This window comes from Pteropus medius, unplaced genomic scaffold, assembly GCF_902729225.1.
Source record: "Pteropus medius unplaced genomic scaffold, Ma_sr-lr_union100, whole genome shotgun sequence".
NCBI lineage: Eukaryota > Metazoa > Chordata > Mammalia > Chiroptera > Pteropodidae > Pteropus > Pteropus medius.
Genome location: NW_024350927.1, coordinates 6,538,233 through 6,678,723, shown reverse-complemented (window position 1 = coordinate 6,678,723; position 140,491 = coordinate 6,538,233). Strand labels below are relative to the sequence as shown.

Sequence of the window (140,491 nt, the reverse complement as noted above, 5' to 3'; positions counted from 1 at the left end):
TTCCAGGAAGCCTTGAGGAACCCCCCAAGGCTAGCACGGTCCTGGCCAAAGCCTTTTGATCCATGAAGGGACTGGCTTGAGACCTTGGCCTTGATCTTGGCCTCTGCCTCCAAGAAAGAACTGTTCAAAAATTGATTTGTATATTAAACAGAGAATAGAAGGGCAGAACTGACTTTCCTATTGGTTGCAAAGCTAAGAAGCTGCACGAGTCCCAGATACGAGCATCTCTCTTAAAACAAGCTGTGCCCCGGGGGAAGGAGAGCTTGGATTCCCTGTCACAGGCGGGAGAGACCAGGACCCACAGCTGTCTGGGGACCGAGTCACCCATTATAATGACTTGCTTTCATTAAAGTCATTTTTGATTAGTAAGATAAATTTCTTTACTTTGGACTTTACCATACTGGGAACCAACTGAAAGGGGCTGGAGCAAGAACACAGGTGGGCGGTCCAACCACAGCGGGATGGAGGGGGAGCTGTGTTACTGTTGGAGGCTGGGAGGGAAAGGAGCTAAAGGCCCCTGAGTGCCACACCCAAGGAGCCCCCAGTACATTTATCAGCTGACAGTCACCCAAAGGGAAAACTAAAGCGATGCATCGAAGACTTTTATTGCTTTCAAAATACGTTGTGTTCTCAGAGCCAGTGGTTACAAGGGTACAGGTCGGGGTCAGCACCCAAGCCCAGACACCAGGGTCCGTGGCGTCGATTCAGATGCCCCTCCTGCCTCCTTCTGAGGCCCCACTTCTGCTTCCCAGACGGCAGACCTCTGGCCTTGAGCCTGGCATCCCGCCTGGCCCCGCCGGGCAGGCCCGCATCCTGAGTGAGCTGCTCGCAGGGAGGGCTCCTCCAGGCACCCCCTCCAGCCGTGTCCCCTTGGCTCTCTCCTGTCTCAGATAAAGCGCACTGGTCCGAAAAGTACCCCGCCTGTGGGGGGAAAAGACAGTCACCCATCAACTTGCAGGCGAGGAAGGTACGATACAACCCCTCGGTGAAGGCCCTGCACTTGACTGGCTACGAGGCCCAGGACGGCGAGTTCCTCATGACCAATGATGGCCACACAGGTAAGGGGTGAGTCACAGGTTCTAACCAGGAGTGGCTGGCGGGAAGATCCAGAATTCAGCCTGGGAGCTGGAGGCTGCCAACGTGATGCTTGACAGGTGTGCGGGCCTGGAAACCGAGAAGCTCTTTCAAAGGTGCCCGGCCTCTGTCTTGAGACTGGCACCTTCAGCCCCCACCACCTCTCCCAAGCTCACTCTGACCCTACCGGCGGTGGGAGAGTCAGCTGGCAGAGCCGCGGCGCCGAGAAGCCACTTGGCCCACCTGCCTGTTCTCTCTGGCCCTGGTCCAATTTTCTGTTTTCTCTGTTGATTGATGAGCCCCAAGTACCTGACCAGTAGGCCCAGTATTTCTCAGAGGTCTGAAAGAAGCTCTTGTTTTCTGTTCTGTCCTAGAAAGCGGGTGAAGCTCAGACAAGGAAAGCTGGGTCTTGGGGAACCCCACTTCCAGTCCAGAAGCCTGGACTGGAAAATGGGAAAATCCATGCTTTATGTTTGCAGAACTTCCTGGAGGCTGGAAGCCTATTCCTGTGGGGTCTCCGCCCCGCCCCTCAGCATATCAAACATATTAGAAAGCACTCACACTTCACATTATTATTTTTTTTTATGTATTTTGGAAAAAAAAAATTTTTTGCATTTTATTTTATTTTATTATGCGAGTATACGGTACATTGGTTAGACATTTGGGAAATTTTTTAAAATAAAAATTAGCTTTTGAGGTTATTTGGCTACTCTTTACAATTGGCTATATGTTTTCAGCAAACTCCAAGCACATTCAGGAATTTTACTAAAGAAAAAAAAAATAATCTACACATTTGGAAATCTAATGAAGTTTTCATGAATACTAAGTTTAACAATATGATGTAATTAAACATTTATTAATTTCGACTTGCAAGGTCCTTTTTTATAATTTAGAACCTAAGATATAAATATATATTTACATATTTCTATATTATATTATTATTAATATTTTAACAGATTTTATTTTTTAGAGCAGTTTTAGGTTCAGAACAAAATTGACTGGAAAGTATAGAAATCTCTCAAATGCCTCCTGCCCACTACACGCACGAGTTACCCCATTATAAACATCACTCATCAGAATGGTACCTTTTTGTTTTTTTCTTTGCCAAGAATGAACCTACATTGACACATCATCATCACCCAAAGTCCATAGTTTCCTGTAGGATTCACTCTCCGTGTTGTACATCCCATGGGTTGGACAAACGTATAATGACGTGTATTCATCATTATAATACCATGTACAGTGTTTTTACTGCCCTAATTATCCTCTGTGCTCTCCGTCCACCCCAAGCCCTGGCAATCACTCATCTTTTTCCTGTCTCCATAGTTTTGCCTTTTCTGGAATGTCTCATTAAGTGGAATCATACAGTATGTAACCTTTTCAGATTGGCAACTTTCACTTAGTAATATGTATTTAAGATTCCACCCTGTCTTTTCATGGCTTGATAGCTCATTTCTTTTTAGTGCTGAATAGTACTCCATTGTCTGGGTGGACCACAGTTTATTTGTCTATCACCGACTGAAGGACATCCTGGCTGCTTCCAAGTTTTGACAATTATAAATAAAACTGCTATAAACATCCATATGCAGATTTTTGTGTGGACATAAATTTTCACCTCCATTGGGTAAAATACCAAGGATTTTGAATGGTATAGTAAGAGTATATCTAATTTTATAAGAAACTGTCAGACCATCTTCCAAAGTGGCTGCACCATTTTGCATTCCCACCAGCAGTGAGTAAGAACTCCTGTTGTTGCACAGCCTCTCCAGCATTTGGTATTGTCAGTGCACCTGATTTTTGGCCATTTTAATAGGTGCGGAGTGGTGTCTCTTTGTTGTTTTAATTTGCATTTCCCTGGTGACACATGATGTAGAGCATCTCTTCATATGTTTATTTGCCATCTGTGTATCTTCTCTGATGAGGTGTCTGTAAGGTCTCTGGCCCATTTTCAAACTGGGTTCTTTGTTCTCTTATTATTGAATTTTAAGAGTTCCTCGTATATTCTGGGTAACGGCCCTTTATCAGATGTGTAATTTTCAGTCCGTGGCTTGTCTTTTAATCCTTTCGATACCATCTTTTGCAGAACAGAAGTTTTTCCTTTTAACATATTCTATTTTATCAATTCTTTCTTTCATGGATTGTGTCTTTAGTGTATCTAACAAGGCATCGCCATACCCAAGGTCATCTAGATTTCCTCCTACGTTATCTTCTAGAAATTTTATAGGTTTGCATTTCACGCTTAGGTCTGTGTTCCATTGTGAGTTAATTTTGGTGAAGGATGTATGGTCTGTATCTAGATTTATTCTCTTGCATGTGGATATCCAGTTGTTCGAGCACCGTTTGTTGAAGAGACTCCATCGCGTTGCCTCTGCTCCTTTGTTAGAGATCGGTTGAGTGTATTTGTGGGGGTCTGTTTCCAGGCTCTCTATTCTGTCCCACTGATCTATTTGTCTATTCTTTTGCCGGCATCACGCTGTCTGGATTACTGTAGTCGGGTTGTAACAGTCCTCCAACTTTGTTCTTCTCCTTCAGTAGTATTGTGTTAGCTATTCTGGGGCTTTTGCCTCTTCGTTTAAACTTTAGAATTCTTTTATTTATGTCAACAAAATAACTTGCTGGGATTTTGACTGGGATTGCATTGACTCGACAGATCAAGTTGAGAAGAACTGACCTCTCGACAATATTGAGTCTCGCCATCCAGGAACGTGGAATGTCTCCATTTATGAAGTTATTTTTTTGTATCTTTCATCAGAGTTTTATAGTTTTCCTCATATACATCTTGTACATATTTTGTTTGGTTTATACCTATGTATTTAATTTTTTGGGGTGCTGATGTAAATGGTATTATGTTTTTCATTTCAAATTCTACTTTATATTTTTTTGTGCCCCATTTTTATTATTAGATTAAACAGACATAAAATTACATTTTAATAAAAAGAAATGGAAAACATACGGAGGTATTGAAACAAATTACCACAAGAGTTTCTAAAGCTTATTCTCAATTTCTCTATTTTCTTGTAGACTAGTATCAGTTGCTGGACTGTTAGTATATGTATTTTTAATTCTCCCAAAGATATATCATAGGCTCCAGAAAAACATAAAGGCCCGAGGTTCTGGGCTTCGAGTGTTCAGTGAGAAAAACGCTACTGTTCTCTCGATAGGTGCTGTCAACCGCCCTCCCTTTGTTAGTTTCCTTGAGAGGCGGGGCCATGTCTCCTTCTATCCCAGAGCCTGGCCCAGAGCCTGGCCTAGGTGAGACACATTCAAGGGGACGAGACCTGCGTTTGAAAGGATAGATCCCCAGAGAGGCACTCAGGAGTGACGCAGTCCTGAGCAGGTCTGGATCTGTGACGGCTGCAACAGTGAGGCTGGTTTCGCTTTTTTTTTTTTTAATCTCTTATTTTGAAATAGTTTTAGACTAGAAAAATTGCAAAAATAGAACAGAGAATTCCCATACAATTTTACCCCTCTTCCCCTAATATTAACATCTTTCCATCCTATAACCATACTACACTGGAACACCACGATCCACTACGCTACAGACCTCGTGCGAACTTCATTCCTTTCTCGTTGATGTTCTTTTTCTGGTCCAGGATCTAACCTGAGATCCCGCATCACACTTTCCTTCCTGTCTGCTCCGTCTCCTCCAGTCGGGGTCAGTTCCTCTCCTTCTTGGACGTTCACAACCTTGATTCCATGGTGTCACAACCTAGGAGGCTACGCGGGGTGAGGTTTTGAACCACACGTGAGGAACATAGCGACCTCACCCTGGCCTTACAAACAGTGCTCACTCTGGGTAGTAAAAGTCATCAAAATAGTCTCAAGAGGCCCCACTTCCTATTCCTACACTGTGGGAAAATTCTAAAGTGGCCAGAGGTGGAGATTGGAATCCTGGTTTCCACACCCACTGGCCATATCTTTTCAGATCCTTGACCTGCCCCTTTGCGGTCCTGTCCTTTTTGTTCTGGGTGGGAAGGTGTGTGCTTTGGGAGAGGCACCTGCCCAGCCCAGCTTACTCAGTGCCCGGTCCCCATCACGCTCTGTGTGTCAGGTGCCTCCCCTCGTTGGTGATCCTGCTCATGGCACTCGAAGCCAGTCTGCAGGGCCAGCCTGCCTGGAGAGGAGGCAGGTGACCAGGAAGGCTGCCTGACCGGGAGGCCTGACTGGTCCACGCCGACCTGCAGCACTCCCTGCCCCTTGTCTTCTCTTCTAGTGATGATCAGCCTGCCCTCCTCCATGCGCATGGTGGCCCCCGATGGCACCGAGTACAAAGCCCTGCAGATGCACTTCCACTGGGGTGGCGCGTCCTCCAAGATCAGTGGCTCTGAGCACACCATCGAAGGGATCAGATATGCGACAGAGGTACCTCAAGGACCCCGACCAGGTCCTCTGTCCTTCAAACCCTAGAGTCACTTTTCTTATTAAAACAACTGAAAAGACTTCGTGCGGTGGTGACAGTATTTTTTACTACCTTCGCAGCTATCACCGCTCTGTGCCGGGGGTTCAGGCAGGGTCCCCGTCCTTACAGAAGTCATAGCAAGGCAGGAGTTTACAGCCCACACAGTGGGGCAACATGTCTTCAGTTTCAGCTGGATTTCTATGCGTTAGATTTTCTGGGTTCCTCTCTTGCTTAGATTTGTCCTTAGGGTGACCATGGGTTTATGGTGGCCTCCTGGGGCAAAATGGCTCATGTCACCACAGAGACCTCAGGAGAGCCCAGTGGCCTCATGTGATCCCTCTGGATCCCACCAGCTTGTCTGCTTGGAGGGAGGTGGGGTCAGGGAAATGCCCTGGAATTGCCATTGTTCCAGAATCCCCCTTGTGCCCTTTCCAGTTTGGAGGACTTTTCCAGTTTGGAGAACTTTCTTCCAGTCTGGAGATCTCACAGCTTAGATGGAGGGAAATGGAGGTGGGAGCTGTTTGTGTGGGACGGTCTGAGGCTCAGATGCAGCATCATTGTTTCCTTCCTTTCCTGAAAACCTGAAGCATCCGAAGTCTCCTTGAACTGCCCTTGACTTACCTTTTCTTGCCCCCACAGATTCACATCATGCACTACAATTCTAAATACAGTAGCTCCGATGTAGCCCGAAATGCACCAGATGGCTTGGCTGTGCTGGCAGTCCTCATTGAGGTAGGCTGAAACTATGCAGGCAAGGTTATAGATTGGCATCCACACTAGGCATTAAACGTAGACGAGGGTCTTCCTTCCTGTCCCTCCTCATTCGTTCCCGAGGTCACAATTCCAGAGAAGAACTATGTAAGCTTCCCAAGAGTTGGAAAGTAAAAGGTGAGATCAACTTGAGAGGTGGATGAACTTTAAATATACTTCTCAACCTTCACCCAGATTCATCAGCAGAGGGTGCAAAAAGGGCTTCGGGGGTTTGAGCATAACCTCTGCTGAAAGTATTGATTGACCACAAAACAATGCTGACCCTAGTTTTGGCCCCTAGGAATCCAGGCTAAAAAATAAAAACAATATTTAAGAACTAAGCAGAAACAGAGACACTTAGATATAGAGAAAGAAAGGCCATGTGATGATGGAGGCAGAGATTAGAGCTGCTACCCACAGAACAGCAAGGATTGCTCACAATGACCAGAAGCTAGGAATAGGCAAAGAGAGATCTTTCCTGGAGCCTTCAGAGGGAGAATGGCCCTGATGACATCTTCATTTCAGACTTCTAGCCTCCAGAACTATGAGAGAAGAAATTTCTGTTGTTTTAAGAAAAGCAACAGATAAATAAATAGAGTAGAGCTGAGATATCAGCTATAGTGCTGTGGAGACACATCCTGCAGATGCAGCACTGGCAAATCACTAAGCAGACAGACAGACAGACAGACAGACAGACACACCCAGGGCAAGTATAAAAAATCATAATCCAGATTTGCTACCATTTATTACCTAAAATGTCCAGTTTTCAACAAAAAGTTGGGCACACAAAGAAATAGGAAAGTGTGATCCATATTTAGGAGAATAAAAGCAGTCAATAGAAACTGACTCTGAGTGGACCCGGAGTGATTTAGCAGATAGTACTTTAAAACGACTATTGTGAATATGTTCAAAGGATCAAAAGAAACTATCTTCAAAGAATTAAAGGAAAATGTTTTGACAATGATCCAAAAAGGGAGCTTCCTTCTTGTCCCTCCTTATATTGAGAGAAATGGAAACTATAAAAATGCACGAAATAGAAAGGCTAGAGCTGAAAAGTATAATAAACAAAATGAAAAAATTCTGCTCAAAGCAGATTTGAGGCAACATAAGAGAGAATCAGTGTATTTAAAGATATAACTTATTCAATCTGAAGAGCACAGAAAAAAGACTGAACAAAAATGAACATAGCCTTAGAGACTCATGGGGACAAGATCACACATCTCAACATATATGTAATGGGAGTCCCGGAAGGAGAGGAGAGAGAGAAAGTGGCAGAAAAAATGTTGAAGAAACAATGGCCAAAAATTTTCCAAATTTGATGAAAAATGTTAATTTCCTGGTCCAAGAAACTCAACGAACTCTGTGTTTGATAAACATCTAGACATATCAAAGTTGAATTGCTAACAGCATCAAGAGAAAAAGAATTCATTTTATATACAAAGTGACAGTATGATTGATGGCTGACTTCTCATTAAAAAGTCATCAGAAGGTGGTGGAATGGCTGTCAGCCAGGAAGCCCACATCCAACTAAACCACCCTTCGAAAATGAGGTGACATAAAGACGTTCCCAGATAGACAAAAACTGAGAAAATTGCTATCGAATCTGTCTTATAAGAAATATTTAATGAAATCCTGGCTAAAAGGAGATGACACCAGGCAGTAACTCAAATCCACAGAAAGAAATGAAGAGTGCCAGAAATGGTGAATGAACGGGTAAATACGAAAGACTGTATATATATTTTTTTGTTCAAAAAAATCCATAAGATTGCTTAAAACAATAATAATATCACTGTATTATTGAGTTTATAATATATGTAGATGGAATTACATATGACAAAAAATAGAAGAAAAGATAGGGAAGAATAGAGCTATATTAGAGCAAAGTTGCTGCATTTTACTGGGATTAAGTTAGTATCAACCCAACATCAATTGTGATAAGTTGTATATTATACCCACTGGAGCAATCACTAAGAAAATAACTAAATGTGGTTAAACAGTAAACTACAAGTATTTGTTTAACATAAAAGGTGGAACAGAGGAACAAAAAAAAAGACATGACATATTTAGAAAACAAATAGCAAATGGCAGTTATAAATCCCAGAAATCTGAGTTCATACGCAATGGAAGAAGCATTGGATCAACACCACTGACTGAAAAGAACCGTTGAAAATAGACTGTTTTCACCAAAAGCAACTTCTCTGACTTTTGAAAGGTCGACATGCATATAGATAGATAGATAGATAGATAGATAGATAGATAGATAGACAGACAGATCGATCGATCGATCGATCGATCGATCTTTCCTCCTCCCAGCGAGGTCTTGACAGGGTCACTGGGGATATTTTAACAGTGGCTTTTGCCCATTCCCTGAGCATGTCACCGATTACCAAGAAGCTGCCCAAACGCTTCAGATCGTGTCTCCCTGGAAGAGACTGGTGAGCCCAGGCAGCTGGTAGCAAAGAACATCCAGATTGTCCCCTCAGCACAACTAGGGCATGGATAGTGACCTCCTTCTAGCCCTTGTGGCTCTGCCCAATCTGCCAGAACACCAAACAGATGGATTCATGGGGACAGTGCCAGAGGTTTCTTCCCCAGTTGACTTAACGGCTCGATGTTTCTCCTGCAGGTCAATGATTATGCTGAAAACACTTATTTCAGCAACTTTATTTCTCACTTGGAAAACGTCAGGTATCCAGGTAAGGGGAGCCAACAGTGGCTGCGGGAGGGAAGGAGAATGAGTGTGAGCGTAAGGTGGGGACAGAAGTTGGGGACAGGAGGGCAGGCAAGGGTGGCACTGGCGGGGAGAACGGCGGATGAGCCCGTTAGGGGAGCGCATCCCTCTGTGGGAGGGGTCCTGTTCCAGCGGTTCCTGCTCTTGGCTTAGGCCTCGAACACCTCCGAGAAACCTGATCATAGACTCTACCTGTTGATTGCCACGATTGGAACTTCTGGATGGCCAGAGTCCCATTAACTAGAGATATCCTCACTTAAGTGGCCCCAGCTGGCATGATGATCCTGGTCGCTGGAGAGAGAGATCCTCCTTGGCTTCAAGCTGAGAAGACTCTCAAGAGTGAAGCCCCCATCATCGTGCCTGGACACAAAGACACGGAGGATCGGGGCTGGTCTCCCTTCCCACTGCCGAGTTCCTGTCAGAGCGATTGTCTGCTCCCATCGTCAACCCTTGACCTTGAGCAATACCCGTGTCAGCCTCGAGGCCTTGGTTTTGTGCATCCCACTTTGGCCTCATCTCCCAGACTCCAGCCCCCTGACTTCTGTCTTTACCCCTTCCCCAGTTCTCCTGACCTCTAATGCCCGGGCCTCCGTGTTCTCTCTACTGCGCAGGCCTCGTGCCCTTCATCTCTCTTTCCTTAGCTTAGGTTTCACATGCTCAGCCATCGTTCTGACATGCCCAGATAAACACCCTCCATGGCCTCACCCTGCAAAGCCCCAGACCGTCTCCCACCTGCTCAGAGCCTGTAGCCAAATGGCTGAATGTGGCTAGACAGAAACACAGACATCTAACTGATATTTTTATTCGTAGCTACGAATGTCAATAAGTACTAACGCTGCCTGGAAATCCTGAAATATTCCTCTGGGTGTCTGCTTTTCCCCGTCTCCAAAATTATTCCTTAACATTTTCCCCTCTTTCCTGCAGCCCCTTTGCCCTGGCCTCTGCTTCTCCCTTGGAGCAGATGTCTTGCATCCCACTTCATCAAGAAGGAACTCAGCTTCCTAACACGCCTGCGCCTGACCAAACTCCACGTCCCCTCCTCCGTTACGACGGAGGAAAAGTCCTTCTCCTGTCCAAGACAGCCCAGCCTGCGACCCCGCCCCTTCTCATCCTCGGCCTTTTCTCCTGCCCCTCCCGCCTCTCTCCTGCACCACTGATTTCTTCCTCTTCGTTGAATCTTTCTGCTTAGCACACAATTCTGCTCTAATATCGCCCCCCTCAACACACAAACAAAAGTATCTCTTGGCCCCATCGTTCCCCCTGCTTCCTCCATGTTGCTTTGATGGTCTCAAGCTGAGCTCAGGGGCCCAGCAACACTGATGTGAATGAAAGAACCGTCTAGATGCAGCGATAGGTGCAGGTGCTCAGAGGCTTGAGACGCCCCGCGTCCATCCCTCTCCTGCCCCCTGCCTGTGGCTGTGCTCGGTTCCCAGTGGGCGTGGCAGGAAGAGTTTTGGACCAGGTGCCTGAGCCTAGGCCCCCGCTTGGTTCTGATTCTGCCTTTCTAATCTCTGTACTCACTTCTAAATGAGCTCGAACCAAGGAGTGTTGTTCTTTCTTTGAGGGCACTTACCCAGAAGCCCGCAGGAGTCATAATTAGTTTGTTTCACTTATCATAAGACGTATCCTCAGCCTGACAGTGACAAGATGAGATGACAGTCACACTCACAAGTACTTTCCTGTGTGCTGGGTCAATGTATTTGACAAACCCGTTCTCCTTTACCCTCGCAGCAACCCTACTGATTATTCCCATTTCGCAGATGAGGAAGGAGCCTCATGGGAGAGAGTGTCTGGCCAGCCACTCGGTGGGAGGGTGCGGTACCTGAGCAGGTCTCTCCCCAAAGTCTTCACTCTTCACCCCTCCCAGGAAGCGGCAAACTGGAGAGATATGTCCCAATAATCGGCTTCCATGTTCTTCTGCTTAAGTCAGCGGAACTGAATGTGGTGAGGTCAAGACTGAGCTGTCTTCTCGAGGGGCAGCGGCTGTTCCTAACATCCCTTTATCTCTTGTTCCCTCTGTTAGGACAAAGCACGGTTCTGAACAGGCTTGACCTTCAGGACATGCTGCCCAAAAACCTTCACGACCACTACAGCTACCAGGGGTCAATCTCAACTCCTCCCTGTACCGAGAACGTGCACTGGTTTGTGCTGGCAGATCCCATCAAGCTCTCCAAGGCACAGGTAATGCATGGTGTCACTTCACCAAAGTCCCCCCTTTTGACTTCCTGGTTAACAAGAGCACTCCCCCAAATCTCACCTAATGCCGACACCTGGGCTCCCGTGGGGTTTTCCACGTGCATGGCTGCTGTGCCTCACCTATGCTGCTGTGGGCGATCTTACCAGTGCTGTGGCAGGGATGGGCATCAGGAACCTGAGGAACCATCGCTGATGTAGCAAAAGGACGGAACTCCAGGTCGGGGGGAAGAGTTGAGCGCTGCTCTTGTTGCCCCTGTCTAGGCCCTCGACATGCAAAACCCTGTCCTCGTGGAGCTTCCATTCTAACTTCATAAACGGACGTACGCAAGAAGGATAGCTTCACATTTAGCTCTTTACGTGCTAAAATACCTGTAGCCCTTTGAGAAGATGAGCTGTATCAATCATCTTTTGTCCTCCAGCATAGTATGGGTATATAATACATAAATATTTGTTGAGTTAGACAAAGCAGGGGTCCCCAGTTCCCGGGCCGTGGACTGGTGTCGGTCTGTGACAGCAGGCCGCACAGCAGGAAGTGAGTGGCGGGCGAGTGTGTGAAGCTTCGTCTGTATCTGCAGCTGCTCCCCGGCACCAGCATCACCGCCTCAGCTCCGCCTCAGATCATCAGGTGTTAGATTCTCATAGGAGCACCGGTCCCTGGTGCCACACAGGTTGGGGACCACCGAGATAAAGGACAAATGCAGTGAGGTTGCAAAGCAAAGCCGATGTTTACTTCTGGGTGATGTTCTTCCTCAGAAATAGATATTTCTTTTCCTACTCCAGGAAAAGGTGGAAAGCCCCCTAGTCAAGGATACATACACAGAGAAATGTTTGAACCAAGTTGGAAGTGCCCCCAGATACCCAGCAGAAGCAAATGTAAATTATCTCTGGAAAAATGCACCTTAAATCCAGATATTGAAGAATTTCCACAAGTAAAGTTATTTGAAATTAGCTCGATTTAAAAAAATTACAAAATACACAAGGGAAAAGACACTATGAGTAAACATCAACAGAATCAGACCTACAAAGATTTCAGATAGTGAAATTATCAATTAATATAAAATAAGAATGTTTAATATGTATAAAATGTATAATTAAACATATTAGTATATTTAATATGTATAAGAGCTTTAAATATGAGAAAAGAATAAATAAAGTATAAAAATGACCAAATAGACTTGGAAAAACACTATATAGAATTTCTAGAAATGAAAAGATAGTAACTGAAATTAACAACTCAGTAAATGAGTTTAATAGCATGTTAGATACAGTTCAAAAAAGAATTGGTAAACTGGAAGACAGAGCTGAGAAAATTATCTAAAATGCAGCACAAAGAGAAAAAGAGATGGAAATAGAAAAAGGAAGAAAGGAGACATAGAGAATATAGCGGGAAGGTTCAACAAATGTCTAATTGAAATTCTAGGGGAAGAGAGGTAGCGTAGAGAAGAGGTACAATTTGAGAAACATTGGCTGACAATTTTCCAGAAGAGTTGAAAGATACCAAGTCATATATTCAGTAAGCCCAATGAGGCAATGTAAATTAAAGATAAAAATCCACATTAAACACATCACAGTGAAACCACAAAACATCAAAGACAAAGAAAAGCTTTAAAAATCAGCCAGAGGGGAAAAACAAATGATTATGAAAAGAGTACTATTAGACAGAGAGCTGATTCAACACAGCAACAATGAAAGTTAGAAAGCCATGGAATCATATTTTCAAAGCACCTGCCTCTTCACCTGTGATGGAGCACACCCTCATTCTGCTGATCTAGGATTGTGCACGCAGCCAACATTTCTTTCAAGGATATAGACAAAATACAGATATTTTCAGAAAAATGAAAATTGAGCTTGCTACTTGACATATCTCTGTTTACTTCTTCCTTTCCTTTCTGCTCAGAGAAAAAGATTAAATGAGATTTTTGGAAGAATAAATAGAAGAATGAATGGATGAATAAATGCATGCTATGAAATGTGCTCTGCCTGGCCCATAGCACCCAGAACCTCCTGAGGATTTGTGATCTCACAACGAAATCCAAGATCTAGTTTAATTTCTAATGAAACCTTTTAAAACCACCCAGTGCCTCTTCCCCTCCATAATTCACTTCGTGTTGCCTGCAGATCTGGAAGCTGGAGAACTCCCTGCTGAATCACCAAAACAAGATCCTCCAGAACAATTACCGTCTAACCCAGCCCCTAAACGGCAGGGTGGTGAAAGCTAATTTCAAAAAATCACCCTAATCACTGTGAGTAAGAGCGACGCCCATTTATTCTTCACGATTTGTGGACTCCTGTTTTCTTCTTCTTTCTCTGGGTAAATCCATCTCTTCTGGCAATAGAGAGAGAGGGGAACCATCTAAATAGCAGGAGGCTCAGAAGGACCAATCTGAACAGGGCTCGGGTGATGGGGATGACGCGTTTCCCCAGTCCTGGCAGTGATGTCGGTGAGTAGAACAGAGGGGCCATCGAGGATGGGTGACTATATGATATATTACCTACCTGGTCTTGGCCAAAAATAATAGGAGAAACAAGACGTCAGCTTTTGGAAAAAAAGATGTTCTGATGCTCCTCGAAGAGTGTAGGCTCAAGTTAACCTTATTTCATCCAATTCACATCAGTCCCGCACATTTTCATCTTGGTCTGTACTACGAGCCCACCCCCAACTCCAGTACATTCCCTCGAGGTGTAGTTAACCAGACCATGTGTCCTTTACTATATTTTTGGGGGGATCGAGCCCGGACACCAGGGCACTGGAAGTAAGTAGAGGCAGTCTAGCTTCCTCTGGAATTATGAACCCATTGAGTCGGGTTCCAACACCTCCTTTCTGTGGTTGCAAGGATGTAAATATTCTGTAGTTCTCCCATCTTCATTTTTTGCCTGCTTCTTCGTCAACTCGTAGTGAACCATACGCATTCCCTGAATTTATTGTCTTTACGATGTATTTCTATCAACCATTCTTGACACCTTTGCATCCTCTAACACAATAGAATGGCTCACCAATCAATATTACCCCAGCTTTATATGTATTTTTCAAGATTTTTAAGTGTCTGTGCATACTCCACCCTCCTCACAACAAAATAAAGGCCATTTGTGCTTTCTCCCCATCCTTCCTGGCTCATTGATTGTTCTCTCTTGCATGAGGTTTCTCCTCCAATACAATACTAAGAGAGAAAAATGATACCAGCTATAATTATCCCCATATATTATATATGATATTAACAGTAACAATTCCTTTTCTCAAAGGGTGACACCTGTTGGATTTCTGATTAAAACAGCGGAAACTATCATCCACGAAAAGGAAGTAAGATGGTTTAAATGTGTGAGAAGCGGTATGAGTTAGACACACTGATGGAAATTGATTGAAACAGAAATTTAAGGGCTAATTATCCTCCCCTCCAGTCATGCACATTGATCTTTCTAAATGATAAACCAGCCTAAACTTCTCTGTAGCGTTTAGATGCAATAAATTACTTTGCAAATTCATCATTTAAGAATTTCTCTTTTCTATTCCTTTGTACCACTTCAAATAACCCTTTTTTGCCCTACCCCAAGGGACCCGGGTGATGGGACAGAGATCAAGGTGGCAGGTATTTTTAGGACCGAGATGAAGAAAAAAGCAGTATTCATCAGCTGAAAGCATGAGCTAGTACAGGAAGAGATGACCTTCCCCTGAGCCCACGCCCTGCCCTGTATCTGGAAAATTCTGTGTGTCCAGCTGTGGTTTGATCAACTGGGACAAGGTTGAGAAGTACCCAGCAGAATGGCCATTATTTGTATTGGTCGGTTACATGTACCCTTCATCGAGGCCCCATCCTTAACCCACGCTTCACCTGCCTCTTCACCTGTGATGGAGCGCACCCTCATCCTGCTGAATTCCTGGATCTCCCGTCATTCCTACCTTTGCTCTTCCGTGTTGTTATTCAGCGTGTCCAAAGCACTTTCACGTCTGACTTCATTCGCCCCTCAAGGCGATTCTCAATGACGCAGCATCATCCCCAGTTTACAGACAAAGAAACCAAGAGGCAGAAAGGCTGGCCGACTTGCCTAAGATCTCTCAGGCAGTAGACAAGAAGGCCAGGGTCTGAACCCTGGTCTTCTGTATCCCAGTTCTTTGAACTACAAAGGGCTTCCTTTTCGTTTATTCGGCAAGGTTTGGAAAGCACCTACTACGTGCCAGACGTGGGGCTAAGGACTGGGGTGTAGAGATGGGTGTAGAGCTCAAGGTCAGCAAGCAGCACAGACATTTAAATAACCGATTGCCCTACCGTAGGGAGAACAACTGTTTACAACCTCCACAGAGGGGCTGGCGCTTGGCCTGGGTTTGGAAGGCTAAGAAGTTCACCTGGTGAGCCAGGTGAGGGAGGGGCGGGGGTGCTGCAGGCCGACGGCGCCTGTCGATGGGAAACACGCAGGGAAGTGAGAGTAGCTCGGAGGGCCCAGAGCGCCGGGTTCGAGGCAGCTGGCCCACACTGGCAAAAACTTTAAAGTCTGACACCACCGTGTACTGCTGAGGACGTGGCACAATCTTCGACCACTGCCTGTAGGAGCGGCGTGGTTAATACTTCATAAAACGGAGCATGCGCAGATCCCATAACCCAGAGCCTTGCACAGATGCGTCAGAAACAAAAATGTTCAAGTCAGCATTACCTGTAATTGAAAAATATGGGAAAAGCCTAAATGTTAGTCAACCGGATAATGTAAAATAACCAGACCGGGAAGTAGTAAAGACTTAATGAACCGGAACTGCACATGTCGACATGGTGGAAAGCCACGAGCTTGACGCTCAGCGGCAAAAGCCAGCCAGTCGCTGGAGAAACGTACCGAGTAATTTCATTTATAAAAAGTTGAACAATGACAACATTTACCTACGCATATAATTTTAAGGTGGCAGAGTGTGTAATAAAGGTGATTCATAAGACAAAGATCAAATTCAGAATCGTGGTTGCGTGCATCGGGAGAGAGAAGGCGGGGAACACAGCCTTCCATGGCGCCTGTGGTCACTGACTGCTCCAAGTGGGTGGCAGATACATGGGTGGTCATTACTCTTTATTAACTGCCGCTTATTCCTTTTAAAATATGAATCCAATCACGTCACTTCCCTACTTAAAACCCTCCAATGGCTCCCCATTACACTGTGAACAAATTACAAAGCCCGAGTTGTGGTCTACATCATTTGGCCCCTGGCTACTTCCTGGACACCATGTTACCACTCTCCCTTTGGCTCACTTAGCTCCAGCCGATGTTCTTTGACATACCTCAGGGCCTTTGCACGTGCTCTCACTGCATCGCATGTAGGGCACAGGCTCCTGCTCTTTCTTGCTATGCTTCTCTATCCACAGCATCACAAAAGCCACCAGACCATCTTCTGTTTTGCCCTAGCTATTGACAGGGAGCTTGAGATGACCCTGGCTCCCTCGGGGAACGCCACGGTGGGCTGCTTCTTCACCGTTTTGCCCTAAACTGGGATTCCAAGGCTGGGCCCATCACCCTGTGACCCTAATCAGGGAAGGCTCATGTGCGGGTTGAGGGAAGACGTTGCAGAATGGCTCGGGAAGGGTGTGCTGTGTGGGAGGAAGGGCCTGTCATCCCAGGCGGAATCGCAGTGGCCTCCAGAATCCTCTCCAGTGGGTCCTGGGCTGGACGAGCCACGTGCTCACTGCAGCCTCCCTGGGCCCCTGACAGAGGCAGCCACCAGCCCAGGGCAGGGGCACGGCCCCGGGTGCAGCGGGTAAGGCTGGTGGGGGCTCTGGGATGAGCCAGGCGGGAATCAGGCTCAGCGCTGCCCCGGCCTCCAGGGACGTTTAAACTACAAGGGTCATTCGCATTGATGTCGTGCTTCGAAGCTTTCGGGAAGTTCCTACATGACACATCTCATCTTGAGCCTCGCAGCAGTGCCATGAAGTGGGGACTCTATCCCCTGATTAGAAGTAGGGAAACTGAGGCCCAGAGTTCCTCGGGGATAGAACTGGGATTTGAGCTCAGGGCTGAGATGCCAAGTGTCCCCACTGCCGTGCGATCCTCCCTTTGGGGTGGGCAATGCTCCCGCCAGTGTGACAAAGGGGCTCTAATGGAGTCATTGCCTTAGTGTTTACGAAACAGCGATGAGCACAGAACACCCGAGTTTCTGCCTTGGACAAACCATTGTCGTGCCCTGCACTTGTCACAGACCTGTGAGGACGCCTGTTCCGGAACTCACAGCTCACAGGCTCCTTAGCACTAAGAGTGGCTCTCACGGAGGGCCGAGGCTTAGGGGTGAGCCTGCGGGAGGCTGCTGTCTGTTGGGGGGGGCAGCAGCCAGAAAGCTGCTGGTGTGACCAGAATCTTGTTCACGCAGCGTCTCCTGAGGCTGTAACACAGCGAGCGCTGTGCCGGGCAGGCTCCCTGCTCCTGGAGGTCACGGTGGGTGGCGGAGGCAAGGGCGCCTGCTCGTCAGGTGAGCTGTGAGCGTGTGAGGGTCAGGGACCAGCGGGGCTTGCTGGCACAGAAGGAGAAGGTGGGGAGTTCGAGGCAGGTGCGGTAGCAGGAGCGAGTCAAGGGCCCGAAGCCGAGATTGTCTGTTCGGAAGGTGTTTGCAGCTGCCCGGTACTGGCCACCCCGCCCGCCAGCCGAGCTTGGAGATTTGGCCTCCGCCACTGTCCACGGCTCCCTGGGGGAGCAAGGGACAGCCATCCTGCTGGAGACCCCTTGGGGACAGCAGAAGGGAGAGGAGAGAGCCCCCCTGCTGGGGGGGGGGACAAGGAAGACGGGCACCCGGGGAGGTGACCAAGAAGGTGACCGTCTAACTTGCAACACATGAGGGTAAAAAAAGTTCTATTAAAGTTTTAAAACTCTAGTAAACATTAGCCCATTGTGCCTGCTCGGTTTGAAGTAGCAAAGAGTTGTAAATTTTATAAATGTCTAACCGTGGAGAATTAGTTTGGAGATGAGGCTGGCATGAAATGTATGTGTGTGTTTGTGTGTGTGTGTGTTGTGTGAGTGTGTGTGTGTGTGTGTGTGCACGCGTGCATGTATCCAAAGAGATCTGGATCGTTCCACACTAAAGATTTAAATAATCGTTCTCTGAATGGCTTAGATTTTGACTTTTTCCTCCCTGATGAACAAGCATTGCTTCTGTAATAAGGAAAAATAATACAAAACAAATATAATCAAACGAAAGAATGAAGGAAAAAGATTTAGAATCTTCTAGCATTTCTAATTTTCGACTTCTTTTGTAGTTCATTGTATTAGTTCTGTTTTAATTTTATTGAAGAGTTGAAGACGACTTTTATGGAAAGTTTAAACACCAGGTTTGTGTTATTGCTTACTGTTAATTTATGATTCCAACTTTTCGCTACTCCGAACAACACAGCGTAAGGCAGAAATCTGGCCGAATTTCGTTTAAAAACGAAAACAAGCAAACACCAGGAGGAAACCGAGAAGACTCCAGGGGACATAAAGTTTGGGTCCAGGTCACTTCCCTCAGGTTGGCATCATGGACACCTTTCTCACCGAATTCCTGAGTCAGTTTTGTTTTCCAAAAGTTTTCTCCCGTGAGCTTCAGAGGGCGGAGGGCCCAGCCTCTCCCAGTGAGGGCTGGAAGATTCTGCTCTTCAAACAGCCACAAAAACAGCTTCATGGTGTCAGTGGGCAGAAGGTCACCGGGCTCCCGCCCCCGAAGGGCAAGACCCGGCCTCTCGGGAGCAGAAACTGGGAAGACCCCTCAGTTGGACCTGGAACTTCCATGTTCCTATATTGGTTTCTATGTGTCCACAGTGCTTGAGAAAAGGTTTGAGAAACAAAATATCCCTTAGAAACAGCCTCTTGGCTGTTCCACGGTGCTCTTAGTAGGTGTTCTTTCTCTAGTGCCAGAAATTTTCCAGAAGGCCTTCTGTGTTGGTGCCATTTTGTGAAAAACTAAAGCAGAGAAGATTTTGCAGAGGACAGAGTAGAGGCTGGGCAGACGGCAGTGTTTGTCGGGAAGGTGCTGCCCTCCCGTGGTGACTTTGAGGATGGCAGGGCCTGTGTCCTGGGACCTCAGATCTAGTCCGCCCCTTCCCGCTTTTCAGATAGGTTAACTGAGGTACACGGAATGACCTATAAAGGTCTTGTGGTAAGTTACAGACATGTCAGAGACAAATGTCACAGTGTGTGCCCCTGGACTGGTCTTCCTCACACAGTAGGATGTGGGATCGCATCGGGCTGTGGTCCCTTTGCCTCCATGTCTCTCTAGCACCTTCACATCTGGGCAACAGATGCCCAACCCTTCCTATCCACCCGCTTGTCACCAGGGGACTGAATCTGACACCCCTCCAGCTGAATGGACAGGTTGGCTATTCAGATGTCCCTCTGGAGCCAGCTGACATCTTGAGTGCCAAGGTCATGCAGAGGTGGCCACCAGGACTGGCCCTGCAACCCCCGAACCTCACACAAGTGGCCACTGGGGGAGCAGATGGCAAGTCCTTCCAGGGACAGCTGCTGTCCAGGGGGAAGGAGGCAGGTGCTGGCGAGAAGCAGAGACCTCTGGGCCTCAGGGGCGTGGGGTCAGCATGGCTGAGGGGGTGGGCGATGACAGCTGGTGACCGCTGGACCAGGTCTTACTTCCTGTCCTTGGCTCCCTCAGAAAGTCCCGCTGGCCTGGATCTAGCAGAGTTGGTGGCATTTTGCTCTTCACAGATGCACGCCCCCCCGACTAAGGCAGGACGCACCTTACGCTTTGAGCCTCAGAGGCCACGGGGGATGCTGGAGGTCCGGGTTTTATTAACACGGGCTACAGCCCAGGGAGCCGGGGCCACAGTGTGTGACACTGTGAGTGCGGAAGGGAACTCAGCTCCCAGTCCTGGGCTCCCCACTTCCTCATCGGCCCCTGGGAACCCTGGGGCTGGCCTTGGTAACGGGTCTGCAAGAGGCATTTTTCATGTGAATTTTTTGGGGTGCAGCCAAGCAGCCTGAACTCCATCAAGGAAGACCCCTGGACTGAATTTTAGGGTGTTGCGGCCCCTGCATCTTGCTCCGGATCCCCCCTTCGGCCCTGACAGTAAACGGGCTCCTACGGGTGGGAGCTGAGTGACAGCCTGGACCACTCCGGGGTGGGCTGCACCGGTGTTGGCCGCCCCCTGCAGTGGGGACTTAAGAAAAACTTGCCGGTGCATTGTTCTCAGAGGTGAACCGAGGTGGGCAAACAGCCATCACTCAGCCCTATGTCAAAAAGGGGCTGCCAGCCCTTGCCAGGAGCGGAAGGACCCAACATCCATGACATCCACGGAGGGGCCCCCAGGCGCAAGAATGAGGGGGTCACGTGAGCTGCTCGCCCTGCTGCCTCCCTTTGCACCTGGCGCGCTCCGCTTCGCCCTTCAGGAGGCGGAACCCCACCCGTGAGATGGGGGACACCCAATGCGCATGCAGGAATGAGGGACAGGGGCGCGGGGAGTTATGCCGCTCGCTCCAGGGGCCTCGGGCACCGAGTCACGGAGCCAGATCAGGCAGCCAGGTCTCCCGTTTAGGCCAGGGGTCCTTCCACTACGTCCCCACCTCACGGGAACGCACAGGGCTCCTGTCAGACACTGACCATCAGCGGTTAAAAATCCTTTATGGTCAACAAGCCTCTCTTTGAAAATGAAAACGCTACAGGGACAGGTCATGTAATACAGTTATTTAAATCTTGGTGTGAATTAAATGGCACAAGCACGAGGGGCCCAGTAAATATTTGCGGAGGACAGAGCCCCCTGCCTCGAGTGGGCCCCTGGAGGGAATATCTTCAGTCAGAGGGACAGGTGGGCCTGGCGCTCACCAGCACCAGCTGGCCCTTCTCCAGACTGATGGCTCGACTCGCATTGGCTGTGTGTTAAAAGAACATGAGAATAAAACAAGCGAAACTAACCCTTCCAAAAAAAAAAAAAAAAAAAAAAAAAAAAAAAAAATGAAACAAACCCACTGGCACCTCCTGGCGCCCGAGAGGAGAAAACACAAAAATATTTTGGGGGCACCTGTAGATATTTGAATATGGCGGAATATTAGATGATATTTAGGGATTATCTAAAGATTTTGTATGTGAAACTAAGCTATTCTATAAAAACATGACTTTATTTTTAAAATGTAAGATATTTAGGGGTGAAATGTCATGATGTCTGTAATTTATCATTAAAGATTTTGGCAAAGAAGGAGAGGAGAGGAACTATGGGAGATTTTCAAGCTTTTTCTAAAGAACTATCTATGACTGGGACACGTCTAGGAGTTTGAGGAGACGGGACTCTTTCCGGTCCTGAGAATGAGGAGGGGACCCCAACGGGTGGGAATGGGGACAAGAGATGGAGCCCGGGCCCTCGGACGTGGTCACCTTCCGTCCCCTCACAAGGAACTGAAGTTGAGAAAACCATCGGGAGCCCTGTCTTCTCTCCACTCCTGTCTCCAGCCTGCCCCTCTCAGAGACCAGAGCACGTGCACCCCGTCCCCCTGTGACCCTGGGCAGAGGGCCGAGCCCCAGCATCTGCCAGGCTGCGCAGGTGCAGACCGCCAGCCGCACCCCAGGGAGGATGTTCAGCTCAAATGCCTTTTCCACAGGGAGGTCCCGTCGGGATGATGGGAATGAAGGCGAGGACGTTGTTGACCGGTGGGGCTCCCCTGGGCTTGGACCGGGGATGGAAGGTGGCTGAGATGGCAGAACCTCTCTGGACATAAAAAACACAGCTAACCGAATGACAAAGGGATACGTGATGTCTGAGCCTGTCCTCCCAGAGGTGCCGAGAAGGTGTCTGGGACAGGACGTCCGACGGGGCCAATGCGAAGAGGACCAAGGCCCAAGCCCCAAGGAGAAAGGTGTGGGACCAAAGCAGGAAGGACGCTTTACGGGACGAGGCTGCCCGCAGCAGTGACGGCCAACACCGAGCACGCGGCACTTCCTGTGGCCGCCGTGCCAAGCGCTTTGTGAGGTGACTTCGTTTGGGTTCCGGGTCGCGGATGCCAGGGCAAGCAGTTTCCTTGGGAAGTGGAAGGAAACCCGTCCGGTCCCAGAGACATGGGCTGGGGGCGGAAAGGTATGCTGAGAAGCCAGCCACCGACAGGCACCTGCGGCTTTAATCCCAAAAGTTATCCATGGAAACAAGAACGACACAGACCGACCCCTGCGAGCGGCGAGGGAACCGGCGCGTCTACGCAGCGCCCCCATCGGCCCGGGGAGCAGGTGGCTGCAGGGCGGTCACTCCCCACCCCTCCGGCCTGGGCTCCGAAACGCCTTCAGGTGAAGGGAGGGAGGGCGGACTCACAGGCAGCCGGAGCCCGCGGGAGGGTGTCTGCCCACACACGTGGACACGTTAATGCTCCCAGCAGTCCTACGAGGCCCACACGAAACCTGTTGTCATCCTCATTTTTCAGACTGGGAAATGAGACGGAGAAGCAGCTTGCCGACGTGCAGAGCCGGAATGCTAAGCCAGGCATCCTGGCTCCAGAGTCCGTGCTAACATGGGCAGTGATGAGCTGCTCGTCAGTGGAGGCATTCAGGTGGAGGCCTGACTGTCGGGACGTCGAACAGGGACTCCTACTGGGGACAGGGACTAAGAGACTGCCGAGTCCCTTTTCAGAGGAAATTCACGATCTTAGGAAGAGGCAGAGGAAGTCACTGAAATACCGGTGGGGCAGCCACCCTAAGAGACGGAGCCAGACGATGGCGGAGGAGGGGTGCTGAACGAACCCCTGCTGAGTGGGTGTCATGGTGCATCCCTGGCCCCGCACCCTGAGCAGTTTTCTCTCCCGGAGGGGCTGCTCGTCGACCTTGCTAGCGGTGCAATGAGCCAGCCCTGAGGTCCCCCCCCCACACTCCCGCTCAGCCTCGGGGATGCTCCGGGCTACCCAGGTCCCACAGGACAAGGCTGGCTCCGCCCGCACTCGGGCTCAGGGTCCCCGTCTGCAAAATGATGGAGGCGATGAGAACCATGTCTAAGATTCCTCCGCTGACCAAGTTCTGTGACTGTGGGTCTGGGCAAGAAGGCCGGGCCTGGGCTTCTAGAACAGCCCAGTCATTCCTGGTGGAGCTGAGAGCAGTACAGTCTGAATTACAAAAAGCCTGGATTATGGCACAATTCCAACATATGGAATGCTTTCTTCATCCAAGTGCACGACATACAGCAAATGAACTGTTAATCAAGTATCTAGAAGAGGAGGTTATCGGTCCCGCTCTAATAAAGAACTAAGTTTCAACCGCCAGTATCTTCTTCCATGAGTGAAAACTGAATTGCTACAGTTCTTTCAAAGTTAGTTTTCCACACACACCCACAAATAGCCAACCTTGGCACATCAAGTTCAAGTGTAACTGTGAATTGCAGAGGGTGGGATGTGGCCAGATGGAATTCCCTGGTGCCCAGCCCGGGACCTGGGCTCACACCCTTCCTTTCAGCGAACCTTGACCTGGGCATCCCTCCTTATCTGTGAAGTCACAGTCTTTGAGGCACCTGGGCTTAGGCATAAAGATTAGTGAGTTCCTGTAAGTCAAAGTACAGAGAGCTACTGTTTATTCTCGGAGGACACAAGACAGTGACTCAGTCTAAACCATAAACCCAGAACAACAACAATGATGTGGCCACGCAGTGACAGGCTGCAGCCGTCACACCTTGGAGCCACGGGTCACCTGACCACAGATTAAGCCCAATCGACAAGCATTCATTGGACACCTGTTAGAAGTGCTGACAAGGCACTAAGCGAAGGACCGTCAAGAACTTTGACCAAAGGCTGTGCCGCCTGCATGGGGTTGATGATGGAGGGCTGCTGTTCCCGTGCAAGTAACGAGGAGGGAAGGAATCTCAAGAAATCCAGGGACTTGCTTAAGGGCACGATGTCTATGGCAAAGTGGAGACTAGACCTCAGGTTTCCTGATTTTCAAGGTCACATCAACTCCCCTCCCCCACCACGTGCACAACCACCAAGAGACAATGTGGTTTACTCATGTAAAATTTTATTAATAATTTCTTATTTAAAATGTACGATGTGACATTGTGACACATGTCCACGCCCATGACATCAGCATCACGATGAAGTTAATAAACATTTCCATCGTTTCAAAAGCTTCCCCTGGGGAACTGCTGATCCGTTTTCTGTCACTGTAGATTAATCTTCATTTTCTATAACTTTATGTAATTAAAACAATACAGTATGTATTTTTTTGTCTGCTTCGTTTCGTTGAGCGGGATTCCCTTGAGGCTCACGCATGCGTCGGCAGTCCACAGCTTTGTACTGCTGCGTGGCAGTCTACTGTGTGGGCAGTCCACGCTTGTTCATTTATTCATCTAGAGATGCTCTTTCACACTGTGCCCATGACTAAAAAACCTGCTGTGAACATCTGCATGCGAGCCTGTCTGCAGACATGTGCTTTAATTTCTTCGGGTGAAATTTAATTTCTAAGAGCGGAAATGCCGGCTCATACGGCAGAAGTTTAACGTTTTAAGGGACCGGCGAGCTAGTTTTGAAAGCGTCTGTGCCATCCCACCGTCCCAGCAGAAGTGTCCAGGAGATTCGGTTTCTCCACATCCTGGTCAACGCTTGAGGTCGTCGGTCTCTTCCATTTCAGGCATGCTAACAGGTACGTAGTGGTATCTCGTTGTGTTTTTAATCTGCATTTTCCTGATTATTAATAACATTAAGCACCTTTTCATGTGCTTATTTACCATCATGCGTCTTCTTCGGTGAAGTATATATTCAAATCTTTTGCCCATTTTTGAAACTGAGTTGTTTTCCTATCGAGTCCTGAGAGTTCTTTATACGTTATACATTTCTACATCTGGACACGTGTCCCTCTCAGAGATGTGATCTGCAGACTCACGGGCCACATCTGGCGCGTGTCAGTGGCACAGATGTGCCAGTCTGTGCCTTGCCTTTTCATTCTCGTAAGTGTCTTAGAAGAGCACAAGTTCTTAGTTTTGTCAAAGTTCAATTTATCGATATTTTCTTTTACAGACTGTGCTATCACTTATATTCTATTCTAGAACTTTCATAGTTTAAGGTTTGAATTTACGCCTATGACCTATTTTAAGTTAATGTTTGTGTACAATGTAAAGTATGGATAAAAGTTCATTTTTTTTCACACATGGATATAATTACCCCAGCGCATTTGTTGGAAACACTATCCTGTCACCATTCGGTCAGTTGCCCATGTATGTGCGGATTTATTTCTAGATTAGTCATGTCCCATCGATTTATCCGCTATGCCATACTGTTTTGAGAACTGTAGCTTTATAGTCAGTCTTGACATTAGGTAATATTAATCCCGACTTCATCTTTCTCACAGTTGTTTTGGTTATTCTGGGTTCTTTGCATTTCCGCATAAATTGTAGAATTGGCTTGTCAATTTCTACCCCCATCTCACCCGCCACAAAAAAAATCTTGCTGGAATTTTGATTGTAATTGTGTTGAATCTACAGAGAAATTTGGGAGGGGGAGCATTAAGCCAAACTTGCAGTCCTAGAGTAAGTCCCACTTGGTCAGGATGTATTATTATCCTTATAACACAGTATTATATTCCATCTGCTAAAATTTGGTTAATAATTTTCGTATCTATGTTCATGAGGGTATCGATCTGTAGTTTTCTCATAATGTCTTTAGTTTGGTTTTGGAATCAGAGTAATGATGGCTTTACAGAATGAGTTGAGAAATATTCCTTCTTTAACAATCTGGAAGAATTTGTGTCAGATTGGTATTTTTTTCTTCCTTAAATGTTTGGTAGAATTCACCATAAGTCCATTTGGGCCTGAAGTTTTCTTTGTGGGAAGGTTTTTAACTACAAATTCAATCTCTTTCGTTGATGTAGGACTATACGGGCTATCTATTTCTTCCTGAGTGAGCTTTGGTATTCTGTATCTTTCAGTATAGTGCTCTCCTGTTTCCAAGGCAGATATCAACTGACAAACCCAGGGAGGGGGTTTTTCTAAACGGTCCCAAGAACACTCGGACCTCTCTTGCCCAACTGCCCCAGCAGGCTGTGATGCTGACCAGGATACGTGCACCCCGCAGCCACAGAGGGAGAGGAAGCCTCCCTGCTCCTCCCCCCAGAAGGAGACAGAAACCAGCGCTTCAGCCTCCAGTTCCTTTGACTGTCACACCAGCACACGAATCAGGATTTGGGCCTCCATATCCATCGCGGAACTTGAGAAGTTTTACTTTACGACAGCGCGTGCCCATGCCATCCGAGCGTTGCAGCTCGTGCGGTCGGAGAATCGAGTGCTGCCCATCAGTGCCTGGGGACCTGCACCCCCTCCCGTGTCACTTCTCCTGGAGGTCAGCGCCGGAAGCTAACGTGTCTCAACCGAATCAGGGACTAAAGTTTTCCAAGTCTCCCAATTGCCACCGGGGCCACAAAAGTCTCAGAGCTGTGACCCTCCCTTGAGGCCTGGGGCAGCAAGTCTCTTTCTCAGAGAAGGAAGCCTAGATGTAGCACCTGGGGACATGTAGGGCCATTAAGAGGAAGTTTCCGGGGCGGGTAGGGAGGGCGCGCGAGGCCCGACATCTGTGATTGCTTCTTTATTCGCTGGATCTTCCACTCTGTTTCTTTTGGCAAAAACTCGGTTTATCTCCACAAACGTTCGGCGCTTGGTCTCAGGAATCACCACGCAGACGTAGACGGCGGTGAGGAGGCAGATCCCGGCAAAGATGATGAAACTGTAGGCCCCAGTGGCCTCCTAGGCCAGGAGACAAGAAACCAGGAGGAAACAGAGGAAGAAGAAATGACGAGGACAGTTCCGGGGGACGCCTCTGTGAGTCACAAATGAGTCTCCTGTAGCCAATCTTACTTTTATTCTCAGAGGAGTGAGACGGCTAGAAAACCGTGTCCTGCCCTCTTGTCAAAAAGGACTCAGAGCCTTAGAGACTGCTTAGCAACAGTGACCCTGGCGCGGGGAAGTTGGAGGTGACGTGCACAGCTCCGGGCGCAGGCAGGGAGTGGTGGCGAGGAGACCTGCTCCCTCGCCCTGACTCCGGCTGCCTTTCTATCACCTTCGAACTTGGCAGACCAGGTCCCTTCTCGGCTGAGGGAGTCGGGGACTGGCATAGTCAGGGTTGGGCTGCCGTGGTGCCACGTGTGCTCGTGGACCTCGAACGTGCCTGCGAGTCGCCCCTTCACAGAACGAGCGGGTGTTCTTAGCGGACGGGTGGGAAGCACCCCTTATTTCCCGGAGCCCTTTCCGCCTCGGGGGTGGGCGGAGTGGAGCAGGGAGCGAGGCAAGGGGCTGCCCGCGCCTGCTTCCCACCGGACAGCCCCGCTCACCTGGACAGAAGGGAACACGAAGCCCACGATGACGCTGGTGAGCCAGTGCACAGCTCCGTCCACCATGAAGGCAGCGGCCGGGAGGACTGCGGGAAGGTCTCAGTCCTCACCACGGGGGGATGGGACCTCGAGGGCAGAGAGCACAGGGCGGATGGAGCGGAGGGCGCTCAGAGGCCGCCGGCCCCAACCCCGGACCCCTCCGAGCACAGCCTGACTGCGGCTCTGGTTGTCCCTTAGTAAATGTTTGGTCGATGAATGAGTGTGAACTGGAATGGCCTCCCCCCAAAAAGGTAAACTGAGCCCAGCATTCAAGTGCGGGTGGGGTTTGCACAGGAAGAGAGGGAAGGGAAGGAGCACATCAGAGCAGCGCGGGTCAGGGACGTTCACTGAACGCCAGTCACTGGACGCCCGCTAAGCTCCTCCGGGCGGGCGGGGCGCGCGGGTGCTCACCGGGCCCGGTGGAGTGTCCCGCCATGTAGGCGAAGACGCAGATGACGCCGACGTGGGACAGCTCAGGCACCGTGCTCCGTGGGGCGAGGAAGGGCTGTCTGTGCCCCACGGGGCCTGGCTGGGGACCTCTGAGCTCGCGGCCTTGAGCCCCACGTGCGATGAGTCCACCTGCGCTGCCCCCTTCCCGCCACAGGTGGGAGCCACACCTGGGTCTCTGAGCACCTACGTGCGCCTCGAGGGCTCTGTGGGAGGACGACGAGATCGAGGCCTGACGTCCAGCATGCGAGGCTGCAGGGGGCGTCCACGGCCCTGCCTAGGTGAGGGGAATGTCCCAGGAGGAGTGCGTGCTATTTATTTGTTCTCCGCCCATCACAAACGTCAGCCCCCTTAATCCTCACGACGCCCTCCGAGGGAGGGCATTGTTACCTTGATCCTACAAAGGTGGACTCAGAGCACAGAGAGCCTGAGCGCAGACCGTGAGGGCGCGTGGTCCCTCGGGGGTCAAGCAAGAACCCCAGTCAGCCAGTCAGCCGGGATGGAGCTGGGGCCTGGACTCTACACCAGCTGAGAGAAGCTTCTAGAGGCCACAGGACCAGGAGAGCTGGCGGAGCACCCCTCCTCCCCGCAGCCAGGGCAATGGCCGGCACAAAGCCAGGGGAAGAGACTTGGGCCAGACTAACTACGGGGTAACTATTTCAGGCGGCGGCGGCGAAGCGGTGCTGGCGGCAGAGCCAGGTGGGCCGGGGACGCCTCCCATGAAGTCGGCTCCAGGTCGCCAGGCGGACGAGCGCGCGGAGGACAGACAGCCTCTGCGACGCCGCTGGCGGGGCGAAGAGCCGGAGGAAGCTCGTGAGCAGAGAAGGGACGAGCTCTGACTCACATTTCAGCAGAGACGACTGTGTGTGGCAGGGCGGAAGCAGGGTGGGGTCTAGTTCAATGCTTGAAGCGAAGGAGGCGATGGCGGAGGCCGGCGGGGCGTCCTGGACGCGCGGCCATGCGGGCAGCTGCTGGGATGTGCGCAGGCAGAGCCGACGGGACTGGCCGTTGGGCGAGTGGAGGCGGGAAGACAAATGGACATCCCCAAGGTTTCCCGAATGTGACTCACAATCGCCTCTGCGGATCGCGTCTAGTTTCCTGAAGTCCCTGAAGTGTTCTACTAAAAACCTGGACTAGTTTAAACAAAATAAGGTCTTTAAAAAGGGAACTTTAATTAAACCGAGGCAGGGACGTAACTATTTCCTCGCCAGCCTCATCCCTCTCTCCACCCCGCCCGTCCCTCCCCAACCCCCGGTCCACCCCCACCCCCTTCACAGGCAGCTGGCGCTCGGCCAGTGATGGAGGAGGAAGCCATCGCAGAGGGGACAGCGTGGGAAGGGGGACAGAGAAGGAAGATGCCGTCTCTGAATCACAGAATAACCTGTTCGCCTATTCCCGTCCCCGTGCGTGAGTGCGTTTTAACGGAAGAGGGTTTCTGTCAGCTGGAGCAGTTCATACAAAAGCAACAATGGCAAAGCAGCAGCCGAAGATGTGCAAAATGCTGGTCGCTTCCGGAGTATTTCATGTCATGGCCATCCTACGTGTTTTCAAAATTTTCGCAGAACGCAAATAATAAATACATGCCGAGAGCATCGCAAATTAAAAGGATGTATTTCTTGCACGGGAGGCCCACTCGCATTTCCATCTTACTCTTCCCGATGACTTCACAGCCTCTCTCATTACTGTTTGCTCTCCCAATTCATTCCGATCGGATCTCCAAGACGTTTTTAATATTAAGAGATCGACATATGTCTTACGCGTGGCAGGATTTCAAGGTGAGAGCTCCGCAGCATTTGGCAACCCGAGGGGTTATTTTAACGACATGTTTACAAAAGAGACAGCTCCTTTGCCAGCATGTCACGTGCTCCCTCACGTCCCGTGCTAACCACCTAGTTTGCCTGCGTGCTGTCCTTACTTCAGTGAAGGTTCATCTCCGCTTCCTCCTCTCACGTACAAATACATTTGGTCCACGGCCACTGGTTTATTCTTCCGTCCACGCCAGCTCGGTTCTCGTTTTCTCCTGCTTCTGGCCCGGACTGACTTCTGATCTTCCTTCTCTTAAATCTACGCTAGGTCATTGCTGGTGGGATTTTTTAGTGCAGCTGCATCTGAGCATATATTGAAATGCGTGTTTTGTTGTAAATTCGCGTTCTTCCTTTCCGTTATGGGTAGGGCCTTACACGTAGCCGTTTCCGTGCACGTGTGTGTGTAGGTGCGCGCCCAGCGGGACCAGCCATTCCAAAGTACTTGGAGGAAGGAGGTGTGGAGTCAGACGTGGCTGAGAGCCACCCTGGCCCATGGGAGCTGGTTCTGTTGCAGGGACTTCCCACCCTGCTGCGGGCTCGGGGTCCCTGCCTACCCCCCGCCCCCCAATCTCCTGACTGAACCGAGGCCAGACCTGGAAGAGGAGCACCAGCGTCAGCGTGAGGCAGGCCGAGCCACAGATGCTGTAGCCGACCAGCAGGAGGCGCCGTCTCCCCCAGCCACTCCACAGTGACGGCCTGAGGGAAGGGAGGCCCGTGAAGACCCTCAGCGACACCGGGGTGCCCAGAATTTGTGGGCCTGGTGCTGCCACCCCCTCCCCTAGGCCCTGAGTGTCCTCTCTCACCTCTGCTGCCTCCTACGCGGAATGTAGGCTGCTTATCTTCTGAGTCTGAGTTCATGCCACCAGACTAGGCCGCGGCCCTTCCTGTCTGTCATCTGCAGACCCCTGGATGTCTGCGACCTGCATCTGCCCCCGCCCCACCCCACTGTAATGACCACGTTTTCTCGTTTCTGTGTTTGATGCTTTGACACCTGGGGTTCCTGCTGCCCTCTGGAGGGACGGTCCCTACCACGGTGAGCAATTCGCCTGTGAGCTCGCCTTTGATATGACACTAACCCATCCAAAGCCCACACCTCCCCTACCCCCTCTTCGGGGTTCTCACACTCAGGGCCACCATCCCCTGCCCTAATCACCCAAGGTAGGGACCAGCCAGTTAGGGGCAGCCCCTGGGCCCCAGAGCTGAAGCCGTTCCAACCAGCCAATCCTAAGCCCGCACACCCTGCCTCGCCTGGCCCTTCCCACGAAAACCACAACGAAGGCCCGCTCTCATGTCGCCCCTCGCCACCCCTCACCACCCCTCTGGCTGGCTCTGGCGCTTCTGTGCATGGCCCTGTGTGACGTGGCCTGCCCCTCCCTCCTCTCACAGTTTGGAACTGTGAGTGACAAACTATCTTTTCAGATGCAACCACCTACTGATATGGCCTCGTCACACACGAATAACAATAAAACTGAATAACAATAAAACTTACACTTTCAAGTAGCCCCCTGCCACCACCTGCTGTTGCAGTTCACACAGGAGCTGTTGGAATCTGGCCTTCCCTCGTGGGGTCCCCCTCCCCCCACACACTTCCTTTTCCAGTTCTGGGAGGTGCACCGTCTCGAATGTTCCAAACTCAGGCCACACTCCTTCCGGCTAGCAGTCCAGTTCCAGTTCTACTCCGCCCTACCGCCCCCGTCCACAACGTCGACAAGGCGCCACACCAAGGGCCAGCGCAGTGCCAGGCCTTCTGTGCCCCTCTGTGCACGTCACTTCCGATCCTCCCCACAACCCTGCGGATGGAGAGTAACGCTGCCATTCGGTGAGGCCCGCTGGGCAACCGCAGGTCTGCACACAGTCAGCGAGGTGAGGCCAAGTTCATCCGCTGCGCCTGGCACCCAGACAGACGCTGATCCTCCAGGGAGAGAGGAGGCTCCAGGTAAGATGATGGGAAAGAGGCTCCCAGTGATGACGAAGTACCCTGGAGGAGGAGGGCTCCGGGAATGGAGGACGGATCATCCCGCGGAAGGGGGGATGGGCTGAGGGGCTGGGCAGCAGGAAGGGTGGAGAACTGGTCCGGGGCCTCCCTCCCCCTTCCCCACCCCCGCCTAGTCCCCCTTGCTTTCTCCCGTCCTCTCCCCCTCCGACCCTGCCAAGTCCTCTGAAAGTCGACTGGGGCTTAAACTGCCTCTGGGGAAGATACAAATAAGTAATAAATAACTTACAGGTAACTCAAGTAGTAGGAGTCAAAAAAATAAATAAATAAAAAGCAAGATAACTATTGAAAAAGTTCTAGAGAAAAGGCCGTCACGGTCACCTGACCTTGTCCATGAGCATATACCTTTTGGATTCACCTTTGTAACGCACGAGGGGTTCGGGTTTTAAATGTAAAACTATGTAACGACACGTACATCGGCACGCTGGGCATCGCCATCACTGTAAGTAGTCTGGTCAAGGCCACGCAAGTGGGAAGTATGCGCACATTCAGAAGTCCGTGTCCCCCAGCGGCCCAGGATTGGCGCCACCAGTGCCTCTCGGTGGACTCTGGGGACTCTGCCCCCGCCTTGGAAAGGTTGTCCCAGGTCGCTCGCTGAGATGGCAGTCATCACGATGTTGACCACGCCGGCGCCCACTGTCACGTCCTGGGAGTGGGTGGCCGACACACCCGCGGCTGTGTAGATCATGTCTGCGTAGTAGTTGATCTAAAACGAAAGCCAGGGGCTGTGAGGAGGGGCCCAAGGCCTAGGCCCAGGGGACCCTCCTGGACAGGAAGGAGGCAGCCCTGCCGGCCCGCCAGGTCATTATACCTCTTCCCCTGAGACCGCGGTCTGCATCTGTAAAACGGGAGCTGGACCGGAAGACTCCGAGGCTGTGCCTTCCAAGAGGACCGGGAGTTCTGGGCGAGAACCTTGCCCGGACATCTCAGCAGCCCCGTCGCAGGGCTAATCCCTCCTCCCCGGCTGGGCCCGCGGGTGTCCCCTCACGGCCCACCTGCCGCATTGATCCCAGAAAGCTGCTGGCCGGCCATGAGCACAATGACGGAGATGAGCTGCCACCGCAGAGGCCGGAAGGTGAAGAGGTTGAGCATGGACAGGCGGCCCTCGGCCCTCTCCGCCTGGTCCTCCACGCGCATTTCTTCCATCTTGTCCTCCACATCGGCCTGGCACCTCAGTTTTCTCAGGGCTGCCGGGAGCAGAGTGGCCCCATTTCATCGTTGATGGCACTGACCCATGGCTTCGGGAAGCAGGAGACAGAGCCCCACTAGCTCAGCCCACCTCTGGCCACAGGCTGTTTTCCCAGTGCCGAATGCTCATTGACTCCGGCTAGGTCCCCAACACTGTGATGGTGTCCCTAACCACAACCATACCCCAACCCGGTCAATCTCAACTCTCAACACCCATCAGCCATGATGCTGACTCTGACCTGGTCCGTGTTCTCCACCAGACCACACCTCAGAGCTGCCCTGGACGCCTCAGCATCAACATCACCTCTATGCTGTCCCATCGGCACCTCTCCCCATCCTGTCGCCCACCCGTTCTCTGCCTTGGGCGCTACGGGGGACATCGTGGCAGGCATGGAAAACAGCAGGGAAGTGAGAGGGTCCCGGCAGAGCAGCCCGTGTCCCCAGTACCTGTCGAGCTGTGTCTTCGTCTCTTCTCTGAATCAGGGTGTAGTGCGGGCTCTCAGGGAAGAAGGGCAGATTGAGGAGCTGCAGCAGCGTGGGGACCCCCTGAGTGCCAGGAGCACGGGCCAGCCTGGAGGGAACCAACACTAGGCAAGTGACACTGCCCGTCAGGGACCCCGGGAGCCCTGGGCACCCTCCAGCTGACCTTCCCCGTGTCCTGACTCTCTCCTCTTACGAGGTCACTTGCCCACGGCACTGCAGCCCATGGTGAGAGCCAAGAACAGCAGGGACCTTGTCCTCACCAAGATGTGGCTGCCCAGGACCCGCCCACACAGGGGTTCCACATTTAAAAATGGAGAAAATGACTATAATTTTAAAATATGTTATTAATTACCTTTGCAAGAAGAACACTGCTCCTCCCAGAACAGTATATAATTTAAAAGTGACCCCCAAAAAAGAAAAAGAAAAAAAGGAAAGTGTGAGCCCCAGAAAAAATGAATTTTTATGGCTGGAAATGACCTAATCTCTACTTCACTAGAGCCTGGATCGAGGCTGAAGATGGATCCAGCACTGAGGCTGCGTGAGCTCCCTCTGGAAGGTCTGGGTTAAGCAGGTGGTACTGAGGTTCAGAACCCCTGCCGGCTATGATGGGAACTGGATGAGTTATTTAACATCTCTAAGCCTCAGTTTTCTCATCAATAAAATAAAGATGATAAGATGCTTGGGATGATGATAATAAAGTGCCACGCAGAGTGCCGAGGGCTGAAAGAGACAGCACACGCCAGGCTTCAGTGCCGGGTGGCTGTGGGCAGCTGCTGGCCAGCATGGCTGCCGTGCGGGTCCCTCTCCTCGACTAGAGTGACTGATGTTCAACCGTGCTGGGGCAGTCTGGCAATTGTTAGCATCAGTGGCCTTTCACTGAGCACCCGCTGGGTTCCGAGTCCCTTCGAGGTACCATGGGGAGCGCGCGAAGGCACAGATCCACTCGCTAATGAATTTGTGTAATTTGAAAATGTTTACAAAAAACACCCCAAAACAAACCCCACTGCACCCACTCCCCCAGGTGACAGTTCCACCCTTCTCTCCCCTAAACCTTCGCCTTGCCTCCTATTTCATTGAGAAAACAGAAGCAACCTGAAGAAAATGTCTACGACTGCTACACCCACCCACGTGACAGCAACCGCGCTGTGTGCTGACAAAAACCTCTCCGCTTCAGCCTGCTTCCCCTTCCAGCTCCCCTCAACTTCTCTCCTTCCCTTCACAGCAAATCTCCCAAGAGCTGTGAGTGCCTCTTGTCCCTGCGTCTTCCCCATCCATTTCTAAACACAATGTGTCCCCCTCACTCATCGAAACTGTGCTCGTCAAGGTCACCCATGTCCACCAAGCCACACGTTACCCAACCCAAAGATCGCCCCTCGGCCTCAACGGACTCAATCTGCCAGGAACACAGGCGCAGCTGGGCGAATGGCTGGACCCTCTTCCCCTTTGACCTCGGGGTGCTGCTGGTACCTGTAGGGTTGCCCAGGATGGCCTGTAGGCTGAAGATCTGTGCTAGGAAGACTCCCATGATGACAACAACCTCGGTCATTGCTCCCAGCGTGCCCCCTAAGGTTCTTGGGAGCCAGCTCCCCCAGGTACATGGGAAAGGCACTGTAGCAGATGCCTGGTTCCAGCAAAACAAAAATCAGGGGAGAGGAAAAGTGGTGCCAGCCTCCTGTGACCCGGGACCCTGAGACTTAATTCAGTTCCATCTCACAATCCCTGAGCTTCTCCACGGTGTCAGCACCACCAGAATACGAGCAGAGACTAGTCTAGAGGAAGGTGGTTGGGAATGTTGACGAGGGGTTTCCCACAACAGGTGGGAGACAGAGTTGGACTAGATGATCTCCTAGATTCCCCCGGAGAGTGAAAACCCGAGAGGCAGGGGGTGTCTGAGAAATGGACAGGATCCACCCTTACGTTCCAGACCGTGCTCTGGGCCCCTTGCTGGCTTCCATCAGTGGCTCCCTTGACCACCCTCCCCATGCCCTTTGGCTTGGGTTTTGCCAAGAGAGAAAACACCAGTGGATCAGGAAGGGAGAGCCCCAGTTGTGGGGTGGCTGCTGGCTACACCACTCTGATTTCCCCACACTTCATCCCCATTTGAGGACCATCAGGACCCTGACTGGCATGGCATGGTGTCATTCAGCCAGGGGGGTGGTGCTCTGATGCCAGGATGGTGGAGGCAGCAGGGGAGTGGGGTGTCTTTAAACAGAAATCCAGGAACCCCTCCTGCAGGGGATTCATAGAGTGCTAAGAAAATCCTCTGCTGGGCGGCACTGGACTACCTAGATATGCAAATTGGTTTTCTCAGGCCCCTGTTCTCTCCTTGGGAGGCTGTACCCCTGAGAGAGCTGCCATCAGAGCCCAGACTCTGAGAGCAGAGGGTCGGCCAGCCCTAAAGCCTCAGAAAAACAAACAGCCCACATGTGCCTCGACCTCCCCCAGTCCTTCCTGCTGACCAGGAAGCCACAGCTTAGCTTAGGGCTGTCTGGAACCCACTGGGACAAAGCTGGCTCCACTGCACCAGCCAGTCTCAGGGCCCCTATCTGAAAAGATGAGGGTGTTGATGAGATCATCTCTGAAGTCTCAAGTTCTGTGACTGTGGGTCTGGGCAAGGAGGCCAGGCCTGGGCTTCTGGAACAGCCCAGTCATTCCTGGTAGAGCTGAGAACAGCATAGTCTAAATTACAAAAAGCCTGGATTATGGCACAATTCCAACAAATGGAATGCTTTCTTCATCCTAGCGCACGACATACAGCAAATGAATTGTTAATCAAGTATCTAGAAGAGGTTGTTATTGGTGCTGCTTTAATAAAGAACTAAGTTTCAACCGCCAGCATCTTCTTCCATGCGTGAAAACTGAATTGCTACAGTTCTTTCAAAGGGGTTTTCCACACACACCCACAAATTGCCAACCTTGGCACATCAAGTTCAAGTGTAACTGTGAACTGCAGAGGGTGGGGTGTGGCCAGATGGAATTCCCTGGTGCCCCGCCCAGGACCTGGGCTCACACCCTTCCTTTCAGCGAACCTTGACCTGGGCATCCCTCCTTATCTGTGAAGTCACAGTCTTTGAGGCACCTGGACTTAGGCATAAAGATTAGTGAGTTCCTGTAAGTCAAAGTACAGAGAGCTACTATTCTCAGAGAGCACAAGACAGTGACTCAGTCTGAACCATAAACCTCAGAACAACAACAATGATGTGGCCACGCAGTGACAGGCTGCAGCTGTCACACCTTGGAGGCACGGGTTAAGCCCAATCGACAAGCATTTATTGGACACCTGCTAGCAGTGCTGACAAGGCACTAAGCAAAGGACCGTCAAGAAATCTGATCAATTTTGAGGCAACTATAAGCACAGACTCTGGGGATTGCCTGCTGAATCTTAACAGGTGGCCCCGGAGGGGCAGAGGCTTGGGCTAAATTTGGCCTGCAGCTGAACCCCTCTCAAGACTGTGCCACTGGACACCTACTTCACAAATCCACACTAACAAGACTGGTAGACTTAGGAGCTTTGCTTAGGACATAGAAACAGACACGGAAAGGCAGCCAAAATGGGAAGACAAAGAAGCAGAAACCATATGAGGGAACAGAAGAGAGATCCAGATATAATGGAGTCAAGGAATTTAACAGATGCAGAGTTCAAAACACTGGTTATAAAGATGCTCAACAAATTTTTGGGAAACGTAGATAAATTCAGTGAGAGCTTCAAAAAGGAGATAAAAAAACATAAAAGTTGAAATGGAAATTATAAAAGGGAACCAGTCTGAAATGAAGAACACATTATCCGATATGAGAAATATATTAAATGGAATAAACAAAGTGAATAAAGAAAAGGATCAAATGACCTGTCTAGAGGACAGGAAATCCAAGGACACTCAATCAGAACGGCAAGAAAAAGGATGCCAAGACTATAAAAATAATTTAAGGGGGCATATGAGACACTATTAAGGGTCTAAATATCCATCTGATTGGTGTACCTGAAGAAAAACAAGATGTCGAACAGCTGTTTGAAGAAATAATGATGGAAAACTTTCCTAACCTAGTGAAGGAAATGTACTTAAAACCCCAGGAAGCTCAGAGAATTTCAAAAAATAGGGATCCAAAGAGGCCTGCACCAAGACGCATCATAATTAAAATGCCAAAGGTTAAGTACAAAGAAAGAATATTAAAAGCAGCAAGAGAAAAGCAGATAGTATCTACAAGGGAACACCCATTAGACTGGTGGCTAATTTCTCAAAAGAAACTGTGCAGGACAGAAGGGCTTGGCAAAAAATATTCGACGTGATGAAGACCCAGGATCTACAAGCAAAAATACTTTATCTAGCAAAGCTATCATTTAGAGTTAAAGGACAAATAAAGAGCTTCCCAGACAAAAATAAGCTAAAGGAATTGAACACCACCAAGTCAGTATTACAGGCTGGAGGGGCTTCTTTAAGAAGAAAAAACACGTATCAAAAACAGGAATAAAGAATGGTAACAACTACATTCCTATCAATAAGTACCTCAAGTGGAAAAGAATTAAGTGCTCCAACCAAAAGATAGAATGGCTGAATGGATAAGAAAACAAGACCCCTACATATGCGGCCTACAAGAGACTCACTTCAGATTAAAAGACACACACAGACTAAAAGGAAGGGGATGGAAAAAGATATTGCTTTGATGGAACTAGAAGGTATTTAAGTCAAAGATAAACACTATATGATTTCACTTATATGCAGAATCGAAGGAATAAAAAGAACAAACAAGTCAAAAACAGACTCACAAATATAGTGCACAATTTGGTGATGGACAGAGAGGAGGGGGTTGGGGGACTGGGAGAAGGGGTGAAGGGTTAAAGAAGTACAAATTAGTAGCTGATGGATGGTCACGGGGATGGGGAGCATGGCATAGGGAATGCAGTTAGCATTAATGTGTTGGCTAGGTGGAGGGTCGGGGGAGGGAGAGACCAATTGCGGGGATCATTTTATGAACATTATAGATGTCTAACCAATGTACTGTTACTTGAAACTAATTAAAATAGATAAATTTAATTTAAAAAACTTTGATGAAAGGCTGTACCACCTGATGGAGTTGATGATGGAGGGGCTGCCGTTCCTGTGCAAGTGACAAGGGAAGAAATCTCAAGAAATCCAGGGACTTAAGGGCACAATGTCTATGGCAAAATGGGGACTACACCTCAGGCCACCTGATTTTCAAGGTCACATCAACCCCCCACTAAGTGCATAACCACCAAGAGACAGTGTGGTTTACTAATGTGAAGTTTAAGTGAGAACAGCACACACTTTCTGTTTACCTGCCACATGTGTCAACCAGCAGACCAACTATCAGCGAACCCAACGAGCCACTCAGGGGAAACATGGATACGGTGCAAGACCACAGGAGCCGCATAACCTTCTCGTCCATGAACGTTCCATGTCGCTCAAAGTAGATGTCATTATAAAATGACTTCAGGACCTGGAAAATATTGCCCCATCGGTAGCCAAAAATATTGGGCAGCTCACGAGAGATGCTGAGGTAATGTTCTCAGTTGCCTTTTGTCATTGTGCTCCTAGGACACATTGTGCTCTGCTATTCCCTGAGAATAAAAAAGCCTACTGTATGATGGGGTGAGATGAGGAACCACACTACACAAAAAGTTGTTAAAAATTCACTTTTGCAGGACCTTACTCTGCAAGAGGCAACATAAATATTGTGACTAATTGTGTGACTTTGGGCAAGTTATATCACCTCTATAAGCCTTAGTTTCCTTATTGGTTATAGAAAGAATATATATCAAATAGAGAACTTGTAAGTATTCAATGTGATATAGTGTCACTACATTACTTAACCGAGAAAAGATGTCCCATCGATGGTAATAATTATAAGCATATTAACATATGCCATGAGCAACTACAGCAGTGCCTTCTGTAAAGCAGATGTTAAATAAAGTGTAGCTATAAATCGATGACATTGATGTTAAAAGTACAGCAGAACTTATGTACCCACATGAACGGTAACAGTGAGGCCTGTCCTTGCTCTTTCAGGGACTTTTTCCCCGTAATTGTCCCCTGTCTGTCCTGCATCACTGGTCGATCCCTCTTTATTGCATCGTCCTCCCTTAATATACAAACATGACTCTTGCCCTATGAAAATCTAACATGCTCCCCTCATCTCCCCTCACTAAACCCACTGAACTTTTTGCTCTCCTGTGCAGCGACATTGCAGAAAGCAGTCTGTCCTTGCTGCCACTACTCCATCCCACGCATTCTCTCTTGACCCACCGCCTCCAGCTCTCACCTCAGCTGCTCTGGTCAAGGGCGCTCATGCCCTCCATGAGGTCAAAACTACTGGTTAGTTTTCAATCCTCTTCTTGACTCATCAGTGGGCATATCCCCCTTCCCTGATTCATGTCTTTTTCCCAAGCTTTGGGGACACTCTGCCCTCAGGTTCGTCCCTGCCTGATATGGACCCCTTCTCTTTCCCCTTTGGTTCCCCCAGCTCCAACCCCACTCCCTACATGCCCCGGGGTTCCGTCTTTGAGCCCATCCCCTTTGCTCTCTGCAAGTGGTCTTCTCGGGGTAAGGGCAGTGGGACTAAGGCCCAAAACAACTGGGCAGTGAATCTAGGTACTCCCCACCCCCCACCTCGTGTCCCGATGTTCCCGAAAAGAATGACACCCCAAGGAGAAACAACCCTAGTCATTCCCCCGCTCACCAGAGGCGGGCATCCAGGGGAACACTTAGAGAGAACAGCGGCTTCCGGAAGGAAGATGGCGACTTCCGGAAGGAAGATGGCGGCCTCCGCGGAGGAAAATGGTGGCAGTCTCTCAGTCCCCTTGTACCTACCTTGTGCAGCGTGTTGACCACGGCAATGTTGTAGCCGAGCCAAACGCTGCGCTCAGTGTCGCCAAAACCACCGTGGGCTGGATCTTCTGTGAGAGATAACACAGAGGATCCTGGGGGCTGGAACTTAAGACCTCCGGAAGTGGGGCCGAGGCTGGGCCGGAAGTAAGGGACCCAGAGAAGGTGGACGTGGTGGCTGGTGGGGAGGTGACCCAAGGCCGAGGGTGAGGCTCTCTGGGCTCCGAAACGTGTTGGGGGCGCGGGGCAATGTAAGGAGCGTGATGGCATCGTTTCTTGTTCCTCCATCACATCCATTCCTGGAAGATATATCTGAGCATCTGAGCATGTGCCTGGCCCTGCGTAAGGTAAGGAGGTGCTTCGGAAAAAAGTCCACCATCGTGGTGCCCTTGTAGAGCTTACATTCTAATAAGAGGAGGCCAAAAAAAAAAAAAAAAAAAAAAAGCCAGATATGAGAATTCCAAATAACAATAATGCTTTGAGTACAATGAAGCAGGGTAACAGGTTAGAAGGTTAGAAGCCAGTTAGAAAAGAGGAGTCATGTTTAGTAGGGTGGACAGAGAAGGCCTCTCTGAGGAGGCGCCTTTGAGCTGAGCCCCACCTGGAATAGCGGGAGCAGCCTGGGAGCATCTTGGGGTGGAATGTTCCAGGGGGAGGGAGCGACAGAGGCCCTGAGCACGCATGAAGCTTGTCTTTCGCTCCGGGACAAGCCTTCAGGAAAACCAAGGCAACTGTGCTTCCATGGCTACCACAGCCCCCAAGACAGCTCAGGGGGAATGGCCCCGGAGCCAGAGTCTGAAGAGGGGGTGGTAGAATTGGGGCAAGGTCTGTGGCTCCCAGGACTTCGAGAAACCAGCTGGTTCAGAGCCATGGCCCTGGACCAGCCCTAACTCTTCTGCTTGCTTTTAACAGCACCCCTGACCTCCCATACCCACCACCAGCCGCCTGACTGCCAACAGCCCTTCACCAGTGAGCCAGCCTGATTGAGAAGAGCAGATGCAGGCTTCAGGCACCTTCGGGGCTGGGGAACAGGACAGGGGTAGGGGTTGGAGGGAGGGTGGCCTCTCCAACGTCATCCAGTCTCTCACACTTCATCAGAGCTGGACTCAGCCTCCCTCTTGCGTGTCTGAGCTGAGATGCCTGAGAAAGCTGCTTGCCCTCCACTGATCTTCCAGGGCTTGCGACCCCCCCTCCGCCGCCCACCCCAGTAAAAGCAGGAGCATTTCTGTCTTCTCCTGGCTAGGAGCATTTCAGGAGCCTTCCCCTCCCTCTGCAGCTCCCCACTCCTGATGGGAAAGGGACAGGGACAGTGACAGTGACAGTTTTGTAGACTTGGCACTTACCGCATTCCTGGGTGGGCTGGGCATCTCCATCCTGTTCAGGTGAGAGGTGTGCTCTGCCTCCCAGGTGACACCGGGTCCTGCTTGGCGCTAATCGCCTCCCCAGAACCAGCTCTCTCTCCCCTGGGTCTGTGTGGTTTATTACCCTTTTGGCCTCTGGACCCTGCCAACTTTCCCCAGGAACACATTTTCCTTGGATGTGCTGATAAGTTTCCCACACAGCATGGATTTTGTCTTTGCCTCTGCCAAGCCCCAAACCAGAAGCTCCCCAATTGCACCAAGGAGGGGAAAAGACACTGCCTGCCATTGGTCCCTAGAAACCTGGGGAGGAGACCCAGAAACCCAGTCGGGCCTGATTGCCTAGATCTAGGAGGCTTCTCCTGTGTTAGTTCTTTGTCTGTGTTTCGTCTTATGAATTTGGAGTAATGTCCCTTCGTGGGGGAAGAGCAAATGAAATCCTTTTAAAGAAATACAACTGAATTATTTCCAATTATACTTACTGGTATTAAATAAGTCAGTAAAATATTAAACAAAGGCGCTCATTTCAGAATTATCGCTATTGGCAAAAAATAAAGTAGGGAATGATTGAATAAATGATGACAAATCAACTGGTTGGAATGCTAGGTGCCGTTTCAAGGGATAATTATGAAAATTATAAAAGGAGTTGGGGTACAGCCACACTGCCCTCCACAGCTGCAGAGTGGGGGGAGGCGGGCACAGACACGTTGTAAGGGGCTGGATTTTGTGCATGTTCTTTCTCTTCTCTTGTTGTAGTGGAAGTAGATGCTGCACTGCTTGATGCTGGCGTGCAAACTGTCTGTCCTCAGTGACCTTGACTCATGCATTGGTCTCTCCCCTAGGTGGCACTAACCTACCTTTTAACCTTGGCTGCACAGCCTGGCCACCCATTGAACAGCAAAATACTAACATTCATATTTCTACCAACAGTCCGTTCAAGGCCATCTAGGCTTTCTCTGTCATGCTCCTCAGAATTCTTCCAGCCTCTTCCCATCGCCCAACGCCAAAACTCCTTCCATATTTTGAGGTGTTTGTCGCCGCTTACCCCGATTCCCAGAACCAAGATCTGCATGAGTTTCCTGTGACTGCTGTAACAAGTTACCAAAAACTTAGTGGCTTAAAACAACACAAATTTATTACCTTATAATTCTGGAGATCATAAGTGCAACCCAGGTTTCACTGAGCTAACGTCAAGGTGTCAGCAGACCTGCATTCCTCTCCGGAGGCCCCAGGGGAGAATCTGTTTCCTTGCCTTTTCCAGCTTCTGGAAGCCACCAGCATGCCTTGCCCACAAGCTCTTCCATAATGGAAATGACAAGAGTTGCTGCCCTCCTGTTCCTGAAGCCTATCTCCTGTGCTTAAGTGACATCAGGACAGAGGGCAATGTAGTGAGGTTTCCATAAAGAAAACTCTATTCAGTTTAAAGGACTGAAATTCTGTGATCACATGCTATGTGTATAGTAAAATGCCCTTTTAAAAACTTGCTTATTTCTCATTATGATAGTAGTTGGGACTTATGTATGTATGTATATATGTAAGTATGTATGTATGTACGTATGTTTTAGTGTCTTTGCTTGCGATATTAAAAGTAGGCAGCCCAATGTTAGATCACCCAGTTTTGGCTTAAGAAATCCAGAAATGTGGAAACCACTTGTGAAAACTGCTTTCCAACTGCCTAATTGGGTGATGGATGTGTCATCCTGAGGCTGGCAATGTCTCCCCAGTTTTGCTCGTCCCTACAGCAGCTCAGCCTCATGCTGTTCTGCTTTCACCACTTCCAATCCTCCCCGCCAAGACTCATCCCTTCAAACAAAACATTCCCCGAGCCTCTGCTGGATTCCAGCCACTGTTACCAGCACAGTGGATACAGCAGTGAACAAATGTGGTCTGTAGCTCCTCCTCACCTCCAACTCTCTCGCTTGCTAACTGCCCTGACCTTGACTGACCTTGATCAGCATCCAAGGTACCTCCTACCTCCTGACATTTTCCAATTCTCCCAAAGCATCATTTCTCCTTCATCTGCACTAATCTTTTTAGCCACTGTGGCCCCCGATGGTCTCCAAACCTTTTCCATTGCATCTTCTATCAGTATTAAAAATTCGAACACAAACCTCCAGTAGATGCATATTTATTGTTTATAAGTTATATACATGTACATGTTATGTGATAAACACACACTCAAAAAGGAATCGTGAAGGGGGAAGAGAAAACTAAGGATAAATGTAGGTTCTCATGTTTTTCCTCTGCCCTCACCCTAGCCGTCTCCCCTCCACCCTCATTTTCCCCAAACTTGCTCTCCTTCAGGTCGCCGAGTCGTCAAGTCTGATGGACACGTCTTTTTCTAGTCCCAGAAAATGGCAGAGCTGGCAGCTCAGTCTTTCTTGGCAGCTCCTGTGTCTCTTGTTTGATAGAGTCCCACCTCCCACCTGTTATCTCCTCAATCTGTGCTTCAGGACAGTCTTAGCAAACCTGGGGCTTTAATCTGCTCAGAGATCTTTTGGAAAGGACCCGATCTTCTCCAGGGCAGCTGGAATGGCTCTAAAGTGCAGATAGGATTAGGACACTCTGGCTCAAGTCAGCCAGTGGCTTCTCATTCCATTCAGAATGAAACCCCCAATCCTCCCAGTGACCTAGTATATCTACTTCCTGCCCCCGTCCCTTCCTGCTGCAGCTCCGCGGACCTCTCGTCATCCCCTGAACCTTGGCCTAGCCCTGTGTCACTTCATGATACTCGCCCCTACTGTTTTGTTGGCCAGGCCCGTGCTTATGCAGATTCTCTCTGCTGTCCCGTTCCTCATTCAGGGGGGCCTTCTTCCGCCTCCCTAGCTGGAGGAGAAAGAGCAGCGCCCCACCTTATGCTGTTCCATTTCTCCTTATCACATCTCTCACTCCACGACGTGGTTTTCCCCGGTGCCTGGAACACACCTAGGTGCTCAGCAAATACGTGTAGTTTTCCCCAAATCTATATTCCCGCTTCCCGGGCTCCGGGGCCATGTGGCCAACTTCTGTCTACGAGAGGAGGCATGTGAGAAATGCAAAGGAAGGGGCTTACGGAAATGCCTGACTCAGCTGGTTATAGATTAACCACATCCTGTAGATCTCTGAATGGCCTTCTGAAGACTTGTCACACACCCACACTAGAAACGATCTGTAAATAGATAGAACTGGTGGTCCGGGAATTTCTTCCTCCTTGCAGCCCCCCCTCCCATCCTGAGTCAGGAGGTGCACATAGAACCTCAGACAAAGGAATCACGCACCCCTTGCATAGACGTTACAGGGGTGTACAAGCTGTAAGAATTCTAACTGAAGAGAGCTCGCGCTTCGGTGTGCTTAAAGCCTCATGCACTCTGCTGGCATTAAATTCTCCTTCCTCTAACAAAGTTGTCTGAGCATCCAATTTCTTCCATCAGGTGTCGCTTCCTGCAACACTTGTGGACAACTTCTGTGTGTCCCCTGAGCTCTTCCGTCTCAACACATCCAAAAACTTTGTCACCTTCTCCTCAAACCTGCCGCTCAGCCCCCCAAACCATTCTCCACTGGCCCACAGTCGAGACCCAGCAGGGGTGCCAGAAGCTGCACCCGTGATGAGCTAGCGGTCCCTCTGAATTCTCCCCCGTGGCTGGGCTCGACCGCTGTTGGCTTTGCAGGGCCCTCGCTATTGCCTGTCAACTGGTCTCCCTACTCAAGTTCCAACCAGTCTTTGTTACTGCCGTGACACGCTCTGAAACCCAATGATCACGAAAACTCATCTTGAGGAACAAAATCAGACTCGGTTTGGCTCAGAAGGACCCACAGGTTCTAGGTCGGCCTCCCATGCCTTTCTGGTTTCACTTTCAGACCAAACTATCTGGAGTTCCCCGAAACGCCTCCGCTTCTCTGTGCCGTCCTCTCACCTGGAACGTCCACCCTTCACGTTCCTACTGCATCTTCTCCACCTGGAGAGACCCTTGTTGTCTTTCCTAATTCCACATCTTCCTTCTGTGCAACCATAGCAGGCCCATACTTTTCTCTACTTGTTGAGTTTTACTAACCCATATAAGTACAGGTATCTATAAATATTTCTATAACCATTGGTGTCAATAGTAAGCTGAACATGAGTTCATACCAGGATCTCCAACTCTAATCTATTAGCACATGGATCATTCTAGACTCCCTCTCTTGGCTTATCTGTAATTTCCTGCTGCAACAATGAGATGCTTCTCACCATCTGCCACCCACTTACCTGATTGTTTGATCTCAGCATACATGTACAGCACAGGTCTTCACTGTGTTTTACCTGTGGGTTTATTTGTCCTCAAGATCAATGCTCATTCCAAAGCACTTAAAAATAACTAAGTACCTAATACACCCCAGGCATCAATCTAAACACTGTAAACACATCATTTAATTCTCATAACCAGCCATGTGAGACGTTTCTTACTAGTGCCATTTAACAGAAGAGGAAACTGAGGTCCAGAAAAGTCAAGTTAAGTTGCCCAGTTGCACAGTTTCTCAGTGACAGAGCCAAGGTCAACCCCAGGGGTAAAGCCCCCGAGTCGTGAACTCCACAGCCTCCCTGTGTACAAGGTGTTGCAGGTAACAAGAACTGAATTAATAATGCCGGTCCCTCGACTTCTGACATTACTGCTCCCCAGAGTTGAGAGCCTCCATCTTTGGCTGTTTTTGTGTACCGCCCCGCCCCCCCGCCACCACACACACACTGCAGATCCCTGCTGAAGGTCAGGGATGGTTCGACCCCGTCGCTGTGCTATTTACATCGTTCGTGCCCTCACTACTCTTAGTTATTTAATTCATCATTCTACTCTCACAAAAGCTGCTCCCAATCCCACCCCTGCCCCGCCTGGCCCCTGGCCTCTGCCCGCTAGATCCCAGATTTCATATCTAGCCGGAGGCATTTCAGCAGGTGGTGCCTTCGCTTTCCTTCCCCACACCTCAAAGTTTTCTCTACCTTTTTGTACCCTCTTCACACACACAGGTCTCTGAGGAAAGCCTCTGGCTCTACTGTTCGTGCGAGGTGCATTCCTCCCTCCCTCCCCATCCTACCTTCAGGGCCCCTTGGTGTTCACCACATACCTGAAGACACGCAGAGGCTTCCCCAATCTTAAATTTTAAAAAAATCACAACTTTGCAATGACCTCATCTCTCACTTCTCCCTTTCTTTAAAAAAACACTGCCTGACACCAGAGCGCAGCCAACCTGCTAAAGGAGCATGGGACGCCCCCGCCCCCCACCCCGTTCCCAGAAAAGAAGCACACCTTGGTGAAAAGTGATCACAATCGTTTTATCGAGTATACAGAGGCAACGCCATCGTCCCCTAACAATATAATTTAGGACTAATAATCTGACTCGGTTAAAGTTTCCACAGGGGACTGTTCCCCAGCTTCCTAGACATCATTACTTGTGACAACACACTTCTCAAGAGCGGCGATTCTGGAGATGGATCTGACAAGAGGAAGAATTTCTCTCTGATCACATGCCGGTGGCCCCTAGAAGACCCAGGGGATTGGAGAAGAGTTTGTTTCTCTGGCCAAATTTGATTCCTTTCATTTTGTCACCATAGTAATGATTTTTGTTATAAGAGATGGTGTTACCAGAAGCCACACAATGGCCAACCCAGCATGGTCGAGGGACAGCTGCTCGCTGTGACTCTGGGTTGGTGACGGGTCAGTCTGGAGAAAGACAACCTGGCTTTTGTGAGCTGCACAGAAGCCCTTCAAGAAGTCCCAGCAGGGCCTGCATTCCACCTTGGACTTGTTCAAGTTCTGGATTCTTATAGACAACTATTAAGAAAAAGCCCGAGAGCTCCCCACAGATCTACTGAACAGGCGGCGCCTCTCGAGTTACTGCTCCAGAGACGAGGGCGGGAAGTCCGTTAGTTCCTCTTTTTCTGGGTGCACCTCTGACACCTTATTCATCTTGGCAAAAATCTGATTGATCTCCATGAATGTCTTGGCCTTGGTCTCGGGGACAACCAGGAAGGTGTAGATGGTGGTGAGCAGACATATCACGGCGAAAATGATGAAGCTGTAAGGCCCGAGGCCCACCTGAGGGAAGGGGAGCGAGGTTCACTTTCTTGAAGAGGTTCTCGCCTTACCGCTTGAGGATTTTGTGACTCCAGGGCCCCCGCGGTCACACTTACTTGAATGAAGGGGAAGACCAAGCCCACGGTGAAGTTGGAGAGCCAGTGGACGCTTCCCCCGACCATGAAGGCAGACGACCGGGAGGACTGCAGGAAGACCTCAGCGATGAACAGCGCGGGGATGGGACCTTGGGAGAGGAGGAGGCAGAGCTGTTTTCCCTGAGGGCAGAGCAAGGCCTCCAGGGCTCCTGGAGCCCCTGCTGTGTGCGAGGTGCCCTAGGCGTGTGGTCCAGCATGGGAGTGACAGCCGCCAGGACTCCTGGCCTTGTGGAGAAGCGATGTGAGAAGGCCAATAGCAGGAGTTTAGCACAATAAGTGACATCCTGTGTTGTCCCTGAAAGGGGCCCGGGACCACCTGTAAGGCTCTCAGCACCGGTCCCAGAGGGCAGCGTGTTCCAACCCGCACAGGCCGCTTTACTGTTTTTGCTCTAAGTATGCTCTGCCCAGACCCCGGTGTGAGAGGGAGATGCGCCTCCCCGGGCCTCTCTAGGGAGCTCGAGCCAGCAGTGTCTGTGACTGATGGTGCAGGACAGGGGGCAGCGAGAGCACAGAAGCAGCTCTGGGTACATACTGGGCCCAAGGGCATGTCCTATGACGTAGGAGATGACACAGACGATGCTGAGGTAAGGCATCCACGATATCGTGTCCTGTGGGGAGAAAAGAGAATTGGATCACACCCGGCAAAGCAGAGACAGCCTGGGTCAGGGACCTTGGTCCCCGGAGGGTCAGCCATTCTGCCAGGTTAGGGAGGATGGCACCTGGCTCCTCCTTCAACAGGCGATGCCATCTGATGCCGCTGGAAGATCGGCTGGAAGTGGGCAGTGGGCTACAGGGATGGGGGGCACACATGGTCCCCCTAGGTCCCTCTCCTCACCTGCAGAGCCAGAGCAACTGTCAGCACGCAGCAGGCAGTGAAGCAGATGGAGAAGCCCAGGAGGATGAGGAGCCTCCTGCCCATGAGCTCCACCACGAACACCTGGCAGGGGAGGGGCGAAGGAAGAGCGGGGACGCTTAGGAGCCCTGGCCTTGCCGGCGACCGAGGTCCAGCCCTGCCTGTGCCCGGGGCTGCCGTCTCGGGAAGCTCCCCGCCGGTCCCACAGGGCTGCTTCTGAAGGGGCAACTTGTGAGGACAGCCCATGTGTCGTGTGCCCCCAGGGGTGTGCCCACGAGTGGCCAGTGGGCCATGGCACTGCTCAGTCCAGAGGCCCCATTTGCTCCTGTCACGCTGTGGACCTGGCACAGGGAGTGGCTTCCAGGGTGATGGAGAGCCACAGCACACAGTGGACGCTTTGGGACTGGGACGAGGTGGAAGGGGCGGGTGGGAGGGGCCCTCCATCTTCACAAGGCCATCGACTGCCTCCCACAGGAAACGAGCTGCCACCTGAGCAGTGCCCCGAGGTAAGACGTGAAGGGACCGAGGGACCTTAGATCCTTGCCTGGGGAGAACCCCCACTCTCGAGATGCCCTCCACCCTCGCCAGCCGACAGGACTCAGCGCCCCAGGATACTCACGGCTAAGAACGTCACCACCACGTTGACGGCCCCTGTGCCCACCGTCACATACTGGACGTCATGGGTGTTCACCCCAGCGCTCACGTAGATCTGGTCTGCGTAGTAGTAGATCTGGAAGACAACCCCAGAGGCTGGTGGGGTCGGCCAGGCCACAGCTGGGCCCCTGCCCGTTGCTGCCCCCGTCCCGGGCCGGCCCTTACCGCATTCACTCCCGACAGCTGCTGGCCGCCCATGAGGATGATGACGGAGATGATCTGCCAGCGCAGGGACCTCATCTGGAACAGCTTCACCACGGAGATGAAGCCCGCGGCCTTCTCGGCCTCGTCCTCCAGCCGGATCTCCTCCATCTCGAAGTCCACGTTGTCCCAGCCGCGCAGCCGCTTCAGCGCTACGGGGAGGGAGCAGACGGGTGTCCGAGGGTGGCCACAGCGGCCCCAGAGCACAGGTGCTGTGGCCCTGGCCCTTTTCCTCCTCCCACAGGGGAGCCTCACCTTTCTTGGCAGCTTCCGGGTCTTTCTTCTGGATCAGCAGGTACCGGGGGCTCTCGGGGAAGAAGGGCAGCAGCAGGAGCTGCATGGCGGCCGGGATCCCCGTCAGGCCCAGGAGGATCGGCCAGCCTGCAAGGACGCCAGCGGCTCACGCGAGGCCTGGCTCCGGGGCCACCTCTCGGAGAGGCCCACCCCAGCCGAGAAGCCCGCCTCTCGCCCCTCCAGCCCCCGCGGTGCCCAGCCGGCCACTCTGTCCCATTACCCTGACTGGTTGTCTTTGGAGCTGGAACACAGGCTCTGAGGGGACAGAGCCTTTGTCTTTCCCTGTGTCCTCAGCCCCTAGGACGGTGCCTCATGAATAGTGGACAGTCAGCAAATACTTACCGAATGGGCAGTGATAAATAACTGCTGCCCACCCACCAGGTGGACAGAATGAAAAATTCTGACGTCACCAAGTGCTGGTGAGAATGTGGGCAAATGGGAAGTCTCCACACTGTCATCATGTGGACTCGTGGCATCTTTAGAGGACAGTCTGGCAGGAGCTGGTGATACTGGACACCCTGACACACTGCGACCCAGCAGCCCTGCCCAGGTATGTGCCCGGGCCGCCAGGACATCCAAACTAGCCCTGATTCTAGAATGATCCCCGGAAGCAGTGCAAGTGTCCGTGGCGGCAGAATGGGTAATAAATCACGGCCGGTTCACAAACCGGAATTCTATCCTGCACTGAAAATGCAGCAAGACACGGGAGGAGCCGATCTCGCAAATTCAACGTCGGGTACAATAATCTACACAACTCGTTCCATCGTACAGATTCCGGAAACGGAAAACTCACTGTCTTTGCGAGAGGTGGCGAAACTGGAGGGGAAAGCAAGGACGAGGTGATCACAAGTGTGGGCACAGTGGCCCTCTCTGGGGCGAGAAAGCGCAAGACGGTGTCCGAGCGCTGGTGCGGTTCTAGGTAGTGGTCACACAGGTGTTTGATTTCTGTTTGACCGAATGTACATTTATGTTTTATGCACTCTAATAAAGTTCGGGCAGTGAACGAGCACTCAGGCTCTTTGAAAGAGCTGCTGACGCCCTGACTCGCCCCGTTTTCTCCTCGGGCTCACCGTGGGTGAGGACCACGGGCATCTCATGCCTTGGTGAGGACCACGGGCATCTCATGCCTTGGTGAGGACCACGGGCATCTCATGCCAGGCGCGAGTCTAATGGCTTCTCACCTGTTGACTCACTTCTCTGTCACAGCAACGTCACGAGGCAGGTGCCAGGACCCACCCTGTTTCACACGCGCGAACCCTGAGGCCTGGAGGCCGTAGGTCCCTGGCCCAAGATCAGTTATTTGGGAGCAAAACTGAGATCGAAGTCAGGCATGTTGACCCCCGGCTCTTCGAACCACGCGTTACACGGACTTCTACAAACTTAAGGTGATGACCCCCTGACAACCAGTGACTTCCCGCCGCTCTCTCATACTATGGATCCCGACTACTGAAATGGAGCAGAAATGAAGAACACCTTCATTTAGACACCATTGTTTTCGAGTCGTGTTTCCACCTCCGCACCTTCCCCTCCTCCCATAGCCCCATCGCTCAAGGAAACGAGTGCCACGCAACGTCAAGTTCAGCTGCCACCCTGCCCGCCGCTGGACGGGCTGGACCATCATCTTCACGACCTCCTGCCGTCCCTTGATCTGAACCCAGGGCCCGGCTAATCCTGGGTCCTGCTTCCTCGCCCTGCACAGCCTACAGCACCGACCCTCCAGCTTGGGCCCCCGCCCTCAACCCTACACCGAAACCCTCTCGGAGGCCTGGAACTGCCGGATCCAGGTACGGCCAGATCCCGACCCCTCACTTTTTTGCAGTCTTTGCACTGTGACTACCACTTCCTTCGAGAGGCTTCTCTGACGTTATTCTCTTCTGGCCTCCTTCCCTCCCTCGTTCTTCGAACAACTGTTATGGACCGGGAATTGCGCTGGAGAGTCTCAGATGACCGAGACTGGGCCCTGCTGTCCACACGTCTGTCTAGAGGAAGGGCGCCGCTGGAGGAAGAATCTCGCTAGAGGGTGCGTGGGGAGGAACGGCGTCCGCCATGGCATTTGCCGTACCCCGAACGCACCTTTCCTCTTTCCCACCCTCCGCCCGCATCTGGAACACCAGTCTTGCTCCCCCCGAGCGTGGGCTGTCTCTGAGGCTCCCGCCCGCACACCCCAGGCTGGAAGGTGAGAAGGGGCAGTGGTTAAACACGGACCTAGGCCTGAGCCGCCTGGGTCTGTGTCCCAGTGAAACCTTGAACATGTTACCCAACCGCTCTCTGCCTTGGGTTCCACATCTGCAACGTGGATGTCCTAACAGGACGTGCTTCATAGGGTCGTTTGCAAGATTAAGCGGATTAACACACAAGACCAGGTGCCTGGCCTGCAGTAAGCACTTTGTATGTTCTGACTGGTGTTGCTACTGTTGATCTCCCTTCCGAGGTTCGAGACCGAAGACAAGCAAAGGGGAGGTCACGGAAAACAGTGACAGTTATGAGTTCCTGCGCAGCTACTATGGGCCAGACCCTGGGCTCTTGGGGAGGCGGATGTGGCTCTGGAGTCAGGATCTGGGTGACAGATGTCACCCATAGGGGCAAGGTCGAATGGCTCTTTTCCTGGTCTGTGGAATGGGGTAACACAGAGCCCCTGTTGCTGGGAGACTCAAGTGAAGTGGTGCTGGGGAAACTAAACGCAAAGCCTGGCACACTGGTGGCCGTCATTACCGTGCCCCAGGCACCTGTATGGACAGCCACCATCAGGCCAAGAGAAAGTCAGACAACGGTACTTCCTGATCACTCAAAGCCACCTCATCCGTGTCGTAAGAAGGACTAGAAAATGTCAGCCAATCCGTCTCCACCAATGTGGGGGCGGGACGCGGTCAGGGCAGGTGGGGGCCTGTAAGGACAGCCAGCCAGTTAGAGAGAAAAGACCAGAACACAGAAATGTCCAGCAGAGCAGAGGGAGGGCTGGGGGCCGGGAGGCGACCCGAGCTTACCTTCCTCATTTGCAAGGAGACTCTGAAGGCCGAAGATCTGGGCCACGAGGATCCCGACAGTGATGAAGAGCTGGGGCACCACTCCCAGAGCCCCTCTCAGGTTCTTCGGGGCCAGCTCCCCTAAGTACATGGGGACGACGTTGGAAGACAGACCTGGGAGGAAGTGACATGGTCAGGAAATGCTCGTCTGGCGGGGACACGCTGTCTTCAAATACATTTATTTGAATCACATTAGTTGGGTTGAAACTTTCTCAAAACTGCAGGAGTATGCAAACGTCTCTCTGAATTCTTAGTCCTTTAAACTTTAAGGAAAGAGAAAATAGTCTGACCAGAGAAGTTCATAGACAGGCACCATTGCTTCTTGACTGGTGTCACCTGGGGACACAGGCCAGCCTGACTTCAGGCCTTCCCTCCTAAGTGGCTTGATCTCAGGGAAGAAAAGCCCAGGTGTGGTCCACACACTCCCCTCCCTTGGTCCTTGCGAGGAATCTGTGAGTGAAAGGCCGAGGACCCCTGCCCACCCACGTGACCTTCTGAAACAGTATATTATGTAATAAACCGATGCATAGGTACCTTCAAAGATAGTGAAACGCAAGCTATATTTATCAATAAGCATTAAAAACAAATATGTATTGTGGAATAATTGCTATCTGGGATTTATGTAACGCTTGGAGTACTTCCGAATCCCCAACACTTAAACTTGTAAGTTTTCCCATCTGACTGACAGACGTCTGATCCCCTTAAGAAAAGGTGGAATTCATTTTATAGGCTCTGAACTTTTTGCACATTTATTACTCCATTCAATTGTCCTCGACGCCCAATGAGAGGCTGGGGATCTCGGAGGAAGGTGATGGGTCGTTACCAGTCTCAGAGTCACACAGCTACCCACGCATCAGGCTGAGGCTCAGGAAGATGGGGGGTGGTCTGAGCGTGAGGCCCCGGCCACAGAAAGACCCAGAGAAAGCGGAGAGATGCAGAGGTGGGGTGAGCGGAGGTTAGAGCTGTTGGTAACAGGAGGGTATTTAATGACAGTGAGACAGGTGGGAACGGGAGGCCGAGTGTCCAAACTTCGCATTTCTGCCCAAGTATATCTCTGCTTAGTATTTAAAAACACCCGGTCAGAGAAGGTGGTAATGAACATCACTGTTCGTTAATACAGATTCTTTCCGATTTTCAGAGCAGAGAGGCTCAGTCTTTAGGACAGCCCTTAGGTGCTGGGGGCGGGGCACCCCGCAGGTCCAGGGCCCAAAAAGCTGGGGAGGAAGCGAAGTCCCTCAGGTACAGGCCCCATGGTCACCACCCAGGCTCTGGTGGCCGCATCTTATCGGCGAGGACTTCTGACTTTGGTTAAAACAATACCGAAGAATGAAGCATCAGGTGGTTTGTGAACAGATGGGGTTCCCCTCATGTGGGTGGAAAGCGGTCTCTATTTTGTCCTCAAAACGACTCCACGGGGCAACCCCAGCTGACCTGTTCTGACAGCAGGGTCAGGGAAAATAGCTCTTCAAGTGAAAGTTCCTTCAGTGAAAGCGTTCAGCACTCTCACCAGGAAGGTGACTGAGAACAAGCTGGCAAAGTCCAAGTCGTGTTTATCTCTCGCCCCGTTTGTCAGAAGCGTCTGTACGATGTCTAAGGAGCTTGCTCACACGCTCTCCTGACATGTTCAGGAGATGTGGGAGAGGATTCACCGCACACGGGTTACGTTTGGGCTGGCGTTCTCCAAACATGATCTGGGGACCCGGGGAGTTTCTGACACCTTTTCGGGGTGTCTGTGAGATCGGAGCTATTTTCAGAGCATTGCCGAGATGTGTTTTGCATTCTTGTTCTCTCATCGGCATAGTGGGGTTTTCTGGAGGCTGCTTGCGACCAGCAGAACCCAGAGGCAAGTTTGAGAATCGCAGGTCCTCTGTGAAGCCAGACGCTAAAGAGATTTGCAAAAACGTAAAGCAACGCTACCTTCCTCACTAAAGTGTTTGCTTTAGAAAATATAGTTATTTTCGTAAAGACATGTAATGGCTTATTATTGCTGTTTTTAAATGAATGAATACATTTCTTGGTTGCAATTCCTAATATGGTAAATAGGGATCGATAGAGCCCCTATGAGCAACAGCTCTTTGGAGCCCTCAAGATCATTTTAAGAGCGTAAGGCGTCCTGAGGCTCCAAAGTTTGCGAACCGCTGACTTAAAATAATGCTTAGGAGCAAAGGTTGGGACTTCTAGCTGTGATCTGGTATCTGCTGGACCCTAATGTTTCGCTGTCAGAACCAGCTCTGAATTGTTGGATGGTCAGTGGAAAAGTGGCTGCCCCTGATGCCCGCTGACAACTTTTAGGAGTCATCTGCTTTTCATAAAGCTGAGCCCCCTGCAGGGGAAGCGAAGGCTGGTGCAGGGCCAGGGGCAGGGACCTGGCCAGGTGCTCTCAGGGAAAGGGGACGAGGAGGGGGTTCGCCGGTGGGCTCGCCGGTCACTCCCGAAATGAGCTCTCTCTCTTCTCTTCGGGAGTCTCGTTTTCCTCTTTAGTCTCAGCCCAGCCGTCCCTCGCCATTCCTCCTAACACTAGTCTTCCTGACGTCTCCCTGGCTGCCAGTTAACTTCAGCCAAGGGGTTTGCTGACATCCGGCCAAAGAATCTGTTTGTCTCCGTGTTTGGAAGGAGAAAGTGAGTGACTCGGCAACTCTAGGGCCCGGTGAGGCGGCTAAGTGAGGCACTTGGGGGCGGCATTTCTGGGGGCTGCTCACCCTCGGTGCGGGTGGGTGCGTGACCCCAGGTCAGGGCGCCTCCTTACTCTGCGCCCGGCACCTCGCTCGCCCTGACCGGCCCTGGGAAATACTGCCTAAAATAAAGCCAACCTGATGGAAGGCAGCAGCGGGGCTCAACCCACGTCTCCAGGCCGAAGCGACTCTGGGGGAGTTTCCTATAAACGCGGGGGTACAAAGTACAGCCTGAGCAGCATAGCTTGGAGGGTTTGCAAAGCAGCTCCAGGGCTTACGAAAGCCGAGAGACCTCAGGCGGGCCCTGACCTCCTCCGCGGGTGGGCGTGGAAGGCATGAGTGAAGTGGAAGCTGGCAAGCCCTTCGCAAACTTTCAGTTCCCCTATGAAAGTTGAGAGGTCGCTATCATCAACTCTACCTTTCTGGTAGAGGGGTCGTAAATTAGATTGCTCCTCAAGCTGTTTTGACCTTGACCCACAGTAAAAAACACAGAAATGCATTTTACATTGCACCCGGTTCTCACGTATGTACTCGGATAAATAAGCGAAACAAAAGTTTCAAAAGACAATCCTTGTCTTGACTACATGTGACACCGTTTCTTTTGAAAAAGAATATGATACTAAACGGATGTCACCACCCGTTAACTGGTCCCAATCTACAGTTTAGAAAACGTGGGATAAAGGACTGGATTGGAAGGACCCTTCCGAATCTCTGATTCTGTATTTCAGTTTTTCAAAGAACAGCTTTCTTCCCAGGAAACAAGACAGGGAAGATCTGCCCGTTGTCCGCACATGACACCGACGTAGGGGCCCGAGCGTCATTCATGGCGGAGGCAGAGGAACAAACAGCTTGAATCTGTGCTTCGGGGACCCCAGGTTGATTCACACCCCGGCACCCGTTCTCCCTCCTCTTGGTTTTTCTAAGTCACAGAATGGCAACGCAGCGTAGCATCGTTTACCTGCACATATTCCCACCAAAAGTCTGGACAGAATTATGATCTCAAATGACTTGGCAATTTCGCTGCATCCCATTAAGATGGCGGGCACGATGGAAAAGATGTTGTTCAGCAGCAAGGTCCCTTTTCTGCAGAGGACAAAATATCAGCTAGTTTGGTCTAAGGAGTCACTCGTTTGCTTGGCGAACGTTCACTGCATGTCTACTTGGGGACAGTATGCAGGAATGTAGTAAAAGGTCTTTGCAATCATAAACTAACAAACTAACACGATTTTAGTGTAATCTTGAAACCCAAACTGGGTAAGGGCACTAGAAGAAAAGTAGGGGCCAACCTCACTTAACTTAGATGCTAAAGTCCTAAGTGAAATTGTAGCTGATTGAATTCTATAGTGCATACAAAAAGCATTCAGTATTAGAAACACCGTGTTAAAGGTTATTCTGTAGAAAAATATAAGACGATCAATTGAAGTAGCACAAGAAGTCAATAAAATTTGATACGTGTTATGATTTAAAAAAAAAAAAACCTTAACAAACTATAAACAGAGCGGACTTATGTAGGCTGGTCAAAGTGATATCTTCTAAAAACCTATGACATCAAATTTAATTGAACTTAAAAAGCATTCTCATTTAAGTCGTGAACAAGACAGGAAGTGGACTTGAGCCCTGGGAAGCCTGATAAAAGTCAAAGGAAAATTTCTCTAAAGAGGCCGTCATCTTGGAATCCCCAGGAGGCCCCAGCCAGGCCCCGTAGTGCTGGAACGAGCCACCATATGCGAGAAGTTGCACATATAAACAGCACAGCGTCAGACAATAGGATTAGCTAGAGACTATAAGATGTTTTGAACGATTAGTGTCATAAAATAAGGAACCAAATTAATACTAAAGAAAGAATAAGAAACTTTATAAAATAAAAACTCTCCAAAAAAAAAAAAAGAGAGAGAGATTTTAAAAACAAATAAATAGAACTTACTAAAATGAAAAGTATAGTCATGGAAGTAAAAAACTTCGAAGGTGAATTATAGCTGCAGAGGGAATTAATGAATAGAAAGACCTGAGGATACTGCAGAGAAAGCAAGAGAGAAGGAGAGGGAGAAGGAGAACGAGAAGAAGAAGAAGAAGAAAAAAAAATATGAAAGATTGAAACATAGAGGATTATAATACAACGTTATTCACAAGCGCCAAAAGGTAGAAGCAGCCCAATGGCCACCGACGGAAGAAGGGGTAAAACAAAATGTGGTATATTTGTACAGCAGAATGTCACTCAGCCTTAACAGGAAACTCTGACACTTGCTAAACCATGGATGCACCTTGAGGACATTATGCTAAGAGAGATAACCTAGTCCCAAAAGGACAAATCTTGTATGATTCCACTCACACGAGTCTAGAAGTAGTCAAACTCACAGAGACAGAGACAGAAAGTCAAATGGCGGTTGCCAGGGGCTGGGGGAGGGCGGAGAGGGAGTTAGCGTTTAATGGGGGTACAGTGTCAATTTCACAAGATGAAAAGTTAAAGAAATGGATGATGGTGATGGCTGCCCAACAATGTAAATGTACTTAATGCCAATAACCTGTACATTTAAAAAATGGTTAAAATGAGACATTTCATGTTATGTATATTTTACCACAGTTTTTTAAAAATAATTTTTTAAAGAAGTCAGTAGTGCAACGATAACAAGGTCAAGCCTTTGAATTCTAGAAGAAAGAATATAGAAAATGGAGAAGAGATATCTGGAGAAATGATGGCTGAAATTTTTCCATAACGGGTGACAAAGACATGAAATCTCAGACAAGAAACCCCAGGGTCAATAAATTAGCTCTTGCTTGCTCATGAAGGGGAAGATTCAACAGTGTAAGTTTTCCTCAAATTGTAAACTCAAAGCCATGCCAAGCAGAATCTTTTTTTCAGGGATTTTAAGAAACCGATTTAAAAGTTTACACAGAAGAATAAAGGAATATGAGTAACTCAGACAAATTTAAGAATGATCAACTTTTCACATGGAAAAAAAATTAGCTCTCTCTCTCATCACCCACCATATACAAAATAAAATTCCAGATCTATCTGGGAAAAACGAAACGGTAAAATTATTTTTTAAATCATCAAATGTTATCCTTAACGAGTCCAGGAAGGGAAGGCTGTCTTAAGACACAAAAAAGCAAAAACCATAAATTTGACCACTTGAACAATGAAAGATTTTGTATAAAAAGATACTACTATATGTACGATTAAAAAATAAAGCAACAGATTGAGAAGGTATTTCTCCACTATAACGGAGTGCAGTGTGCCGGTGACTTGCACGTGGTCGGAAGTGGAATTTCCTCCCAGCTGTGTAATCTTGGATTAAGCTATAGCATCTGTGCCTTGTTTCCCAGGTTTTGAAAAGAGGATGGGGCTCAAGGATTAGAGGAATTAATAACCCTAAAAGCACTCAGGATAGAGCCTGGCACACAGGAACCCACAAACCAATTTTAGTTGCTTTTGTTGTTTAAGGAACGCCTACGAATTTTTAAGAAAACCAAAACCAACTGAATAGTATTTATCATATTCCACAGCAGACAGTTGAACAAGCAACTGTTGGCTCCATCTGTGGACCAAACCACAAGTCTTGCACGCAAGAAGAAGCGTCCTGCAGATCTGACCGTGACTCCACTGACGACCTGCTCCCTGGAGGGCCCACAGGGAAAACTAGGAGTTCAATGCTAACCTCCTAAGAAGACCTGAGAATCTTAGATCCAGACCAGAGGTTGTGTGTTTCTGTTCTCAGACTCTTTTTGAAAAATACTGGAGAGGAAACAAGATCTGGGTTCTGGCCTTACCTAGACTCCTGAGCTAACTAAATCTGTGTCTGAGGATGGGGACTCGACCCCGCCCAGACTCTCTGTGCTCCTTGGGGAAGGTTGAGAGAGGAACTCTTAGACGCTCTTTGTAACGAGGCTGTCTCTCACGTCCCAGGAATTGACCTGGGAGCAGGGTGTCTTAAGGATCTCTTTTGGAATTGAATACAAAATTTCCAACACTTGTAGAGTTAGGAGCAAAGATATAAGCTCTGCTCTTGGCATTTGCTATTTGACTCTCAGGAGAGTCGCCCTGGGACCACACAGTTTCAATGCCTGAGTATCTCTGCCATTTCAGAATTTTACAGGAATTTAAATCGGGATAAATTTTGCATATTACTTGGTCTAGACATAAAAGAACAAAAAAGATAGTTTATGCTCGTCGAGGAAGCAGAGTTCAAGAACACTGTGCTACGATCTATGTTGGGACCTCTTGGCCATGCCATCTGGTGCTTGACTCTTATAAAGGCAAAAAAAAAAATTTAAAAAAAGAACTTTTTTTGATAAACAAACAAAAAACCAAAAAAACAAAAATGAAGACAAAACACAAAACCTTCAAGGCAAAATTGCTGAGACGGAGAGAGCGAGTTCTGATCTCTGAGGCGGCTCTGGTCTTCCTGTGTCCACCCCAGAGCCTTGGGACCCGCCACCCCCACTTCCGGCCCTAACATCTTGCCTAAATCCCCAGATACTTGGTCAATGTCTGGTCTCTTTAAAGTCACATCAGAAAACAGAAATCATCACAGCGGTTACTGCCTACTTCTACGATGGGGATTTCAGCGTTAGGCCTAGGTTTTAAAGTCCGATGGTGGTCTCCGAGTTTCGCGGAACTGAAAATTCACCTTCCCTTACCTGCCCAGTTTATTCACCAAGATGCCGACCATGAGGGATCCGATAAAGCCTCCGAAGGGGAACATGGACACAGAAAGAGACCACAGCAGTGTCAAGGAAAAGTCGCTCAGGTAAGTACTGGTTCTATCGTAGTAGGTCTCATTATAGAATTCTTTCATGATCTGGAAAACAAAGCAGAACAGAACACCAGAGTAATGTGACCTGGTTTTGCAGAAAGAGCAACAGAAGTTGTTGGGCCAACACGAGGATCACCTGGGCCCAGAGATACCGACGTTATTAAGTCGGGGAAAGGGAGTAAGGACAGAGTTGTATTCACAGCAGTTAGCGGGAGGCACGCTGGGGAGGGACCACCCAGATCTTTCTAACACCGGGAGGAATGACTCCGCTCTCCCAGTCTGTTGGGTGATCCCTGCTCCTCCAGGCTCCTCCATAGATTGCGAGGCTGCAGAAGATCAGAGGCCAGCCCACGGGGTGTCCAGCCAGGCCTGGGGGACCTGGTTCATCCCCATGGTCCTGCGCCTGCCAGTGCCCTTGGGCCTGCGCTGTGTCTCATGGGTGTTTCCCTGTCCCTTCGCTTGAGGGCCTATCGTGTGCCCTCCGTGTGTGCACAGTCCCACCCTGGCGGCCATATCCAGGCCCGGGCTGACCCAAACCCACCTCCCCGTTTCCTGGGGGCTGCATCTCACTCACCACAGTGACTTACCTCGGCAGGGGAGTTAACGACAGCCACGTTGTACCCATACTGGAAGGAAGACCCAAAGGCGGCTATCAGCGTTGCCAGGGCAAGCACAAGTGTCAGCTTCTGTGGGATGAGGAATCATGGCTTAGGCCAGGGAGCAGCCAGGGTCTCCCACTTACTCCAAAGTCTTGTAGAAAGGATGGGATAGAACCTGAAGGTCTGTAGTCTGTCTGCCACTCACTGTCCTGAAACCCGCCCGCTTCCCCCAACCACAGAGCTTATGGCCAGGTCATTCTCTGTGATGGGGGCTGTCCTGTATGCATCGTAGGAACAGCCCTTCACCATCTGGGACAACCCAAATGTCTCCAGACATCGCTAAATGTCTCCCGAGGTGGATGGGACATCGGCCCCAGCTGAGAACCACGGAGTCAGAGAGACCGTCCGCTACTCCGGCACTCCGCCTGAAGTCTGAATGGCCTTGTGACATGCAGGCAGCAAATGTGCTCAAGCATCGCCTTAAACACAAACTGCTCTAAAAATCAAAGAGGAAAAAAGGTGAAAATTTTTAATTATTTAGGGCCACGAATTAATTTCCGTTCACCCCTCGACTTTTGCTGTGGTCGGCAGAAGGCACAGTGAGAAACTAATTAAGTATAGATTTCTGGGGACTCAAAAACACACACATTTCTATGGTAACACCCCCTTTGGACACAAGAAAAAACCGAAAATTCATTTAAAACGATCTTTCATGACGGGGGAATTCATTAGCAAAGTAATGAAAAGTGGGAGAAAAATACAAGTAAAACGAGCTTTGCTCTTAGTCTCTATAGATCTCAGTTTGGATCCGCCCACTGCCACTTTCTGCTTAATTGCCATGATCTTCAGAGTTACCGCAAGGATGGATTATGAAAGCGTCCAGCTGCGGAGCGAGCCCGCTGACGAGGGTGGGCCTGAGTGTGACTCTCCGACCCGCGGCTCGAGCATCTTCATTCACTACGCCCTGCCACAGGGGAACGTGCCCCTCCAGTGGCAAGCCGAGGTGCCCCTGTGTTCCCCCGGGCAGCGTCCCATCTCATCTAAAGAAGACCTCTCTAGAGAAATAAGCGAGGAGCAGGAGAAACAGCAGTCACGTGGCCATGGGGCCCCTGAGCAGACCTGCGAGGAGGCCTGGCCAAGAGCAAAGCCACAAGCAAAGCCACAAGCGAGACTGCACCTCCTGCTCCCTCCACCAAACGAATCAACTGGTTGATTGGACAGGGGGTTTCTGGTAAGGAAGAGAAGAACCTCGGGCAAGGCAGCCTGTCTGGGAGCAGTGGGCTCTCAGTCCTCAGCGATCAGCATCCACTGGGGTGGGCAGGGGACAAAGTGGGTAGGGGGGTGGGCAATGTGCCCAGGAGGGAAAACGGGTTCCAAGGCTGCTGCTACATGGCCCTGTATTTTCTAAAGGCAGGGGGTGTGCAAGTCGGCACACGTCCAACACCCCGCACCCCACCTAAGATACTTAGCTCGCCTCTCCCCACCCCAAAGTGCTCCTGATTCCAGCCAGCCAGCCAGCCAGCCAGCCAGCCAACGTAGTGAGTTCCCACTGCGAGCCAGGCATTGTTCTAGGTCCTGGGGCCACAGTGCGGATCAGAAAGCAAAGATCCCTCCCCTAGCGCTGTACTAAAGCTTGATTTTGTGGAAGCAAAAAAGAAAAGAAGCGAAGGAGAACAAGAAATAAGAAAGTGTTGATAAAAATGTCCTCGTTTCTATTTCTCTTCCCAGTAAATGATTAACTATAAATGCATCAGGCTTCATTCATACTGCCAGCAACTCCTGACCACTCGCTCTCTGCTTTGATGGGTCCTAAGGTTTGAAGTCCTCTCTAGAGCTCAGCTGGAGAGCTGGCTGGCGCCCCAGGCGCTCGTGGCCCAGACTGGGGGGGGGTCGGGTACCTCCAGGCACCATGAACAGACAGCTCCCTGACCGCTTTTGTGAGATCCCAGAGAAAATGGTCAGTTTAGACCACAGGCTGCGGAGCCTCTGGCACAGAGCACACGATTCGGCTCCTATGTCTTAGTTTCCTCCTGGACCCCAAGCCACCGGCACATTCTAGGGACCCCCTAGGAATCAGGGCTAACCCTTTGTGGAAATAGCAAAGATATTCCGAGTAGGTTCTCACTGACCTTGCTGGTCCAAATGTCTTCATTCCTTAGGGAAATATTTATTGACAACTGACTATGTTCTAGGTATCGCATTAGTCTGGTGAGCAAAAACAGTTGCCCTTAAGAAGATTATGGTCCAAAGGGGGAGACGGGCATTCTAAAGATTATATAATAATTTGATAATTAAACTATAACTATAGTAAGTTCTACAAAGAAAAACTGCAGAAGTGGTTAAAAATGGAAGTCGGGAAAGTGACTGACAGAGAATGGGGACTTAGGTAAGGGACGTGGGTGTGTCAGGGGCAAGAACGCCAGCTTTGAGGACCATCGAGGAAGTAAAATCAAAGGACTTGGTACCCCATGAGGAAGATGCGAGTCAAAACCACAATGAGATACCACTTCTCGCTACCAAGATGGTTAAAATCAATAAGACACATAATAATAAGTGTTGGCAAAGACGTGGAGAAAATGGGAACTTTCTCGCACTGCTGGTGAGAACGTGAAATGGTGCAGCCACTCTGGGGAGTCTGGTAGTTTCTCACGAAGGTAAACACGGAGTAACCACGTGACCCAGCGATTCCACTCCTAGGTCTATACCCAAGAGAAATGAAAACACGTTCACACAAATTTGGACACGAATGTCCATAGCAGCACTATTCATAATAGCCAAAAAGTGACAACAACCCAAATGTCCATCAACCGATGAATAGAAACACAAAACACGCTCTATCCATACAACGGAATATTATTTAGCCGTGAGAAGGGATGAAGCACTGACATGTGTCACAATGCGGATGAACCTTGAAAACATGCTCAGTGAAAGAAGCCAGTCACAGAAGGCCACCTGTTGCCCGATTACATCCCCGTGAACTGTCCAGCACAGGCAAATCCACGGACACACAGAATAAATTAGTGGTTGCCTAGGGAAAAAAAGAGGAGGAAATAGGGGGGAATGCGGCGTGACTGGAAGTGGGTGCAGTTTCTTTCGGGGGGTGATAAAAATGTTCTAAAGTTGATCGTGGTGGTGGTCGCACAATTCTGTGAATATATATTGAATTGCATACTTTAAATGAATTATAAGTTATAGTCTCAGTAAGTGCACTGTATAGAAAACGGCATGCGAAAAAGCCAGGGCGTGAGCTTTTTGCTTTTCCATTTTCCTTCCTCCCTCCCTTCCTTCCTTCCTTCTTTCCCTCCCTTCCCTTCCTTTCTTCTTTTTTTTTTTTTTGATTTGGTATTGAGAGAGAGAAAGAGGCCAACGAGGACATCGAGGTCTCCTACTAACTTTAAAATGACAAGTGGCCCAGTGGCCTAGAGGCATAAATGGGAGGGGGCTCTCCTCAGAGGCCAAAGGCGGCTGTGGTCCTGAGCTGTGCTTTCGGGAGAAACAAGAAACCCCACGCCTCATGCCCGTGGTAAACTGGCTTCCTGTTTCCCATAATGCTGAAAACATTGAGACTTCAGTGAAATAACCATCTTCGGAGCTGGCGATCTGACAGGATGTGATTCAGGACACTGGGAAGGGAGCCCCACCCAAACCATCTCCCTTAGGAATCCGTCTCCGCATGCCATTTCCAGCATCAGAGAGACATCCTCCGTGTAAGACTTTCCTCGTCGGGAATATCCAGCCAGAATGTAAATATCCTTGGAAACGTGAGTTCTTATGAATTATCAACACTTTAAGTCACTTTATCACACTACGGAACCCAGATGCTGAGGTCTACGCGGAAGGGGAGAGAGGAGAGAGAAACATCTCAGAGCTGGGTGCTCTGTGTCATCCCTGGGGGTGGGGGCGGGGGCGGGGCGGGGTGCCCTGGCCCTCCTGCTGCTGGCTGTGTGGCATTGGGCCAATTACTGAACTCCCTGTGTCTCAGTTCCTTCCCCAGCAAAATGCAGACGATGACACTGCCCTTCTCACAGGATCGATGTGAAGAATAAATGAGTTCATACATATAAAACGCTTACAGCCGGGTTTGCTGTCATTATCAATTATTAACAATGAAGACCCGGAGGGAAAGTTACTTGCTCAGCAACACTGAACTAGCTGATGGCAGGGACGGCCGCAAAAAAAGTATGTGTTTTCATTTTCCAAGGCTCTCTTTTTCCTAACGCATTTTATTTTTTTTCTTTCGGGCCAAGAGTCCTCTTTCCTGGCAAAAAGTCCTTGGCGCACATCAGTCAGATTCTTTTCTCCTTACATATGAGGACTCCAAAGGCCAGTGAGGCCAGAGTCACACAACCACCAGGGGACAGAGAATCCGCGGGCCGCAGCAGCCCCTGGGAGCACAGCCCCACTTCCTGCAGCCTTCACCAGCCCTTCCACTTTTCCTTGGCTCCCAAATCCTCCCTCAGCTTCGATTAATGATTTGCAGACTCTTACAAGTAGTCGCCAGTGGAATAGTTTTGTTTTGATGTCTCCCAGGACGCCCAACATGTCCAACACGCCCAACACGCCCAGCACGTACCCACAGGGGCAGGGTCTGCCCTCAGGAGGCAGGAAGGGGGAGCCTGGCTCTCCCTGGGCACTGTAAGTTCCTTTCCCACAGAACCAAGGGGGCGGGTAGCTGTGGTCAGCTGCGTGTGACCATTTTAATCATTTCCTTTCAAAATGTATTGCTCATTTTCAGGCACCACCACGTAGGGCACGTCCATGCTTCTGAAGCCACACCTGGGGAGTCACAGCTAGTCAGTGCATTCCTTTTTGGAGAGGAGGCACAGACCAGATCAGAGCCTCCCCTGACCCCCCCAAAACCCCTACGTTTACCTCCCAGTCTCTTTTCTATAAAATAGAGGGAATGACACTTGACTTGTCTAACACTTCTTTAGTTGTGCAAGTCAAACAAGATAGTCCAGGGGAAGGAACTTAGAAATCTCTAAACCAGCGGTCCCCAACCTTTTTGGCACCCGGGACCGGTGCTCCTGTGAGAATCTAATGCCTGAGGATCTGAGGAGGGGCTGAGGTGGGGATGCTGGAGCTGGGGAGCGGCTGCAGACACAGATGAAGCTTCGCTCTTTCACCCGCCGCTCACCTCCTGCTGTGCGGCCCCGGTTCCTCACAGGCCCTGGACCTGGTCCCCGGGCGCTGGGGACCCCTGCTCTAACGCAGTGATTCTCCTTGAGGCGGGAGTACTACTGGCGGCTACTGAGGACAGACCAGGGATGCTGCTAAACATCCTACGACACGCAGCCCGGACCCCCACTGCCCTGCCCTAAAGGTTGCTCGAAAAGCAAGAACATTTATGAGGAATTCGCTAGGTGCCACGTAATTCACATGCATCATCTCATTTAATTGTTCCAGCAGCACTATCAGATGGTATGGTTATTATACCCATTTCACAGGTATTCTACCAAAACGCAGGCACAGAGCAGTTAAATGATTTGCCCAAACTCGCTCTTAATCTCTGAGCTACAGAGCATGTTCCCAACCTGCCTATGGCAAGGGTCTCACGACCATGACTGAATAAATAATAATTTACCCAAATATGTACTTCTTCCCCCATAAATATAAGCAGATGCTGTTGCGATGAATAAAACACAAATTTCTGGAAAGTGTTAATAAATTCACATCATCTTTCTGTCTCTACACATTTTCCTCAATCAAGAGATTCTAAAAGGAGAATGGCAGGTTCAGAAAAATCTTTCGTTACTAAAAAAAAAGGGCGTCTCATCATCTGAAAGACAGGGAATCTCTGTTGCAGATTTAAATTACATTCAAATCTTGCACCACCTTTTCTGAGTCTAACTACTTTTCATACTAGCTTTGCTATGTTCCTTGCTGAAAAGGTTAATTAAAATACTCTGAAACCAAAATCAAAACAAATCAAAAAACATCTTACAAGCAACGTCTAAGGATTTCGTTGCCGGTCTTTGGAAACCCTTCACCTCAATCTCTTTCTTTCTTTTTTTCTTTTTTACGCCTACAGCACCTGGTCTTCCTAGGTGGTCTCCCATCCAAGTACTAACCAGGCCCGGCCCTGCTTAGCTTCCGAGATCAGACGGGATCAGGCCTGTTCAGGGTAGCATGGCCGTAGACTCAGTCTCTTTCGATGAAGGAAATTGGATCAGTTTAACCCTTTGAGTCTCTTCGATTTGGTAACAGGTATTTTTAAAGGCTGGTCCTGTAGGATGATTCCCAAAGAATCTCTAAATCTAAATGTCTCTGAATGTCTCCTCTCTCCAGTCCCCGTAAAAGCCCAGCCGCCGGGAGAACTCCGAGGGGCGGGTGACAGAGCTCCCAAGAACGACCCCCCCCCCCCCGCCCACCCCCCACCCCCCGCCTCAGCAATGCTGCACGGGCGGGCGCTGGCTGGGGGCTGCTCCATGCCCCCTCCCTGGGCAGCACTTACCCCTTCCCTCTTGACCGGACCCTGTTGCTCCATCTTTGCTCTGGAAAGATGTGCTGCTCACGTCCTTTCAGCCAAAATAACACATGCACTGGATGGAGAGAGAAGACATCCCCACTGCACTTTGGCCGTGCCAAGTAACAACCAATCGCATTTTTACAGCCAGTCTAAGGCAGAATAACCCTTTCAGGCACCCAGAGGTCTGTCATTTTCACTTCTTCTTTTAAATTAGATGTCTAGGGTTTAGCTCACAAGCGGGCACCTCCCTCGGACTGCAGGCACAGCGCCTTTCTGGTGGGGACAGTCTGTGACATTTTCTTGTTGCGAAAGCTCCCACTGGTCAGGCTTGTGGTGAGTGACTAGAAGAGTTATTTCTGTCACAGACACATGGAAAGCAACAGCTGCCACCGACCCTACATCACACCAGGCAACAGGGGGGCAAGAGATAGGGTCACCAGAGGCTTCTAAGAAGTCATCCTTGCCAGGAAACCTATAGCCGAGTCTCTACTGGAGAGTCAGCTCTTGCCCAAATGACTGCACACCGCTTTCTTGGAGCGTTTCTTATCGTCCTTTTTAAGGAACTCCGAGTGGCCCCCGGGTGCTATTTTCCGTGTAATTACCACTATTGCAAAAACGGTAAATATTTCAAATCCTTTTATCTGCCGGGCAAGGAGAGCGAGTCGTGGCCGCTGGTCTGGCTGTTCCACGCATGGCCACGCGACTGCCAGACTCCTGTGCCGGGCACGTGTCCCGCTGCCACGGGGCGCAGAAGGTCAAGTGGCCGAAGCCCAGAACAAAGTCCCACGAGGTCTACAGACTTTCATCCTTACAGGACACGGTCCTTGTTTTATTTGCCAAGGCATGACTCCAGCGACTTCGGCCATTTCTTCCCCCTCCTTCACCTTCAAGTAAACATGTACCTGGGGATGCACTGGGTGGCGGGCGCTGTTCCTGGCCTCAGCCACGAACCCGGGGAGTGTGCCGAGCTAGGCTCCACTGTGTGGGAGGCTGTGAGGAGGGTGCCAGGGGCGTGGCCCGTGTGTGTGTGTGTGTGTGTGTGTGTGTGTGTTGGGGGGCGTCCCCATTCACAAGGGGAGACCGACTGACTATTCTCTCTCACCGACTTTTTTCCTTCAGGGTCACAGCCCGATTACCAGCATTTCCAACTAAAGTTGGCAAGACCAGATGTCTCCAATTATGTCAGAGTTATGAAAAATGCTCCGAAGAAAATGCACTTCGGTCGGAGAGAAAAAAATCTGCTGGGCAGGGAAGGGTACACGTTGTGCAAACGAAAGGAAATGTCGAAAGTTTGCAAAAGTCAGGCGCGGGGGGGATCAGAGGACCCGCTTTGTCGCCTGCGTGCGTTCGGGCCAGCGGGGACCTGAAAGCGGGTTCGCCACGGTGGAGGCGACAGCCCACCCGGCCTCGACGTCCCCGGCCGGAGCGGGCGGGGGTGGGGGGGGAGGGGACGCTGGCCCAGGCCCACCCGCGGCTGTCCGGGGCGCTGAGGGCCGCAGTACCTGGCTCCTGCCCTGCCCGTCCCGGGACATCGCAGGCATAGCCGTGTCGTGCCGTGTCGTCACCAACGCCTGGGCCGCGGAGGGACCTCGGCGCGAGGAGGGGGCGGCGGGGACGCAGCCATGCCCGCCCCCCACCCGTCCCCGGCCGCCCCCGGCCGCCCCCGGCCGCCCCCCGGCCGCCGAGGCCTGTGTCCCCGCCCGCTCGGGGCCTGTCCGCGCCTGCGTCCTCTTTCTGGCTCAGGACCCTCGACCCCGCGGTGGGCGGGCGGAGCGGCCACCAGCCCCCCCGTCCGGGGCCGCCGTGAGGCCTGGCCCAGCCCCGTGGGCTGCGAGGGACCGGGGCTCAGACTGGGGAACGGCCCGCGGGTCGGAGGGGCGTGGGGCGGGCTGTCCCCATTGCGGGTCTTCCCAGGCCCCTGCCTCGGCGGCCTGCCATGTGCGACCCGCCATGTGCGACCCGCCATGTGCGACCCGCCATGTGCGACCCGCCATGTGCGACCCGGGCTCTCCCACTGTGAGTGGTTCTTTTGCTTTTCCGAAGTTTCATTTATTTACCTCCCACGGGAGCGTGGGGCTGGCGTCCTGCTGCCGGGCCTGGCCCTCCCCACCCTGCCCTGTCTCTCTGTCCAGCCGGCTCCGGGAGGGAGCCTGCCAACGGAAGCCTATTTTTGCCTTAGGGTTTTAAATGACAATGATAAACAACAGGGATCAGCCCGGGAACTTTTCGTGTAATCGCAGATAGCGGGCGCTGGGGCTGTCACATGTTGAATATTTCCAAGAAACCGATTTCTGTTTTGCAAGGACTTCTGACCGGGAGACAGTGAATCACTTTGAAAGTGGCAGGGCCCCGTGGCACTCTCTCCTCCACCTTCCACACAGTTTGAGTCATCGCAGAGAAATCCGAGCAGGATTTTACCATCGAAGGAGAACAGATCCAAAGCGAATTTCCCCTTTTCTCAGAGGGCCTCGTTTTAGGCCTGCCGAGACTCCTCGCTCGCCAAGGATTCTGACAGGAGGGTTTGGGTCCCAGACCTTCATTCGTAAATCATTACCACTATTTATTAACATTCGTGACATTATACAATGTAAGTACGTTAGTTCTTACGATTTTAGAGGACTTATCAGAAATCCAGAAACAGTCGTCATTCTGGGATGTGAGATCACAGACGATTTTGTTCCTAGCATGTATTTACATCTGTGTTTTCTGAGCCTTCCTGCCGTATGACAAGGGGGTACAACAGAGAGAAAAAATTACAATTTTGGGCCTCACGCAGCTTAGTCTCTAGGTGAGGAAACAGAATTTAGTCAAATAAACACATAGATGAATTTAGAACGATAGAAGGGCTCTAAAGATGGGGGTTGGGAGCTCCCCTAAAATAGCGAGCTTGAGCTAAGATGGGAAGGAAGAGAGAAAAGAGCTTGTGCAGGCAAAGGGGCCTGGGGATGGGGTGGTGGGGAGCCTTGAGACGGGGAGGCGGGACACGCCAAGGCCCCTGTGGTAGAGGGGTGTCATGCCGTCAAGAGCTTGCAAGTCAGTGTGGCTCAGCAGCACATAACAGAGAGGGAGGGAGGCTGGGGAGGGAGGCTGGGGAGGTGGGCGGGGCTGGGCCACGTGGCGCGCTTGTCGGCCATGTTTAAGGAGCTTGATTTTTGTTCTAGCAGCAGAGAGAAGGCACTAAGAGTTCTGGAGAGTGATCAGCTTTGTGTTTTTAAAAATTCGCTCTGCCTGGAGGGGACAAGAGACCCGTGGATTAGGGGGAAAGGAAAGGGAGTAGGTATTTCTTTGCCACACAGCAGATGAAAGATGATGGTGACCTAGACCAGCATGTGAAGAGATTAGAGAAGTAAATACACTTGAGAGATATTTAGGTTGTAAAACTGATGAACTTGGTAATGGACAGGATGAGGAGAGAGGACATAAGAGAATTTCTATATTACCGTTGGAATAAAACAAAAAAAAATATGATCTTTTTGAAAATGAAGCTTTTCGGAATTAAAAAAAAAATTTTTTTTGTAGGGAAGTTTAACCAGGTCATAAAATGTTGAATTAGCACCACATAGCAGGCTGCAAATCCCTGGCCTGTTCTAAAGCAGACGGCGATACCAAAACTCCAGGTTACTGCTGGTCTCACCTCTACTAGGAATGTTTAGGGATTTTGAAGTTTTGCCAGGGCCTCTGTCATAGACTTCTGTGGCTCCCCCGACCCATCCTCAGATTCGTTTACTCAGTCCCTCTTTATCAGGAGCAGAATTCGGGCAGGACCTACAGCTGCCCGAAATAAAGACTACGCCTCCCTATTGCCCTTGAGTTGGCACGGACAAATGACACGTCTCCGTCTCCTGCAGCATAGGCAAAGGTGTCCTGCGACAGCTTCCAGGAGCCTTGGTCTCTTCTTTGTCCCTTCTTCCATTCTGCTCCTTGGAATGTGGGTGCCACCAGCTTGGACCGTGAGGCTGAGGCCTCATGGGACAGGGCAACAGGATGGAAGGAGCTTGGGTCCCCCGCCCTGCGGAATTCTGGCACCTGGCCACCTGCCCGGACTTAACATGAAATACTCCCCCATTTCATTTTCTGTCACTTGCAGCTGAACCTAATTCTCATTGATGTAACCATCAAATTTTGCCCGAGAGTCTGTTAGGACGGAGAACAGGAAGGAACTCTAACCCTTGAAGAATCTATGAACACGTTTTCATATACCACGTCGGATTTTAAATTTTGATCAAACAGCTCTCCATTGGAGGTGAACTGCCTAGACCCATGTCTTAAAGGAGAAAGCGTGAATCCTTGACCCGATGGGCAGGTATCAGTGGAGGTTTCCAGCAGAATGCATTTGCTTTTGTTTACGTTCTGATTGAAAAGTTGCACGGGATCCGAGTGGTCTGCCCCAACCTTATTTTTCCCTTAAGCTCTGTTATTTTTAAGTGCCGCATGGTAGAATATGGGGTGCTTTAGGAACATATGTATCACATTAGAGCAGAAACGCCTGCATGTACCTTGGAAGGCACAAAATGAAGCTGCTAGCAAGGTGTGGTGTGTCTGCGAATTGCTGGATTGGAGGGAGGGAGGAAACGGAGCTCCAGGTCATCCCCATGCCAGGGTTAGATAAGGAAGCTGTGATTAACAGGTCCTGGCAGGGATCCAACTACAGCCCTCCCTGGGGAGGTGGCGGGTGGGGTGGGGAGGCATCCAGCTGGTTACAGGAGACTTCCCAAGTCCAATCCCAGTGCCCAAGCAGGCCAACCACACCCCACCAGGCCTGACACCTGACTGTCAGAACCCAAGTGTTCATGCCATGTGGGTAGAAGGAGGATGGAGAAAAAGTGGCTGACCCAAGTTAACCTTCTTGCTTCATAGGCCAATTCTGTGCTCTGCCACTCCGGAATCCAGCCCAAGATTCTGTCACATGCCCCTGAAGCAGGGAGGCTGCTGAACATACTCTGACACACCTGGTAAGTAAACTTGAGAAACACTGCAAGGTTCTTACGCTTTCTTACCAAGAGCAGAATTTGACCTTGCTTATCAGAATAAGCGGCATGTCTGTACAAAAGGGCATGTCTCTCGGGAATCATGGACAAAGAGCATGAAAGCCAGGGCTTTGTGAGGCTCCTCAGGGACCCCAGTGGCTTCTCTTGGTTACACATTACTCTGGGTAGACAACTCTCTTCTTTTTTTGACTGTGGTAAAAAACACATAACGAAATTGACCATTTTTAAGTGAACAGTTCAGCGCCGTTGAGAATATTCACGTCGTGCAATCGATGCCCAGAACGTTCTCATCTTGCAGAACTAAGGCTCTGTACCCATCAAACAACCACCTGGCAATCTCCATTCTGCTTTTTATTTCTATGAATTCGACCTAGGGAATGCGGAATCTGCCTTTTTATGACTGACATTTCACTTAGCATCCACGTTGTAGGCAAGGACATGGAGAGATTGGAAGGGACCCTTGTGCTTTTCCGGTGGCAGTGTGGAACGGTGCAGCTGCTGTGGAAAACGCGTTTGTTTCCTCGAAAAGTTAGCCACAAAATTACTATATGACCCAGCAATTCTACGCCGGGACATATACCCCGAAGAATTAAAACAGGCAAACGAACACATGGGTGCGTATATTCAGAGTAGCACTAGTCACAATAGCCAGAAGGTGGAAAGAGCCCACACGTCCATCAGCAGATGAACGGATAAACAAATCGTGACATATGCACACGATGGATTCTGCAGCTATTAAAAGGATAAAGTACTGATACCTGCTACACCATCCTCCAAAGCATTATGCTAAGTGAAAGAAGCTAGGCATACAAAGGTCGCGGCGTATGATTCTATCTATGGAGAAATCCAGAACAGAGACAGAAAGCACATCGGTGGTTCACTGGCCGGGGCGGGGTGCGGGGTACCGGTGGGGTGGGGAGGGAGAGGGACTGCTTAATGAGTATAGGTTCTCCTTTAGAGGTGACACAAATGTTTTGGAACTAGATGGAGTTGGTGGTTATATAACATGGTGAATGTACTAAATGCCACTGAACTGTGTACTTTGAAAAGGTAATGTTATCTATGTGACTCTCACCTTAATAAAAGAAAGGAAATCAACACCGAAATACTCTGAAACGCCACGCAGCTGCACGTCTGCTTCTGACTCGGCGTTTCGTGACCTCGTGTTAATAGTGTTAAAAGGTTAAGTTTCCAAAACAGGTAAAAATTATACCTTCTGTACAAATAAAAAAAAAAAAAACGACGAGCGTGTTAAAGATTTTATTTAACTCGTTATCAAGGGGTCCAAGGCAGATGTTATAACTGATTCAAAAGCCAATCCGAAGAGCAGACACATCTGTAGCCCGGGGGGTTGACGCGAGTTTACAAACGGATCTGAACTGGCTTCATGGGTGGGAGTGAAGTCAACTGAACCTCCCCAGACAGAGTTTGCTAGTATGTCAATAGACAAATATTTCTGCATTAGCATCAGTCTATAATTTACAGAACTGGAAACTCAGAGGCAGTGTGAGGGCCGAGCCCTGGACAACCGGAAGTGTGCTGTAAGCCACGTGCAGTTTCCACGCCTTTCCCTACCTTTGTTTGAAATCGGCCTCAGAGGGAGCATCGCAGATGTCAGCAAAGGCTAGACACCAACGCCCCCCTTCTTCCCTCCCCCCACCATCCGGCCACTGTGGAACATTTGCTGCGCCCCCACGGCATCTAGCACACTGGGATTTCCAACCTGGGATTCTGAGGAGCCCCCTACCAGGGGCTCTGCAGGGGCTGCCCAGACCCGAGCACCAACCCATTCTCTTAAAATCCCCGGAACTGGAGTTCCTCCAGGCCTCGGGTCTGGGACCTTGTTAGAAATGCAGATTCTCGGGCCCCACCCCTGCATTTTAACCAGGAGCCCAGGTGCTTCCAGCTCTCCCAAGGTCTGAGCAGCTCTGCTCTTTGCTTTTTCCGAATGCGGCATCGAGGACTCCTCCCAGGGCACCCAGCCGGGCAGGCAGACTCACCCCCCGCCGGGCACGTCCTCAGGCCTCTCCTCCCAGCTCACGCGGGAGCTGGTTGGCTAACCTCAGAAAGCACTCAGCACTCGCCTCTCACCATCTGCTTCTCCCCTGCAGTGGTGGGGTGAGAGGCAGGGAGAGGGAGAGACAAATGCTGGCTGCAGGGAGGTCTTCTCTGCTGGTACGTGAGGAGCTCCCCCTGCCGTGGGGCCAGGCAGATCCACGTATTCATTGTCCAGGAGAAGCAAAGCTCCAGGGAGGATTAGAGGAAGGGAGAATCTGCTTGCACATCTGGCATTATGGTCAGGAGACATCCCCAATATGCTTGCTAAACAGAGACTGCCCAACGAGAATTAAAATTCTTCCTTCCGGGGGCCACCCAGGACTGTCTGCTGAGGCTGGGCCTGGGGCCACTGGAAACAGAGGGGTGGAACCAGCTCTGTGGGGTGGGGCAGGGAGCTGAATCTTCAGTGTCACTTAGATCAAGAAAAGCGAACTGATAATACTGGCTGCTGGGGTTTATAGAACTGTGTTGTACTAAGCATCTGGTCTCATATCAGTCTCATTATCCCCATTTTAGATAAAACCAAGGCTAAGAGAGCTCACAATTATTTGCCCAGGGTGATATAAAGGGCGGAGCCTCATTGCCCACGAACCCGGTTCTTGGGCTTAACTGTTTCTCCTGATCTCTTTCCTCCGACAAGCCTGTCTGCCACATGCGGCTTGATAAAGACATGGTTGCCTTCAGCAACATCCCTTTACTCTTCTTGGGAGATTCTGGCCCAGAAAGATATAAGCGTCAAGTAACTTTATTGTTCACACTGAGAACGTCTCGGAAACACTTGTAAACCAAACTTAATTTCAGACTGTAATAAAAAATAAAAAAGCATTTATCTGAGCAAAAAGAGCTACAACCCAGGAGACACTGACTCAGGTAGCACCTCGATCTGTGTTGCTCTGAGACGAAGGGGAAGCCGTCTTTTACAGAGAAAGTTCTCGCCCTAGTTCCAAATTTATGGAAATGAGGCTTCCAAAGTGTGCAGTTCTGATTGGTTGATATAGCTGCAAATGAAGATATAATGCAGATAGTTTTGACTGGATGAGGCAGGTCTCTCGGTCCATTGGTCAGAAGATTAGAACAGGGCTTCCTGCATCGGACAACATAAATGAGCAGGGCATGGTGCGAGAAGCCGAAAGTTCAGGCTGTGGTTCTTCCCTGGTGTATAGGGTACGTGAGAAGCCCCGTTAGCAAATGGCCACAAGACTCGTTTATAAAATTCGGGCCCTTGGTTGACCATGGGGAGTCCATCTCAGCGGATAAATACCTTCTCCAGTTCGTACACTCAACAGCTCTTTACTAGAAAGCATCGAGTGACATTTCACACTCAAAACTCTTTGATCTGTGAAAAAAGAGATCAAAATTCAACAGAGTAAATGTGAAAATCAAATTGGCTTTATTAAGCGATTCATGAATAGAGCAGCATCTAGCAACTAGAAGGGCACTCCAAAGGTTGCACAAAATGGAAGGTTTTTTTACAGGAAGTAGAGTGAGGGTAAGGGCGCTATTGATAACAGAAAAAGGATTATTTTGGGGCCAGGACGTCATGGCGGAAGGGAACAGGAAGGGTTTTAATCATTTAGGTTACCTCTTCTTTCTTTGGGGTAGGGAGAGGGCCCACGTGACATGACTTTACTGGTGCTGGACCAGAAAATTCCAGACTAATTGATTAAGATTATGTTTCTGGGAGAGGCTGAAACTGCAATTAGATCAGTTTTAAGTTTACAACAAAACTGAGGGCAAGATACAGGGATTTCCCATGTACCCCCTGCCCTGCCCCACGCAGAGCCTCTGCCGTCATCAACATCCCCCAGAAGAGTGGTGCATTTGCTACCTAGGACGAAGCCACACTGACACATCCGTTAAACAAAACAATTTCCGCGGCCGAAAGCTTTTCTGAAAGAAAGGGTTTACTGAGCCACATGCCAGCCAGGAAAAGACCGGGTCCCAGAACGCGCGCTCTACACCGCCAGCAGCCCGGCTAGATGGAGAAGGCAGACATGTCCTCTGTCCTGGAGCTGACAGGCTCTTCCATACATTATGTTTTGGGGAAGAAAGATGTAAGAATTTACAGTGGCTACAAATAAGGGGGGTGGGAAAAAGTAGAGGGGGGCAGTTCTATGATAGGTCTGTAAATCTGTAAGGAAGAAATATTTACTACTTTTGATTGGTTACAGACAGTAGTCCTAAAAGTTCACAAATATGCAGAATGCAGTGGCGCCTCGTGATTGGCTAACAGGTGCCTGGAGGCTGAATCAAAGCTTCAACATCCATTCAGGAATGACAGGGGCCTTTCGTTAGCTGGCCCACAGCCATTAACCGGCCAACCACTCTTTATCTCTTTTGCTGCTCTAATTTGGAACAGCTCAGGATTTTTCTGTTGTTAATCATCATCACCCAGATGGTTACATTAGGGTTCACCCTTGGTGTCGGACGTTCTCTGGGTTTGGACAAATGTGCATTGACAAGTAGCCATCGTTATAGTATCATACAAAATGGTTTCATTGCCCTAAAAATCCCCTATACTCTAACCCCTGGCAACCACTGATCTTTTTACCGTGTCCATAGATAGTTTTGCCTTTTCCAGAACGTCATGTAGTTGGAACCGTAAAGCATATAGTGTTTTCGGGTTGGCCTTCACTTAGTCATATGCATTTAAGGTTCCTCCATGTCTTTTCATGGGTTGATAGTTCATTTCTGTTGTCTGGATGGACCACAGTTTATTCATCCATTCATCTACTCAAGGACAGCTGGACTGCTTCTAAGTTTTGGCAATTATGAATAAAGCTGCAATAAACATCCATGTGCAGGTTTTTGTGTGGACATAGTTTTCAAGTTTAGGTAAATATCAAGCAGTGTGCTCGCTGGATCGAAGAGTAAGAGCATATTTAGTTTTGTAAGAAACGGTCAAACCATCTTCCAAAGCGGCAGGACCACTGTGCATCCCCGCCAGCAAAGGGTGGATCCTGCTGCTCCATGTCCTCACCAGCATTCGGTATCTCATTGTTGTTTTAACTCATAGAGCATTTTTTTTCCTGTTTTATTCAGAAATAATTGACATCTATCACTGCGTAAGTTTAAGGTGTGTAGGATGATGGTTCGATTTACATATATTGTGAAATAATTACCACAAAAGGGTTAGTGAACATTCATCATCTCACATACATACACCGATGTGTCTTTTGCCAAAATTTCCTTCCAGTCTGTGGCTTGTGTTCTCCCTCTCTTGATAATGTATTTTTTAACTTCAGAATATCCAGAAAGTGGAACAAATAAACAAGCAGCACTTTTGGGGAGCAAAGTTCCCAAGATGTAGCAGTTAAAGAAACAGCTGGGAGGCGGGGCCCCAGGGGCTGCACACAAAGCCAGGCGGCCGGCTCCATGGGCTGATTTTGGAAGGCTGCTCTCCTCAGATGACAGCCCTCGTGTCCCAGCTGTCCCTGCCCACTGGGAAGCCTGCAGCCAACATCGCGGTGGGTCATGGCGCTTTATGATCAGAGGATGCAGGAAGGACGTCAGGGTCAATGCCTGAGTGCCGAGTGCCGAGTGCGTGAGTGTCACACTCGTGAGAGTTTAGCCCTGTGCTATGGGTCCTGGGAACCAGGACTAGGACCTGTGGATCCTCATGTGGGACAGGGCTGGGAATCTGTATTCTAAAGCCCCCAGACTCGGGAGAAGCTATACCACCAGGGCGGCCACTTAACTAGACCACATCTGCCCACAGAGGCGGCTCCGGAGAGGCCCCCACAGCACAGGACAGTCTAAGCCACCTCGCCGCACCTCCCCGCATCACAGACGATACATTTATCGAACGCGCAAGAAGAAAAATTATTCTTTTATTTAATTTAAAATAGCAGGACTTCGGCCCTAACCTAGATGGTCAGGGTTTTCGTGACAGTTTTGCACATGCAAGAAAACCTCACGCTATGTTATTGTGCCGCCACGGGACGTTTGTAAAAACGATTTCTTTTCTAGTTGTGGACATATGAGATGCTCTGTTTGCACCCTCGGCCAGAGCCAAATATTAATCTCTATTAAAAAACAAAAACAAACAAACAAGAACAATTCAGAAGCACAAAGAGGCAGAAGTACCTGGTAAACCTGATTAAAACAGCAGGGGCCAGAGAGGGCTCTGAGCTGAGAACACACTGGAATGAGCCCCGTAGCACCTGCCTGGGCTGAGGTTGCACAGAGGGATGAGTGTGAGTAAACATTAGCAGCACGGACACGGGAGGACGTGTGAGAGGGACACGCCACTGTCCTGCTCTGATCGGAAGCAAGAGCCCCTCCTGGGCCTGCAGGATGTGACTCCGCCCCACCCCCGCTGGATGGATCTAAGAGGCAATGTTGCTGTTTTCTTTCCAGGCTGGGCCCTGGCCTTAGGTCCTGGCACTGGGACAAGCCCCTCTTCCGACCACTCGGTTTCCACCCCTGGCAATAACACATTCACCCAGCTGCAGGAGCGGGCTGGGCTGCAGAGGAGGCCACGAGATGAAAATCCTCGAGTGTGACCGTGGGGAGGTTCTTACAAAGCAGACAGACGGCACAGCACTGGCCTCCAACAAGCGGAATGAGACTGAGCGAGCCCTGGGCACACGGAGAGGCTGTCCTCTGGGCCCCTGGCGCCCTCTGCCGGCCTTTCCTGGCTCCGGCCTGTCACGGGGAACTCAGGTCTGGCCCAGAGGCCACGCCCAGCCGGCCGTCTGAGCCAAGGACTCCAGGGCAGGCCTTTTTCCAGCATCATTCCTCTGTGGCCCATATTCAACCTCAGCTGTGAATTGTTTGCTTTTTTGAAGCTTCCTGAATGTCTGCTCCACTCTAGCGGCTCACGCGAGGGTCTTGACCAGCTAAGTGCCCGTGACCTGCTGAATCATCTCTAGGGGAACCCATAAGTCCCCTCACACAGGCCACTTCTGACAGGAGGCTGCCGTACCGACACGTGGTTTTCTGTAGGGCAGCCCAGAGCTTTCTTTGACTCCTGAGGGGATGTTCACCTCTCATTTACTTTCATAAAGAAAACTTCCTTTTTTTTAAATAAAGGAAACCAAAAATGAGCGTTTTGGACCTAGTTCTGTAGATGACTTCTCTTTCTGGATTCTTTTAAAACAGGACCTGCAGTCTGGTGTGGCCTTGGTTTAATCCAGAACCTTCTCACAGGCTTGCAAAAGCGTTTCGGGTTTGCAGAGTTCTCGTGGAGCCCGAGGCAGGGCCACCTGCTGGGTCCAGGTGTCCTTTTCCTGTCCGAGGCTCCCACAGTGACCGTTACATGTCCCACTCCTAGCCAATGGCTTCTGTGGCTTCACAGAGAAACTGTTTCCTGAGGTAAGAGGAACATGTCGGTGGGAGGGCCACAGAAGACAGATACAGATGCTTATTTGAAATCCTTTTTCTCTTAAATGCAAGTAATCACCCAGTGACACCTGTGTCACATCCCTCAACCAACTGCCACACCTTCACCTTCAGAGAGGACTCAGTACTTGGACCATTCGCGAACCCTCTGGTCACCTTTCCTATAAAAACTACACTACAAAGTGAATAAGCCAGACCCGCTCCCAACTCACCCGTTTCAGTCTTCACAGGAATGGACCTGAGACAGCGGGGCGTCTGTAGGGAGTCCCTACAGTGGCCTCCTCTTGTCCTTGTCCCAGCCCTTATACTGGGGGAGGGAAGCTGGGTGTGAAGTGACTGATAGAGACAGGAGTCTGGATTCTGGCCTGTGCTCGAAACCCAAACTCAATCTACTCCAAGGGCTGGCGACCCATAGCGAGGCCTGGGGAGGTCCCAGGAGACCGGCCGCCCCGAGCAGCTGTGTCGGGCTGTGCTGGTGGCGGTCCCCAGGAAACCCTGAGGCAACCTTCAACCTGGTTAAGGTAACTGACTCTTCTGTTGACCAGCAAAGGTCTCCAGGAAGAGCCAGGCTGTGTGGGGAACCTCACCATCCCTACAAACCAGGAATCTGCTCCATGATATCTAGGTGGGGGGGGTGCCTCTCTTGTACCCCCCATTTTATTTAGGATGGGTACACAGCAGACCTATCTCTTCATGCTTTTCCCACAGGTATGGGTCCCTTAAATTGTAAACAGTGCTGTGTGGTCAAGAGGCCAATGACCACTGGACCACAGGGCAACCTGGCAGTGATCGCGTACTGCAGGTCTCCCCGAATCCCACTGTCGGCCCTCACGCAGACAGACACTCCGAGCGCAGCAGGACGCGGGTGCAGACGTGCAGTGTGAGGGTCTAGGAGGTAGAGCAGCTGAGGGGGTGCGGCCGCCCCCGCCGGGCTCGAGAGCTTCACCGGCAGATGGCTTTCGGTGCTCGGACGTCTCTCCTACTCCCTGTGGCCACCTGTCCAAGGGAGGCCGCACCCACGCACAGAACGAGGAAGGGCAGCGCTCAGGTGCTTGGCAGTTCGTGGGGGGTCCAGCCAGGTCCCTGAGAGTCCCCTGTCGTGGAGGGTGGGGCAGCCCTGGGCGGCCAGCCGGCCGGGCTCTCGGCAGCCGGCTGGGGCGGGCAGCAGCAGCACAGCGAGAGGAGCCGCGTGCGGACCACACGGGTGCAGAGCACGAACATGATGCAGTTGGCGCCTCCCTGAAACGTGTTCCCGATCCCCTGCGCGGAGCAGAGAGAGGAGGCGTGAGTGCCAGGGCGCGAGGTGGCTCCAAGCGCTGCGGGCCCCAGAACCTTGTCCTCCGCCCCTCGGGGCTAGTCTGCGATGACCCTGATGCCGGGGCCTTTGGCAGAGCTCTGGGCAGGTCCTCACCTGCAGACCAGTCAGCTCCCTTGGGGCTACTCGCAGGAGCTGGACAGCGCCTCGACACCCCTGGCCAGCCACACTGCCCTTCCGCTCTCTCTCCAAGGCTCCCTGCCTCGGGCAGGAAGGGAGACGGCAGGGAGCCCAGGCCCTGCCCGCCTGGCGCTGGCTGGTGCATCGGGACATGGCCACGCTGCCGGGAAGCCATCTGGGGCCGGGGGGGCGGGGCGGGGAGGGCAGGGCTACTCACGTGCAGAATGACCAGCACCGGTGTCTGCACCGCTGGGGAGCCGCAGAGGGTCAGGACAAACCGCACGGTGCTCCAGACCCGGAGGCAGATGAAGATGAGCGGGATGAGGACCAGCTTCTTATCCACCATGGAGCTGTGGTGCTGAAGCCGGTGCGCCTCGGAGAGGATGGGCCGGTACTCGGAGAGCGCCTCGTGCTGCGCGGGGACCACCAGAGCAGACTGAGCGGGTGTGGCCGCCCGCGCCCCGCCCACGGGGCCGCCCCCAACACCGCCCAGGGCTGCCCGCCCCGCCCCCACCGCCCGCCGGCCGACCTCCTTCCCGGGCACCCAGCCGCGCGAGCAGGAAGCGGGGAGGCGTGCGCGGCCTCCTGCCCGGCTCCCACCTCCAGCCCAGGTCCTTCTCCTGAACTTGCATCCACTGCCTGTGCCACAGCGCCACATGGATGTCCAAGACACAGCTGAACGCGCGGCGCTCGACCGCGGCCCCCGAGCGCACTGTGCGCTCCCCACCGCGGCTCACGGACATCTGGGCGTAGTCTTCAATCCCTCTTTTTGCTACAGCTGACATCCCCTCCGCGGGCAAGTGCTGTGGGCTCTACCTTCCAGGGACCCAGAATCTGGATGTTCTGTCCTCCGCCATCGCCACCAGCGTGGTCCAAGCACCCTCCCAGCTTCTCCGGAGAGCTGCGACTGCCCCTTGCCTGCTCTCCCGTCACCCTTGCCATCCGATGCCCTCCCCACCACCGTTTTGTCCTCAGCACGGTCCCTGGAAAACCCGTCAGATGGAGCCAGTCTTCCACCCAAAGCCCTTGGCGGTGCCGCATTTCACACATTCCTTACCATGTCCCCCGCCCCGGGCGAGCTCTGGCCTCATCCCTACTGCTTCTAGCCACACAGGTCTTCTTATTTGTCCCCAGATGTGCCAGGCACACCCCACCGAAGGGCTTTGCACAAGCTGTTCCCTCCTGCAGAATGCGTTTCCCCACCCATCGACATGGCCCACCCCTCACCTCCTCTGGTCTGTGCCCCAGTGTGCCTTCTGGACAAGGCCTACCCTGACGACCCCACCCAGCCGCGAAGGCATCTCCCGCTCACTCTGTCCCCAGAGCCAGCTCTTTGCCTCGGTCTGTGTTTTCACAGCTCTTATCATCCTCCTCCCCAGACATCATTCTCCCCTGCTTATCCAGCGCACTGTTTATGGTCACCCGCCCCCTCCAGGCTCCACCCGCAGGAGGGGCTCACAGGAGGGGCTCCGCCCCAATCCCCCCACCCCCAGCCCCGAAAGAAGAGCGGGCAGCACCAGCTCCGGCTTCCCTGCCCCCAAGGAATGCCTTCAGTGAGAGGAAGGGGGAGGAGGTTCCACTTCTAGATGGAGACTGAATTTGTAAAAATAGACAAAACGGCTCCTAACAAAAATGCATTTTTGAGCCCGGTCCTGTGTCGGGGACATGGAAGGCCAACGTGAGGGGAGGAGATGCGCACCCTGGCATCTCTGGGCACCCGAGCTGCTGTGACTCACCTGCTCAGGGCACCTGCCTCCTCCCCTGGGGCCTTCGGCAGCAGCTCCTTCCTTCCAGAATGGGTGCGGCTGCGTACCAGCCAGGGCCGCTGGTCTGAACCTCTCCAGAGCAAAGCCTGCTCCAGCCCCTTGATTTTTAGCTCTCCTCCCTGCTAGAGGCAGGGAACGACTCGCGCACCATCGCCTCCCGCCCGCTGTTCTTCCATTTTTCTGGAAACGCTTTGGGAGCGGAGGACCCTTTCTCACACACAGGGCCAGGCCCCGCCTGCTCAAAACAGACACAGACGGGCTGCCCCAGGGAGGGGTCCTGGGCAGAGCCGATAGAGCTCTGGGAGTCCTCATCTGAGGGCCTGGAACCCTCCTAGGGCAGTGGAAATGAAGAGGGAGTGAGAAGGGCACCCCCGCCCAGGCAGGACGCCAACTCAAAGGCCACAAGAAGACAGAGGATTTCAGAGCAGCTGGTAAGGCTGGCTGGGGTCAATCCAGCTGAGCCAGAAGGGGCGGCAGGGAGGGTGAGAGTCAGTTCAGTTTCCGAGTAAAGAGAGAACCGGAACTCTTGACTCAGATGGGAGTATAGGGTCGGGGTCAGGTGTCACCGACAGCCACAAGGAACACCCTACAAACTCGGAAATGGCTGCTGAGCCAACTGTCTGCCTGGGAAGATGGGGACACGCTGTGCTGCAATTTCAGCCTTGAAAACTCGGGGTGCTGCCCCAGTGACCCAGCAGGGTGAGCACGGAAGTCTGTTTCTGGGGTTTCTTGCGACCCTGTCTTGCCGCTCCGGCTGCTTGCCCCATCACGGCTACTTGCACTTCCGCCTCTCAAGGGACGGCAGGGCCCGCCTCTGAGTTCTCATGAGCAACGCCCACCACCAACAGCACTTTTGCGTATAGTAGATGCTCAGGAAAAATGTGCTGAGTGAACCGCTGAGCAGACCACCAGATGGGTTAGCCCGAGGCTCTTTTGGGCAGCAGTTTGCTTGTGGCTAGGAGGACACCCACACTTTACATCTGCAGAACCAGTAGTTAAGGACAAGGGACAACTGGGCCAGGTCATCAGAGAAAAACCATCCTTTCCTAGAATTTCCAGCCAGTCCAAGTGGTCAGAAGTCTCCTAGACTCCTGGCCATCTGGCCCAGCCATTGATTTATGCAACGTCTACCATTTACGCCCTAATTCTAACCGACAAGGACAATGAGGTGAGTTCTTCGCCTCACTGACGAGAGACCCCACGGCCTCCCCTCCCAGTCCCATTCTTACTTGGAAACTGCTCACCTCTCACCCAGATTTCCCTGGAGGTTGGGCCACCACAGCGGCCTGTCCAGGAGGGGGCAGTAGAGGGCTGTGGCCGAGCACAGAGGCTGGGTGCTGGGCGAGCCTGGGGAGTCCCCAGTTCCTCACCCACAAACGCGGGGTCACAGGACGAGGCTGTGCAGTCAGCCGGGCAGACAACCCACAGTGCATGCAGCTCAGTGCAGGGCAAACGCTCCGCCACTCCGGCCTCTCTGTCCCCTAAGGTGGCCGACTCCAACGCCAGGACACGGCAAGCGCGCATCGGGCACCAGGGCCGCGCGGCGCTCGGGCGGGGGCGGGGTGGGGGGCGGGGTGGGGAGCGGACCCCTCGAGGGCCGGCGCGGGCACCTACCGCCCTGTTTATGTGCTTCCTGATGAGGAGGTAGAGCACAGGCAGCGCGACGTAGGCCAGCAGCTCCCACAGCTTCCCGGTCAGCAGCATCCACAGCACGCGGTCCTCGGCCCCCAGGTCGATCCAGCACCAGCCCACGGACACGTCCGAGGCGTCGTAGCCGATCTTCTTTAGGGTGACAGCTGCCACAGTGATGGCCAGCGGAACCCCCCAGCTGAGGGACGAGGCACAAAGGCCACCGAGGTCAGGCTCCGCCCAGCCAGCAAGGGCGAAGTGACAGAGGCTCTTCCTTTGGGAGAACCACACTGCCCCCAGTGCCTTGGAGTAAAGGGGGTGGGAGACTCAGGAACCCCCACCCCAGCGTGCTCTGCCTGATCCCTGCCAAGCCCACCCCAGTGCCAAACGGCCAGCCCCCCAGTCAGCCCGGGTCTAGGGGTGCAGACGCCGGCGGCTTGGGGTTGCTTGGGTAGGGAGTTCCTGGGTCCCCGGGACCTGCAGCAGGATCTGGAAGGGGGCTGCGGCCTTGGGTGGACGCACCCCCGAGGTCCTGAGGCCTCCTTGCTCTCTGGGAAGGGGGCATAAAGCCCAGGGCCAAGCCCTTCCCAGGGCAATGAGGTACTCGTGATGATTCTAGAGCTTAATGACTAGCTCCCGAGCGCTGAGGCCCTCTCCAGTGTCCCTGCGAAGCATTTTAGATGGGTCAGGGGACACACAGACGCCGCCCAGCAGCAAGAAGGGCAGTGGAGGGCTGGCTGCCATGCCCCGGGCGGGGTCCGCGTCTCAGATTTGCCCCCGCCTGGCCTCAATGCATCAGCGTTTTTCCCCCCCGCAAAGTGGGGATGACAGCAAGGCCGACGGCACAGTATCACAGTAAGTCATTATGGAAATAAATTAGCGTATTAACTAGCATAAGTCCCGTGCACAGGACAGGGCGTGTCAGTGCTTACGACCCCCTGCAGTGCGGGCGACAGGAGTGAGACCGGTGCTCTTTCGGCCCCAGGAACTGGACACCTGGGTCTGTGTCCTGGGTCAGTCACCGGGACAACGAGCAGTATCTAACCAGGGCAGTGTCATCAGTAAATGTTTAGTTCAGAAGTCAGTTATGTTTTGAGAGCTTTCTGTAAGGAATATCAGCTCTTTCTGGAAGTTGAAGAACAAGGACGAGATCAGCTGCTCATTGCCAAAACGAAGCTAGGAGAAGGGCTGTGTGTCCATAAGGTTCGAAATGCCGCAGGGCTGCGGAGGACGCAGGGTGGGGACCGCATGACACGGAGAAAGTCAACTCCCTGCCCGGGAAGGGCTCACAGTACAGGACACTTTCAGAACAACCTGCCCCTCTCTCCCCTCGCCGGCTTCTGCCACAAGGGGAGTCACCTGTGCCCTCAGTGTCTGCTCCGCTGACAGTGGGGAGGCAGGAAGCAGCATGTCCTCCCTAAAGTCACAGAGGTGCACAGAAGGGGCAAAATCCCACAAAACTTAAAGGGGTATGAGAAAGGTACCCAGTTATACCCAGTAGGTTGTCCGTGTTAAATATTTCTTCTAAGCAAAGTTACTTATCTGGTAAGTTCATGCAGATTTGTGTAAAACTGTTTTGTCATAAGAAAGGGGTGACCGCTTTAGAACTCATGCCATCCTGAGACTTTAGGACGACATGTCACAGCTGTGAGCCCATGAAGGTGAGGGCCGTGTTGCTTCACTATTCTATCATCAGGTAGGGGCAAAACAAGGGCTTGCTGAATGAATGGATGAATGAATGAATGAACAAATGAATGAACAAACGAACTCTGAGCCAAGTGACTGAGGCAGCTTTTCTCAATTCACTCCTTAAATATTCACTGCAAGCACATTATTGAAAAGGAAGTAAAAGGCTTTAAAAATGCTCAGACTGCAACCCTGATGTTACGTGTCTTGTTTCTCATCACGTTATGGTCTACAGAGCTCCTCCAAGGGATTCTGGGAAGGGAAAAGCAGTGTGTGTCGGGACGGTCACTGTGATCCTGGAGGATGGACTGGAGGTCTCTGCTCCTTTCCCCTTTGCTCAGCATCCTGACGGCCCTTCCAGGAGACCTGGGGACCACACGGTGACAGATCACATTCTGTGACTCTAGGTGTATTCTCCCAAAGCTATGAAGTGATGTGTTTCCTCGGTGTAACTGGGAATACTCAGCCCAGTTCTGAGTCCGTGCTGGAAAACACCCGGAGGAGACCAAAGAGGCAGAGGGCTGCGAAAGAGTTCAGAATGTGGGCTGAGCAATTAGAGCCGCTGTTTGAACTTGAGCACAGGTGGCAGCTACATTGGGGCCAGAAGCTGCTCTGGGAGATATTTAAGTGGGAGGCGGTGAGAAGCAGTGAAATCAGGGAGCGGTAGGAATGCAGTGGGAGGGACTGTCCACCATCCAGCAAAGCAGGTGTGACCAGACTCACGGCATGGACACGGGTGGCCCTGGTGTGCTGGTCACGGCTAACAACTGGCCGTCCCGAGAAACGTGTTTCTGTGCACACGTGTGTGTACGCACGTACAAATTCATAAATTTTACTGAAATAAAAGGTGTGAAGCACAATTTATAAGGAATAACACACAAACGTCCTTACTATAAATTCCGCATGGCTGACCGAATCCCACAGGATGTTTTTGTTGATTTTCACCGAACTCTGGTACCGGCAGCCACTCTATGGCTGCAATTAGCAAAGGAAGGTAGTTCTGAGACCTGAATGAAATTGGTTGAAAGTTCCATTTTCCTTAACGAGTTAGAGGAAAGTGAAATAAGGAAGCCCTAAGGGACAAGATGAATGCCCCCGCTTCACAGTTTGACGGTGACGTGAGCAACTCTGTGGGATCAGGTAATAATTTTCCAACTGCCCCCTCTCATCGCCTCCCCCCGAAACATCAGCTTCCTGCCTGCCCCAGCGTGGCTGCCATCTCCGCTTAAGTTCAGAGACAAGTAACACTTTTAAGTTTAATTCTTACTCAGTAACGTAGTCACCGTCATTTTTTTAAGTCCAGATCAGTGGCCCAGCAAACTGTGGTCCTCAGGCCAAATCCGGCCCAAGGTCCGTTTTTTTAAATAAAGTTTTATTGCAACACAGCCACACTCATCTGTTTACACACCACCTGTGGCAGAGGTCAGAAATTGCAACTGAGCTCACACGGCTGAAAAGCCTGCTGACCTCTCCTGTACGCAACCAACGAAACAAGAAATCGAGCCCTGATTGGTATTGCCTGATGGTTTCCACAGCGTGAACATCCCCACCACAGCCGTTTCAAGCCTCCGGGCGCGTGGCTGGGAACAGAGCATGGCGGCACCTGCGACGGCCCCCAACAGCCTCAAGTGCACGAGCAGAGAAAAATGCAGGAAAACAATTAGGGGCATACTGAGTTTTGAGTATTTGTATGACTTCTGGGTTTTTCTTAAATATCATTTACTTGTAAGTTTGTATAATCTAATTTTTCAAAATGGTTGTATTTAACCATCAGCTCACAAAATGCCCTAAAGTTTAATGATCGGGTCTGACCACCTGGTTGCACGACATCAGCTGGACAGAGGATGCAAAGGACAGGGAGCTTAAGATGCCCCCGGTTCTGGACCTACAGAGCGAGGAGAAAGCCGGTATTTCTGACAACCTCAGATAAGCCCAGCCATTCCCGGTGTGAACCTGAAAGGCACTCCTTAAAGACACGTGTGACGTAATTTCTGCTTTGCAGAAACATACACTTCCAATTTCTGACAGGTACCACCTAACAGTTTTTAATCCCTCTCCAAAAAGAACTCATCGACCAAAAGGTAAACAAAACCAGAACGGGCGATGTAGCTTAATAAGAGCACGTGAGAAAAAGAACAAGGACTTTTGTTGATTTTGACCTAGAACCTTGTGTGTTCAGAGAGGTCACTCCGTGCCCAAATGTGGGTGGTTCAGAATGGCCAGTGAACTGTCCTGACTGTGCGGACACCTGTGACCCACATTCTAAACCTGACGTTGTGAAGTTGGCACCAGAGCCAGGCACGTAAGGAGAAGCTGGGCCTCGAGCTGTCCTCAGATGTTTAAAGACACTTGACAAGGTTCTGTCAGTGGAGAAGGGGCTAGAGAATAGGCAGGTGTCCCGCCCAATCCTAAACCCGACGGAAGCCACAGGGCCACACGCAGGGGAGGCAATGGAAGGCAGGTGCCAGGGGAGGGACACGGTAAAAGCAGGTGACTAATAAGACCCCTTCTTTCCAAATCTGTGACTCTAAGGCTGAGGAGAAGCAGGGCTGGGGGTCACCTGGGATGGAGGGAGCCTGAAGACCTCTCTGAGCAGAGCTCCCCACTTGGAGGGCCACCTACAGCTGCTTCCAGTCGGGCCCAGGCCCCAGGACTCACTTATGTTTGCCTGGAAACTGAGGTCACAGTCTTAAGTCAGCTTCCTCCTCCTCAGAGGCTGTCTTGGGCTGAGCTGTGTCCCCCCAACCTCGGTCCACATGCTGACGTCCTAAGCCCCAGTGCCTGGGAGGTAACTGTATTTGTAGTTAGGGTCTTTAAAGAGGTGATTAAGGTAAAACGAGGTCACTAAGGAAGGATCTAATCCAGTATGACTGGTGTCCTTAAGAGGAGAGGAGGACACAGACACATCCAGAGGGACGACCGCGTGAGAACACAGGGTCTAGATGGCCGTCCACAGCCAAGGACAGTGGCCTCAGAGGAAACCAGCCCTGCTGAGCCCCGATCTCAGACTTCCAGCCTCCGGGACTGTGGGAGAATCAGTTCCTGTTGTTTCGGTTTCGGCCGTCTTATCTTCGGCACTTTGTTAGGGAAGCTCCGGGACGCCAATGCGGAGGCCCCTACAAATGGGGGAGACAGGCTGGGGCAGTGGCCATATCCCAGCTCCCGGGGACCCTACCCGCAGAGGTGAAGGGCCGAGCTGGGCGGGGGTCCCTCAGCAAGCTGATGGGAGGGCAAACTGACCAGAGGCATTCAGACCCATCGCGAGGAGCTCGGCTCTTCTGGGAACTGGCGTCCTTTCTGTTTTCAAACCTCCCCTAGCGAAGAGGAACTAGAAGTACCGCAGCCAGGGGGTGAGGGAGCCTCCCGAGCCCCTGGCATCTGTCAGAGAACCTCGAGCAGGCATCTGTTGCCAGGAGAACGGTGCTCTGGGCTTCGCCCAGCTCCTCCCCAGATCTCCCCCACATGGGGGCGGGGAACACCTGCCGTGACAGGGAGACGCTTCCCCTTTGCACACAAATAGGAGCACCCTCCCGCACGCAGCGGGCAAGGTCTGCCCAGTAATTCGCTTCCACCGTTGGGTTCCTGCACTTTTCCATCACTCCAAAACTCATCTTTCCTACAGATCTTTGCGGGGCAGGGTGTTGGCTAGGAAGGAAACAAAGGGGTCTTCTCCCCCTTTTGTGGGCGGACGGCAGTGCATGGTCTCTGTGACGTGGGGGCTGTGGAAAGCTCTGAATGCTAACGTAACTCAAAAAACCTTTTAGGAGCAAAACGATCAGGCCGCAGTGCAACGATTTAGAAAGTTCTGGGGCGCGGGATGGAGCAGGCCCTGGGCAACGCCGGTGACAGGGATCACAAGGCCCGCGGCTGCCTGTGGGTTTCTTTCTGGAACAATGGGCACTTGTTAAGTGTGTGGCAGAGAGGAAGGACGTGGGAGAAGCTCAGGGAGTCAGCCGCTGGCCAGTCCACCAGGAGGTCACTCTGCAGCTCTGGCTGAAGTGGGGAGGGGTGTTTGAAGAAACGTTTAAACACGCCCCCTGGACCACCTTCTGCAGCCTGGGTTCTGCTGGGCACCGCAGAGCTGTCCTGCTCTGCTCAGAGATGCTTCCTGCCCACCTGGGTCCCAGCCCAGGTAAGGACCGGCAGGTCGGACCAGGCCCTGGCGGAAGGGGCAGGGGCAGCCTCTGCTCCCACGGCCCCTGCAGCCACTGCCCACGGACACAGAGACAGTGGGGAGCACCACCCCACGGCAGCGCCCTCGGGAAATTTTGTGGGGGTAACAAACAAAGCCAGTTCAACTCTTGTTATTTTGGGGAGCACAGACCGACATGGGGTGCTGTCTATGCAGCCACTGCATCCATCCCTCATCTGTCACTGGGCCCCCGACAGCGAGCTAGTTTCCAATCAGAAAGCTTAGCGGGCCTTCCCTAAGAGCTTTCAGGCCCATGGGTCCCCTTTTCTCTGCATTAGAACTTCCCACTCCTCAGCAGGGGTGTTCGTGGTGAACCTGGGGTGTCATAGACCCCTTCCTCTTCCAGAACCCCCAAGCAAACTCGAGACGGTGGGTGAGCGCATGGGCCAGGGGCACAGGACCTGCCCCTGCCAGAAGTAATGCCCTCACCCACTCCCACCTCGGTGGAGCAGGAAGAGATCTAAGACTGCTTGAGGCGACCAGGTTGGCCAGGATGCTTGCTTTTGAGATGAGGCACCCCCCAGCCAGACGGACCTTCCCCCCGGCTCACAGGACTATGGGCTGGGGCCTGGCACAGTGGTGGCCCGAGGGTGTGCAGGTAGAGGGATGTTCACTGACCCTGCTCAGGCCTTGCTCAGAAAGAGCCCACCACTTTGGGGGGAGGTGCAAACAACAGCTTTTGAAAGACAAGCCACCTTTTGCAGGGGCCCAGGGATGGCTTCAGGCCAACTCGGCTTATCTTATGGGAAGGGAACTGACCCCATCCACAGCAGCTCTAGACCTGAGCTTCTAGCACTTTCTCAGGTGAGTACTGTAAACCAGATGGCCACAGAGTCATATCTACCCGATTGTAAAAGGCGGGCATCCGTATCATGCTGCCTCAACAGCTATAACACAGCAGAGGGACTTCTAATACACTGAATATTCTCACGTGACCTTAACAACGCAACCACCACCAGGAAGTTCACTTCAGAAAACTCTCAGACCCAACTGATGCTCAGTTCTTGGGTGAAAGTCAGAGGAGTAACAGGACATTCATCTCAACAAGATCTTTATCAATTACAAAAGGAAAAACAGTAAGTGCAGCGGAGAACTGGCAGATCACACCCCAGCCAAGTGGTCCGAGTTAACGCCCCCAGCGATGGAACGAATCGAAGTGGCCAGGGAGGAAGTGATGAGAAAAATATGCTCCTGGGAGATTCCTGCCCATGGCACAGAATCCGGGTCCACTTGTGAGGAAGCGCCAGACAACTCAAGCAGAGGGACACACTGGAAAATAACAGCCGGTCCTCTTCAAAACCGTCAACGCCATGAAACGCCCAGAGAGATGGGAGAATTCTAGACTGGAGAAGAGACTGAAGACCAACACATAAAGCCAATTCTCCTTTGCCGTTGGGGACATTATTAGCAGACGGACACATCTCAAAGAAGTCCACGATCAGATAACAGCCCTGCTCCCCGTTCATCTCCTATTTCCGGAAAGTCTATGTGGTTCCTTAAGATACTGCCCTTGTCTTGTGGAAATACACGCTAGTGGATTCAGGGGCTCGGGGCATCAGGTCTGAAACTTACTCTTAAATGGTTCTGGAAAGAATAACTGGAGAAGATAAAGGTACCATGGTAAAATGTTAATAATCGAGAAAATCTGGGAAGTTAAAAACATTGTCAAATTATATCTCAATTTTCAAAATTATTGACAAGGCCAAGAGACAAGATGGAACCATAGAAGGAAGACTGACCTTGGAGTTCTAACCTGAGCCTCCAGCTGTGTGGCCTGGGGAGGGTCTCACCAACTAGGATGGGAGGGTCATCACCCTGCCATTCCCTCACTGGTGACCAGCGAGCTAAGGCATGGGGCAGCACTCGGCAAGTGCTCAGGAGCCAGACACAGCTCGCGATGGAGAACAGTTTCCCTGAGGATGACATCTATGCTGCCCTCTGAGCAGGCGCTGCTGGCAGCCTGAGTGTGGGCAGGGTTCTCTCCTGCTGCCTGCTGTACAGCTGTCCACGGCTGCATTGTTTTATAGATGGCTTCTGCTACTTAACCTTGTATCATACCATTAAAAAAAATGACATATAGAGTTGACAGCCAGTATTTAATGGCTGCGTAACACTTCCGGTGGGGCTGTCATCTATAACTGACTGTTCCTCTATTTTGTGGACATCGAGGTGGCTTTCAAACTTGCACGCCTCTCAAACTCCTTTGCACACACGGCTTTACGTGCACTTTGGATAATCTCCTTAGACTAGGTCTCTATAAATAGGATTATAGGATCAAGGGGTATGAACCAAATACTTTCCACATGGATATTTTCATTTACATTGCCAATAATAATGTAGGAAAATACCAGTTTGGTACTTATCACGTTCGTATTCTGCCTATTTTTGTTTTTTAACGAGAAAATGGTACCTTAATGTTATAACTTGTATTGTTTTGAGTATTAATGGGGCTAAACTTTTCCCCATATATATTTACCAACTGTTTTTACTATTTTGTATGAATGGGGCCTTTGTCCACTTATCAAGATATTTGTTTTGTTTTGTTTTTTTCTAAAAAGCCAGTTCCTAAAAACTCTTAACAGAATAGAGATATCGGCCTTTGGTGCTGTCATATTTTAAAATACTTTCCAAGACTAGAAGGTTTGAAGAAGTGGACTGATTTTCAGTTGTCTGAGATGGTTAACAAGCAGTTGACCGGCTAGCCTACCTCTGAAGATGAGAGTTCTCACACCAGCAGGTGCTCCAGCAACACTAAACTGATTCTCCAAAGAAAGATGGTGAGAACTCCTTAGTGAGGTCATTAGCTACACAGCCTGAGAGGACCTAGGTCGATAAATGAACCTGTTGGGCAGGTTTTGCCAATTCTCTTCGTCTAGCAACGCGTGAGTTAACTTCTGAAAGGGAATAAACTGTCAAAGTCCCCTTCTAGCTTGGACACTGGTATTTTCTTCTTTTCTTTTAAGAAGCAGGTGGAGCACATTCAACAGACAAGATGAACAGTTCACATCTTTTTTAATGCCCAGAAGGGGACGCACAGACTTTCGCAGGCCTTCCCTGAACATCACAGAGCCAGCCCCGCCCCCTCAAGAAGTGAACAGAAAGAACTCTCAACTCAGATCTCTCTGGAAAGTCGTCTGTTCTATAGGACCTGTACCAGGTTTGCCTTTATCGCTTAAAAAATATACTGTATTCCATATTTTTAAAAAGGGGAGTAAGAGAAGAGATTCTTGCGAAGAAAGTCTTGGGCTCTTCCTCAAGTACACATGAACTCTGGTGTACACGCTCCCCACACCAACCAGTCTGCCAAGGACTGGGTCTCTGAATGGACACAAAGATCAGGTGGGAAGCTGGGAGGGGAGGCAGGGGCCGCCCTGCTTCCTGCGGGTCTCTGCTGCATCCCAGGCTCTGTTTGAATGGCTCCCTGCGAATTTGACTTGAAGAGCTGAGAAGCAGGCCACTTAGTTTCCCAGGGACCAGTGGGCCTCCATCCAACAGCTCTGGGAGGAGGTCAAGTGACTCCTGCAGGCTTGTGACACCCAGGTGACCTGTCTCTACCAAAGTGCTGACTGTCCTCAGCCTTTGGAAAGCAGCCTTTAACAGACAAGACCTATAATTAGGGCAGCATTTGGTGCTCTTATCTGAGGAGGAAGAGGAAATGTGCCCTATAAGACTCCTGCCTTGGTTCATTTGAATATTGAAATTACATCAGAAAGGGGCCAACTTTTCTCTACAGCTGAGGGTTACTTGATTCAATGCTTCAACCGCCAGGCCAGGGCAAGGCTTTGGTTTCCCCTTTTCTCAGAGACTCCAGGCAGCTGGTGGCCCTCTTCCAGCCCAGCCTCTGCCACTGACCTCAACCTCAGAGTTGCTCAACTCTATAAAACCAAGATCATCTAGAACAGAGATAACAAGAGATAGAGACCTGAGGTCTAGAGATGAACAAAGAAAATCAAGAAGCCGGTCTTTTGTAAATTTCACAGCTGAGGCGCTGCCTCTGGCAGAGGGCTGGATGGACTGGCAGGCTGGGTGTGGCTGAATGCACCAACCGTGCTGTGGATGTGGGTGGTGGCACAGGACTGGGAGCTGCCTGGCTCTCCAGCCTGGGACAGCCACCTAACTCAACTCCCAGCCTGGGAAACAGGTGCTACTCGCCACGTGCAGCAGAGATGGCCAGAAAACAGTGAAGCAAGAGGTGAAGGACCCAGAGTGCCCTCACCAGTTTTCTGAGTGTCCCTAAGTCCCCAGGGTCAGGAGCTAAGGGCGAGCTCTGGACCTCCACCCTCCACGGAACTGAGCTGAGGCGCCCACCTCGCTGAGGCTCCAGCTGGGGGCGAGCGCAAAGGGGCGTCGTCCTCGGTGATGCTCAGGACAGGTCCACCTCTTTGGCAAGACTGACATCGTCCTGCTGGTTCAGGACTGCCCTGGGGCGTGAGCAGACACTGTCCACTGGACGTTCGGCCATGGGTCCGACCAAGAAGTGGGCGCCAGGGGGACGCAAGGGCCAAGGGAACGGCGGACAGGGACCAGGTGGGAGTCAGGGCGGGTGGGGGGGAGGTCAAGGGAAAGCAGCGCGCGGCCACCCACCTGACGACGTGGAAGGCCCAGAGCAGGTGGCCGGCCCGGGGTCCGCGCACCGCGCGGACAATGCTGAGGTACAAGTAGAGGGCGATGGCCACAGTCCAGAAGAAGGAGCTGGTGTTGGCGAAAGTTGAGAGAGCTCCCTGCAGCACGCAGTCCCACGAGGGGCCCGTGAAGTCCTGCAGCACCCCGTAGAAGTAGGAGGCGGCCGAGAGCAGGTCCGCCAGCGACAGGAAGAGCAGCAGGCGCCGCGCTTGGCTGCGCAGGTCGGGCCACAGGGCGTGCGTGGCCACCAGCAGGCCCGAGCCGAGCGCGGAGAGCACGCACGACAGCAGCACCACCGCGCGTTCCGACGGCACCAGCTCGGTGGGCGGTGCGGGCGGCGGCATGGCCGGGCGGGGACAGGGCCGGAGCCGGGGCCGGGGCCGCAGCGGGGGCCGGAGCGCGGGCGCCGCGAGGACACAGGTCGAGCCGCCAGTGCGGCCGCCGCCGCCGCCGCTGACTGAACACTGACGCGCCCGCGACTCTTGTCCCTGACCCTCTCGGCCACCGCTGGACCCGGGCCCGCACCCCGCCCCTGACCCTCGGCCGGGCTCCATGCCCCGCCCACGCCGGTGGCCCCGTCCCGTCCCCGGCTCCGGGCCCCGCCCCTGCCCTGACTCCGCCCAGACCCTCCTCAGCCCCGCCCCGGCCCCGCCCCCGAGCCTCGCGGAGGCCCGCCCCTCGCGCCCTGCGCCCTGCGCCCTCCGCTTCATCCGCGTGGCCCCCTCGGCTCCGGACCCCACCCCTGCGCCCCACGCCTCGGCCCCGGGGCCCACACCTCAAGTACGCGGTCCTTGTCCCGGTCCTGACGCCCTCCTCTTGCCAGACGGTTAGGACATCTCGTCCGGGGAGCTAAGGGCTTGCATTTTCGGGGCTAATATTACCTTCCTTCCTTCCTTCCAGCCAGCGCGCGCGCGCGTGTGTGTGTGTGTGTGTGTGTGTGTGTGTGTGCGCGCGGTGTGTGCGCGCGCGCGTGTGGGGAATGAAGGCTTTCTTTCCAATGGTAACAAAACCAACTCTAGTTCTGTGATCCTTTCTTTAAGCAGTGGTACAGAAATGTTCACAGGGCGATGGCAGTTACTTTGGGAAGGGGGGTGCTTACAATTTTTCTTTCAGTGAGCACACTATTTTTAAAAATTAGGCTTATTAGGTATAATTTTAAAAAAACAGTTCCAATTAAGTGAGTTTTTTCTTTTTTCATAGTTTCACATTTTAAATTGAGACATAATTTATATACCATAAAATCGGCCCTTTTAAGGGTACAACTCAGTGTTTTTTCGTATATGCACAAGTTTGCGTAACCCTTATCATTATCTAATTACACAACATTTCCATCACCTCCAAAAAGAAACGCAGTTACGTCATTGTCCATTTCTCCCTTCCTGCAACTCTTGGCAACCACTAATCTATCTTCTTTGTCCACGGATTTACCTGTTATGGACAGTTCACCAGGACAGAATCAGATAATAGGTGGACTTTTGTGACTAGCCTCTTTCTCTTTTAATTTCAAGGTTCATCTACACTGTAGTGTGTATCAGAACTTCATTTCTTTTTAGGGGCAAATAATACTCCACTGTATGGATGTACCACCTTCGTTTTTACACTCATCAGTCGATGGACATTTGGATTGTTCCCACTTTTTAGCTATTATGAATAACGCTACTATGAGCATTCATTAACAAGTTTTTGTGAGGACATATGTTTCAATTCTCTTGGGCATAAACCTAGGAGTAGAATTGCTGGGTCATATGGTAACTCTATGTTTTCCAAGGTGGCTGCCCCATTTTATGTTACTACAGCAATGTATGAAGGTTCCAATTGCTCCACATTCTCCTAACACTCGATTATCCATGTTTTTGATTCTAGCCACCCTAGTGGGTGTGAAGTGGTGTCTCACTGTGGTTTTGACTTTTTTAAAGTTTTTCTTTTGTGATTTTGATTTTCATTTCTCTAATAATGATATGGAACATCTTTTCATGTGCTTATTGGCCATTTGCATGTCCTCTAGAGACATGTCCATTCAATTCCTTTGCCTATTTTTTAATTGAGTTTGTCGTTTTGTTGTTGAGGTGTAAGAGTTCTTTATATGTTCGTATACTAGAATCTTATCAAGTATATAATTTACAAAAGTTTTCTCCCATTCTGTGGGAGGTAATGTACTTTGAAGCATCAAAGTTTTTATCTTGATGTCAGGGTTACCTGCTTTTTCCCTTTCATTGCTGTGCTTTTCGGATCACATCTAAGAAACCATTTGCCTCAGCCAAGCTCATGATCTACGCCTGTTATTTTTCTCGCCAGCACCATGCTGTTTTAATTACCGTAGCATTATAGTACGTTTTGAAATCAGGAAATTTGAGTCCTCCAATTTTAGTTTTCTTTTTCAATATTGTTTTGGCTGTTTGGAGCCCATTGTAATTCCATATCAATTTGAGGATCAGCTTTTCCATTTCTGGAAAAAAAAAAAAGGCCCGCTGGAATTTTTTTCCCCTCTTTGCTTCTCCCCTCCACTTCCGCCCCTGATCTGCGGATGTTGCCATCTCCCCTTAGGAACTGGATTTCTGAAGGCGGGGAATTTCCTCCCACACGCCCCTGGCCTGGGGTCCCCAGCACACCAGAAGCCTGGTGCCACCTGGGATATGGTCCATAGCCCCACGTGGGGTGCGAACCCAGGACCTTCTGTGTGTAAAGCAGACGTGCTGACCGCTATGCTATGGAACCACCCCATCTGCTGGCATTTTTGCTAGAGATTGTGCTGTATCTCTATGTAAATTGGGGAAATAATATCTTAATAATATTAAATCTTCTTATCCATGTATATGAGATCTTTCCATTTATTTAGGTTGTCCTTAATTTTTCAACGATGTTTCATAGTTTTCAGTTTACATTCGATTCGATTTTGCATTTGAGTCGTAAAAGGCAAAGATTGTCATAGGCGTAGATGATCTTTTTTGATCTAACTTTAAAAATCATTGCATTATGGAATGTACATACTGCAAAGTGCCTAAAATACAAATGTAAAATTTAATAAATAATCATAAGGCAAATACCCACGCAGAGCAAGAAATATAACAGTACCAGCAGCCTCTCCTCAAACCTCTTTCTTCCTCCTCATTCCCTTGCTTTTTTTAACCTTTCATGAGCATCCCTAAAAAAAATTAGTACCATTTGCCTGTCATTGAACTTTCTATCAATAGAACCGTACTCTATGTTCCCTTTTATGTCTTCTGTTTTTCACTCAACATTATTTTTGTGAGATTCATCCACATTCTTGCATGAAGTTGCCATTCATTCATTTTCTTTGCTGCATAGTATTCCATTGTATAAATAACATATTCGTCTATTCTACTGCTTTTGGACATTTGGGTCGTTTCCAGGTTTGGGCTATTACACTACATGCTGAAATGAGCACACATTCTTTCTTAATCAGGAAAGTAGTTACTAAAAACAATTCTCAGAGGTTTGAGCAAGCACATTCATGGACTTTGCCCTGCAGAGAGCTAATGAGCAGCTGCTTCCCTTCTCGGTCACCTCAGAAGCCACTCGCCTCCTCCTGAGAGGACCCCAGACCGTAAACAGACCCCGGCTGAGAGTGCTGTCAGTGAGGACTCTCAGCTTTTTACTGGCGTGAATAGTTTCAAGCTTGGGTTGTGCAACCGATACTGGGCTTTGGCACGTGGCTGGGCAAGAGCCTGGAATGAACTTTCTCCCCTGCGATCACAGTCATTGAATCTGTAGGGTGTTTGGGGGAGAAGGAAGGACAGGAGAGCTCTCTGGCAAGCTCCCCTGTTAGACGATCAAGCCTCACTCTATCTTTTCTGCTTTATTGTGATGAAAGCACTTTGTCCGCCTTCCCAGGTGAGTGGCTGGCTATTTTATAGGCAAGTTTGGTCAGGAGATGGCTTGGTTTTCTTTGCACTGAAAAATGACATTCAAAGAACTTGCATGCTTTCCACTACTAGGGGAAAAATGGGAAAGACATGCAATGATATAGCTTCAAATCACTCAGAATGAGCTTGAAGCTAACTTTCCACAGTCCTAGCTCATTGATGTTGCTCAGATGGGTCCCGGCATTAAGCAGGGGGTAAGAATCCTGACTGCCAGGTGATCTTAAGCCACCAAAGGGAGCCAATGACCTTTGACTCCCAGGCTGTCAACAGAGTTTCTGGGCTCTGCTTCTCCCGTCCCAAGGGATGCTAGTCCTCCAGGGGAACCCGATCAAGAACAGCAGACCCAGAGAAACCCCCAGCTCCGAGCTGCCTCTGACAGCACCCATCCCGTACGGAATGCCATGTCCTATCAGCCACATCTTTTATTTCTGGTCTCTCTGTACTCCCTCACCCTCCTTCTCCTTGGGTGAATTGGTAAAAAAAAAACTCAGATGGATTCTTGTGACCCTGAGTTGTTTCTCTAGCGTCCACGCCAAGCCAGCCGGCAGTTGTCTGCTGCTCCATGTCCAGCGTCCAAAGAGGCCACATCCAAGGTCGAGACGCATTGTTACAGCCTCCTGTGCACCTCACTTATCTGGCTGCAGATCTAGGGCTCAGGTCCAGAGAGGCCCCTCAGCCGTAGCCGGTGGCCCGGGAGCAGATTAGCTCTGGTTCGCTCTTTCCTCCTTCTCTCCCGACTCTGGAAACTGGCACAAGATTCTCCTCCTCTGACAACAGCAAAAGGGGTGACAGTTTGGAGCCTCTAAATCGAAGGCATCCTAAATGATTTTCTGAGCTCAATTCTAACCTGAGTAACAAGCCACATATGTGATTCTTAAAACCAGAACAGGATAGGGACTTTCCTCAGGAGGTTGTAGCAGTGTGGGTGGGCCGCCTGTCTCATTTCCCCGTTTGGAGGTCAGTATGGCGTGTCTTGCCCTTTCCTACCCCGGTATCATGACAAGCAAAGGCCCGTGGAAGAGGAGCCCTGCCCAGTGCGGCCCTGCCCCATCCTCTCCCACCTGCCCCATCCCCAGAGGAGGCCATGCAGCCCCTGGGCATGCTCAGGTGACCATCAGGACACACAGATGAAAGACCAGGACAAACCTGGCCAGCCATATTTCTGAAGTCAGGGGCCTCCTGCTCAAGGGGCGGGTGTGACTTCCAACAGGATAAGCCCTCGGGTCCCAGTGGGATGTGTTTAAACTCTCCCTCATCACCTCGAGCCTTTCCCTGCCCCACCCCGAATTCCAAAGGCTTTGCCCCAGGCTTGCTGTGCACAAACCCCGAAGACACTGGCTCTGACGGGCTCTTACACGGCACTGGCTCCTGGGGCGGCCACGGCGCTGCCGCTCCCAGCTGCCTGAGTCAATTAAAGAAAAGCTAAACCATTAAAGGGAAAGACTGTTGTCCTCTATAACTCTACTCGGGGACTCATTTTGCGGGTAGGACTGGCTTAAAGGAGGCTGCTGGCACCAGGAAGAGGCCTTAAGGTACAGTGGAAGAGCCAGGTTCTGGTTCTGCACCTCTGTTCCAACCACATGTGGTGCCAGAATTCTAAAGGTCCCCCCTCTCAAGATTCCTGTCCCCTCGGTGTTTAATTAGCAGCAAAAGGTGCTGCTGCGAGGGGATTTCTGAAGATTTGTGTCATTCCCCACCCCTCCCCCACCCCCATCTGTATGTGTCGAAGCCCTTCCCCTCAATGTGACGGCATTAGGAGGCAGGGCCTTTGGAAAGTCTTAGGGTTAGATGAGGTCATGAGGATGGGGCCCTTATGATGGGATTGATGCCTTTGCAAGAAGAAGAAGAGACACCAGAGCTTCCTCTCTCTCTGCCATGTGAGGACACAGTGAGAAGGTGGCTGTCTACAAGCCAGGAAACAGGATCTCTCCAGGAACCTTGACTTTGGACTTCCAGCCTCCGGAACTGTGAGAAATAAATGTCTGCATTGGACGCTGGCCGGTCTACAGTATTTTGTTATAGCAGCCGAAGCTGACTAAGTCAGGTCCCATGTCGGTGGACCTTAAGAAACAAAGATTAGCCTAGGTGGCCTGGACCAATCAGGAGAACCCTCTGAAAGCAGAAAGTGTCCTTTGGCCAGCAGCGGAAGAGGAAGTCAGAGAGAACTGAAGGGCAAGGGAGATTCTGTGCGAGGTGATTTGGCATGAGGATATTTACACTGGATACAGATATGTATCTTGTTGCAATATTGCGGGGGCCTATGAACGTAGGAAGAAAATGAGGGTGGCTGGCAGGAGATGAGAATGACCCGAATCTTGCCAGCCACCTGAATGAGTTAAAGATGCTGCCGGCCAACACGTGCAGTGTGGGACCCTGAGCTGAAGGTTCCGATGAGCACGACAGGCTTCTGAGGACTGTGAGATAATAAACGGGCATTGTTTCATAAGCTGCCAAGTGTGTGAAATTAGTTACACAGCGATAGGAGACTACCAAATTCCACCGCATGGCCTAAAAGGGGCCACTTAACCTTTCTAGGCCTCCGGTGCCTCATCCAGAATATAAGGACAGAAGATGCACAGAGTCCCTGTGCTTGTAGGCAGAGCCCTGGGTTTTTTCTAGCCAGAAGACCAAAAATCGCTAAGTATATCACCTTGAGCGAGTTACTTCTCTCAGTCTCGGTTTCTTCACCTCTAAAACGGAGCCAACAGCAATTACTTCCTTGATAATTGAGTAGTAGCAGGGCGCATGGCCACCTAGCCATTGACTACATTTCCCAGAGCCCCTTGCAACTAAGTGTGGCCATGTGACTAAGGCCTCACCGAGGATGCCTCTAGGGCCTTACACATGCCCTCCAGCTCCTGCCCCTTCCAATGTCTGGAAGACTGAAGTCACACGGCTTTAATGTCCTGACAAGGAACACGACCTATGGGATGCTGGAGAAAGAAGACAGAAAGGACCCAGGCCTTGAATGGCGGGTGACACTGAATCACTCACTAACATGGCATGCTCATCTTTGGTGGTGGATGTGGAGAAAATTCTGAGCTGTCCTAAATTATATCACAGCAGGCCAGAAGGTAGAAGGACAAGAAGGGGTTAATCAGTTAAAAACTACTGACAGCTAACAAGATTGCTCACATTCCTGAGTGTACTTTGGAACGTTTAATTAACTTCCAGGTGACGATTTCCATGATTATCTAAAAGAGAATAGCCAGGCCCCATCCAAGCCCAGAAGCCTCCCCTCCTTGTTTACGTATGAATTTTTGAGATTGTGCCTACCAGGAATCTGAAGAAGCAAATGCTCCTTTTTATGGACTCTGCACCTGTCCCAGAACTAACCCCGCTCCAGCTTCTCCCACCCTCTTTATCTGTATCCAGTGTAAATTCTTCAAAACAACTTACGTAGTTCTCTCCCAACCTGATGTGTAAAAACACCTGCCGACTTCGGGATGTGGGACGTGTTGCTTTTTCTACGTGGCGCTGCTGTCAGTGGCTTAAACTTCATGCCCCAGGACTTGGCCCTTTTTTCTTGCTTGCGATGACCCTATAAACTCTTTCTATTAAAAAGACTTTCAGCCATGGAATTTAAAATTTTCTTTAATGCAGTTGTGTGAGGGCTAAATAAACATGTTTCCTTGGTGCCTTTGGATATCGGGGCTCTTTGCTACAGCCACCTGGTCTCCGCCTTAACCAATATAAGCGCCTAAATTGGTCTGAGGGTCGCTGTGAAGACTTGGAGGTGCCATGTAAGCAGCAGCCCGGGAATCGCTTTTAGCCCAGGGTTTTGTTTTGTAAAAGGGAGCTATTCTTCAAATGTCAAGTGGTTTGTTAGTGTTTATGAATAAACGCAGTCACGAACCCCATAGTGATGTTACGGGTAACGATGGGGGACCACATATATGATGGTGGTCCCATAAGACTATAATGGAGCTGAGAAATTCCTGGGGACTAATGAGTCACGGTTGACACACAAGGCGTTGTCTACAAGGCGTTGTCTACATGTCTGCTGTGCTGCCGGTCATATAAAAGCATAGCATATACAATTATGCACAGTACATGACGCTCGATGATGACAATAAACGACTATGTTACTGGGGTACGTGTTCGCTATACTATGCCTTTAATCATTATTTTAGAGTGTACTCTTCTTACTTATTAAAAAAAGTTTGCTGTAAGGCACTACGCCATGTTACGTGGCAGGGGCCTCATCTGTCTTGTGTTTACTGCCTGTCTGGATTGCATCATTTCTCCTGTGCTTGATTTAATCTCGTGTTTTATATATTTAGCGTAGCCTAAGTGTACACCATTTGTAAAGTGGCCTATAGCAGTGGCCAGTCATGTCCCAAGCCTGCACAGTCACTCCCCGCTCACTCGCTCACCCAGAGCAACTTCCAGACCTGCCAGCTCCATTCATGGTGAGTGCCCTACGCAATGTGCCATTTTAAATCTTTTATACCGTATTTTTACTTTTCCATGTTTAGATGTGATTAGATACTCACATACCATTATGGTACAGTTGCCCCAGTGACGAGGGTGGGGGTGTGAGTCACTGTGACCACAGAGAGGTCTTTAAGCAGTGGCTCTTTTATTTTTTATTGTGGTAAAATATATATAACATAAGAAATTGCCATTTCGACTGGTTTTCAATATACGATTCAGTGGTATTCACAAGATTGTGTAACTATCACCGTTATTTCCAAAAATTTTCATCACTCCCAACAGAAACTCTGTACGCTAAGCCGTAACGCCCATTGCCTCCTCCCCCGGCCCCTGCAACCACCGCTCTACCTCTGTCCCCGTGGATTTGCCTATTCTGGACATCTGACATCGCTGGGATCAGACAATAGGTAGTCTTTTGTGTCTGGCTTAGTTCACTTACCATAATGTCTTCAGCATGTATGGCGCTTCATTTCCTGTTATGGCCAACTAACATTCCACTGTGTGGATATTTTACTTATCCATTCATCTGCTGATAGACACCTGTGTCGTTTCCACCTTGTGGCTACTGTGAATAAGCGGTGACTCCTAACAGGGGCTGGGAGAGGAAGTGAAAGGTTTGGGCACCCTCCTTCCCAGAAGCCCTCAGAATCTTCCAGAGGATGTAAAATTTCTTTTGCATTATAAAAAGGGACCCAGGGCTAAACTAGGTTGACAATGCTGGCTTTAAAGCAAATGAGATTAAAAGAAAACTTTCGGTAAGAAGAATTATACGTCAATTATGCAGGAACCATTGTTATATATTACATAGTATATTCGATAGGAATATGTGACCGAAATTCTGAGTGTGCAGAATCTATTCTCTGTGTTGTTTATTATTGGTTTCTCTGTAGAACTCACTCTTGGTAAAGACAGGGACCTGGTCTGCACGGTGCATGGTGTCTGTCACACAGCAGGCCTTTGTCCAATGTTTGTGGGGCGAAGGATGGGCATAAGGAGCAGCCAGACGACAGCCACCTGGGCCCCTCTGCGGGCAGCCCAGTGGGCCCCTGCTGCCCCTCCAAGGCAGGTCTCTTACCTGCGGGCCAGTTACCCAGAGGGCAACCAAGCGTATCTATCTGTTCTTGCCAACTTCCCACAGGAATCTAGCAGTTTCTTTCCTTACGAAGGTGAGCGACAAGTCCTGGAGTTCTTTTTGGCAGCACCTATGACTCTGTCAACAATAGACGTCGCAGACACTTCCCTGTCACGTTGGAGATGCCTCCCAGTGTCGCCCACGCTCATCACTGCTTTCACATGCAGGCGTTATTACGCCGGCCGCTGCTGGAACCTATTTAACGTGTTGCTAAGGAGCACACGGACTACTCTATAAGAAACTGGGCTTTATCCGCTATTTCGGTAATTATAGTAGACCGTAACTGTTCTGCTTTGTCCATTCCCCTTTATCCTTGGGGTCCACAGGCAGAGGGGTCCGTGGCATAACCGAGGTTAAGAACCTGCTCCCAGGGCTTGCCTTGCTTTCCCCTCTGCAGGCATCCCTGCGACGCACGCTGTCCCGATCTCAGATTCACATCCTGACTCTCCGGAGGTCACGACCCGTGCGTGCGCAGTGCCGCCGCTCACCACCAGGCGGCGCTGCTCCCCTCAGGTCAGAGGAAGCTGGGGGCCAGCTCAGGGCTTCCTACCCCCCATCTTCCTCCTGGGTGCTTTCCCCTCTTCTCTCTCTCTTTCCTTTCACACTTTGTTACAGAAAAAAAGAAAAAAGCACATGAACTTCCAGGTAGCCATCGGCCGACGGCCGGCTTCAATGATGACGGCACAGGACCGATCGCGTTTTATCTGCGCCCTGCCTGGGGAACCTTCTAAGCGCTCAGATGCCTGGGCGCCACCCCAGACGGGGGAATCGGAGTCTTACGGCTCGCAAAGCTCCCAGACGTTTGGGAACCACCACGATGAACCTGGCACTGCCTCTGGCGCACCTTGGGTGACCGAGGACTAGTCTGCAGACGTCACTCCCGGCTCTCGAGACCCTGACCTCTGACTCCTGCCTGCCCGAAGGTCTTTTCCCGTCGCTGACCCAAACCGTCCTGCTCACTCATTTCCTCTTGCTCAGGCCGGCGGGACTTGGGGAGCAGCCGGCTCCCGCCCTCTGTACAGTCACTCTTCCTGTGTCTCTCCCAAAGCCGGCGTGAAGCAGCCACGCCTCGCGCCCTTGAGCAACCACCCACAGCCACATGCAGCAGGCGCCGAGTTTTATGGGGCCTCTCTCTTCCTCCGACCGGCAGCAAACCCTGGAGTAGGCAATTTCTCGGCTTCTCAGACTGGGAGGATTGTTGTCAAGCTAGTGACACTTGAAGTGTCCAGAAAACTCCCTGTGATGGGCTGAATTGTGCCCCCCCACCTCACCAAAATAGAATAATTCATGTCGACATCCTGACCCCCAGTACCTCACAAAGTGACTGTATTTGGAGACAGGGTTTTTCAAGAGGTAATTAAGTTAAAATGAGGTCACTGGGCTGGGCCCTACTCCAACCTGACTGGGTCCTTGTAGAAGGGGAAAACTTGGACACAGACAAGTAGAGAGATGACCAAGTGAGGACACAGGGAGAAGGTGGCCGCCCACGCGCCAAGGAGAAAGCCTCGGAAGGGACCGGCCCTGCCAGCACCTCAGTCTCAGACTTTCGGCCTCCAGCACTGTGAGGACACAAGTTTGTACGGTCTGCCCCCCAATGCATACAGCGCACAACGCCAGCAGAACCCCTTCCTGAATTCTGACGAACCACAATCTCCAATGACCGCCAGATGCAGCCCCATACGGAGGAGCCGGTTCTCTGCGCGGGTCCCCCGGCAGCCCTGGGCTCAGCCGGAGGGAAGAGTCCGGCTCCACTCACCTTGACCTTCCAGGTTAGTTGGTTGCCATCTTTTGCAGGAACCCCTGCTCTGTGCCAAGTCTTCTTGGGAGGCAGACACACCCTGATCCCACACCAGGTTACCATTCTTGCTGTGGGACAGCGGAGACTGGTGACCAGCAGCCCAAACGCTTATCTACAGGAGGCTGTTAGGCAGAAGCCCCTGGTACAAAATGAAAATGCCGGGCCCTTGATCAGAAACCATCACAAATTCCAGCTGGGCAACAGCCCCAGCGCAAGCTCTGCTAAGCACAGAATCCTGCTAAGCACCGAAGGGGCTGCACACCCATGGAGCCGGCCCTGCTGTTAGGGAGCAGCAGGGGAGGGTCGACATGGCCAGTGTCCAGGGCTCAGTCACATCACCAGAAGCCACAGACTTAGAACGGGGCCTCGAGTCAGCCACCTGCCTCTCCGATCTGAGTCTCGTGGAAGCTTCCAGACTGCGACATGGGGGAGTCAGTTTCTATGCCGTTGCTGCATTGCAAACAGTTGCCTCTCTCCCTTCTCACCTGGATGTTATGTTTCAGGAGTGACTCTTGATGAGACAAAGACAACTCTGCAAAGTTACTCGTTTAGAGACAGGATGATCTGCGATGTCTGTGTGTATGAAAATCAGACAAAGATACGATGTTTTGCTGAGGAATCGATACAATAGGAAGGATCCTGGGGGCAGGGGGTGTGGTACCAGCCTGAACAGCCGCGACAGAAACACTTCAGGTGCAGAGTGCTCCTTGGCTAACAGAAAAGGGGCTTCAGGGCTGGCAGTTTACTTGGACATTTCCATTTCCAACAAAGAAGGATGACGGGGCCTGTCCAAGTGGTCCCCGTGATGTCTAGCCAGGGGACGGACACAGTGAGAGGCACTGGGCTGAAGAGAGCCCCTCTTCCTCTTCCTCCACGGGAGGTGTTTGTGAGGTTCGAACAGATGGGCGGTGGTGAACTCAAACAAAAAGACGTCTGTGGGGAAATAAGGCAGCTGCTAGCATGGCAGGGACACAGGCAAGGACGGGAACCATGAGCATGGGGGACCCAGGTGGCCAGAGCGACAGGATCCCAATCTGAAGGCATGCAGTGGGACCAGTGAACTTCAAGCATGCTTCACGAACTGCACCCCAGGTCACGGTGAGTCACACTGGCCAGAGGAAGGCAGCGCCTTGTTGGGAGCCCTCATACAGCATCTGGTGGGATGAGTGTGTCCCCCACAGACCAGGCACGTGCTGCTAGGAGGGGACGCTGGGAAGCTAAGACACCCGATGCCCACTAGTCCTTGGGCACCATGGTAGCAATGCAGACGCCTGCAAGGCACAGACCAGGTGCTGAATTAGTACTTTCATTTTGACTGGATTCTTCACCATTTTAACTGCTGGTCCTCAGGAGAGCCCCAGAAAAGAGTGTCAAAGGCCATTTCCTTTTTTTTTTTCCCTTAAATACATAACAGCTACAATTTATGATTATTTTGTACATTTGCAAGCACAAGCTTTGAAAACAGAAAAGAATTGGGGTTTAAATATTCCACGGAATCACAATCTAACTGCCTCAGTTCTTGTCTGTGCCTCGGTTTCTGATCTGGAAAATGGGACTGTTATTACGATGAGCTCTCCCTCATGTAAGATTTGAAGAAGGGGGAATTCGGGGTTCCTAATGGGTTTTAAGAGTTCTGTAGGGTTCCCTCTGCCATCCAGCCAAACATGGGGACAAAATGATCCTGCAGCCCGTTTGTCAAGAGACCTTAATTACTGACCCGCCTCAGAGGCATGGTGTGATGGCTTCATCTAAAGAAAGAGCATTTTTTAAGGGCATCGGGTGCCTAGATGTGTTCAGATATAAATATACACACACACTTCTGTTTTTAATAACCTTTTTATTTTGGAATAATTTCCATTTCTTTTAATGTTAACATCTTACACAGCCAAGGCACATTGGTCAAAACTAGCAAATGAACGTTGATATATTATTTTTAACGAAATTAAAGACCTTTTTTGGGTTTTACCAGTTTTCCTGCTCGTCTTTTTTTCTGTTCCAGGATCCGATCCTGGACACCACATGACATTTAGTCAAATATAAATATATGTTTTAACTTTTTACTTTGAAATATAGATTTACAGAAAATTGCATAAAAAAGGGAAAGAAAAGAAAAAGAAAGAAGTACGGAGAGAGCCCGTGCACCCTGCACTCAGTTTCCCCCAGTGCTGACATGTTGTGTAACTACAGAATAATACTGAAACCGGAAACCGACAGTATAATCTGCAGAGCTTATTAAATACACATGCATATATATATATATATATATATATATATATATATGTAATTTTTTTTTTAGGCAAGGCAACCCTTGGTTGATCTCACAGATTGCAAGGATCTTGTCCGCTTACAATCTCTCATTTTTAATTTTTTACGCCTACAGCACCTGCTCTTCCTAGGTGGTCTCCCATCCAAGTACTAACCAGGCCCGACCCTGCTTAGCTTCCGAGATCAGACGGGATCGGGCTTGTTCAGGGTGGCATGGCCATAGACCATGCATATATATTTTAATCAAATATTTTAAAACATTACTTTGCCTCACAGTCGAGAAGATTAAATACTTCCCCCCAGAACATAAAATTTGCATCTAGCTCCATCTGCCTTCAAACTCAAATCTAACCCTGAAATTCTCGATCGTTCTCTCCAACCCATCAGCCATTGACTAACACGCCCAAACATCCCTTAAAAGCAGAACTGCACTCAGCCTTGGGTCTGCAGAGCCTCAAAGTACTGGACCTTGAACTTCCCAAATTCATGGCCACGTTCTGTGTGTGTGTGTGTGTCTGTGTGTGAGGAGGGTGGGGGGTGGAGAGGAGCCCCACTTTGTCTCAGTCCATTCTCTAAGCTCACTCTCATGGACCCAACACTGCTCTTCCTGTCTCCTGGGCGTTCTAGAAAGATAAAGAGCTACATATATATCCAAGTACATTTCTTCTACTCCTGTCAGATATAAAGATGACAGAATGTATCCTATACATCTGCTTTCACGATGACAGAAGTAAATCAAATTGCCACAAAGACATCAGTTTTATCGAAGACCGGAACTGAAGCAGACTGCTGTTCCTGTTGTCTTGTTATCCAGGATCGTCTACAGGTGAACTCTACCTGAGAAGGACCATTTTCTTGTTTCTATGGAATAATGAGAAGCAAAGAGAGATAGGAAAAGAGATTACTTGCAATTGATTTTACCTAAACTCAAAGTAATAGTTTATTTAGATCATAATCCTAGAGTGTGGTCCCTTTAATTTAAAAGTTCAGGACCCTGAATCAAGTGGTGGTTGGGAGTAGGCAGACATTCCGCTGTCTGAAACTGGGAAAAATGTAAAGACTTCGGCTCAGAAGCCATCCCAAACGCTGCCTGGGTCAAAGCTCCCGTGAGGGATGGGGAGGGTTGGTCTGCCACCGCCACAGGCATTCCAGGCATTCCTCGGCCCCACTTCGGCCCACACCCGGCTCCAGGCCTGGGCGTGGTCAACCCAATGTGCATTGCTAAGGGACCCTCTCTGCCCTAGAGCTTTGAGGAGAAATAAGACAATTCTCATAGGAATCCCATTTGCACAAGAGGGCCTGCCCGCCCTCTTTGCTCCCCAGCATTGACTGGCTTAGCCTGGAGGAGGGCCTCTCAGACAGAGCGTGCCAAGGCCAAGGTCAGACTCTGAATCTCCGAGAACTGCTCCCGGGGCCCTTCTGACTTTCATAGCGTGGTCGAAATGGAAACAGGCTCCTGTCTCCTCCGTAGCTAGGACGCACTGAGATGGAAAAGATGGAGCAAAGGATGGGGTCCAGGCGGGGAGGCAGGAACACGGGAGGTGCCCTGGTCAGTGGCTGGATGCGGGGCAGCAGGGGCATGCAAGGCTGGGTGGGGTCACAGCAGGTGCTGTCCTTGGTCTTCTTCAAAGGTACTGGAGGCCCCATCACCTCACCAACCCTGGAGGCTTGGTTTAGTCAGCAGGTCAGAGGAGGAAGCTAGAGCACTAAACTGTGGCCTCACCTCTTGGATTCAGATGAATCTCTATAAGCACTAGACAGGACCACGGGGACCGAGAACCGGAGGGCCAGCAGCACAGGATGCCTGCGGGACAAAGGCGAGGACCAAGGCAGGTTCGGGGAGCTCTGCCGAAGCCCAGGGCCCACGAATGGGTGTGCCTGGGGGTCCAAGACCTGGAGAAGCCACCACTGTGTCTTCGCTTTCCATCCTCCGGTGGCTCAAGCCCAGCGCCCGTTGCCATGGCAATCCAGCTGGCCTCACAGTTCACCGGACCAAAGCTGGCATCTGCAGGTGGAGCTGGTGGGATGCAGAGAACTGACCTCATCCGCGCTCCCTTGGGGGAACCGTCCTCATCGGTCCCTGGAGCCAGAACCACCACCATCTTCTGGTTCCCGGCGCCATCCGGGGCCCGGCTTCAGCTGAAAGGAAACACTCTCCCCAAGGCAGACACATCGCCCAGTGCCCCCGCGAGCGCCTCCTTCAAATCGAGTGGCTGCATGTGGAATTCATCTCAAGGGGAGGAGGAGAACGGATGTGCGTTGGCTTTCAAGTCACTCTGCAAAGCAGGTCCGCAGGGCAGTGACAGCACCTGGGCCCACGTCCGAGGGCGTGAGCCAGTGGCTCAAAGACCCACTTTCCGCCCAGACTGCTCTGCGTGGGCTCGAAACCTGTCCCCCTCCCCCTCCACCGCACCCTCGCTGCCTGCGCTCGTCATGCTTCTGTTCTCTCTGTGACGGGAATTACGGACTCTTGCTCACGAGATAATGCTCAGAACAGGGCTGCTCACGTAGTCACTGCTCCGTAAACGGGCTACTGTCATCTCTGCATGCAAACCCCCCCCGCCCCCAGCCAGAAGCCGCCCAGGCTGCCTTTTTCCTCCGACACCCGTGAGCGGTGCTCCAGGGCCCCCGCTTGCTCCCGCAGCGGCTCCACCGTCCAACGCGGCAGAGCTTCGGCATCCGGGGGGCCTCGCGCCGGCTCCTCCCCTCGGGCCCCACAGCGTGCAGCACTTCTAGGGCAGTATACTTGCTGATTGCTTCCTTCACCATTGCTCACAACAACCAGCTAAGACACTGCCAAAGAAACACTCACAGCTGGCCCTGGCGGTGACGCGGGGGGCAGGCCTGTCCCGCCTCTCCTGGGACCTGTGGATAAGAAGGAAATCTGGGGAGGAAGAGAGGATGGAGGAGAGACGTGAGACTGGCAGCAGGTCCCCTCAGGGCTGGCCCACCCCTGGCTGACGAGGAGGAAAAACCAAGTCAGCAATTCCCTGGAAGAGAAAAAGTTAGAAGGCGACAGTCATTTAAACGTCCACGTGTCTACGTGGACAGGAAGCAATAGAATAAAGAGCACTGACCGCTCCCCCATCCCGGGCACCCTCAGAGAGTGCATCCATCAGAGTTCTGCCAGAGAAACAGAACCGGAAGGAGACAGAGATTAATTCAAGAAAATGGCTTGTGACTGGGGGCTGCTAGGTCAGCCTGGCAGGCTGGAAACTCGGGCAGGAGCTGACACTGCAGTCCACAGGTGGCATTCCTTCATCCCCAGGGAGACCCCAGCTTTGTCCTAAAGACCTACAACTGACTGGATGAGGCCCACTCACATGATGGAGAATAATCTTTACTTAAAGTGCAATGTCTGCAAACCGCCTTCACAGCGACACCTAGATTTGTGTTTGGCTGAACACTGGGCACCACAGCCTGGCCAAGTGGACACTGCAAACTGACCCCCATAGAGGATATTTGTGGATCTAGAGACTAACTGCTTTGGATGCTGACCACTGATGGGAAATTTCCTCTTCCAGGAAGGTATGGGGACATGCAGGGGTGTTTTCGGGAGGGTCAGTGTGGTCTCTGCCTCAGCACGGGAGGTCCCAGAACCTGAGTTCCAGGCAGAGTGGTGCGGATGCAAGCGGCTCGTGAGACCTTCCGTCACTCAGCAGGACGCAGGACGCAGGACACAGGCTCGTCCTGTCTTGACAAAATGTCCAGTGGGAGCTGATGGGAGTTCGCTCTTACCTTTGACCTCTGCCCCCAAAAGGTGACCCTGCGATGCTCTGCCTAAAGGCTGAGCCCAGTTGGACTTGAATTATGATTTTTTAGTGTGGGGCAAAATGTCCCTAATATGTCCAATTTTATTCCTAATGTAAACTCCAGCAGAGCATCTTTATCAAGCTAGAACGCTGGTTCTCAGCGTCACTGTGCTAAAAATCACCCGGCAGCTTAGAAAATGCAGACCCCCAGTTCCACGCCGGGGCCTCTGATCCCACAGATCTACAGTGGGGCTTTCACAGGCGGTTTCTGCAGTGGCCGTGTCCTCAAGCGCAGGGACAAGCGGAAAGGGGCCCGACCTGAGGCCGGGTTGGCCCAGGCGGAGAACCCGCAAACACCGAACACCGAGGCAGACGTCCCCAGGCGCAGACAGGTCCGCAGGAATGAAGCGGCAGTGACACGCGCTCACGGCTGCGTCCCCCGCAAGAGGCACGGCCGCCGTACACTGCAGAAGCGTCTGTGCATGCCCCAGGGATGGGGCACACCCTGCACCCCTGCTGAGGTCTCCAGCGAGCACTCACAGGGTGTGGGAACGATGAAGACCAGGAACACGGCAGGTCCTCGATCCAGCCCACCGTCCGGCTCAGAAACAGTTCTGAAGGAAAAGAAGTCTCAGAAAAGCAAGACCGGATGCACCTTCTGCTGCCAAGCAGAGTCTGCCCCCAATTTCCAAGCAGAACCCCATTTTCCGAATCGAGGCAGTAACATAGGTGAAGGTGACTACATATGAAGGCTGCCCCTCCCAGGCACCAGGGCTGATCAGCCAGGCCCCCAAACAGACAACACTCTGCAGCCAGAGAGGTGAGGCCCCGACCCTAGGCAAAGACAAATAATCCCTCAGCACGTGACATCTGTGTTCTGTGAAATACAAAACGCGCCAAGTCGGGCTGTCCTGAAAGTCCAACCTGCGTCACAGTGAAGAGGTTTAGATCTGAATGTCTGCTCCTTTCTGCCAGGTCAGCGACTGCCACAGAGGTTAACGCAGAGGTGTGAGGGCCCGGAGCTGGGATCGGAGCCCCTCACTTCTCACAGGGCCCTTGAGCCCCCAGGCCCGACGTGTCCTGCTGCAGAGCCAACGCTGCTGGTCCAGGGAACCGGGGACACGCGAGAAGAGCAGAAGTCATTTTTACTACGTGAGTCTGAAGTTCCTAGCGCTTAAGTTTTACACACTGAGAAAAAGCGGATTCGGGTAACGAGGCTCTTAGACGCTGTGGCTCCTGGGAAAGCAGGAGCCCGTTCCAGCCAGGAGATGTGCGGTCGGCTCAGGGAGCCCCGCGTCCCGCCTCCAGAAAGCACGAATGTTCCCTGCGTGCACCACCGCCTACCGACTGAACACCTACAATGTGCTGACACCATGCTGGGTGCTGAGGACCCGACGGGGAGGACGGCGGATGTCCTGGGCCTTGAGGGATCGAGAAAGAGAGACAGAGAGAGAGAGAGAGAGATGGGCAGGAACTCACGGACACGCGAAATCATAGCTGTGAGCAGCGCTGAACCACGAGAAGCGGCTCTGAAGTGCCCGTCCCGATGGAAGGAGCCCAGTAGCTGCTGAGAGCCAGTCCCGGTGATGCAGACGCCCCGCCAATCATCACAGGAGCCCGTGGGTGCTGAATACCGGCCGTGAACGTCCTCTCGCATTTCACAATGCCAGTCAAAAGCTGGAAGGACTTACTCTGCCTTTCCATCGATCTCTCCGAAAAACCTGGCCCCAGGATGGTGATGGTGGCTCAGAGGAGCTTCTGAGACCCGTCCAGATCTGTAGGTAACTTCCGTCCAGGTTGGCACCAGGGCAGACAGAAACCTGCCTTCAGAATGGGAGGTCCCAGGGATGGGGCCCAAAAAGACCGACTTGGGTGTTTTCAGCCTCAAAAATTACATCAGGTCCATGTCTGCTGAAATCAGCATTCCCTGAGCAGCAGCCACCACTCGCATACCCCTCAAGTTTCAGGAGCTATCTGTGCCACCCTGAAGAAAAGAAAAAACTCCAGCAAGTTCTTGGTAGGTGAGGCTGGTACACGCCTGTTCCTCTGCTGATCCCACAGTGTCCCTGGGGAAATGGCAGGCGTGCTTGCTGGCTCTTGGGCGCTGCCAGCCAGAGCCTGTTGCCTCGGGCCTTTGCAGAGTTGGAAAACTTGTTCATCTAACGCTTCTTAACATTTAGAGCTCTTATGCTTTCCTTTTCTAATTCTTAGGGATGGAGCCTTGAGCGGCCAACTCTGGGAGGCAGCAGGTTCATTAAGGGAGAGAAACCCCACCAGCCTGGATGCTTAAGAAAGCCTCCCGGGGCTCAGAGTCAACACCGTGACTGTCTGAAACGGCCCTTACATTAAGAGGTGTGTGTGTGTGTGTGTGTGTGTGTGTGTGTGTGTGTGTGTGTGTGTACACAAAGAACAGACACCATGAGAGAAGAAAAATTAAAAAATAAAAAATTTAAAAATTAAAAAAAGAATTGAGTATTTTAAGAGAGAGTTATTGTATCGCCTGTAAAACGGTTATAAATATGAATAAGTTTCAATTTTCTGGTGCAGCAGATGCCGTTGGCTGCCTGCCCCAGGTCCACACACCTCTCCTCCGCTCACAGGCCCTGACGTGGTTCAGGTAAGGCACCCCCTCTCCGCGGTCACAGGCCTCATGGATGCCACTTCAGGAACCCCGTCGCTTGCCAGCGATTGGCTGGGGCTGGCTACGGGGCACCATTCTGGCCAATGAGATGTGTGGGAAAGTCAGCAGGGGCTTGGGAAAGGTTCCCTCACTCATGGTGAGACCCCCCAGGAAGAGCTGGGTGGGGGGCTCGCAGACACGGAGCCAGCATGCAGAGGGTGGAGAGGAGGAACATGGAGAGGTGGTAACCCCCTGACACGGCCAAGCCACTGGACGTAAACTGCCACAGCGTTACCCAGCCTCTAGACTTCCGTTTTATAAAATTTTTATGCTGATTATTTAAGTCGTTTTGAGTGGAGTTTCCCCCTACTTGTAGAGAAAAGAATCCTAACTGACATATCGCGTAACCTACGCAATTTGGGCTCCACCAATTACTTCGGAATTTTTTTAAAAAAGCAAACCATTTAACAGAAAACAAGGTCTCTGTCCAGCAACAGCAGAAACAGCTCCCCTGTCCTCTCCCTGAGAATCGCGCCGTGCGAGGGGACCTTCAGGCTGCGGTGGCATCTGCTGGCAGCCTTTCACTTCCGGGTCGGCATCTGGGCGATGGCAGCAGATAGGAGAGCACAGGCTGCTGGGGGTGGTGACAGCAAGACGGAAAACACGCTTTCGACAAGGTCAAAGAGGCCAGGACCGGTCCCCGTTTCAGGTGAAGGGGTCTTGGGTTTGTTCTTCGGCCCTGTGCCCTGCCCCTTCCTGTTCTCAGGCCGGAAATGCCCTGGACGACGGGTCAGGGAATATTCATTCACTGGCGAAGGATCGGGAGTGGAAACGCGGGAGCCCGGCTTTCCCAAGTCGAGTCTTCTCAACAGGAAAGGTGATTTCAGAAGCTCAGACACTTTCACAACGAAACCCAGCCCACGGGGCGGTGCCGTCAATTCGCCTTTTGGAAGAAGCCCGGCCACCCCATGTTTCTCTGAGTAGGGACCAAGGGTGCTGCCACGACAAGGCCACCCCGGCCCAATCCCTCCTCAGGGAAGAGGCAAACAGCTCCCCGACCACGGCAAAGCCTTCCACGGGCTCGCCACGTTCGGTTACCAAAAACAAATCTCATTCCTTCGGGATCCCGCCTTCCCAATTAGCCATTAGGCATCTAGGCCCTGAAAGGAATTTGCTTTTCAGAACCAAAGGCCAGACAACCAGAAAGGTTTCTCTGACGTCAAGGCCAAATTTCCTACAAAAAACACCAAATCTGCTCCAGAAAAACGCATTATTTCCCGAAGGCCTGCTTCTCCAGTTCTAAGTGCCGTGCCCCGAAGTCGATGGCCAACGAAACCGGCAGAAAAAATGAAAAGGCGAGTCACCTGCTCTGTGGGTTGAGAGAGGGCAAGGCGTGGACCCCAGCCGTGGTCCTGCGGCTGGCTCCACCTGTCCGACCTGTCGGCCTTGCTGCCGCCTCCCGGCCTGGCATGGCTGCGGGGGCAGGGCTCGCTGCCAGCCCACTCACCTGTGGACAGGTGCCAGCACACAGGTTCTTTCCCCTCTCCTCCCACCCCGTGACCGGCCCGCCCTTCCCAGCCCCAGCTAACCAGCCCCTGGAACATCGCTCCTGAGTCATGTGGACGCTACACTCACCGCGGGTGGAGAGGAAGAACAAAAGGGAAGAGGGAGGCGGGGGTGGGGGGGGTGAGGCGGGGGGACCCGGCCCCCAACCCCACCAACCGCCCATGGCGATGCTCAGGAGGTGTGGCCGGGGAGGACCAGGAGTCGAGGCCCTGCCAGGGGGACATCCGGGTCCCATCCCAGGGCTGCTCTCTCCCTGGGTGGCTATCTGGGAGGCAGCTTTGCTCCCGCAGTCAGCAGACGGGTCCTGCGGACACTGGAATCCGGAAGGCTCAGAGCCCTGCCAGGCGCCGGCACAGGTAAAGGCAGGGAGCAAAGGGAAGTCCCCGGGGCACCAACGCTGCTCTGAGCACAGAGACCCGCCCATCCTCTTGTCCCCGGCCCTCCAATGAGATCGCCGAGCGCCTGGGGTCCTGTCTGTCGTGTGAGTAGGGGTCCTGTCTGGATGCATTCACCAAGTGCTGATGGGCACAGCGTGTGGGGCTGGTGGCATTGGGCCCAGCAGCATCGCCGCCTTTTCCTGCCGTCCAGGGCCGAGAGTCCTCGGCAGCCAGATCCAGCTTCTCTTCCCTTTTCGCTCTCCAGCCCCGACGCCCGTCGAGCAGTCGGTTGTGAGCCTGGCAGCCCACAGCTGTCTGAGTGCAAGGTCACTGACAGGCCTGGGCCATCCCAACCACGGCTCAAGTTCAAACCTCTGCTTCAGAGGGGGCCGATTAAGCTGAGCCACGGCAGAACAGAAAGAGCGACACTGGAGGGAAGCCACGGGCACCCCGAGATCTTTCGAAAACTGGGGTTTCTGCGTGCAAAGCAGATGCTGAGACCTACACTCCCTACGAGAAAACCGGAGCCCGCTTCCCGAAGGAGACAGTGAAGCGGGGGCGGCGGTTCGGACCACCCCGCCTTCTTCCTCCGCTGACAGCCTCACGCACCTAGGCGGGAAGAAGGCTGCCTGGCACGGGCATGGCCTCGGACCTCAGGGTTGGGTCAGTCACTTCGTGAAGCCCCATCTCCAAGCCAGCGGCTCTCTCTGTGACCCCTGAGGGGCTGGCAAACAGCCTGGGTATTGCTCAAGGAGCCCGAAGCACAGCAGTAGGGGCATGACTGACCTCGGGAGGGTCCATCCTGGGCCCTGACTCCTCCTCCTGGCTCCCAGACAGCCAGTCCGCTGCCCTCCTCCCCCGCCAGGCCTGGGTCAGAGGCCTGAAGAAAATCCCCAAGCCCTGGCCGACTCCAGCCGGCCCCGGCCCTTAGATCCCCAGCTGGTCACCAGGCTAAGGCTGAAACTAAGGAGAGAAAAACGCTTGGCGCTTTCAGAAAACTGAACTGCAAAGGCCTCACGGCAAAACCGTCAGCAGGGGCTCTGCCTGCCCTTTAAATTAGCGAGGGATCTATTTACCGAGTGGAGCCAGAAGAGACGTTGAGGCCTTCTGCCTCCGATTTAGGAGACAAGAGTCTTTTGAATTGATGTATGAAGTCCCATGATAAGTCATTTGGGATCCCCCAAAGTGGAGAGGCTGCTTGTGGTTAGAGCTGGGTGAGTCAAACAAACAAATGAGCCGATGAGCTCAGCTTTCTGGAAACAGAACAGAGACAGAGGCAGCTCGCGATGTGGAAGCGGTGGCCCCCGAAAGCCTAGTTCTGAACCCCGAACCCAGTGCTTCTCAGTAAGGGGCGATCTTGTCCCTCAGGGGACACTCGGCGATGTCTGGAGACATTTTTGGTTGTCATGGCTGGGGCTGGGGAGTGGGGTGCTACTGGCATCCAGTGGGTAGAGGCCAGGGGTGCTGCTAAACACTTCACAGTGCACAGGTCAGCCCCCTACCACAGAGAACGACCCCGCCCCAAATGTCAATGCTGCCATTGAGAGACGGTCATAACACAATGAAAACGTATTTTCTGTTCTTTAAAAGTCCTGGGCTAATGGTCACCTTTAGTCACTGGACATGTCCCTCAGTCCAGAGGGACACTGGTGGGGACACCTCTTACCTGCGGTGAGGCCAGGTGAGAACGGCGTCAGTAGCTTTGGAGGGGCCTCTGGGAACAGACCCCTGCCGCTTGGGGGAGCTGCCCGGGGTTCAAGTCCTCAGAACTTAGCCCCCTGCCATCAGCTTTGAAGACAGTGATGACGCTCTCGCCCTCACAGCAGACACCTCACCTGCAGCAGGTGCTTCCAGGCGGCAATGACCTTTCACATACTTTGTCTCGCCTGAATAAATAAAAGCCTCGCCCATAAAAGCGGTCTTTCTGCGTTCCTGACCTGCCAGACCAGTGGAACACACAGAGGTGTCACGTCCAAGTGCGTTGGGGGCGAGGAGGGGGGGTGATGGGGAAGGGAGGGCATGTCCACTTCACATCACACAGGCAGAAAGCTGAGAGACGACCCAGCCCCCAGCCAGCCCCCACCCCCACGCTGAGTCCAGCCAGACTCCCCGCCACCCCGACTGCCAGAGACGCGCTGAGCTGAGCGTAGGGAACACCTGAGTAACAGGACTCCCGGAGCCCGAGGCTCTGGAAACATAAGAGCGCCTCCCACTCTGGAGCTTTTCCTGGCCTGCTATGAGGCTCAGCAAACAGGCAACAGAAACCACGGCGGGCTGGGTGGAGGGAAGGAGACACGCCCGGGGCCCGCAGTGGCCACCGCTGCGGGGCTGCTGGGGACAGGCAGGCCAGAAACGGGCCAGAAACGGGCCAGAAACGAGCCAGAAACGAGCCCTACCTGTCAGCTTCATCCACCTCTGGGTTGTTCGAGTGTTGTTACTAATTTTATAATTTTAAAAAGCAAGAATCAGGGCAGAATATGTCGTACCCACGCCTGCTGTCCTGGGAACACAGCTTGCCTGCCCAGGAAACTCTCCGTGCAGTCTGGCATGGGCTGCTGATCAGGGTCCCCAGACCCCACACAATGCCCCAGAGAGACTGCAGAGACCAGAGGGAAAGGGTGGAGGCAACGGGACAGAGAGCCCCTCTCTCCAGCTAACCCCGGGAAATGAGAAAGACCAGCCCTGCACCAGGCCAGGCGCCCACGCGAGAGAGAAGCCACGGGCCCGACACCCCCACGTCTCCTGCCCACATCCCCGCGCAGGTGGCCTTCGCCATTGAGGATCCCCTCAGACTGTGACAAGGTTCTGGATCCACTGTTCACCCGAAGTTCACGATAAGGAAGAAAGTCGTGTGTGGCTAAAATGCACCCCACCACTCCCGCCCAGCCTGCAATTAGAACGAGGCACAGCCTCCCGGAGCTGCCATGCTGGCCGCTGCTGCACCCCACTTCCCGACCCTCAGAACCCCGGATCCGGTTTGCCAAGCCTGATGCTCAGTGTTGTCGCTGCTCCTAAAAACTTACTTCTCTCCCCGATGAGAGCTGCAGGCTCCCCTCCGCTGGCTCTGCTACCCACGGCCTGCTGGAAAACTCACACGAATGTGTCCCCAAGACCTTCCACCTCCCCAGGTCCCCTGTCCTACCAGAGGAGCCCAGACCCTAGGAGACAGGGCCGCAGCTGGCTGGGCAGGGGCTGACCTGGAACCGAGCTGGGACACCGCACACGCTCTGACATTGTCATGGCATCTGCTGTCGCTAACGTCAACTGCGACAGTAGAAATGCAACATTTGGCCATAACAACGTTACATTTTAACGATACAGTGCATATTGTAAACTGCTGTAAAGAAAAGATGGATAAGCTGGCAAAATAACAGCCACTTCTGTGCCACAGAGGTGCTGCCCCACGCAACAGGGAAGCAGCTTCCTGCAGCCCAGCCCGGGGGCCTGGCACTCCAAGAAGGCTGCCAGCTCTGGGGGCGGTGAACCGGTGATCTGGGGTACAGGATGGAAGAGAGGGAAAGAGATACAGAAGCCAAGCAGACACGAATTCACTGCACCGGGCAGTTCACTGATGGGGGGCCTCCTTCCTGCCCTCCCAAGGGAAGGGCCCAAGGAAGCGCATGGGGACCCACTGCCCAAACGTGGTCGGTCAGCTCCAGGCTGGCCCGAGAGAAATTACAAAGGAAGAATGTCTGTGGACCCTCAAGTGCTGTCCCTTCTGCTCCTGTCCCCACGTACTTTCCACCTACACGGTCAAGTATGCCACACCTTTAGACCGTGCCCGACTCTGGTTCACTGAGCGAACCTGCCCTCAGAAGCACACCAGACACCTGGACACGCCCACTGGTCAGCTGAGCGGGAGCCTCGTCCTGTTCAGGGGATTTCTGCATTTGAGGGTAGAGTCAATTTGCTGTCTGGCTTAAGCCAAAAGAATGAAGTTCTAATTTTTAATTTTCAGCCACAAACCAGCTCGTTGAAGGAGACAGAGTAGGCGTGGCCATGGGAGATTTTTCTGGGATCCCAGACCAGGGCCTTCTGCCCACTCAGATGCCGGCTCTCCTGCTTCTGGGGCTTGGGCATCCTCCCTGCTGGACCCTTACTTGTCTCCTTCAGGCCATGGTCAGCCCTCCCTTCCTGAGAGAAGCACAGTACACCCCGGCTGTGGGGTCCCAGCGCCCACCTCGAGCATCGCCCCGTCAGCCTGTCACTTGTCCCTCACCTCACTAGACACACGGGGTGAGCTTCCTGTTTGTATTCTCAGCACCTAGCACAGGAGACAGCACACAGCAGACGTCAAGACAGGTCTGCTGAAGGAGAAAAGATGGGTGGGAGGCAGAAGGAAGACAGGCAGGGTCGCTGGCTAGCTCGCATTCAGAGTCGGAGCCCCAGGCTCACACCCTGCGATAGTCTAATCGCCTGGCTCAGTGGCAGGGGTGCCGTCGGTGCGGAAGGACGCACAGCACAGGAGAGGCAGCAGGTGGGAAAGTGTTTTAAAAACTGCAAGTGTAAGAATTTACGCTTATAGTTCAGACTGTCTCTGAGCACGCCTCGCTTCTAAGTTAACAGGGATCAGGACTCTTCATAAGTTCATTTGTAAGCTGCGTACGTGGAACAGAGCGTACCACACCCCGACGTAACCGTAAGGTCCCCAGCCCGTGCTCAGAGCGGACCTGAGACACCGGGAAACACCTGCGGGTGGAAGGCAGGGCCACACCTCACTTCACTTCTGCATCGTGGCACGCAGCACGGTGGCGGGCCGGCGGGTGGGGGTACCCGGACGTGCAGTGAATGAATGAAGGGATGAATACAGCAGTGCAGCAGCAAGAACAAGTGGCCCCACTATGTGCCAGGCACTGTTCTAAAGCCTTTCGCTGCATCACTGAAAAACGACCCCTTCCCCAAAGGCTATCTGCGCCAAACCCCCAAAACCTACGAATGTGACCGTACTTGGAAAAACGCGTCTTTGCGGATGTGATTAAGACTCCTGAGATGAGCTCATCCTGGATCACCTGGATGCGCCCCAAATCCAGTGACAAGTGTCCTTCAGGAGATCTGAGAGACAGAAGAGACAGACACACAGAGACGGTGACGTGAAGACGGAGGCAGAGACTGGCGTGAGGCAGCCCTGAGCCCGGGGGTGCCAGGGGGTGCCAGGGCAGCCACGAGCAGCGGGCGGAGGCTGGGAAGGGTGCTCCCCCCCAGCCTCCACACCTGTGAGAAGCCACCCAGTTTGTGGTGATTTGTTACAGTAGCCACAGGAAACTAATGAACTCCTGGAGTCACCAATTTACTCAAACGACTGCAACAAGAAGGGGGAGTGGGGTTTGGGGGGGTCCTCGAGGAGGGGAGAAGTAAGAACGAGGCCTGTGAGTGGCCTGACTCCCAAGTTCCTGTCCTTTCTCAGGAGGTACCGTGACCCCCTATATCGTGTTCTGAGAATATTTTCATATTCTGTTCATCGAGAGTCTCCTTGGATAAACGCATCACCCCGACTTTATAGTTAGCTGTAACTCGAAGTAAATGACGTGACTAATAACAAACGAAAGCAATAAATCAAAGCAATGCTTTGTTTTCAAATGACGCGTCCTCCTTCACTGCGATACTGGGTGGGGCAGGCTCGCCCTTGAGATCCCTGATTAACTTGTACCTGACACTCAGTGCTAACCTGACATCAGGCTGGGGGGCGTCTCTGACCCTACAGTAATTTAGAAGCAGCAACTCGAAAGGGAGGAAAAGGTTTGCTGAAATCAGATTCACTGACAGAACCAAGGCGAGACAAGGGGCAGGGAACGAGAGAAGGAACGGCGATGCTGTAAGACACACCCCGTGACACGGCAAGGCCCTGTGCTTTGAGGCTGGGACCTTCGGGCCACGGCGGCACACTACCCAGCACAGCCGCGCACGGCCATGAGCGGTCAGAGTGATCATGTGACTCAGCAGAAAAAGGTAAATCGTGTTTGTTCTTTTTTAAGCCGCATACTGTTTCCGTGTCTGCCTGTCCCCTCAGTGAACTCCAGGGTGGTTCCCCATCCCATGGGAATGAAGCCGCCCATGATGTCCCAAGCAGAGGGTGTCCCACCCTCTCATCTCTGTTAACTCTGCCCTGATGCGGCAGGGGACGTGGCCACCTCTGTGTCAGCGCTGGGCACGAAACACAGAAGGAGCACACCACGCGAGCCCAACATGGGCACGAATGAGTAACGGATGAATTTGAGAGTTTTGATTAAATGTCTGAAGGCTTCACTGGGCTCTCCCTTCTCTCTCTGCTGACTCCGCCTAAAGCTTCTGTGGCTGTTTCTCTTCCATAAACTGCTAGGACCATTTAACCACGGAAACAGCCATGACAGTATCGGGGCCCTGGAGGGCAGGTCCTCGCAATCCAAGGCATCAGGACAAAAATGTAAGAAATGCTGTGTCCTTAATTTTTTTCTTTTTTAAGGTTTAAACCGTTGACATGACAAGACACTTCAAGGACAAAAGAGCCACGAACAGAATTAGAAACTGTGGTGGGCAGACCCTACAGTGGCCCAGATGACGGCGGCCTCCCAGTGCTGGCGCCCTCATGGAGTCCCCTCCCCTGGAGAGTGGGCGGGACCTGCCTTACTCTAACCAACAGAACACGGTGACGGTGACGGTGACGGAGGCTGATGTCGCTCGCGCTACGGCAGCTCGCTAAGTGCCTTCGCACCATTCCGGTCCCCGGTCCCCGGTCCCCTTCGCACCTTGCAGCCCTCCTCCATCACGGCTGCAGCAGAGTGACTCCGAGTCGCACTACATGCCTTCGAGCCCTGGCCCTGCCACGACCACACGACCCCCTGGGCCTCAGTTTCCTCATATACAAGATGGACCAGGTAGGAGCTTCCTCAGAGCGCTGTTACAAGGATGGAATAAGGTAACGGCCCCATCCCGCGGTAAGAGCTCAGTGAACGTTTGCTATTTACGTCTTTCTTACTTACCTGCTGTCGGCCTCGCTGGACGGTTGAGTCCGGGTGGGCAGCGACGGTCTGTCTGGCCCCCCGTTCCACGGCCTTGACTCTGACAGGGATGGAGGAGCATCTGTCAACGGATGACCTGTCTCATGAGATTCTCCTAGCAACTGCGTGGGGTAGGCAGCACAGGAATTCCTTATTCCGAGATAAGAAAACGGGTCGAGAGATGTTAAATTCTGGCCCAGGAAGTGAGGGGTAAAACAAGGACCATGTCACTCTCAATGTTCTTGATTTTTCTCCACCGCCTTAAATAACAACTTCTACCAGTCATTTTGACATATATTTAAGGATAAACCTAAGAGTTAGCCTCCAGGACGGTAATTAGGTGTCAAAGGCAACGACTCGCGTAGATGGACAGAATTAGTACACGGTCGGAGCTCGTGTTTCTGGAAGCATTTGGGAGAAGGTGCGATTCTCTGGAAGTGAGAGGCGGGGCAGTGCTTGCTCTTTTTTTTTTAATTCAGTGTGGAATGCTGCGGTCGACGAGTGGCTCTGAGGGAATGAAAGTTTTGAAGTAGTTTGGGGTTAAATGGCTTTCGAGGGGACAGGCCAGTCCTCAGCGGGCGCCGAAGCGGGGGGTTCTGGAGTACCACTGGTCCCCCAGTGCAGGCTCAGTCTGGAATATAACTTTGGGCCTGTCCCACCTCTTCCGCTGCCTTAAGGCTCTGCCCAGATCGGGGAGGTGGGCACTCAGGGCAGAGAGCCGGCTGGGTGGTGCCCAGAAAATCTAAATTCAACACAGCCCCCCGGCCCCCCAGCTGTTTCTCAGAAGGTTATCAAGAATGTTTGCCTGTCTCTCAGGCTGGAGGTGAAGGATTTGAGCTTGGGTTTGGGCGGATAACTCTGAGAACCACCCCCTGGAGGAGGAGCCGTATTGTCAGTGGCCGACCACACGGACCAGGATTTTAAGTTTGTTTCACCCCCGTCGCTGGCGGTGGGCTTCAGAATAAACGGGGCTATAGTGACAGCAGTCATGTCCACTTTCCAGCCCATTTTAATTCATTCTGGTGTGAGATGATGTGACAGCCTCAGAACATGTTTGACGTCAGGATTAGGAATAGATTTGGCTCAAGTCAGCTAACACCCCTCCCCCCATAGGGACACCCCCATCCCCCGCCATGAGGCTGAGGCGGGGCCCAAGGCTGGACTGGTAGACGGGGGCTCCATGTGTGGGAGCCCTGCCCCCACCATGCATTGGGGTCAGTTACCAGCTGCCCATGGGGGGAGTGGGGGGCAGGGTTACCCTTTTTCACATCTACCCAGGGCATTTCGCTACATTTACATATCTGCAATATTAGTTAACAACAACACACAAAAAAGCAAGCCACAATTTTTAGGAGGTGAAAGACAAGGATATTTGCAATGCAAAAATCAAACAAACAAAAACCCCCAGAAGCCTCACTAGATTGTACCAGTGGAGAGGAAGGTTCTCCTGAGTTAGAGAGAGTATTAAACACCTGTGAGAGTCAGGCTTTCTCACTGATGACACCCAGGAGCTGCCACAGCAGCCTGCTCCACAGTTTATGTACATTTTCTAATTTATTTTATACCCTATGAAGTGGGTCCAGTTTTACAGATGAGGACCCAAACCCGGGAATGTTAGTCACAGCTGCAGAGTCATGCAGCTCGTGACAGAGACAGGTCCTTGACGCCATGTGCTTAGTGGACGCTGAGGTGCCTTTGAATGGAGGAAAAAAGATCCCTACTCGCTGATGGGCCCTGGCAGCTAGCAGCCTCTCTGCCTATCGCCTACAGCCAGGCCCAAATGGGAGGGGACAGCCCACCGACCTTTGACCTTCGTTCCGAAGGACTCCTCAATCACTAAAGGCGAGATTTAAAGGGGCCCCTGCCAGCCCTCCCTGACTGACCACACATGAGTGGCCCGCATCACACACCCTGAAAGAAAAAGATGCCATTTCTATCGGTGCTGGAGCCAGTCCTCGCTTCTTCAAAGTGTGATGGGAACAGGTGTTCCTGCCCGCCCCGTCCTAACACGAGAGATGCTGCAACTCCTCGGGGGAGGCCACAGGTACAAACCCGACAAGCACCGCTGGAGAGCTGGGGTGAGACTGCGCCCGCATCGCCCCCTGAGGAGGTGAGTCCCGAGGCCTCCCTGCCCCACAGAGACCTGAGAACACACCGCCAGGTGCCACCCTGAGGCTGCTTAACTCTCCGGGGTGGCTGGCAGGAGTGGGGCTGGTTTGCCTGGGGTCACCCGATATCGGAGAGGGTGAAGGGCAGGGAATGAACATGCGGCCTCCGGGGCAGGCTCTCTCACTCTCTCCCCACTGTCCCTGCCCTCTGGCCCCTGGCGGGACTAGGCCATTCCCCTCTGCCAACTCCCCCTTCACAAAAACCCTCCGCCCAGGCCGACTCTACCTGGAGCAGACTGCTAAACAGGCCTCGCACATTCCAAATTTTGCTAATAATGCCATTCCCTTCAATGCACCCTCCCTTTCTCTCCAGCTGTGCCAGAATCCTGGCTGCTCGCCCAGGCTCGGAGCAAATCCCACTTCCCATGAAATGTCCTGCCTCCCCAGCACGGGGAGCCCCTGAGATCCAGGACACTTACTATACTGTTACATTCCCCAGTTGGCCATTAGACACTCAGCACTGCCCAGCAGTCCTACATTTCATGCACGCATGCATCCGCCCTTCCGTCCGTCCAGCCACCCATCTATCCACCCAACCAATATTTAGCAGGCACCTGCCATGTGCCAGGCGCTGTTCTGAAACTTCCCTTGTCCAATTCTCTCTCCCCATTCTCCAAGATGACGGTTTCCCACCTTCTGCTCTGCCACCCAGCCCCTGGGCAATCTCGCCAGGTCTGGTGGCATCAGATACCATCTTAGGCACAGGGACCCCCTGCCCTGGCCTCTCTCCTACACTCCGAGTTCCAACACTCAACACCATCTCCACTGGGGAGTCTAACAGGCAATGCGCTAGCCAGATCGGAACTCCAGCTCCCCCATAAAACGCCGGCCGGCTCCTCCCAGCTCCCAGCTCTCCCCATCTCGGTAAATGATTCACCCATCCGCGCAAGCCACAAACTTTGCAGGTATCTATCTGTCTCTCTCTCTTTTTGCCCCCCGCCCCCGCCCATGTCATCCAGCAGCAAACTGTTGGCTCAACCTCCAAAACCTATTGTCTGTATCCAGTCCGGGCCGCTGTGGTTTCTGGCTGGACCGAGGAACAGCCTGCAGAGGGTCTCCCTGCCGCCACGCTTAGCTCTGGACATCGTCTACGCGCCAACCCGAGTGATCATTCTCAAACCTAAGATCACGATGGATGCAGCTCGAAACCCTGCAAAGGCCACGGCACACTGTGCGGAGCTTTCCATGCTGAGTTCTCAGAGCCGACAAAGCCCTACGTGCCCTGGCCCCCGCCTGACTCCCCGCTGCCCCCCACCCTCAGCGAACCTCTCATGTGCACCAAACACAGGTCTGCATTTGCTGGTCTTTCTGCCCAAAAACTTCCTCAATTTGCTGGAGGTAATCCCCACCCCCATCAACACCTCCCACCTCAAGACGCCTCTCCCACCCCCTTTACAGCACTTCTCACAAGCTAACGTTGTTTTCAGTATTATTTTGTTCACTTATCACCTATTTTCTCCACCAGAAGACCAGCTTCACAAAAGCACGGAGGTGCCTGTTTGGTTCACGGGTGAAACGATGCCGGCACAGTAAGGAGTCAATAAATATTTGTTGAATGAATGAATGAATGAATGAGTCCTGTCTAGTTATTTTCTTATTAGATAAGATCTGATCGCCCCTAACCCGAGGCTGAGCAGCCCATAACCAGAGGCAGCATCTCGTTCATTCTTTCATCTTCTTACCCCTCCTAGTCCAGAGGCCAGTTACAAGGGCAGGTTCAGGGCTGGGAAGGGCAATCGGGTTACACAATCAATGGCAAGTGCCGCAGTGATGGGAAGGACCCGGAGGCAGGTCTAGGTTTAGCATTATTGATTTGCGACGTGTGCCAAGGCATGGGGTGAGGAGTAAAAGTACAGTCCAGGGATCCTCGAGGCTGGAGAGAAAGCTGATTGGCAGGGCAGAGCAGGCCACTCTCAGCCAGTTTTCAGGTTTGGGAATCTCAGGAGATAGGTCACTAACCCATACGGCAGCCAGGGTCCCAGCCGATGCTGCCCCATCAGCCCTCAGACCCTGCACAGCCTCTCAAGCAGACTGCTGGCAAGTACAGGAGCCTCCCTGCCTGCTCAGCCCACCCGCCTCGGCCACGGCTGCACAGCGCTTGTGGCTCATGCAGGACACGGAGGCTCAGAAGAACGGCCATTTTTCCCAGAGCTCTCAGACCTGGGGGCAGAAGCAGGACTGGCCCCACATCCCTTACAGCGAGCCATCGTGCCCCCTTGACATGACTCTCTGCTAAAGAGCCCCACAGGCACTTTTCCAGGAAGCCCAGCTACTCCTTGCTGCGGGAGACCAGCAGGGACGTACCAGGAGGGCATGGGCGCTGGGCTTTCTGGGCAGCCATGCTGCCGCCTTGCTCCCTCCACCCCACCAGGCACAGAAACAGTGGAAGCACCAGAGCATGTGCTCCATACCTGCTACCTGGCCACATCCATCTCACTTGAAGGAGGGGGTCTTCGCCACTGCGGCCTGCTGATGCCGGCCATGAGCCTGGACTACGAGAAGCGCCCTCCCTCGGTCTCCACCCTGATCTGCAGCTCCCAGGCTGGACGCTGCTCCAGCCAGCGGAAGCGGGGAGAGCGGGTAGCACTCTTTTCACCTTGGGCACAGGAAAACTGAAACTCCTTCCTGTGCCTCTTTAAAAGACAAGTCGGCGGACTTGCAATCTTCAAGCACCCTACTTTAGTGACCCAAGCACTGGTCACATCCCCTGTGATTTTTCTCAGCCACTTTGGGGAGCCAGTCAAAGCCCCCATTCTCAGGAGGTCTAGGTATTTGCTCCGGTCCCACGTGGGTGAGCAGCGGCAGTAAAACCGGAGCCCCATCCCCGCTCCTAGACCGGGGAGCCCTCCTGCACGCAAGGACGGAGCGTGAGGAAGAAATATCCAGCCCTTTCTTTCCAGAGAGTATAAAATCAAAGAGCATTTTGCTGCCTCTTGGAAATTCTTCCCTTTATGACTCGGAGGCCGCACGATCCAACAGGGTTTCCACTATTATTATTATTATTGTTGTTGTTGTTATTAAAGTCCTCGGTCTAGTTCCTGCCTCCTCCTTCACGAACCCCCGCGCGGACTAAGCACACAAGCGTTTACCTGCGCTCGCCCTTGGACGCGGCGAGCGGGTCGCGTGGGGCTCCAGCCGCCTGCTCCCCGGGGCTCCGCGGCGAGGCTCCCGCGATGCCCGGCCCTGCGCGGTCGCCGAGGGACGGGCCCGGCTCTGAACAAGCCCAGGCAAGCCCAGGCGGAGCCCGCTTCTGGGTCCTCCCTCCTGCGCGCGCCGCCCGGCCCCGGGGCGGGAGACGCGTCCCTGCGGCCCGAGATCTCGGGAGTGGGTGCGCCGCACACGGACCGGGCGCCGACACCGCCTCCACCTGGAAAGGGACGGGGCCCGGGTGGGGGACGGAGGGGCGGGCGACGGCGGCGCACGCCCGAGCGGGATCCGGGCAGGGGGCGCTGCGGGCGCCGGGTCCCGTCGGGGGATGGGGCGCGCGCGCTGCCCGTGGCGCGCTGCAGGAGGGCGGCGCGCGCTCCGCCTGGGGGCGGGTGCCCCGGCGCGCGGGCCGGCCCCGGGCCCCTCGGCTGCGCTCCCCCGGCCTCCGCCCGCTGCGGGGTCACCGGACGGGCCTCCCGGGGCCGATGTCCCGGGCCCCACAGACATCGCGACCCTTCCGGGGGTTGCTCGCCGGGCGAGGGAGGCGTCCCGAGTCTGGACCCGCCGTCCCCGCGACATGGCAGGCCCGGGGAGCTGGAAGGTCCCACGCAGCCCTGGACTCCAAGAGCCAGGAAAGGACTTCTAGGGCGAGGAGCCGGCGCCCCGCCCGTACTCACCGCGCCCCCGAGTTCCGGCGCTGTGGGCCCCTGGGGTGACAGGACTCGGCGCGTCCCGGGGCGCAGGAGGCGGGCGGGGGGCACGAGGAGGGGGAGGGGATCGGCTCGGCTGGGGGCCGGGTGCAGCCCCCACCCCCACCATCCGTAGAGGTTCCCCGAGACGCGGACGCGGACGCAGGCGCCGAGTTCCAGCGCCGCGGGGAGGCGCCGGGGCAGACCGCGAGGTGCGCGCCCCTGATCCCTCGCGTTTCCGCACGGCCCTGCGCGTGGGCGGGACGCCCTCGGGGTCCGCGGCATGGCCAGGAAGAAGCCCTCGGCTGTGGGGAAGGGGCTCCCCAGCCACCACCCCGCCCCTGGGCAGCATGGATCCCACTCAGTAAGACAAGGTCCTGACCTCAGGGCCCTTGCTGGGACAAGCTGCCCCACGGCCCGCCACGCCCAGGTCGAAAGGGTCGGGAGTCCCCCGGGCCTCCCTCGGCCCTGGAGGTTGTTGCAGGACAGAAATCGCTTCCCCAGAAGCAAACCCTCCTCACAGACTCACTCTCTCCCCAAATTGCTGGTCTCCGCGTGATGCAGTCTCGCGCGGAGACACAACTGAAGGGCGATAGTCTCCTTGGCCTCAGGCGGCAGCGGGTCCCTGAAGCGAGTGCGGGAGCCCCATAGACTCATGGTCCCGCACCGGGAGAAAATGGCCCTGTTGCGGGGAGCGGGGCAGGGAGGACCCGCTGGGTGCGTGGCGCGTTTGGGCACACTGGAGGGAGCAGGTGGAGGCCAGGCGTGAGCCACCCCATTGAGGGCTGAGGATCAGAGGCTCACAAGGCTGAGTCTGCGTGGGGTCCGTGTCTCCCAGATTTTTCCAGGGATTCTAGGACAGAAAAGGAGAGAGCCCATGAGCCGGCGAGAAGGCTGGGGTGCTGGCGGATGGCTGCAGGTTGGCCTACCTTTCCCGGTACCAGCAGAGCAGGGCAGAGGACAAGTCCATGGGGTAGACGGGATGAGGAAGTCCCCCACGTATCCTCAAAGACTCCGAGGGTTAAAGGAGGCAGATGGCTGTGGAGGCATCGCACGGTGATGGAAGGGAAAGGGGGCTCTAACCCTGACACTGTAACCTTGGCGATAATAATAACAGCTAACTTACCCTGTGTGCCCAGTGTGCCAGAGGTCATCCCCCACCAAGTAATCTCATTCATTCTCAAACAGTCCTGAGAGACAGGGACTAGCACTGCCCCATTTACAGGCGAGGAAGCTGAGGACCAGGAAGGGAAAAACCAAAAGGAGAGTGGGTGGAACCAGGACCCAAATCCATGCCTTTCGGACCCCGAGCTTCGCTCCTTAAGCACCTGTCATCCTGCCTCGATTTAGCAAATAGCTTAGCCTCATGGAGCCTCGGTGTGTACAGACAGTGGTATAGACTCAATGAATGAATGAAGGAATGAAAGAGCGAAATCCCACCCCTCGGGGCACGTGGAAGGACTGCACCCCGCAGGCATTGTCATGCATTCGGTGGCTCCTCCGAGGAACCTCCGGAGGCCCCAGGAGCGTTATTAGTCGTCTGCTGCATGCGCACGCACAGACCGCTGAGCGCGTCCCCATCGGCGAGCCCCTGCCCTCATGGCCCATTCCTGTTTTCCTTTCAGAGCCACCAAAATGCCTTGACCTGGGCAGTTGACGAATGAATGAAGCCACTTTGGAGGCACCAGTCCCTGGCAACCAGAGAAGTGAAGTAACCAGATTCCTACCCACTTTCCTATCCAGAGAGGCCAAAACATACCCAGGCCTCTGTTTTGTTTTGTTTTGTGTATTTTTTGCAAAGGCCTCTCTCTATATATACTGAAATGTCACTTATCCCCAGCGCCCCCAGGCACAAGGACACCAAATCCATCTGCATTTCCTTGAGGACCCATCTAGCACCTGGATATATACACACAGCCCTAACTTGCAAGCAAACGGGGGCCATGGAGAAAGGGGGCTATGCCGGTAGTATCAACGAACTTCAGCTTGCACCCCAGGATGTGCCACACACCCGTCCCCGGACGCAGCTGGGAAACAGAGCTCCCCAGAGGCCTTCGGGTCTTAAATTGAACCACAGAGGCCCAAGCAGTCCTGCTGCCCAGTCAGCCTGTGGATTAATCTTGTCCAAAAAATGTGAGTTCAAAAAGGATAACAAAGTCCTGGGATCAGATCATGGCGAATATGCCAAAACCCACTAAATTTACCCTTTTTAAGTGGTGAAAATTATGGTCTGTAAGTTATATCTCAGCAGGAAAAAAGGAGCCACTATTCTTCCTTACTGACTAAAGGTACGTGGCATGAACCCAGCAGGTCCCCGAAAGCCTAATCTGGTTGTAGGTAAAAGAGGGTCAAGCATCCTTTTGGTGGTGGCCAGGTTTCCCCTAACTGTGGCCGCCACAAGGGCAGCTTCTTATTAAGCCTGAAGACAGAACGACAGGGACACAGGGCCTCAGGCTGGAGCCTGCAAAAGAAGAAAGGGGTCCATGGCGAGGGGCTTTCTTTATCGTAGCCCTGATATCAGAGGATTACTTGATGGGGTGATGGTGGATGGGCCAGTTGTATGTGTGAGTGTGTGGCATGTGGCAGTGCTCAGGGAAGCCCACCTAGCACTTACAAAGCACTTGTGTCACCAAGCACAATTTTCAAGGCCCCATCTCTGAATAAGGAAGCTGGGTTGGTGAAGAAATCACCCCCAGATTAAAAATAACATAAACGTAAGAAGTCAGAACGCTGTACAAAGGGAAGGATTGCTTTGAACTGCCTACTCATCGCTGCTGTGCTGACTGGGCATTTTAGCTAAACATAGCTTTATGATTCTGTTTATTTTCCTGAAGTCGCTCTTTGGCTTATGCATCAAATCAACCGCTTTCCTAATTGAGGACACAGAGGGTCAACTTATTCCTAGGAGATGTTTATCTACCGATCAATCGATTGATCGATAGATGTTCAATATGTACACATAACATATATAATTTAGCTACCATTTATCAAGCCTCTATTATGTACATCGTACTGTTCCATGTTCTACAGACTTGATCTCATTTGATCCTCCATGAACCTTCTGGTATTATGCCCATTTAGCAGGCGATAAATAGTTTTAAAGAGGCTTCGGTCGACGTCCACAGCTTTTAAGTGACAGACCTGGGATTTAGGCCTCTGCTGGAATCCCGAAGGTGGGGCCGTTAGCCTCAGAACACAAGGCCACTGTTTGACAAAGGTGCTGGCACCAGGGGAAACCCCTCCATCCTTATTGGAATGAAATCTCCCCAACCTGGAGTCCAAAGAAGTGAGACTTGCCCAGATCTGTTTGCTGCCTGCAGCTTTTGTAAATACATGTAACTAGGACCTCCCATTTCTCCAGCTCCAAGAGGAAAATAGGACCATTTTCCTTTTAATATCCAAACTGACGATGGCCCCAGCTCCCATCCTAAGGATCGTGGGCGGCAGCAGCTCAACCCCAAGGTTCCTGTCCTGGGTACCGCCCCCACTGCCCCTTCGGAGGACACCTGAGGCGGACAGGTCGCTGGTCTGCTGTTTTCCCAGGTGCAGTTGGGCGGAGTGATGGAGGGAGATGCTCTCCTCTCTCAGACAGGGCCAACCCACGACCCTCGATGGCACAGTTGTTCTTCATAGGACGCCTGCCGACCCACATATTGGATCATCAACAAACACATTAGGGGGTCTCTCTTGGCCAGGCGTGGGTCCCAGTGCTGTACTTTGTTTAAGCCTCATAATAACCTTAAGCTTTTATTACCCCATCTTACGGATGAAGAAACCGAGGCACGGGCAGGTTAGGTAACTTGTCCAAGGTCATGCTGCCAGTGAGTAGCAGAGCTGGGATGTGAGCCTGGGTGGTCTGTCTCCAGAGTCTGTTGTCAGCCCCCGTATACACTACGGTGGCCCCCTGGGTACTAGGGCGCTCAGGTCACCTCCTTCTCTAGGAGTTCCTAGTTCTTGGGATTGGCTTCAGACGATGCGACCCTCAGACACCTTGTCCTTTAAAGTGTGTTCCTTCCTGTCGGCTGACCTCATTGGGGCCACCCCAGCCCATTCCAGATAGTTCAAAGGTCTGTGATGCCACCCTGTCCCCAAGGCTTATTGGCTCCATTGCAAGTTTCCAAATACCTTCTCAACAATCTTCACGGTGGGGGGCGGGGGACACAGCTCTACCTGGCCACAGCCCTTCCTCCATCTTGTCTTGTCCCCAGAACCCAGTGCCAAAGGGACCCTTGAGTGATTCTTCCCAGGGTCAAGAAGGACTACTTCAAGATTATGCCATGAGCCCATTGCCAGAAACAGAGGCAGCCCACAACTTTTCTCTCATTAAATAAAAAGTTACATTCTGCCTCACTGGAGGTACCCCACAAAAATATATGATAATGTGTATATTATATAAAATATATAATACATGTCATATTATGCGTTATATCTGCTTCATTTTACATATATAATCTATTGCTCCAGATTGATGGTTCTCAACCTCTTCTGGGTCACATAATCCTTTGAGACTCTGATGAAAGCTATTAACCCTTTCCAAGAAACCTCCAACAACTCACATCACACAAAACTTTACTCACAATTTCGAAAGATTCGTTGACTGCCTCTTCGCTCACCCCAACCCCCAACAAATTTAAAAGGTTAAAAACAGCGGAGCCGACAGTGGAAAAGTCCTGTGTCTGCTGTCCCTTACGGTAACCACTGGCCACATGTGACCACTGGAATGTATTAATTAAATAAAATGTAAAAGTCAGTTCCTTCCTCGTTGCGGTAACACATGTAGCTAGTGGCTACCGTAGTGGACAACGCAGCTCCAAAGTCTATCCCGAATGAGGCCAGAGCAAACCTCACACGTCGCCTTGCTGTCACCGGCTTACGCTGAGGGGCCTTATGAGAAAGAACTCTAGGACACGGCTCCCCACACACTATGCTTACTCTAAGGCAGACTACGGACTGGTACCGGTCCTTGGTCCCTTAGGAACCAGGCCGCACAGCAGGACGTGAGCAGCGGGCCAGTGATCAAAGCTTCATCTGTGTCTGCAGCCGCTCCCCAGTGCTAGCATCACTGCCTCAGCTCCGCCTCAGATCCTCAGGCCTTAGATTCTCATAGGAGCGCCGGTCCTTGGTGCCAAAAAGGTTGGGGACCGCTGGGCTAAGGCACTGTTCAGTACATGAAGCATAACAGGTATGGATAGGGGAGTCTCCATGACAATCCATTTTTGGTGTCCTGGATCCCCAAATGCAACACAGTAAAGAGACTCTTTGGTTATCAAATTGTCCTTTAAATTAGTCGAAGACTGAAGGTCTTTCAATATCAAGCCAGCCAGTGCGCTTTGACTATAATGCCGCAGGTGGTGTTTGAAAGGGAGTAGTGTGACTGAGTTTGGGCAAAATATTTTGAAAGGTCGGATGGGTCACTTGTGCTGGGCAGCCCAGTGCTGACTGCCTGGCTGCTCTCAGTAGGATCAGAACTAGATGGGCAGGGCTGGAGGCCATCTCTCCGCAATCACTGGAGACGAGAGGACAGACAGGCCTGCTGGTCCTGCAGCTGAGACCCGTGGCAGAAGGGATGGGCCTCCCTGAGTGCCCGCCCACATAGCCCAGCGAGCCTGAGTCTGCCGAGCTCACTCACCCACCCACTGGGTCTAGGGAGGCAGCACGGAAGCTTGCTCCTCCTACCTCGTCAAGATCACTGATGACCTCACTGCTGCTAAACCCCACGGTCAGTTCCAAGTCCCCATTTTGCTCGGCCCATCAGCAGCATCATTGGACACAGCTGGTCCCTCCCTGATATTTGAAACTCTTTTCTCCCTCCCGTTTGGAGTTTTGGATACCACTCTTCCTTGGTTCTCACCCATTTCACCGACCACGCCCTCTTGGGCTCTGTTGGTTCTTCCTCTAGCCCCACTGTCTGTGTGTCGACCCTCCAGGGATCGGTCCAGCTACACTCCCTGAGTGATTTCATCTCGCCTCATGGCTTGATGACTCCAAAGTTAATATCTGTGGCCATAATCTCTCAGCCAACCTCCAGACTCTCAGAGCCAATCGTCAATTCGAAGTTCCACGGATGTGTAACAGGAATCTGAACACGCGATATATCCCGAACTAAAGTCCTGATTGCACCCCAACTCCCCGACTGCTCCTCTGAAGTCTCCCCATCTCCACACACAGCATCCCCTTCCTTCCGGTGCTCTGGCCAAAACCCTCGCCGTCCCTCCTTGACCTCTGTCTCCCTTCCCCGCCATCCAGTCCATCAGCACAGCCTGCCGGCTCCACCTGTGAAATACCAGGATCTAGACCCTCCCCAGCTTCCTCTCATCACATCCGTGGCTTCCACGCTTGTCCAAGCCACTACCACTCTCTGACCTTGTCGAAGCCTAACTGGTTTCACTTGGCACTTGCTCCCCAAAGTCAGTCCTCAACACAGCATCGAAGAGCAACCTATTTAGAATGAAGTCTGATCACATCGCTCCTCTGCTCACAACCTTCCGGTGGCCCCTCACCTCACTCAGAGTCAAAGCCAAAGTCCCTTCTGCGGCCCGAAGGGCTCAAATGAACCAGCTCCCCGCTGGCTCTTGCCGTCATTTCTCTCTACTCTCGTCCGCTGACTCTGCTCCAGCCACATCAGCCTCGCTGCTCTAGGAACGCACCGAGAAGTCCTCTCCCCCTCCCTGAGGACCAGACTAGGGCATTGGGGGACAACATTCACTGTCTTTCATCACCACCATCATCATTACCAATAGGCGGTGAGAACCAGGTCTGTAACCATGAAGCCCGGTTCCATCCTGGGCCCCCAGGGAGACGTTGGAGGAAATGGTACTGAGGGGATCTTAGGCCCATTTCTAACAGCCAAAGAAACAACAATTCTCTCCTAATTCGGCAAATATTAACAGAAACACATTATTTCTGATAACCACAGATAACCACATTATTCCATTGATTGATTGGAAAGAACAAAAAGGAACAGTAACCCCGTGCCGGTAGGAAACGTGGATTATTCTGCAGGAGAGAGAGTCGTCCGCTGAAGGGCGGGTCGAAGAGAATGCCACATACGGGCCTTGAGGTCGCAGAGCGGGCAGTGCTGTGGAAGTGCCGAGGACACGTGGGGCCCTTGTGAAACGGGGCGGGTGTTGAAGAGACACGGTCACGGGTGGAATGGGCGCCTACCCATGGCGTCTCCTCTCAAGGATGGCCAAGGTCAACAGAGAAAGCCAGAAAGAAAGGCACCCAGATCCCAGACACACAAATAATCCTGACACGCAGACAACAGGGACTCTTACGAATGACACCAGCCACCATCCTTAGCGGAATCCCTTGTTCTCTACCCGGCCATGCCAACGCTCATCTTCAATCTTTTGGGCAGATACTACCGAGCTATACATTTGTAGTCTTCGTCCCTTTCACTGTCGTGAGCCACGGACCGGCATCACCCACGTGTTTCTATAAGTAGGAAGAACGCTTAGCACAGCCCTCAGAAAACCGAGCAAGTGTCCATCAGATTCCCGCCGGAAGAGGTAAAGGGCACTCACAGGACTCTTTGCTGGAGCCACGTCTGTCCTACGTGCCTGGAAGGGTCGCCTGGGGAGAGCAGCCACTTTTGGCCTCCAGAGACCTGGAGAAGCAAAGAGGCAAAGCAGTTATGCAAACCGAATCTATTCCAGGGCCAGGTGAGCAGGGAGTGACCTACAGGTACTTGGCAGTCTGCTCAGGTATCCCTCCCAGCCTTCTCTCCCCCGGGTAATTTTGCCGTTAGGAACCTCTCCTTTGAATTAAGGCATTCCCCAGGAGATGCCAGACAGGGCTTGTCCCTTCCAGAGGCCTATGTACACGGGTATCCCCAACAAAGTTTGCAAACTTCTAAGGTAGGAGAGACAGGTCGGACACAATACAAACATGGCGTCAGGCCCCCAGGCTGAGCAGAAGTGCTATGTAGAGGCTCCTTGGTGACTTGGGATCCCTACGGGGAAGCCTGGGAGGTCGGTGGGGTGAAGGCAGTGGGTGAGCATCAGAGACAAGCTTGGCTCAGTTCACAGTTTTATCATAAGCCTGCCCACCTTTCCCCTCCTGTTGTGAAGAAAACCCAAATTCGGACTTTTGGAAGAAAAACCACTTATGCCTGGTCCACTGTTGCGAAATAAGCACATTTATGACACAGAAGGGAGCCCGGCGTCTCCGAGACCTCGAACGGACTATTTTCAGCATTCGAGCTATAGGGCAAGGTGACCTTCAGACCACAAGGGGCATTGCCTTGCACGTGGCAGGACCTTTCAGAGGATGCGAGACACCCGGGCCAATGCCACATCTTAGGGGACCTGGGGACTTACAAAATGAGGACATGTCAAAACAGGGTTAGAGAAAGGCACGTTTGAGTTTTAAAAACAGAACTCTTTCAGCGCGTGCGCACGCACACACACACACACACACACACACAACCCAAACACACACAAGAGAATTGGGCCACTCGCTAGAAATGATATTAACAAACCTGAAGGCCCATGTACACATTAACACAACACGGCCTAAACTGGAGAATTGAGAAATGACCACCTGCACAGGAAGCTCAGGCCGAAAGCCTCACCCCCGGCAGATGGGCATCTTGAGAAAGCAAGTGACAGGCTCTACAGTACGAGCCTGAAGACGAAGACTGGACAGGTCAAGGAGCCGGGCTTCTAAACTCAAGTGATCTAGCGCACTGGCAAATGTCCGAGTGTCCACACTCGACCAGGTTCCAGGAGGGAGGAGGGAAAGGCACAACTGGAACTGTCAATTTTATCACCGAGGAGCGACCTCTGTCCCTTGGCACTTTGCCACGCTATTGTCATACAGGGAAATGCTGTTGAGTTGAAAGGCAGGACCATACCTTATACTATTTGACCCGATTCTGATGTCACTGGGTGCCCAGTAAATATTTGTTGAGTTGAACCAAATTATCAGGAATTCTTTGGGAGATATAATAATTTTTCAGTGCCAGAAGGTCAAAAAGCTATGTGTTGCCTACTGGTCTCATTTGAGGTGGCCCTAGTCATATTTCTCAGCTAACTTTATCCAACCTAAACACCACCTACATCTTAACAAGGGGTCTAGCAGGTCTCCTGCTCTGTGGCAATGACCCCCGCAAGCGTGTGCTGTGTACATATTAACACAACACGGCCTAAACTGGAGAATTAAAAAATGACCACCTGGGGATGATAACATCTAACCTGTAAGCCAGATTTTACCGTAGAGAAGAGAGGCAATCTCATGATGTAGGCACATGGGCTGTCTTTTAGATAATCATAGTAATCTGCCTCCAAGTAGCTGAAGGTCAGGAGTAGGCAGCACGTTAGGTTCTGGGGTATCCAGACTGGTCTTACCCATAACACCGAATCGGTGAAAGGGGGAACTCGGTGGGCACAAAAGCGAGCTGAGACTCTGACTAGAAACCCCTAAACAAGGACAGATGAACAGATCATCAAGGGAGAGGCTGACGGGAAAAGAATAAGACCAAAGCCTGTGGCTGACCCACGTGGACTGCCGTCTGGGTTTGCTTCTGTTGTCCTGTTACGCTTCCCAAGCCAGGAGTGCGCACGAGGCCCAAGCCGGAACCCATGGGCAGCCCGGAGATCTTGCGAATGGACCAGAGCGCTCAGGTAGTGTAGTGTTGCTGGTGGGCTGTTTCGTCTGTCCTTCGCCACCCATCAGAGATGGTCAGCCTTCCTGGGAATATGGCTAAGTGTCGTAAGATGACAGATGTGCAAACGACTACCCCAGCCAGTTCTAAGAAGTGATAACAGCAAAAGCCACAGCACACCCCTCTGCAGCGTGTTCCATGAGAGCTCTGTGACAGTCCCACGTGACATGTGGGATGACCTAGGAGGTGACACAGATCCTGAAGGGCGGAGAGATTGCTAAGTAAAATTTCTGTGTTTATTAGTCAAAACAAAATCCTGATAAGCTCTTCTGCCTGAATGCAGGGGATCATATAAAACTAAACGCCCCCTTCCAAAACCCACCTTGCCCTGCCCCGAGCGACCAGCTGGGTTTCCTTCCCGTGTCCTCAGAAGCCCTCTGCTGGAAGAAGCCTGAATTACAACACTAATATCCTGACAGGGAGCCACCAGGCTCAAGTGGCCCAATTTCCCAGAATTGAAAGGGAGGAACTATAAAAGAAGGTCCCCGCTCCCCGCCTTCCATGGGAATTGTAAACGGGAGGTGCTACGGACCTGCCCAAAGGCAGCATTCGGTTCCCAGAGCACCGCCCCCTGGTGTCCTGTAAGTTTTGTCCACAGTTCTCAGGACCCCAGATCTGTGTCACCTCTTGGTCCCCAATTTCCTTACCTTGTCCTATTTCACTTGAGTCAGGGTGCTTGATGGGTCCAGCACTGATGGCTTCATCCTTGTCCCACGTGCCAGGTCGGTACACGGCCCCGGGACTCCCAGGTCTGCTCTGAGCTTCCTGGGTCCTTGGGCAAACTGGTTTCATCTTTAGGCCTCACTGTCCTTCTCCCTGAGCGTGAGGCTTGAGCCCGATGATTCCTCAGTTTCTGTCCTTCGTGGGTCCAAAGTTCACGTGCAGATGAGGGGCTCTGCTCCTTCCTCAGATCTGCAGAGGATGCGAACAGCTGAGAAGCTGCTGACCTTGCACTGGATGAAAAGCAACAATGGTCAGCGGGGCAGTGCCACGGGTCGGGGTCTGGCCCTGGGGCCCTGGGGTATCTGTAGCATGCTGACACCTTTGCCCTCTGACCCCTCCCCAACCCCCCGAGTTCCT

General features: G+C 51.9%; 3 protein-coding genes, 3 long non-coding RNA genes and 2 other non-coding genes across 28 annotated transcripts in view; 4 read left to right on the top strand and 4 right to left on the bottom strand.

Annotated features, from left to right (window-relative positions):
* CA6 (carbonic anhydrase 6) overlaps nucleotides 1-13,388 on the top strand; it is a 14,092-nt gene extending 704 nt beyond the window's left edge. The window contains exons 3-8 of the mRNA XM_039842030.1: nucleotides 891-1,058; nucleotides 5,288-5,436; nucleotides 6,113-6,205; nucleotides 8,850-8,919; nucleotides 10,978-11,135; nucleotides 13,269-13,388. Of these exons, the coding sequence (XP_039697964.1) occupies nucleotides 891-1,058; nucleotides 5,288-5,436; nucleotides 6,113-6,205; nucleotides 8,850-8,919; nucleotides 10,978-11,135; nucleotides 13,269-13,388 (758 nt within the window). The remainder of the gene's footprint in view (nucleotides 1-890; nucleotides 1,059-5,287; nucleotides 5,437-6,112; nucleotides 6,206-8,849; nucleotides 8,920-10,977; nucleotides 11,136-13,268) is intronic.
* Nucleotides 13,389-46,778: 33,390 nt separating this feature from the next.
* LOC120585681 (solute carrier family 2, facilitated glucose transporter member 5) lies at nucleotides 46,779-95,512 on the bottom strand. 12 transcript variants are annotated; one of them, XM_039841991.1, is made up of 14 exons: nucleotides 94,897-95,477; nucleotides 84,420-84,738; nucleotides 81,257-81,451; nucleotides 60,735-60,833; nucleotides 60,032-60,192; nucleotides 56,352-56,476; nucleotides 52,683-52,835; nucleotides 49,660-49,785; nucleotides 49,369-49,556; nucleotides 49,169-49,279; nucleotides 48,532-48,633; nucleotides 48,229-48,304; nucleotides 47,658-47,785; nucleotides 46,779-47,562 (listed from the first exon to the last, which is right to left on the bottom strand). In XM_039841991.1, the coding sequence occupies exons 1-14, from the start codon at nucleotides 95,277-95,279 to the stop codon at nucleotides 47,359-47,361; spliced, it is 2,370 nt and encodes a 789-aa protein (XP_039697925.1). In that variant the 5' UTR covers nucleotides 95,280-95,477; the 3' UTR covers nucleotides 46,779-47,358. The 12 variants fall into 12 exon arrangements, with proteins under 12 accessions (XP_039697925.1, XP_039697926.1, XP_039697929.1 ...); XM_039841992.1 differs by having other exon boundaries at nucleotides 84,420-84,633; nucleotides 94,897-95,476; XM_039841995.1 differs by lacking the exon at nucleotides 84,420-84,738 and having other exon boundaries at nucleotides 94,897-95,512.
* On the top strand, nucleotides 64,104-66,762 carry LOC120585689 (uncharacterized). Its single transcript, XR_005648480.1, has 4 exons — nucleotides 64,104-64,507; nucleotides 64,729-64,925; nucleotides 65,277-65,381; nucleotides 65,482-66,762. It is a non-coding gene; the product is annotated as an uncharacterized LOC120585689 (long non-coding RNA).
* On the bottom strand, nucleotides 66,769-66,887 carry LOC120585976 (5S ribosomal RNA). Its single transcript, XR_005648582.1, has one exon. It is a non-coding gene; the product is annotated as a 5S ribosomal RNA (ribosomal RNA).
* Nucleotides 69,359-73,106, top strand: LOC120585690 (uncharacterized). Its single transcript, XR_005648481.1, has 3 exons — nucleotides 69,359-69,802; nucleotides 71,303-71,518; nucleotides 72,073-73,106. It is a non-coding gene; the product is annotated as an uncharacterized LOC120585690 (long non-coding RNA).
* Nucleotides 95,513-108,557: 13,045 nt separating the features above from the next.
* Nucleotides 108,558-108,676, bottom strand: LOC120585942 (5S ribosomal RNA). Its single transcript, XR_005648579.1, has one exon. It is a non-coding gene; the product is annotated as a 5S ribosomal RNA (ribosomal RNA).
* Nucleotides 108,677-108,966: 290 nt separating this feature from the next.
* On the bottom strand, nucleotides 108,967-140,286 carry LOC120585688 (uncharacterized). Of its 10 annotated transcripts, XM_039842018.1 has the most exons (5): nucleotides 140,059-140,286; nucleotides 137,271-137,353; nucleotides 123,723-123,801; nucleotides 110,175-110,255; nucleotides 108,967-109,312 (listed from the first exon to the last, which is right to left on the bottom strand). In XM_039842018.1, the coding sequence occupies exons 1-5, from the start codon at nucleotides 140,201-140,203 to the stop codon at nucleotides 109,272-109,274; spliced, it is 429 nt and encodes a 142-aa protein (XP_039697952.1). In that variant the 5' UTR covers nucleotides 140,204-140,286; the 3' UTR covers nucleotides 108,967-109,271. The 10 variants fall into 10 exon arrangements, 1 of the variants encoding a protein (XP_039697952.1); XR_005648473.1 differs by lacking the exons at nucleotides 137,271-137,353; nucleotides 140,059-140,286 and adding an exon at nucleotides 128,998-129,348 and having other exon boundaries at nucleotides 110,175-118,019; nucleotides 121,714-123,801; XR_005648476.1 differs by lacking the exons at nucleotides 137,271-137,353; nucleotides 140,059-140,286 and adding an exon at nucleotides 128,998-129,339 and having other exon boundaries at nucleotides 110,175-114,187.
* Nucleotides 123,492-127,468, top strand: LOC120585692 (uncharacterized). Its single transcript, XR_005648482.1, has 3 exons — nucleotides 123,492-123,617; nucleotides 125,564-125,850; nucleotides 127,374-127,468. It is a non-coding gene; the product is annotated as an uncharacterized LOC120585692 (long non-coding RNA).
* Nucleotides 140,287-140,491: the final 205 nt, after the last annotated feature.

What these genes read in the sequence shown, in the direction of transcription:
- LOC120585681 (XM_039841991.1), bottom strand. Translation starts at nt 95,279, where the DNA reads ATGCCGCCGCCCGCACCGCCCACCGAGCTGGTGCCGTCGGAACGCGCG. An exon ending in TCGTTAACTCCCCTGCCGAG is followed by an intron (nt 60,193 to 60,734) that starts GTAAGTCACTGT and finishes TTTGTTTTCCAG; the next exon opens with ATCATGAAAGAATTCTATAA. An exon ending in AGCTGTCGGGAGTGAATGCG is followed by an intron (nt 49,280 to 49,368) that starts GTAAGGGCCGGC and finishes GTTGTCTTCCAG; the next exon opens with ATCTACTACTACGCAGACCA.
- LOC120585688 (XM_039842018.1), bottom strand. Translation starts at nt 140,203, where the DNA reads ATGAAACCAGTTTGCCCAAGGACCCAGGAAGCTCAGAGCAGACCTGGG. An exon ending in CTCAAGTGAAATAGGACAAG is followed by an intron (nt 137,354 to 140,058) that starts GTAAGGAAATTG and finishes TTGCTTCTCCAG; the next exon opens with GTCTCTGGAGGCCAAAAGTG. An exon ending in TCCAGCGAGGCCGACAGCAG is followed by an intron (nt 110,256 to 123,722) that starts GTAAGTAAGAAA and finishes TTTGTCCCGCAG; the next exon opens with GCATCCTGTGCTGCTGGCCC.